This window comes from Pelobates fuscus, chromosome 4, assembly GCF_036172605.1.
Source record: "Pelobates fuscus isolate aPelFus1 chromosome 4, aPelFus1.pri, whole genome shotgun sequence".
NCBI lineage: Eukaryota > Metazoa > Chordata > Amphibia > Anura > Pelobatidae > Pelobates > Pelobates fuscus.
The window spans coordinates 319,799,229-319,943,407 of NC_086320.1; the positions used below are offsets into that span (position 1 = coordinate 319,799,229).

At 41.8% G+C, this 144,179-nt stretch overlaps 2 protein-coding genes across 6 annotated transcripts; one reads left to right on the plus strand and one right to left on the minus strand.

Annotated features, from left to right (window-relative positions):
- Positions 1–43,930: 43,930 nt before the first annotated feature.
- HNRNPA2B1 (heterogeneous nuclear ribonucleoprotein A2/B1) lies at positions 43,931–52,376 on the plus strand. 5 transcript variants are annotated; one of them, XR_010090779.1, is made up of 13 exons: positions 43,931–44,066; positions 45,293–45,403; positions 46,000–46,146; positions 46,241–46,451; positions 47,456–47,557; positions 47,640–47,717; positions 48,759–48,824; positions 49,159–49,275; positions 49,387–49,512; positions 49,614–49,700; positions 49,851–49,888; positions 50,928–51,035; positions 52,127–52,376. XR_010090779.1 is itself a non-coding variant. In XM_063452361.1 (11 exons), exons 1-10 carry the CDS (start codon positions 44,061–44,063, stop codon positions 49,679–49,681), a joined length of 1,032 nt encoding a protein of 343 aa, XP_063308431.1. In that variant the 5' UTR covers positions 43,931–44,060; the 3' UTR covers positions 49,682–49,700; positions 49,851–50,338. The 5 variants fall into 5 exon arrangements, 2 of the variants coding, with proteins under 2 accessions (XP_063308431.1, XP_063308432.1); XR_010090778.1 differs by having other exon boundaries at positions 49,614–49,888; XR_010090780.1 differs by lacking the exon at positions 49,851–49,888.
- Positions 52,377–67,453: 15,077 nt separating this feature from the next.
- On the minus strand, positions 67,454–104,961 carry NFE2L3 (NFE2 like bZIP transcription factor 3). The gene is made up of 5 exons (XM_063452363.1): positions 104,179–104,961; positions 73,931–74,107; positions 72,798–72,878; positions 71,802–71,909; positions 67,454–71,201 (listed from the first exon to the last, which is right to left on the minus strand). The coding sequence occupies exons 1-5, from the start codon at positions 104,695–104,697 to the stop codon at positions 69,948–69,950; spliced, it is 2,139 nt and encodes a 712-aa protein (XP_063308433.1). The 5' UTR covers positions 104,698–104,961; the 3' UTR covers positions 67,454–69,947.
- Between the last annotated feature and the right edge of the window lie 39,218 nt (positions 104,962–144,179).

Sequence of the window (144,179 nt, forward strand, 5' to 3'; positions counted from 1 at the left end):
GCCAATTAAAAATTGTGTGTCCTGGTTGATTTGTTCATGGATCCCAGTAACAGAGTTAGTGTACCTGTTTACTGGCTTCTTGGTCCCTGAAGCTTGGGACCCACAAGTACTTTTGTAAAGGCAGTAGCTAATCACAGTACAGGCAGAGGTGTGGACACCTGCCTGGGAAAGGAGCTGAAGAGCCAAAGGCAGAGCGGACGATTCCCACATGGAAGAAGACCGCTGCAGCCAGTTTGAGTGGAAGAATTCCTGAGAGACCCCAGTAAAGCTTCCATTACTGTTCCACGGTCCCTGAAAGCGGCTAGGAAGTGGACTGGGCAGAGGTACAGTCGGAGTATGGGAGCTCTGTCACACCTAGTTTTTGGGAGTTGAAGGTAGAACACGGTGTCGGACTGGCTTACCTTCAGGGCTGGTGCATATATGCGTATGGTACACCAGCCTGGGTTATGCGTTCGCAGCTCGGCCACACTACAAGAAGGTCAGCAGGCACGGGAGGGGGATGGGGGTAAATAACACACATTGAGGGGCTTGGGGGAATGAGGCACATGGAGGGGTTTGTGGGTATAAATAAGACACATGGGCTCGGAGTGGGAGAAACACAGGGGGCCTGTGGGGACACACACAAAGACTAAAAATGGGGGATAAGATACACCATATCGGTTAAGACAATCAAAAGATGGGGTAAGAAATTCAAAAGGGGGATTTAGAAGAAACACTGGGAATGCATCTTCGCCTGTGTCTCCTGCTTTCCCTGTAACTCAGTTCTTCAGCACAGGAGTCTATGCCCAAGAGTTCATTGACAGATGAATGAAAGACCTCTTATTAACTAGGTTTTTCTTCCAATATACATATGATACTCGAAAAATTAGAATATTGTGCAAAGGTTCATTTATTTCAGTAATGCAACGTAAAAGGGGAAACTAATATATGAGATAGACGCATTACATGCAAAGCAAGATAGTTCAAGCCGTGATTTGTCATAAGTGCGAAGATTATGGCTTACATGCTTCCATCAGTTTCGCTCTAGTAGAGGGGTTTGACTTCCAATATGTATCAGAAGCACAGTGAAGATGTATAACCTATGTAGGTGGTTCAAAACCAGTTTTCTTTTAAGGGGGGGTGTTCAAACCCTGAAATTCCTCCAGACAAACTTCACCTGATTGGAGGTGAAAGTAGCGTGGAAACAATTTAGACTGCATACTTTATCCTATCCAAGTTTTCATGGTGGAAACATAGACATAGCAAACAGGAGGTAGGTGTCCACCCTATGTGCCAGCTAGGGAGAAGGGTGAGGGAAATCTATCTTGGAAAAAAAAAAAGGAGATTGGCACATGAACAATAAAGTCCCCATATTCAACCAATAAATATGGCATAAGTTTACAACTTTACTAATCACTATCATCTACTAATCACGACCATCAACACTCAAATGTATAAGATTCAGGTAATGTTTTGGCATTGGACATGGATTGAGCTTTCTGGGGATAGTCAAAAAGATATCATTTGAAATGTTATTTTTTATTTCTTGTATAGAGCTCTGCTTAAATGGGTGAATCCCTTCCTCTTATACAGTTGCAAGAAAAAGTATGTGAACCCTTTGGAATGATATGGATTTCTGCACAAATTTGTCATAAAATGTGATCTGATCATCATCTAAGTCACAAAAATAGACCATCACAGTCTGCTTAAACTAATAACACACAAAGAATGAAATGTTGCCATGTTTTTATTGAACACACCATGTAAACATTCACAGTGCAGGTGGAAAAAGTATGTGAACCCTTGGATTTAATAACTGGTTGAACCTCCTTTGGCAACAATAACTTCAACCAAACGTTTCCCGTAGTTGCAGATCAGATGTGCACAACGGTCAGGAGTAATTCTTGACCATTCCTCTTTACAGAACTGTTTCAGTTCAGCAATATTCTTGGGATGTCTGGTGTGAATCGCTTTCTTGAGATCATGCCACAGCATCTCAATTGGGTTGAGGTCAGGACCCTGACTGGGCCACTTCAGAAGGCGTATTTTCTTCTGTTTAAGCCATTCTGTTGTTGATTTACTTCTATGCTGTGGGTCATTGTCCTGTTGCAACACCCATCTTCTGTTGAGCTTCAGCTGGTAGACAGATGGCCTTAAACCTGCAAAATGTCTTGATAAACTTGGGAATTAATTGTTCCTTCGATGATAGCAATCCGTCCAGGCCCTGATGCAGCAAAGCAGCCCCAAACCTTGATGCCCCCATGTAATGATATTGATGTTACAAAGTTTTGGAGTCCAGTAGCCAGATCAGCAATGTTTTCTGCCAGAGGTAGCCACTCGTTACCCAGGTGGTTGAGCCCCTGAGCCTTGAGTGGCCTTCTGGTCTTAAGCAGAGATGGGAGACTGGAACAGAGAGATGATAATCGTAGTGAGGCAATCCGAGGTCAGTGGGAAGGAGAAGCAGCAAAGTCAAAACGGTCCAAAATCAGCAACAGGTAGGAGAAACAGGAACAAGCTTGATTAGAGAGTACAGGAAACACAATAATCTGGCAAAGGTACAGAGACAGGAAGTGGCTTTTATAGGCCAAGAACCAGACACATGACCAGACACAGCTGAAGAGACTTGTCACTGATACCAATGCTGTAGAGTCAAGGTTACCAGATCTCAGGTACATTTGCAAAAGGCAGGCTGGTGTACTGGTAAGGAAGAGGTTTAGCAGCATGTAACCCAGGGTTCGAAACCCAGCAGAGTCAGTTCCTCACACCCCACCACCATACTTCACAGTTGGGATGAGGTTTTGATGTTGGTGTGCTGTGCCTTTTTGCCGCCACACATAGTGTTGTGTGTTTCTTCCAAACAACTCAATTTTGGTTTCATCTGTCCACAGAATATTTTGCCAGTACTGCTGTGGAACATCCAGGTGCTCTTGTGCAAACTGTAAACGTGCAGTAATGTTTTGTTTGGACAGCAGTGGCTTCCTCTGTGGTATCCTCCCATGAAATCCATTCTTGTTTAGTGTTTTACGTATTGTAGATTCGCTAACAGGGATGTTAGCATTTGCCAGTGACTTTTGTAAGTCTTTAGCTGACACTCTAGGATTCTTCTTCACCTCATTGAGCAGTCTGCGCTGTGCTCTTGCAGTCATCTTTACAGGATGGCCACTCCTAGGGAGAGTAGCAGCAGTGCTGAACTTTCTCCATTTATAGACAATTTGTCTTACCGTGGACTGATGAACAGCAAGGCTTTTGGAGATACTTTTATAACCCTTTCCAGCTTTATGCAAGTCAACAATTCTTAATCGTAGGTCTTCTGAGAGCTCTTTTGTGCGAGGCATCATTCACATCAGGCAATGCTTCTTGTGAAAAGCAAACCCAGAACTGGTGTGTGTTTTTTTTTTTTTTATAGGGCAGGGCAGCTGTAACCAACACCTCCAATCTCATCTCATTGATTGGACTCCAGTTGGCTGACACCTCACTCCAATTAGCTCTTGGAGATGTCATTAGTCTAGGGGTTCACATACTTTTTCCACCTGTACTGTGAATGTTTACATGGTGTTTTCAATAAAAACATGGCAACATTTCATTCTTTGTGTGTTATTAGTTTAAGCAGACTGTGATTGTCTATTGTTGTCATTTAGATGATGATCAGATCACATTTTATGACCAATTTGTGCAGAAATACATATCATTCCAAAGGGTTCACATACTTTTTCTTGCAACTGTAAATCACATTGGCAGAATAATCCTTAAATATCAAAATTCATCAAGCTTAATATTAAACAGCTTTATGTCTCTGTTTTGTCAGCAAATTATTAATCCCTGTCCTAGGTTAAGATGAAGAGAATTCCACATCAATATCTAAGCTTATCCATTGGGCTCTCACAATTAAAAGCAGTTTATTAGTATTGTAATGGAAATGCAGCACTTCCAGCAACAACTGAAGTAGGGGTAGTGAAGCTTGTGCCTTAATAGACTTTGGCAAACCGACAATTCTACTTCCATTTTTAAAATAATTTACTTTATCCAATATATAAAATGTATTGAGTGCAAAGCCTTTCTTACATTTTGGTTAAGGTACCATTTGTAGTTGCGGTGTCATTAAAGACAATCAAGTCATACAGTATTTGAGTGATCATCTCATGATTTGCAAAGACCCCCGACACTCATTTCTCCACTGAGTGGCTCGGGGTGCAGGGGGAAGATGATAAAGATAAAGTGATCTTGATAAGGCGTAGACGTGAAACAGGTTCAGGATCATTCTAGGATATTAGGGTTTTTTCTTTCCCTACCTTCTATCCCACGCAAAGATATTTTAATTCTAAAATTTCATAAATTTTGTTATCTTTGCATTATACTCTGCACTATTACAGGAACACTATAGTCACCTAAATTACTTAAGCTAAATAAAGCAGTTTTAGTGTATAGATTATTCCCCTGCAATTTCACTGCTCAATTCACTGTCATTTAGGAGTTAAATCACTTTGTTTCTGTTTATGCAGCCCTAGCCACACCCCCCTGGCTATGATTGACAGAGCCTGCATGAAAAAAAAAACTGGTTTCACTTTCAAACAGATGTAATTTACCTTAAATAATTGTATCTCAATCTCTAAATTGAACTTTAATCACATACAGGAGGCTCTTGCAGGGTCTAGCAAGCTATTAACATAGCAGGAGATAAGAAAATCTTAATTAAACAGAACTTTAAAATAAAGAAAGCCTAAATAGGGCTCTCTGTACAGGAAGTGTTTATGGAAGGCTATGCAAGTCACATGCAGGGATGTGTGACTAGGGTTCATAAACAAAGGGATTTAACTCCTAAATGGCAGAGGATTGAGCAGTGAGGCTGCAGGGGCATGTTCTATACACCAAAACTGCTTCATTAAGATAAAGTTGTTAAGGTGACTATAGTGTCCCTTTAATATTAAACTGGCACAGCAATGAATGCTTCCCTTATTTCTTTATGCATCTACCAGAGCCCACTGTATATACTTTATTTCTTCCATTTGATGGATCTGGGAAATTGGAGTGCCAGAGATTTGACCAAGCATGGGAGTCTTCAAAGTAAGTGGATACTTATGTACAAATAGATTATTTAGAAAGTTACAGCTTTTTATCAAGTGTAAGAAAAATACCAATATAGAGTAGTTCCAATGTAGTATTTTGAGATTTTTAGTCTCACACTGTGGGGTGTTTATTACATAGTTTTTTTTTTATCAGAGCAGGAGAGTTTCAAATAAAATTGCTATATTATTTCTATGTTAAAGTTATCCTTAAATGTACAAGGTTTAAATACCAATTGTAAAAGAAACAGGCTGTATAATCTGTTAATGGAACAAAAAATCCAAGTGGCCTTTATACAGTAAACCCACTGGCTTTGCGAATCCCAACAAAAATGGGGAGGTTTTAACTTTTCAACGATTATTCAGGCCTCTTTAGTAGATAAAAGAAAAAGAGGGGTTGCAGTTATCTTTAAGAATGATTTAAAATTAGAAATCATCCATTTAGAACGAGACAGCGATGCCCATTACATTAATTTGGTGTGTAATATAAATAACAAGATATACACCTCGGTTAATGTGTACCTTCCAAATATAGATCCAATGGCCACATTTTCACATATAATGGACAAAGTCTCCAAAATTACTAAGGGTTCGTTAATAATTGTGGGTGATTTCAATTGTGTAGCTAATGTTAAACTTGACAAAACATATATTTCTCCAAATGCCCGAGACCTTTAAAACAAGCCAAAAAGCTACAACTCATCTCTAAATTATATAATCTCTATGATGTCTGGAGACTATTCCATCCATTAGAAAGAGATTATTCTCATTTGTCTAGTGCTCATAATACCTATTCCCGGATAGATTTTTGTTTAACTAATGCTAGTTCTATTCCCCTCTTTAAAAAAGTAACAATTAAGGATAATCCCTGGTCCGATCATAGCTCTATTTTGATGGAATTAGGTCTAATTCAATCACCAGGCAGAACTACGTGGAAACTGAATGATGCACTTATTAAAGATCAGAAAAATAGGGAGGATTTGACAAAATTATTAACATACTTTTGGGAAGAAAATCAATCGGTGGATACTTCCCCAGCGATAAATTGGTGCACGCATAAATCGGTCATGAGAGGATATTTAATTAAATTGGGTCATATCAATAAAAAAAAATGGGGGGAATCTGTCTGATTTGTATATTGAATTTTATAATCTCTCAAGTTTAAATAAAAAACAATCTACCCCAAAATTAAAATCCCGCCTAAATGATATACAAAAGAGAATAAATTTAAATGAGGAAGAAAATATCAGGACGAATATAAATAAATTAAGGCTCACAAATTATTATACTGTAAATAGGGCTAACAAAAATCTTACAAAGAGATTGCAAAATCAATATGCAAAAAATAGGGTGGACCATTTGGCAGATGGACAAAATATCTACTCCATCCCAGAGCAAATTGGAAATATATTCAATAAATTTTATGAAGATTTATATAATTTGAAGTTGAATCCTAAAATTACTGACATTAGAGACTATCTGTCTAACATTCCGATCCCCAAATTGACTGATCAAGATTTGATAATGCAAAAAAAAAAAAAAATCTTGTTAGAAGAAGTCTAATTTCAAATAGATAAATTACTTACAAATAAAACACCGGGCCCTGATGGCTTTACAAACTTATATTATAAGTATATGAAGATTCACTTGATAAAACCATTAATGGAATTGTTCAATGATATGGCCGAAAACAAATTTATCCCTAAAGAACTTCTTCAATCCAATATTATCCCTATACTAAAACAAAACAAGGATAGTTACAAATCCCTCAAATTATAGACCGATAGCATTGATCAATGTAGATATGAAGATATATTCTGCAATTATCGCTGAGAGAATTAAAAAAATTATAGCTAAAATTATTAACCCCAATCAGATTGGGTTTATCCCAGGAAGAATGGCTTCAAATAATGTTCGAAGATTAGTAGATATTTTGGATAAGGCCCATAGACAAAGTATGCCCCTCCTGACCCTGTCTCTAGAAGCGGAGAAAGCGTTTGACAGGGTCGGGTGGGGTTATTTAGCAGAGCTCTTGACTGCTTTTGGCTTTAAGGGCTGGATATACAATGCAATTCTGGCTTTGTACTCCACCCCTTCCGCCAGAACGGTTGGACCCAATATAGCTGCAGGATGGTTCCTTTATCCCCATTACTATATATTCTGTCACTTGAGCCTCTTGCTATCTATATTAGAAATAATCATTTTATTAAGGGTGTACCGATAAAAGATAGTGAATTAAAGATCTCTTTATATGCTGATGATTCATTAATTACTCTTACCTCTCCAGAAGTTTCTTTAGATCACTTAATGCAGGAAATTGATAAATATTCTAAGGTTTCAAATTTCAAGTTAAATATTATGAAATCTACTGCCCTGAATACTGCATATGAATATAGATAATTCAATTACAGAGAGCCTATCTCATATATATAATTTAATTTAGACTAAAAACGAATTAAATTATTTAGGTTTAATTATTCCTGCAGATATTAACAATACAATGGAGAAGAACATTTTAAATCTTAAGAAAAATACAAATCTGACATTAAAAAAATGGAAAAATTTGGAAACCTCATGGTTGGGTAAAATAAATATTATTAATTCATATATACTCCCATAGTGGTCTTATCTTTTCTCTATGATTCCGTTTAAAATTTCAAATTCATGGCTGATAACGATACAAACAAGCTTCTCAAAGTTTATTTGGAAAAATAAAACCCCCAGAATTAGTAGAAAAATCTTATCAAAAAAAGTATCAAAGGGAGGTTTACATTTCCCAAATATTACTTATAATTATTACGCCAATATGATTAGACATATACATCTATTACAAGATCCTTTGATGATCCAAGAACCTTGGTTTGTTATAGAGTCCGAAGCCTCTCATATCTCGAATTTACAATGTATTATGTGGACAGTTGATAGGAACAAAAGAAATAGGTCTCAAATAAATTCTACTATTTTATTACAATCTTTAGAGGTCTGGCAGGAAATTAAGAAAACTTTGGGCTTTCGGCAACTAATGCCAAGATCGAGTAGACTTAAGTTATTAGAGATAAATATATTCATTCATCAGACGAATGAATAGCAAAATCAGACGAACAAACGAACACCGAATATCAGTGTTTGTTTGTTCGTTCAGTTTATTACAAGGAGGGAGCTACCGGCACGCAGCTCCCTCCTTGTTATATGTAAAAATAGAAGCGGCAGGGAGCAGTGCTCCCCGCCACTTCCTAAGCCCCCCAGGCCCCCTCTCACTCTATGGGGGTCAGTATACCGCGAGTAGGTGCATGTCTACTAAACAGTGAGCAGCCTGTGGCTCCCCCCCATCCCCCACCCCTGAGCGGCGGGTGGGGGCCATGAAGATAATGATGGGGGGACCTACTGTCCTCCCCCCAGGCCCCAACCCCTTAGCGGCAGGTGGGGGCCATGAAGATAATGAGGGGGGGGACCTACTGTCCTCCCTCCCAGGCCCCCACCCCTTGGCGGCGGGTGGGGGGCATAATGATAATAGGGGACCTACTGTCCTCCCCACCCCCGGCCCCCAACCCTGGGCGGTGGGTGGGGACCATAAAGATAATAGGGGGGGACCTACTGTCCTCCCCCTCCCACCCCCACCCCTGTGCGGCGGGTGGGGGCCATAATGATAATGAGGGGGGGACCTACTGTCCTCCCCTCTGGCCCCCACCCCTGAGCGGTGGGTGGGGGCCCTAAATAAAGATAGGGGGGACCTACTGTCCTCCCCCCTGCCCCCACCCCTGACTGGTGGGTGGGGGCCCTAGATAAGAATGGTGGGGGGGACCTACCGTCCTCCCCCCCGGCCCCCACCCCTGAGCGGTGTGTGGGTTCCCTAAAAAAACAATAAGGGGGGGAACCTACTGTCCCCCCCGGCCCCCACCCCTGAGCGGTGGGTGGGGGCCCTAAATTAAAATCCCCCCCACCCCCAATCAAGGTGACTAGGGGTTCCAAGCCCCTAGTCACCCCCCCCCAAATCAAACTATCCCCTACCTACCCCCCTCACCCTAAAAATAGTGAGGGGGAATAAAATAACTAACCTGTAAAAAAAAAATTAAACTTACCATTTGACGTCTTCTTTTTTCTAAAATCTTAATTTTTCAGCCCCCAAAAAGGCCAAATAAAAAGCCATCATACCAGTCGAACTTAAAATAAAATAAAAAACCCGAGCGCACAAAAAAATCCTGACGAAAAAGAAAAAACCCGAGCACAAAAAAGTAATCCATCTTCACCCATGGAGGGCTCCACGCAGACTGAGCTACGCAGGGCGGGGGAAGGCTTATAAAGCCTTGCCCCGCCCTGCAAGTAAGCTAAGAACACTCTGATTGGTGGGTTTAAGCCAATCAGAGTGCTCTTTGTCATTTTACACAGCGTAGGGTTTCATTTGTGTGGGGGGGTGACTAGGGGCTTGGGAGGACGGTAGGTCCCCACCATTCTTATCTAGGGCCCCCAACCACCGCTCAGGGGTGGGGGCCGGGGGGAGGACAGTAGGTGTGCCCCCCTATCTTTATTTAGGGCCCCCACCCACTGCTCAGGGGTGGGGGCCAGGGGGAGAGGACAGTATGTCCCCCCCCCTATTGTTTTTTTAGGGCCCCCACCAACTGCTCAGGAGTGGGGACGGGGGGAGGTCAGTAGGTCCCCCCCACCATTCTTATCTAGGGCCCCCACCCACCACTCAGGTGTGGGGGCCGGGGGGAGGAAAGTAGGTGTGTCCCCCCCCTATCTTTATTTAGAGCCCCCACCCACCGCTCAGGGGTGGGGGCCAGGGGGGAGGACAGTAGGTCCCTCCCCCTTATTGTTTTTTAAGGGCCCCCACCAACTGCTCAGGGGGGGGGGATGGGGGGGAGGACAGTAGGTCCCCCCACCATTCTTATCTAGGACCCCCACCCACCACTCAGGGGTGGGGGCCGGGGGGGAGGACAGTAGGTCCCCCATCTTTATTTATGACCGCCACCCACTGCTCAGGGGTGGGGGCCAGGGGGAGAGGACAGTAGGTCCCCCCCTTATTGTTTTTTAGGGCCCCCACCCACCGCTCAGGGGAGGGGGCCGGGGGGGAGGACAGTAGGTCCCCCCCACCATTCTTATCTAGGGCCCCCACCCACCGCTCAGGGGTGGGAGCCGGGGGGGGGAGGACGGTAGGTCCCCCCCACCATTCTTATCTAGGGCCCCCACCCACCGCTCAGGGGTGGGGGCCGGGGGGGAGGACAGTAGGTTCCCCCCTATCTTTATTTAGGGCCCCCACCCACCGTTCAGGGGTGGGGGCCACGGGGGAGGACAGTTGGTCTCCCCCTATCTTTATTTAGGGCCCCCACCCACCGCTCAGGGGTCAAGCGGAGGAATCCTCCATAAGGCAAAGAGTCCCTACTTTGTCTTGTGATTATTTTTTTTTTTTGAATAATCAGTTTTTATTGAGGTTCATAGAGAATAAAGTTTAGGCTTGCAGGCCTGCATTATGTCTTATGATTTTAAAGAAAACTAAAGAAGACAGGAAGAAACGTATCCATTGTTTAAACTTGGTAGAATGCCATTTCAAACTTCTTTTTAAATGGTATTTCACCCCAGTAAGAATAGCTAAAATGTATGAGAGCTATGACCATACATGGTGGCAGTTTCACAAGGTCATATATACATACATGGTGGTCCTGCCCGATAGTTCGCCCCTTATGGTCTTGGGCCTTTTCTATTTTTCAAAAACTGTCTGAAGATTCGATAAAAACCCGGCAACAGCTCTTCTGCATTTAAATTGGAACTTTAAACTTCAAAAAGATGTTTCCATAGCCGCCCATTGTTTTGTGGCTGTTAAAATCTTAATTGCCAGAAATTAGGGATTATTCTAGCTTTAGTGACTGAATAATCTAAATTTTATTAATGACAGGAGGCGAATATTTGCTTTATCTTTCTTTACAGAACCTCCCAGCAGCAAAGGAACAGTTAACAGTAATGTAAAAAGTTCAACCAATCAGATAGTATAACAGTATTATATGATGTCATCAAACTCCTCCCATATCCTCTTTCTTGCTGTGGTCGATGATATGTCTGTGTCAACCGTGTAAACTGTAACGATGAACTGCGGACTAAGTTGGAGTCCTGAAGTAGTCAACATGTGGAATCTTCAGCATGCTTGAAGGAGCCGTATATACAAAGATAGGTATTTTTCACACTAAGGGAATAGAGAAGAGACGTGAGAGTATAGGTTCTCATACTAGGTGAATGCAATTTATGGCATGTATGTTAAGAACAAATTGTAGTTACTCTTTGAATATAATATTGAATATTTCAAACACTAGATTAGAAGTGTTATGGCGTGAACCTATGGCAGATGGTGTATAAAGTGTGTGTAACCAGTAGACTGGAATGCATAGTAACTTACCTGGGCGGGTGTTAGAAAGTGAAAATAAAGAAGGGGGGGAAAATATTCGCCTCCTGTCATTAATAAAATTTAGATTATTCAGTCACTAAAGCTAGAATAATCCCTAATTTTATGGCAAGACAGGAGGCTTCATATTTGCTGTTTTAACGCTCCTATATGATAGAAGATGCAGCATGTGTCATAGGTTTGAAAATAAATGTACGGAATGTGGACTCTCTGGACCAATCTGCAGATGACAAAATGTCTGAGAGAAAGCTTCCCGCGCGAAAGGCTGAGGATGTGGCTGCTCCTCTGACTGAATATGCGCCAAAATTTGAGTCAATGCCTGCTTGCGCTAGTATCCATCTGATCCACCGTGCAACGGTGGCTGCGGATACCGGTTTGTGTGGTTTTACATAAGACACGAGGAGGGGTCCCGTAGGGGGGCGTAGAGTGGTAGTGGCATCTAAATAATGCCTTACGCAGAGTGCCACGCAGAGTGACTGTCTATTAGGAAAGTAAGGTAGAATATGGAGGAAGAATTAGTTTTGTTCGCTAATTTTCATTAGCGGTCCAGGATTCTAAAAGGGAAAAGACTTGAGTGATATCCCAGAAACAGGAGTATTTAGGAAGAGGGGGTCTGGCTAACCTGATCCCTCGTAAAAGTCTACAGACTGAAGGATGTTTCCCTATTGACGCATTGTCAATGGGATTATGGGCCGCAGAGATAGTGGATCTATAGACATTAATTGATCGATAGGATTTACCTTGATCAAATAGGGTAGACAGAAAATTTAGGTTGATCGTCAGAGGTGCTGAAAAACACCAGCTGGCCCAGTCTGGGTTCTCCTTAGTGGAGTGACCACTATCGTCACTATTAGGGCTTTGACCCGGTAGAGGGTGCGTTGGATCATGGAGAAAGGTGGGAACGCATAGGCTCCTGTCTCCGGCCATGGATGTAGAAAGGCGTCGACTGCCCATGACTGGGGTCTGGGAGCCAGCTGATAAAGGCTTCCGTCTGGCGGTTCAGACAGGATGCAAACAGGTCCAGTGTAAGGGGCCCGCGAAGGCAATGAATTTGGTGGAACACGCCGGGGTCTAATTGCCAGTCGCTTACATCCCTCCAATGGCTAGAGAACCAATCCGCGACTAGGTTGTCCGTGCCCGGAAGATATTCCGCTCTGATAGATAAGTTCCGTTCTAGACAGAATTGGTAAAGATCTTTGGTCAGATCATATAGTAGCTTGGATCGGGAGCCTCCTAACCGATTCACATAGCGCACTGCAGAGACGTTGTCCATGCGCAGTACTACAGTTGAAACAGTCTTTCGTGAAACTGCGAATTGCGAAAGATCCTGTAATCAATTCCAAACAATTGATGTGCAGTGCTTGTTCGGATGGGGACCAAAGTCCCCCTGTGGACCCTTAGGCGCATGTGGCGCCCCATCCCAGGAGACTGGCATCGGATTCCAGAATGAAATCTGGTTGTGATCCGAAGATGGCTTTGCCATTCCAGGCTTCCATATTGTGAAGCCACCAGTGAAGTTCTATACGAACTTCGTCTGTCAGTTGGATGTACTGATCGTAGGAGGTGGAACGGTGAAGGTAGTATGTCTTGAGCCGTTGCATGGCTCGGTAGTGTAAAGGTCCTGGGTAAATGGCTTGCATAGAGGCGGACAGTAGGCCTATAGGATGGGCCAGATCGCGTAAGCGAATCTGATGGGGTCGATAACAATTTGCGAATGTCTTGTGCCATTATCAGGATGTCATCCAAATATATGATGGATCGAATCAACTGTGATCGAAGTAGCGCCATCACTGGTTTCATCAGTTTCGTGAAACATCATGGTGCGGAGCATAGTCCGAACGGGAGGCATGTGAATTGCCAGATTTCCTCTTGCCAGAGGAATTGAAGGAAAGCTCGATGGTTGCGAGCAATAGGAACTGTGAGGTATGCGTCTTTGAGATCGAAGCTGGAGAACCAATCTCCCACGCAAAGGAGGTCCCTGAGTAGATGGATGCCCTCCATCTTGAAGTGGCGATACCTGACAAAGTGATTCAGGTTTTTTTAAGTTGATAATTGGGCGTAGGTCTCCAGTTTTTTTGTGGCCAAAAAAAAAAAATGTTGCTTAGAAAAGTATACGGGAAAGGGGATTTCTCTATTGGCTCTTTTTTTTTACTAGCTTGCGCAGTTCGGTTTGTAGTGTCAGGTTGTCTGCTGCAGACATCTGTAGTGGTGTAGGTGGGGTGTCCTGGAAGGGGTGGAAAGGAAATCTATTTGAACCCTTGGACTGTGTGTAGGATCCATAGATCCTGAGAAAGTAATTCCCACTGTTGGAAAAACTGGTTAATCGACCTGCTATAGGTACATTGAAAGAAGGGAGATTTATTACCTGGAACAGCTCTTCCGCGTAGGAAGGCAGATCCACGTCCCCGGATAGACCCTCTATTAGTGAATAGTTGCCTGTGGTAGGGTCGGGGTTGTCCCGATTGCCAATAGTTTTCAGAGGGGCAAGGCCTGTAGCCTGTGAAGGCGATTCTGCTGTTCGTTCAGCCTCTATAACGTCCAGCTCTCCCAGAAAAACGGCCTGACTGAGAACGATTAACCCTGCGCAAGGAGGATTGGGCCTTATTTAGGGTGGTGAACACTGCTACATGTTTGGAAAGGTCTTTCATGAACGAGTCCCCAAACAGTAATCCATTGCCTCTGGTCCCAGTTCTCGGGAGCTCAGATCGGCTAATTTTGCATCCAGCTTGTACAGTGCCGCCTAGCGTCTCTCAGTGGACATGGCCACATTAGCGTTGCCTAGTAAGCATAAGGCTCTCTGGGCCCACTCTCTAACTGTGTTTGGGTCAAATCTGGCGTGAGAGCTACCTTGTTTGGAATGGTCGGTCGAGGGCACTCGGCTCTGAGTTTTGCCCTAATTTCTTTGTCCAGTGGTTTGCATAACCACATTTTACAAAAGTTGGAAATGTGCTCTGGTGGAGCCCATTCTGCCGACCGTGGGTGTCTGATGACCCTGGGGTCAAATAAAGGATCACCCGAAGCATCCAGAAGGATGTCTGAATCGGGTCCTTTTGATTAGGTAGTATAGCATCTAGATCTTTATGTGTGAGAAAGGTTTCCTTGACAAATTCCGATGGGGTATCCCCTAGCGCATTTGCCGAGGGGTCCTCACCAGAATATCCAAGGAAATAATCGTCAACCCCGTCTAACGTGTGGGATGTAGACCCTCTAAGGGGTAAAGTTAGCTTGAACGGGGCGAGTGGCAATCAATTTTTGGGACTTGGCAGGAGCCTTGCCCTTGCCCGCAGACCTACTCTCCCCTTTCCAGGGGCGTTTGCGTGTAACCTCCTGATCCGAGGGTTGAGAGTCCTCGGAATCAGAGAGTTGACGTGCAGTAGGGGTGACTTCGGCCGAAGTCTTCTCATGAAAGGCTGCTAATGCCTTGGGGATGGAATCTGCAATGGTTGAAACCAACCAGGCTCTGAGTACCTGGGATATAGCGGCTCATTATTGTCAGACATGGTATGTCTTAGAGCGGTTGCCAAACAGTTAAGTATATTAATTTGAAAGAATGGAGTTGAATGGGGTTCACCCAAAATTATTTCAGAGTATAGATGGGGGTCACCCAAAATATTTGTGTAGTTTAATATGTAGGCGGCACTCAATATTTAGTGGGGTTGTCCACTAAAATATACACAAGTGGGTTGTACCACTATGATAGTAAACAGTGGGGTTAACCACTTAATTATAACTATAGACAGTGGGGTTCACCACTGAGTAGTAATAAAGTGTTGTGTATCACTTAATTATAGTGTATTTGTATAAGGGGGTCACCCTTAACAGTAATATTGGTGTTAAAACACCTTAAGAATTGATATTAAAGTGTTGTATCACTTTAATTATAGTGCATTTGTATAAGGGGGTCACCCTTAACAGTAATATTGGTGTTAAAACACCTTAAGAATTGATATTAAAGTGTTGTATCACTTTAATTATAGTGCATTTGTATAAGGGGGTCACCCTGAACAGTAATATTGGTGTTAAAACACCTAAAGAATTGATATTAAAGTGTTGTATCACTTTAATTATAGTGCATTTGTATAAGGGGGTCACCCTTTACAGTAATATTGGTGTTAAAACACCTTAAGAATTGATATTAAAGTGTTGTATCACTGTAATTATAGTGTATTTGTATAAGGGGATCACCCTTAACAGTAATATTGGTGTTAAAACACCTTGAGAATTGATATTAAAGTGTTGTATCACTTTCATTATAGTGCATTTGTATAAGGGGATCACCCTTAACAGTAATATTGGTGTTAAAACACCTTGAGAATTGATATTAAAGTGTTGTATCACTGTAATTATAGTGTATTTGTATAAGGGGGTCACCCTTAACAGTAATATTGGTGTTAAAACACCTTAAGAATTGATATTAAAGACACTCAATATAATGAAGTGGCAGATAATAAAATGGTGGAGGTCACCCACAAAGCCTTCCTTTATTTAGTAACAACAATGATAATACAGCAGGTGTTGGAAAAAATCCTGAGAAGGAAATAAAAGGGGGGAAAAAATCACTAAAACAAATTCAGGTATTAGCACTTTAAGGTGCTATAACAGAAGAGGAAAATAGTACTTACCAGATCCGAAGTCAGGCGAGTTGATCGCTGCTCTGGTGACTGGAATGCGAATAAAATGGCCGCCGCCAGCAAAAGGGCGGGAAACAATGCACTTGCTAAGTGCTGATGCGAACGGGCGGGGTAACGCGAGGGCGCGAAACTGAGAATAGTAAAAAGCAGTAATGAGTCGCAGGAGGAAAAACCTCCTGCGATTTAAAGGGGAAACCTAAATAAAGTTTAATAGGAAATTGACAAAGTAGTCCAAGATTGAATAGAATGAAATTAAAATAAATAGAGCATAAATGTTTCCACAGAAAGTGTTGTTAAAGTGATAAGTGAATAAAGTGTTAAAGGTATATGACCATTGTAATACATTTTTAAATTGAAATAGTGTATTAAAGGTTAAATGATACAGCAATATAATTGGAGTAGACTCACCTGGGAGGCAAGCAGCAAAGAAAGAGGATATGGGAGGAGTTTGATGACATCATATAATACTGTTATACTATCTGATTGGTTGAACTTTTTACATTACTGTTAACTGTTCCTTTGCTGCTGGGAGGTTCTGTAAAGAAAGATAAAGCAAATATGAAGCCTCCTGTCTTGCCATAAAATTAGAGATCATCTATTCCTTTCCAAAAATCTCTCTTAACTAAGTAAATTAGATTCCAGCTGACAATGGAAAAAGGCCTAATAAACAATACAGGACTTCATTCTAAAAAGAAAGAAGATATGTATTCTTAACTATTATTAAAACTCTCCTAAATACAAGGCCAATCTGTTTTAGATATAGTTATTTTAACGAATCTTAATAGGTTAGCCATTATAGTAATTTTACTAATTATTAGCCGCATATATACTTATTAGAGATAAATGCGATGGTATAGATTTATAAGTGGTGGCAATGGAATATAAATTCTTGTAAGTCCGATGGACAAAAACCTGATATGACATAAAAGGAATGCTATCCTGCTCTGATACGGTGTGGGTTTGTTTGTTTGTGTTAGTAATGTTTTGTCCTGTCCAACTTCAATACCATTGTTTTCTTTGTTATATCATAACTTCGCTGTATTTGATATTGATACTGATATATTTATAATATTTACACTGATATGATATCCATAATAAATATTTGTATGTGTCTGTCTGAAAAAAATAAATAATACATTATTAAAGATTTATTATAAAAAAAAAGATTTTATTTTTAGGAAATACTCATATGGGGTAGGTAGTGGTGACAGAGTTGCTTTATTATCCTGCAATTTAGCATCTAACTTAGTGTTACTCTAACCAAAAATAACCTTTTAATAAAACACAAGTGGTTATTATCTGTGTGTGCAGTGTTTCACAATCGATATCAACTTGCTTTTAACACCTGTGATAGTGTGCTTAATTTTGCATTGTTCTAAGAACCGACAAAGACATGTTTGAATGATTTTGTACAATCCAATATGACCACTGCACCATGAGACCAATCATCTTACTTTTTTACTTACCTATCTGAACATATTTATTCATAAGGTTACAGAATTTTAACTATTGGATTCAGGGTTCCCCTTTGGGTCGTGTAAAATAACAAAAAAGCAAACAAAAAAAACTCATCTTTTATCCAGCTCTGTCTCAGTCTCTGACAGTATCTACAAGCATATTGACTGACAAATGTAAACATTGAATGGCAGATTGCAAGGACAGGGTCTATACATCAAAACTACTAGATTAACATGTAGTAGTTTTGGTGCTTAGAGTGTCCCTTTTTATTTTAGTGTACAAAGACCATTCTACAGGACTTCTTCAAGAAAATTCCAAAATATTAGATACCAAAGATTTAAGAAAGTTGGCATTCCTTCAGGGATCCTATGATTATATGGTAATAGGCAGAAGTATATTTCTGTCATCAAAATAATATGTCACAGGAGCTAATAATATTAAATCTTAACAAAATCTTATTTTCAAGAGATAACCAGTCTCCAAACTTTGAGGGGCCAGATAGATATTTGGTCCATGGAACATGATACTCCATGTTGGAGAATTCATAGCTTTCCCTGGCTGATTTGCATGAGAGTCTTATACTGGAACAAATGCAATTACTAAATAAATAATTTTTCTCAAGACCCGATAAGTCAGAGGGACTGGTTCAAACACATACCACAGTTTAGACTCCAATGTTTGAGGTAGGGCATTTTGCGCTTCTACTTGATAATCCAGCCATCGTGAAAAGAATCTGGTAACTTGATCAGGGGAATTTGTTACATACCTCATCTTTTCACTATCAGCCCCGAACATCCTTCTATTGAGACTCCACTCTACTGCGTATATGCTGGATTGACTCAGGTAATCTGTTAGGAGATTCATCTTCCTTGGCAGATCAACTAACTTTACCTCTTTAAGTGTAATGGGACTAAGAACACAATAGGGTGCAATCTTGTTAAAGAGAATTCTGCTCCTGATTCTTCTATGATAATTAATGTAATATGCAACATACCTGTTGTCTCTCTTGATCGGGACCCATTGACCATATTGGTGTCAGACCATTCTCAATTAATATGTAAGTATAGAGATTCTGGGATTGACTGAGCCACTAATCCTAATATACTGTTATGATACCTGTCCCTGTGCGATCACAGAAGTGAAATCTCATCCCTAGCTACCTTGTGCCGTATTATGACATCATATATGACATGGAACCCTTCTACTTGTCTCCTATTACAAGGTTAGTTAATGTGGTGCTTTTTTTTTTTTTTAATTCTTTATTTTTGTTGTGCACATATATATCACAGGCAGGTAAGAGGTGCCCCAAAAGCAGTCCTCCAACATATCCCACGCTTAACATGCGGGGCACTAGATGAACAGGCACATTTTATAATATAATATTAAGAAATAGAGACAGTCTCTTGTGTAGGTAGCTAGGTAGTTAATTCAAGTTAAATCATTGCGGTGACTATGCTTTTGATATCTAAACGTTAGTTACATCGCTTTAGTGCTATTAGTGAACAATTCCGTTACACAACGTATTTTGCTTGAGTAGAGTAACGCATTATGAGTAGGCATTAAGCATGCATCGATTAGCAGTAGGATACAGTTAGTTACTATGCTGTAAATCACTAAACAATGCTGGCACATAAGATATGTCATGAAAGAAAAGAAAGAGAAAAAAAAAGAAATTATAACATACAACAAAGCCTTGTTAGTAAGCAATTTGGTCACAGTTTAAGAAAAAATATGCTTAACAATAGTATGCTCCACTGTCTGAAGTACAAGGCTCTATATTAGTAGATGAACAAGTGTAGACTGCACACTGAGCAATACATTTGAGATCCTTATATAGGTTGAAGTGGCTTAAACAATATGCTAGACAATTCCTGACACCCAATCTGCACTAATTAGAGTATAAGAAGTTAAGTGTGCTAGTGAGTTAAGCAGGCTAGTGCAGGGGTGTTAAGTGAGCTAGTCACAGGTTAAGCATGCTGTGTAAAATTTGTAACATGCCTGACCAATGCCAGATGAGATTTACAGTTATGTTATCTATCTGTTGCGAAATCTCTTATCCTCTAACTGCCATAATTAACTGATTGATTCTCAAGTATCTTATTGAATACAGTACTGTAAAAAACCATCGGGGTTTACACAATAAGAAAGAAAAACAAAAACTATCTGTCGTAAACTCAAAACTGATTTCCAAAACGTAGGCAAAAATATCAAGGTGTGACTTGAGCTGGAGAATATTTTCACAACTATATGGTCCTGAATATTACAATTTGGCTTTCAACTCGCTATACACAGTTTAGCAAATAAACCCCCTTTTCTGTACTGCTCTACTTCTTTTCTAAAGGGAGCGATAGTGTAACACCTCATATTTCCTTGTCTTTGGACCGCTAACTACTTATAAAACGGGCAAAGGAAGATGCACCCTATTTGCAACCTCATCTTACATACAAAGGCACTTAAAGTAAAGCGGGCAGACTAAGGAGCGTTAAATTCACAGTTACCGTAGTCACATTAAAAATCAGGGCAATAATCAGAACTGAAAATAAAAATGAAGTGCAGTGCAGTCCCATCCTTGAATTTCAGGTTGATATGAAATCGGCGGGGACCCATGAGGGTGCCATCCGGCTGAACGGGTCGACTCCTTTCCTCAGCCGATGCCCTGTCTCTGGGGCGGTCGTTGGTCCTGTTGGAGCCGACAGGTTTCCAGCTGCGATCTGCTGTGTGTGGGAGTGTAAGGCTGTTCTGCCGCTGGGTGCCGGTCGTTGGATGCTAGGACCGCAAAGTGATAGGGAGGTAGGGTCCTGTTCTGTGGCTTGAGGTCGTGAGTGTCGACGTTTGAGGAGCCCGGCACCGTTTCCCGCCTTTTTGGATGTCGACTCCATTCCAGACTGGATGCTACTCTGGATTTGTGAGGGGGATTCATCTGCAGGTTGCGCCGGATAGCTGGGCGGATCCAGGCTGCCACCTCTCTCATTGCCAGCCTGTAAAGCTGTCTCTGGGCCTTGAGCTTTGCCCATAGGTAGGTGCGCAGTCGGTCGATGTACTCCAGTGCGTGCTTGGGTGGTTTAGTGAGTGTTTGTTTGTTCCTAAGCTGCTTCTGAGCCGCCATCTTGGCTGGGCCCTGTAGGTCTCGCTTGGTTGAGGGTCTTGTCGTCGTCCCTGCTGCCATTTTGGCTGGGCCCAGTAGTTCTCGTGTGGTCGACAGCTTATTCATCCCCATGTGGGGTCTGCTAGTGTGCTTGTCGCTTGGTCGGTCGCTTGTGCCGGGATATCCCTCACCGGCAAGGGGGGGGTGATCGGGGTCTTAAGCGTTACAGTCAATTCCCGCTGGCCCGTCGGCGGGGAGGTCGGCCGCCTCTCCCACGCCAGTGCGCACAGGTAGGCCGCAAATCAGCGTCTGCTTCAGAGTGCCTCTCTGAGTCCGGTGGTCCGGCCAGGTAAGTCCCCGGGTGCCACCGCTGCTCTGCTGTGCCAGATTTGAGGGCTCGGTGTGAGTTAGAGATTAAAAGTCACTTGTTAGCAGGGTTTTCTCCCAGAGCTCCTGTTCAGTGCGACCAGTCTGCTCAGCGGTCAGGCCCCGCCCCCCTAATGTGGTGCTTTTTGATGATGTTTACACACTTGTGACATAATGGTCCTCTAACCAATCACAACCAGTATACTTCCTGGTTGTCCTTGTTTCCTTGCCTTGGCATGGTTCTTGTTACATGAGAGTGTGTTTATACTATGTATTGGATTTCCTGTTTTCTGACCTTGGCTTGTTTGACTATTCTTGACCTCTGTTATCCTGACCTTGGCCTCACTATCAATTCTGTGTATCTCTGTTACACCTCAGCCTGCCTCTCCTTTATTCTCCAAGACAAATTTAATAAAAGGGACACTATAGTCACCAGAACAACTACAGCTTATTGAATTTGTTTTGGTGAGTAGAATCATTACCTTCTGGCTTTTTGCTGTAAACACTGTCTTTTCAGAGAAAATGCAGTGTTTACATTACAGCCTGAGATGCTGATTGGCCAGGGCTGTGTTTAAATTATGCTGGCTCTGCCCCTGATCTGCCTCCTTGTCAGTCTCAGTCAATCCTATGGGGAAGCACTGTGATTGGATCAGGCTACCACTTCTGATGATGTCAGCACACTACTTTTTTTAGTCTAACAGCATACAGAGTTACAGCTTCAAGCTTGAATACAGTAAGATTTTGCTATATTTAGGGAAGCATGAGGGGCCCAGGGGGGCTAGATGGTGGTTTTACATGTTTGTGTTCCTGACCCTATAGTGATCCTTTAAGAAAAGGTAGGCACACTAATCAAATGACATATACACAGAAACAAAATAGCCAGAACAGGGCGCTCACTCAAAATGCCCTATTCCTCAAGGACCTAGACAATCGACAAATACTAGTGAATGAGGAGCACAACCATAAAGATTAAAAAACACTTAATTAATTTGGTCCATAGTGTAACCGCTGGCGGTTCCCTTATTTACCACTATAATGTCTTAAAGCATAGAACTTAGTACGGCTAACCATGCAGATATCTTAGCCATAATTTTATATAGTTAGTAAGAGATCCTCTATTTAACATATGTAAATAATTGAGAATACAATATAAAATAAGGATTGTCTTGGAAGCAATAGTTTTGTCTTTTTGGATATTTATTATATAAAAATATAAATATAAAATCCATTAGAGCAGAGTTTATAAGATGAAATTAAATGCTTGCAAATCTCATTAATAGGTTAACATACCCTTCTGAACATGTCATCATGTCAGCCTCTCTGTCATTTTAAGATGGAGCAGCGTCTGTCTCCAAGTTTCTCCTCTGTGTTAACATTTAAAAGTACACCTATTTATACCTTAGGTGTCGTCATTTTACGGTCACTGTAGTTCATATATGAAAAAGTTACTTTTTTACTTTATTCATTTTAGGACCTCCCTTAACTTGGCAAAAATACAAGTCCATAACTAAAGGGTGTATACGTCATGGGATATTCCCGGATTTGGGGAAGTTCCATTAAATTGAGACAAGATGGCGTCTTAAAGTCTGAACATCCTTATCTACTAAGGTTACCACAGTATATTGTGTACTGAAAGAGTCGTAGTATAGCCTTGAAGCTTGTTTATGCATTATTGTTATTGTAATTCGTCTGGGACAAAATGGCGCAAACATATTATGCACTGAGGTTATTGCTTAAAGAAGCAGTTATGAAAAACAATATGTTCCATTTCTAACACCTTGTCAGTTTGCAATATCTCTTAAAGACAAAGTACACAGTTTAAGAAATACAACATTTCATTCTAAAACTTGTAATATCTGCATTTGCCCATAACAATAGTAACAGGTATCCTAAAATGCAAATCAGAAAATCATAACATAATTATCACAATCATAGTACAAAAATTATACAGGATACCCTGCAGTTACATCCATACATAAATGATAGCTAACAAAATATATACAATATTACTAATAAGGATACCTGAATAAGGATACCTGAACACAACAACCCAGCAAGTACCGTATTTATCGGCGTATAACTGAAAATAGGGGGAAAATGATGGGGGTGTGTTATACGCCGATATCCCATATTTACTTACCTGTCTTGAAGCATGGGCCGGTGTTCTGCGCGCACCGCGGTACTGGAACTTTAATTTCAGGTTCCGGTTTCCGGCGGGACTGAAAGGAAGTGTGCACACTTCCCGCCGGAAACCGGAACCTGAAATTGAAGTTCCTGTACCGCGGTGCGCGCTTTGAAGCCGGCCCACGTTTCAAGACAGGTAAGTAATTAATTATGGGACAAGGGGAGGGGGGACACTATGGGAGGGGGTGGAGAATACTATAGGAGGGGGGGGAGAATACTATGGGAGGGGGGGAGAATACTATGGGAGGGGGGAGAATACTATGGGAGGGAGGGAGAATACTATGGGGGGGAGAGAATACTATGGGAGGGGGGAGAATACTATGGGAGGGGGGGAGAATACTATGGGGGGGAGAGAATACTATGGGAGGGGGGGAGAGAATACTATGGGGGGAGATTACTATGGGAGGGGGGGTGGGAGAATACTATGGGAGGAGGGGGAGAATACTATGGAAAGGGGGGACACTATGGGATGGGGGGAACACTATGGGATGAGGGGGGAACACTATGGGAGGGGGGGAGAATACTATGGAAAGGGGGGGACACTATGGGATGAGGGGGGAAACACTATGGGATGAGGGGGGGAACACTATGGGAGGGGGTGGAGAATACTATGGAAAGGGGGGGAGAATACTATGGAAAGGGGGGGAACACTATGGGATGAGGGGGGGAACACTATGGGATCAGGGGGGGAAATTTCCTGGAATTTCCTTCTTAAAATGAGGTGCGTGTTATACGCCGATAAATACGGTAATAGATACCATTAAACAAAACAAAAAATAGTGAGAATAGGGAGAAAATCAATCAAAAAGCCCCTAACATTTTGGCAAAATTGCCTTTATCAAGGGAGTATGCTTGCAGACGCTTAATTTATCTATCCCAGGCACAAGCCTGGTCACTCTAAGGACCGGTACGTGTTCCTTTACGGTTTCTTTTAGGTTTGACTGTTAGGGTTTCTCCATTCCTGACATATACTATGTTTATGTAATAGGACCCCAGCCCATGTACTGGCATCAGCAGTAATAATATACAATTTTAGTTTATCTAGAGCAGCAGTTTTAACCCCTTAAGGACCAAACTTCTGGAATAAAAAGGAATCATGACATGTCACACATGTCATGTGTCCTTAAGGGGTTAAACTTGTGATAAGCATAACCCATGGACATGCGAAAAAAATTCAGTAATTTTGGTTCTGCAGACGGTGAAGTCGCACTGCACAGCTTGTGAATTTCAAACACTTAGGGCCAGCTGATGGACATGTGCCGTGAGGTGCTCAGTCACGTGCTGTGGCACTTTAACAACACGACCAGGCCCCTTCTTATCTGCATGGAGGGCTGGAAGGAAGTGAGAAGCAGTCACTTCCAGCTGACACAGACCCAACCAAGCAGGAGGTGGCTAGCAAACCAGAAGAGAAGCAAGCCATTAGCTCCCAGCAGCCCCAGCCAGCAGAAGCCACCCTTCTGCACCCAGAAGGTAGGGAACTGGAGGGTGGCAAACATTTTGACCTGCACATGTGCTTTTGGGTGTCTGTATCTGTGTATGTAGTGTTTGTATGTCTGTGCATCTGTGTGTGGCAGTGTTTTGTATTTGTGTTTTTGTTTGTTTGTCAGTGTGTTTATCTGTATATCTGAATACCTTCATATGTGTCAGTGTGTCTGTGCAACTGTATGTGTGGCAGTCTTTGTATCTGTGTGTTTGTACATCTGCATGTGTGTCAGTGTGTGTGTATCTGTGTGTCTGTATGTGTGTCAGTGTGTTATTTTTTTTGTATCTGCACATTTGTATGTGTGTCAGTGTTTGTATATGTGTATCTCCATGTGTGGCAGTGATTGTATATGTGTGTCTGTGCATCTGCATGTGATGTGGGATTATTTAAAAAACCTTATTGTATTTGTATTCAATTATTGCACTAACTCCATTTTAACTTTATACTGTGACAATCCTCCATTTTGTCCCCCTAACCTGACTTCTTCAATCCTCCATTTTGTCCTCATAACCTAACTTGTTCATTTTAAAATCACCTTACATGACAGAATTTCCCAGCACATCTAATACAATAGAACAAAGACTGTATTTTCTATAAAGATATGATTAACACAGGAATTGCTGACTTTTCCTTAGATTTGCAACAAAGTATAATTTGAAGGCCATGCGAACACAGTAGTAATGAAATGTTCTATTCATAAGAGACCTTGCACCTGGCCACGAGGCCTGAGATCACCGACCGTGTAAAATGACGCTCAAGACCCCTTGTCCCCCACCCGTGTCCAGAACAATCCCACCTCTTGGTGGGTGGACACGGGATTAACCACTTAGTCTTTTGAGCCAATTAATAATATTGATAGGTGGACACTAATCCCGACACTTGACAATTAATCCAATTAATGATGTTTATTTACTGATATTCTAATAAGCAATGATGACGTAAAATGTCTCTTAAAAGGACCTGCGTGTCCGCTTTTTAATCACTTGCCAATAAATTTTCTCGAAGTTATTTTAACCTGAACCTTGTGTGTCAGACTTAATTACTTCAGCGTATATACGCAATTTATTTTATTGATTTGGACAGGAACAGATAGACATTTAAACATTTTGGTTTACTGCAAAAAGTACCATAACAACTTGGCGCCCAACGTGGGGCATCGGGCTATGTCCGGCCGGTGAGCCGTCCTAAGGAAGACAAGGGTGGACGGAGGAATCCAGGGGGAAGGAAGGGAGATTGATCACCTCCAGATACACGGTAGAGACTTCTGCAGAGCCACCGGTACGTTCCGGCCCCTTTGATTGACCCGTCCACGTGTCTGTGACTGCTTCCCGGGAGGACATCAAAGACAGGTAATATCTTGCCCGGTGTCTCGTTACTCATTTGTTTACCTGCATTTTAGTCTATCTGTTGCCTGGGTGTGTTTGAATTGTGTTTGAATTGTTTGCCTGTTTCCCCATTTTGAGATAAAGGGGGGGTGGACCTGCAGGGGATTTGCCTGGGGTTCTGTCTTGCTTGTTTTCCCCTTTTTGGGATAAAGGGGGGTGGACCTAAGGGGATTTGCCTGGGTCTTCAGTATATCTGTCTATCTGTTTGTATTTTGCCCCTTTTGGGATAAAGGGGGGTGGACCCGAGGGGATTTGCCTGGGTCTTCTGTTGCCTGTTTTACTCCTTTTAGGAACCACGGTGCCGTGGTTGTAGGGAAAAAGGGGGGTTGACCTGTGGATGCGTTCCTGGGGGTCTTCTTTGCCTGTTTACCTCTTTTAGGAGCCTCGTGGCTGTGGCTGTAAGGAAAAAGGGGATTGTTGGAACTGTGGATTTTGTGTAGACTCATAATTTCCTGTGATCCTTCTCGTGACACTCTGAGAGCTTAGCTAGCCTCATTGTGCACGTGGTAACCCACAGTTTCGAGTACTGGGGCTAGTGGAATTCCAATTTTGGTAACCACTGTCCCGAGTACCGAGGCTGGGGGGATTCCAGTTTTGGTAAACCTCAGCTTCGGCTGGGGGGATTCCAGTTTTCTCTTGGTAACCGCCGCCCTGAGCGCTGGGGGCTGGTGGAATTCCAGTTTTTCTGTTTATTTGTGGTAGTGAGACTTATAAGTGGGTTTTATAGGGGCACTACGGGGTTGAGGGAGGTGACTTTGGAGTAAGCACATGAGTAAAGGAAAGGAATTACTGTTGATTTCATTTGAACTGTGATGCATACACTGTATTTCAACTGTATTGTTGTCTTGTTTGTTTAATGAGGAGTCTCATGTACTCCTGTGTCTGTCTCTAAGGATTTTTTTTCCTTGCCTTTCATCTTTTCTACACTTTCTATATTATTATACTATCCACTCCCATTCCTCTTAAAAGAGAAGTGATTGGTCACACACTTCTCACCTCGCTCCAATCCGTGTCTACCACCCCGGGTAGGCGGATTCAGTGACTAGTCTACGTTTTGGGAAGACGCACCTGAGAAAGTCCCACGATTCTCGGGTGGCAGTCGAGCATTGTAGACGTTCTTGTTCAAATTTCCCTCTCTCTCTCTATATCTAGGACGCTGGTATAGGGGTAAAGGGACTATGGGACAGGATTTAGATAAGCCCAGCAAGGGCTGGTTAGCATGTGATTTGGTAGAGAACAGAGAGGGTGAAGAGATGGTTAAAGGTGTTGAAAAGATTGCAAAAGTATGTAAAATTGCTGTACCGACATGTGGGAGATTGCAACCAGAAAGTTGGCGCAAGTTACTAGCAGAAATGAAAGGCAAGCTTACAGATAATGGTTTATTAAAGACTGCTGAAGCATGGTACAGAGTAGCGAAGGCTATTCAGTTAGAAGGTTGGGTTGAGGAAGAAGTAAATCACAAAGGTGTAAAATTGTTTGTGTATCATAAAAATTGTGTTGCTGGGGTTTACCCTCAGCCAGCGCCCCAAAATGGCGCCCAGGGGATGTCCGTCCCCAAGGTTCAGTCAGCCATAGGTGATAGCCAGCTGACTATGTTCCCCACTCCCGATCCTCCCGAATCCCATCCCATCACCTCCCCTGTCTGCCCGGTCCTGAATTCTGATGGATCTTTCTTTACCCCTTCCCTTTCTCTAACGGTCCCATCATCCTCAGCCATCCCCACGCTTCCTTCCATGCCTAATCCTAACATCTCATCTGCCGCCTCCTCCCTGCAATCCCTCTCTATGGTTAATCCCCTTCCATCAGCACCCGTCCAGCTAACTACCCCTCCCTCCCATGCTACGACTCCTCTTTCTGCATCCATCCCTACTAATCCTGTCCTGTCTCCTCTGATAACCAGCTCCGCCCCAGTCCAATATCCTACCTCCTTAACCGTACCTGCCCACCCTACTCTTTTGCCCTCCCCTGCCTGGCCCTACCCCTTCCCATATCCCATGGCCCTGCCCTACCCCGGTTACCCTCCCTTTCCCCAAGCCACTCCCCAGGTTCCGGTCATGCCCAGTCCGGCCCAATCTACCCCGGAAGTGCCCATATCAAATATGGCCGCCGCTCCTTCCCTTAATCCTGAAGCAACTCCTTTCCCCGCCTCCAATATGGCGGCTCCCAGTTCAGCCCTGATGCCAGTAATTCCCGGCGACTACCTGTCCCCATGTTACGACTCGCTAGCCACCCCTGCATCTGGGGCTCATTCCCAGCCACCGACCCTTTCACCTCACGCGGGACCTGCACCGCGTAGAAGAGTCAATATCATAGAATTCGATGATGACGAGATGGACAGGGTGTCCCATGTCTCATCGGAACTTGCTGCGGGAGCCCCATCTCATCGTTCTATCGATGATCCCTTCGGCCACAAGGGTCGGGGAGAACAGGCCCCTCCTAAATATGTAGCTTTTAACCCCACTCAAGCTAGTGCTCTGATGAAATCACTCCCGGACCCAGAAAAGCAGCCCATGCCCTTCTACCGAGGGATAGTTCAAATTCAAAAGACTTATTCAGCCGCATGGCGTGATCTATTGAGCATTTGTGCTATTAAAGCAGGGGATGCATATTGGCCAAGTATGGCCCGACACCTCAGTACAGATCAGCTCAACAGTGATGTTGATTACCCCTCTGGAGTAACTTTTTGCACCCAATTAAAAGAATGGGCTAAGGACAAACTTGCAGATCAGGCTGCTGGCCTTACTGATGTTATTCAAGATAAAGGAGAATCAGTGGAAAGGTTTCATGCAAGACTGTATCAAATGTTTACAGATTTGGGGTTTGATCTTACTGACAAAATTCATTCACAAATGCTGTCAGGTGCGTTTGTCCAAGGTGTTAAGGACTCTATACGCAAGGGAATCATTGCTGCACGCCCTGAATATAAGGTTGTTCCCCTGGACACCCTACTTTTAGTTGCTAGAGGTTTGGAATCCGCTCAGACCCCAAGAAGATCCACTTCAGCGCCTCTCATGGTATCCCGCTCCACCCCAGTCCCAAAAGGTACTAGACCGGAGGAGGGGGGACATTGTTTTAATTGTGGAGCCAAGGGGCACTTTAGAAGTGACTGCCCAGAACCTAAAAAGGAGCCAAGGGAGCCCAGAAAGCCCTCCAAACCTGCCCCAGCTCCCAAAGCCACCAAACAGGTTCCGATAATTGAGGAACCAGATGATTAGGAAATTGGCAAGCCTGTGTCTGCAACCCCTGTTATGGCAGTGTCTACAGGGGATAAGGGGGGGCCACTTGCCACAGTGACTTTGCCCATTGAAGGCCACCCTACCACATTTCTAGTTGACACAGGTGCAGCCCGTAGTGTTCTGCGAGAACAAGACCTGCCAGACCCATCCTTTCTGTCAAATATTGACGTCTCTTGTGTTGGAGTGGATGGCCAGCCAAGACATAGCCCTTTAACAACTCCATTACGAGTTGGCTATAGCCTGCTTGCTCGCTTTGTGGTATCCTCCACATGCCCAATTAACCTATTAGGTGCTGATGTTCTCTCACGCCTGCAAGCATCCATCACCTTTACCCCGGATGGGCAGGTAGAAATGTCCACACCTCTATCTGAATCAGACACCTCAGCCTTGTGCTCCTTGCCTCTAATGCTGCATTTAGAAAAGCCCCGTGAGAAAGCAGCAGAATTAAGGTCCAATTTCCCAGAGGCATTAAAGATACAGGTGCCCGCTAAGTTATGGTCCTCAGGCCCAGAGGACATAGGTCACCTAAATGTTCCCCCTGTGGTGGTAAAGCTCATTCCAGGAGCTAAATTACCAAGAAAACCACAATATCCATTAAAACCAGCACAGGCCGCTGCCATTTCTACCCACATCAAGGCACTCTTGGAGAAGGGTGCCCTGGTGAAATGTAAATCTGAATGTAACACCCCATTATTCCCTGTGAAAAAGAAAACTCCAAAAGGTGAGCCAGAGAAGTACAGGATGGTTCAGGATCTCCGTGCTGTTAATGAAGCTACCGTCCTGGACACCCCTCTTGTACCAAACCCCCATACTCTACTCTCTGGAGTCCCACCATCTGCAAAATTTTTCACAGTCATTGACCTAGCAAATGCTTTCTTCAGTGTCCCACTGGACCCATCCTGCCAATACCTGTTTGCTTTCACTCATGAGATGCAACAGTATACCTGGACTGTCATGCCCCAAGGGGCACAAAATTCACCAAGTCAATTTGCAAAGGCCATGGCCACCATCCTTGACCCATGGCAAGCCGAGCACCCAGAAGTTGTTCTGCTTCAGTATGTGGATGATTTGCTGCTCTGTGGAGATGATATACCCACTGCTGAAAAGTGCTCAATTAGCCTGCTTTGTTATTTGGCAGAACAAGGATGCAAGGCTTCCCTCATCAAGCTACAGTTCTGCCAACCCTCAGTAATTTTCCTTGGACATTGCCTATCTCAAGGTACCAGACATCTTACCCGGGACCGGGTAAGAGCCGTACTGGATATTCCAACTCCAAGAACTTCAAAATCTCTCCATGCCTTCCTAGGCCTTATTTCCTACTGCAGAGCATGGATCCCAGAGGCCTCCCTGCTCATGCAACCTCTCTATGACGCACTTAAGTCTGACCCTTTCTGTTTAACTAATGAAGCAATAGACAATTTCAATGCTCTAAAACGTGCCATTGCTTCTGCTCCGGCCTTGGGCCTGCCTGATTACTCCAAACCTTTCAAATTATTTGTCTCTGAAAGACAAGGCCATGCAACAGGAGTTCTCACCCAAACTAATGACTTAAGAGGCCGCCAAAGGCCTATTGGATATTTCTCATGTCAACTGGACATTGTGGCCAGAGGGACCCCTTCCTGTCTCAGGGCTGTTTTTGCTGCAAGAGAGCTCATAGAAAGAACCTCAGACCTGGTCCTTGGCCACCCTCTGGTTGTTTTGGCCCCTCATGACATCTCTGCCATCATCAACCAAGTCCAGCTCAAGCACGTGTCTCCTGCCAGACACCTACGCCTACAGTGTCATCTTCTTCTACCTGACAACATTTCCATTCAAAGATGTCAAGTTCTTAATCCATCCACTCTTCTTCCACTCCCTGAGGGGGGTATCTATTATGGATTTGTCACAGATGAAACCTACATTTACCTGCTTTGTGGATGTATCAAGAAAGTCATGCATCCACATTTGACATTTTATGAAGATGAGAAGCCTCTCTGTGAAGGCCCAGATTACGCCTTCTGTACCATGTGGTACAAACCAAACATTACTCCCGAACCTTGCTATGAAGATGAGCTTTACCACTGGACTGATGTGAAGCTCACTGCTCAAGATTTCTATTGTGACTCTGAAGGCAATAGCATGGTCTTGGTCCAACTACCTCAACAACTTATCTACCTCTACCGCCATTGGGATACTGCTATCCCACATATTCCTGTTACCAAAGCAAAGACAAGGTCATGGAATGATCTTGGGCCCATGGCAAAGTTATGGGCCACCATGGATGAAGAACAGCTACAGGAAAATGGTATTGTCAAATACCCAACAACTGACCTTCTGGAAGCATGGCCACGCCACTTCCTAGAAAAGGAATTTCAAGATCTGGTCATAGTGAATGATTATGACCCCGAAACACCTCATGACTGTTTTGAACAGATGAAGATGGAGACAGTGCACCTACCAACTGTGCACGAGAATCCATTACCAGATCCAGATTTCACCCTGTTTGTGGACGGTTCAAGATATGCTGATGAAGAAGGAAGATACCATACAGGATATGCCGTAACCACAACAGATGAAGTTATCAAATCATCATCTTTACCGCCAGCAATGTCTGCGCAAGAAGCTGAATTACAGGCTCTGACCTCAGCATGCAAAATTTCCGAAGGAAAACGTGCCAATATCTATACAGATTCAAGGTATGCTCTAGGCGTGGCACATGACTTCGGCCTCATCTGGAAGACAAGAGGATTTCTTACCACCGCCGGTACGCCAGTCAAGCATAGTACTGCAATCAAGGAACTAATGGATGCCCTCCTACTCCCTAAAGAAGTGGCCGTTTTGAAGGTAAAGGCCCATGGGAAATTGGATACAGATGAAGCAAAGGGCAACCATTTGGCTGATCAGGCTGCTAAGCTAGCAGCCAGGGATTTGCAGGAAGTGGATGAAGACGTGTCCGGACAAGAAGAAGAAGAAGAAGTCCCTATTTTTACTCTGCAAACTCTTCCTACTGATTTGCGAATTTTGCGAGAACAGCAAGCTGTAGTCACTCCTGAAGAAATCCAGAAATGGAAAAAGAAAGGAGCCGTCCAAAAGGATGGAGTATATTACAACAACTTCAAATTCTGTCTCCCCAAAAACTTATATCCAGCAGTGGTCCAATGGGCACATGGGCCTGCACACTTGTCAAAGGAATTAATGGCCGCCCTCATACAGAAGTATTATGAAGCACCCGGAATCACAACATTGATCAGCAGCTTCTGTAAGGCCTGTGTCATTTGTGCAAAATGCAATCCAGGAAGACCAATCAAGGTGCCTGCAAAACACCTGGCAAAGCCCATGTACCCCTTCCAGCGAATCCAAATTGACCACATCCAAATGCCCAAGAGTGGGCCCCATGAATATGCACTAGTCATAGTGGACATGTTCTCAGGATGGCCAGAGGCCTACCCAGTGGCCAATATCACTGCAAAAACAACCGCAAGACGCCTACTTACAGAAATAGTATGTAGGTTTGGACTCCCAGAAGTCATTGAAAGTGATCAAGGCCCAGCCTTTACAGCAACAGTGACTAAAGAAATTTGGACTGCTCTAGGGGTGACCCTAGCCTTCCACACCCCTTACCACCCACAAAGTAGTGGTAAAGTAGAGCGCATGAATGGCACTCTAAAAGCCAGAATGTTAAAAATGTCACAAGAAACAAAGATGCCCTGGCCAGAAAGCCTGTCAATAGCTTTATTCAGTGTTAGGCACACACCTAGAGGGAAGCATTCACTGTCCCCATATGAGATTCTATTTGGGACAGCACCCAGACTAGGTTGTTATTATCCGCAGCAGTTACAGCTCCAATCAGATGTTTTAGTAGATTATGTAACTGAACTTGCAAGTGCCTTAAACAAAATACATGCCCAAGTTTTCTCTTCAATTCCAGATCCCGAATTGGATACAGGTGCCCATAACCTGCTCCCCGGAGATTGGGTTCTGGTCAAGAAGTTTGTGCGGAAAAATACCCTGGAACCAAGATTTGACGGTCCATTCCAAGTTCTCCTGATTACCGCAACTTCCGTCAAACTGGCCGGTAGGCCAAATTGGATCCACGCTTCCCACTGCAAGAAATCTCCTGCCCCAGAGGAAGCAGATACCGCACAAGCATGTACCTCTGGCACATCTTCTCCTTAATCAGCCTCATAAAGGCCCAACAAGTAGCCATCACCAAAGATATTAGTGGGTATACCTTCTGGTACAATTCATCATGCACCCATGTGGCTACTTACACCTTTGACTATTGTGATATTGTAGAATGCCCGTTCCCCACATCACAAATCCAGAGTATTTACAGAGATATCCCTCATTCAAAAGATCCATATGTTTGTGTAGTTGACAAGCAATGGGGGCACAATTGTAATCATTGGGGGGCGGCGGGATGGAATGCCGGGCCTGCCTGGGGTTACAAGCCAAAAAGTGCCTTATCTAAAGTAGATGATCAAGGTAGATCCCTTCTCCAGAGAATGACTTTAAGAAAGCCTGGGGGGGGTACACCAATGAAATTAATCCTTAACATTGAGCATCCAAGCCCAACGGATGCAGACCAGTATGTGATGGGAATGTATTGGAAAAAGGGTTCCTACCGTAAATTAGGGTTTCTTCTTAAAAGATATGTGCAACTCTTCTGAGTGGCAAGGGGCCACCCACATGGTCCCTAACCCATTAAAACCTCACATCCAGACCTTTCAAGACATGATGGCCATTGCTAACCCCACCTTTGAAGATACCATGGCCGCTGAAACAGGTTTTAATGATGTAAATCTATGGTTAGAATGGATGAAATATAATGCCAATAAGCATAATAAGACTGCATGCTATGTGTGTGGTGGTGCCCGGCCTCACCTGGGCACTGTACCTCTAATCCTGCCAGTAGATATAGAGGAATGTGTTTTAAGCCTTTTTGCCTATTACTATGATTTTAACAGGTCCATATGTATTGCATGGACAAAGGAGTATCCTCTCCTAACCAAGGATGTCAAACCCCCAGATGGTATTACCGTGTATAAAGGTAATTACACTTGTTATGCTAATTATGATGGAATTGGTAAATTCTTGGGTAACTTCTCTAAGGGGTATTGTGCTACCTACAGGAGTGTCTCTATGAACTTGTTGCAGTTTCACACCAGGTCATTAGGGGATATCTACTGGTTGTGTGGGGATTTACAGCTAAGATCCAGAATGGACAAGGAGTGGTGGGGGGAGTGTACTTTGGCTAAAGCTATTATGCCTATACATATCATCTCTGACACACACCTCAACACCCATGAGTCCAGACACACTAAGGTTAAGCGTGATGCCCCAGTAAAAGGAAGTTTTGATCCTCATGTCTATATTGATGCCATTGGGGTGCCTAGGGGGGTGCCCAATGAATTTAAAGCAAGAGATGAAGTTGCTGCAGGATTTGAATCACTTTTTGCCATAGTTACCACAAACAAGAATTTAAATTGGATAAATTACATTTATTATAATCAACAGCGTTTTGTTAATTATACCAGAGACGCCCTCCAGGGATTGGCCGAACAATTGCAGGCCACATCCCAAATGGCTTTCCAGAATAGAATGGCCCTAGATATGATCTTAGCCGAAAAAGGAGGAGTTTGTAAAATTTTGCCCGACACCTTGACATGTTGTACCTATATCCCAGAAAACACAGGCCCTAATGGTAAAGTTACATTAGCCATAGAGAAATTAAATGACCTGTCTATAGAATTGAAAAGGAATTCTGGGATACAAGATCCCTGGGAAAGATGGTTTGGCTGGATGACGGGATGGCAAAAGGCTTTAATGCATATTGGTATGGCTATACTAATTTTTCTTTTTCTCTTTGCTCTTCTCTTTTGTTGTATTCTCCCATGTCTGAGAAAATCCCTCCTGAAGACTGTTGACCAAGCGGCACCCACTTTCGCCCATCTTGAAGTTGATGACCAAGATTTCCAAGACATCAACTCACCCTGTCTGCCGCTGCAAACAATCCCTTTTGTTGATAAAGTGCAGGAATTCTAGGAAGGGACTAGCTCAGGGACAGCATCTGTCAGTGAATGGTAAAGGCCCCATGTGGAGAAGTGGTGGGTTAGCTGCCATGGGATACCCTTGGGTGTGAAGTGTTCGAGAGTCATACTGACGGATGAGTTAGCCTATTAGGGTCAGATCTAGGGACAGCCTTGCACTTTGCATTAACACCTAGCTAGCGGCCACGGGGTTTCTGTGCCTTTGGGTTAACACGTCTTCCTGGTACTAACTTAATAAAGTTTTATCTCTTAGAATCTAACATTTCATAGGGGGGACTGATGTGGGATTATTTAAAAAACCTTATTGTATTTGTATTCAATTATTGCACTAACTCCATTTTAACTTTATACTGTGACAATCCTCCATTTTGTCCCCCTAACCTGACTTCTTCAATCCTCCATTTTGTCCTCATAACCTAACTTGTTCATTTTAAAATCACCTTACATGACAGAATTTCCCAGCACATCTAATACAATAGAACAAAGACTGTATTTTCTATAAAGATATGATTAACACAGGAATTGCTGACTTTTCCTTAGATTTGCAACAAAGTATAATTTGAAGGCCATGCGAACACAGTAGTAATGAAATGTTCTATTCATAAGAGACCTTGCACCTGGCCACGAGGCCTGAGATCACCGACCGTGTAAAATGACGCTCAAGACCCCTTGTCCCCCACCCGTGTCCAGAACAATCCCACCTCTTGGTGGGTGGACACGGGATTAACCACTTAGTCTTTTGAGCCAATTAATAATATTGATAGGTGGACACTAATCCCGACACTTGACAATTAATCCAATTAATGATGTTTATTTACTGATATTCTAATAAGCAATGATGACGTAAAATGTCTCTTAAAAGGACCTGCGTGTCCGCTTTTTAATCACTTGCCAATAAATTTTCTCGAAGTTATTTTAACCTGAACCTTGTGTGTCAGACTTAATTACTTCAGCGTATATACGCAATTTATTTTATTGATTTGGACAGGAACAGATAGACATTTAAACATTTTGGTTTACTGCAAAAAGTACCATAACACATGTGTGTCATTGTTTCTTTGTCAGTGTTTGTATCTATGTGTTGTGTGATTTTATGTATGTCTGTATCTGCAAGTATGTCAGTGTTTGTATCTGTGTGCCTGTGCATCCGTATGCGTGTCTGTGCTTTTGTAGGTGTTAAAGTCAAGGATTAAGAGTGGCCGTTAGTTTCACCGTGCAGCTGTGTGAGACCAGGCCGAGTTCTATGAAATTGGCGCTAGGTCCTGCTGAGTGTGTTGCAGCAAAAGATAGAGCATTCGATGTTGAGTGGGCCAGTGGGTGATTAGGTCTTGTTGTAGAGTTTGTAAACAAGAGTCCTGGACCAGTTGATCGCTTGACCTGGCACAGGCTCTGTCACAAAACCCTATCCGATAAGGACTTAGCGCACATGCTACACAATATCTGATTTCCTTATAGATATGTTTGAAGATTGCTGAAACTGTCAGCTCGATTCATGGGTTTATCTTTGGTTGCCAGAAGAGACTCGTTGCTCAGGTCTTGGATGCAGGGCCGCCATCAGGGCATGACAACCGTGACAATTGTCACGGGCCCGGCGGCCCTGAGGGGCCCGGCCGCCTGGGCCCCACGTGTATTAGCTTAACTGCCGCCGGTGCATCTGCACCGGGGCCCACACGCTGATGGGGCCCATCAGGTGACCCAAGCATTTAGGGCCACCCAATGGGCCCTATTATCTTCAGGGGCCCGGTCAGCGCTGTAATAGCGCGACCGAGCCCCTTTAAAAAGAAAATGCAGCCGGAAAGCAAGTGCTGCTGGGAGGGAGTGACGTCCGGTCACTTCCTCCCTGTTTACTCCGCGCGGGGGAACGAGAAGAGAAAGGCCGCGAGGAGAAGCAGCCGACGCACATCATTCCCAGCCACGAAATGGTAAGGAAGAGAGGAGGGTGGCTGAAAATGAGGTGTGTGTATGTATACCAGTGTGCCAGTGTATGTATGTGTGTATGCCAGTGTATGTATGCCAGTGTGCCAGTGTATGTATGCCAGTGTATGTATGTGTGTATGCCAGTGTGCCAGTGTATGTATGTGTGTATGTCAGTGTATGCCAGTGTATGTATGCCAGTGTGCCAGTGTATGTATGTGTGTATGCCAGTGTATGTATGTGTGTATGCCAGTGTATGTATGCCAGTGTATGTATGTATGCCAGTGTATGTATGTGTGTATGCCAGTGTGCCAGTGTATGTGTGTATGCCAGTGTATGTATGTGTGTATGCCTGTGTACCAGTGTATGTATGTGTGTATGCCAGTGTATGTATGCCAGTGTGCCAGTGTATGTATGTGTGTATGCCAGTGTACCAGTGTATGTATGTGTGTATGCCAGTGTATGTATGCCAGTGTGCCAGTGTATGTATGTGTGTATGCCAGTGTATGTATGTGTGTATGTCAGTGTGCCAGTGTATGTATGCCAGTGTGCCAGTGTATGTATGTGTGTATGCCAGTGTATGCCAGTGTATGTATGTGTGTATGCCAGTGTGCCAGTGTATGTATGTGTGTATGCCAGTGTATGTGTGCCAGTGTATGTATGTGTGTATGTCAGTGTATGTATGTATGCTAGTGTATGTATGTATGTATGCCAGTGTATGTATGTGTGTATGCCAGTGTATGTATGCCTGTGTATGTATGCCAGTGTGTGTATGCCAGTGTGTGTATGTATGCCACAGTGTGTGTGTGTATGCCACAGTGTGTGTATGTATGCCACAGTGTGTGTGTGTATGTATGCCAGTGTGTGTGTATGTATGTATATGTATGTATGTCTGCATGTATATGTGTGTGTGTGTGTGTGTCAGTATCTCCCTATGCATGTATGTCTGTTTCAGTATTTGTATATGTTAGTGTGTGTGTATTCCTGTGGGTGGGATTTGGAGGCGGGCTCTGTGGGCGGGCTTGAAGGGGGGCCCAGACCTTGAGCTGTGTTAGGGGCCCCAAAATTTCTGATGGCGGCCCTGCTTGGATGGCAGAGACAACTGTTTTAATGCGGAATTCACTTTGAAAGGAATAAACTGTTTGGTACCAACTTGCAAGAAATTATTAAACAAATGCCCGAAACCAAAAGAACTCTTCCCCAAGACACAAGATATTCATGGGGCCTAGGGAATTAAAGATTTCAGTTTTGCGGACAGAAATCTTTTCAATACCAGGACAAATATCGTAATTACGCAGGCAACCCAGGGCTAACAATAGATATAACTGCCAACAGACAAGATAAGAAAATACTATTTTGACGCCAAAATAGTGAGAGGATGTCTACAAGGCTTCCTGCAAAGATGGATAAATACAACATCAAATGCATGGAATTTACAGACCATTACAGAACAACATTTTCAGTACGCCTCATACCCTTCTAAAATGAAAGATACACTTCTAGCATAGTCACTAATTCTATTAAAAAAAAGAGAGAAAGTAACCCCAGAGCGGGGATAAATTCAGTGTGTCCAGATCATATCTCAATAGGGGATAACCCTTATACTGTGTACAAAGAAGAAAAAGAGAAGTGTAAACCTAGGACAGAACGTCCAGGAAACACTAGTGAGATATAAATCTCAGTTGTCTGTTAAAATTTAATTTAATCGGTATACAAAATCATGAACAAAAAAAGGGGATAATGAACAAAATAATAGTAACAAATAAATAAACCCACTCTGGAAGGGAGAGAGGAGATATAGCGAGCTCAGGGAGCTACGGGAAGAGTTAGACAGAAGTATATAACTGTATAGATGTCCACCCTGCCAAATGAAAATATACAGGAGAGAAACAGATAACTCTCAAAGAAGGGCGGACAAAAGCTATAATAGCAGCTGGTACTTAACTAGGCACTTAAACCCTAATGAGGGCTGTAATAGAGAATACTTGTAACACACACTGGCTAATATATGCAGATACAACCTTAGTGTAAAATTGCCAATTGATAATAAAGAGACATTAAAGCCCCAATAGTGGCTATACTAAGGTATACTGCTTAGCACAGTGTTGCATAGTAATTAGTACTGACTAGTAAGTACAAATAAAGCACTCTCTCAATGAAGAGCGGACAGGATTAATAATTGCAGCTGGTACTAAAGAGACATCCAAACACTGACTAATATATGCATATAAATCCTCAGTACAAAATTGCCAATATATAATAAGGGGACATTCAAGCCCCAATAATGGCTATACTGAAGGATACTGCTTAGATCAGTGTTACATAGTGACTCATACTGACTACTAAGTACAAATTGAAACACTCTCTCAATAAAGGGAGAACAAGAGTTATAATTTCAGCTGGTGCTAGAGAAACACTCAACACTAATGAAAATTATAATAGAGGGTACTTGTAATACACACTGACTAAAGTTTGCAGAGAAATCCTCAGTGCAGAATTGCCATAAGATAATAAAGGGACATTCAAGCCCAAATAGTGGCTACACTAAAGGATACTGTTTAGATCAGTGTTGCATAGTACTTTATATTAATTAGTAAGTCCAAAAGAATCCTCAATGAAAAAAGTCCAGCTAGTAATGAAAACCCCATCCAGCCATAGTAATGGCTATACTCAAGGATATAAAGTTAGACCAGTGTGGCAGCTTGTCTCACACTGACTACTCTTAACAGTCAATCCTCAGTGAAACCTTGTCATAGGAGAGCTCACTCTTTCCCTATAGATTACTCCATACAGGCTCCAACTCCTCTTGCCCTAACAAGACACCCCAAACAGTGTAAACGAAAAATAACGTGAAGTGGTTATAAAATCATTATCTGCCTGCCTAATTCTATTAAAGAAGGGAATCATAGAGAAGGTACCAATGAATCAATTCCATAGAGTCTATTCTCGACTCTTTTTGGTCCCATAACTAGACCTCTCAGTGGGACCTCCTTGGCAACTGGTCAAGAAGGGACGAAGACCTGGATTCAGAGTTCAGTCTATAAAACAGTGTAAGAAGACAGCTGTCATGGTGGAAAGAATCAATATTTCTAACCATGGGTTTATCTTTCCAACAAAGAAATTGGTTCACAATTACCACAGACGCCTTGCAGACAGGATGGGAGCTCACTTTGATATTCATTTTAATCAAGGAATTTAGTCTGCAAGAGAGGCTGCCACTTATCAAACTACAGAGAAATTAAAGCAGTATTAAATGCCCTGTTGGCTTTAAACCGTGAATTGCTATGCAGTCAGTAAGAACACAGTCGGACAACATCACTACAGTACCATATCTAAACAGGCAAAGAGGGACAAAAGTAAAATCTCTCCAAATGCACTCATCTCTCATGTTGTGGGCACAGGTGGAACTAGAATCTCTAACTGCAACTCACATCAAAGGCACAAGAAGCATCATTGCAGACGATTTAAGCAATGGACACAAGCAGAATGGTCCATTCACCCAGTCATTTTTTCAATCTTTGTAAAAAGATTTGGCCTTCCAGACATCGATCTTATGGCCACAAGAAAGAAGAAGGAAAGTTACAGTATTTGCGTACTGTTTAAGACAAGATTGTCCACACTACTTGGACGGTCTGTCGATGCCTTGGAAGTTCAAGATGGCTTTCATTTTCCCACCAGTGGCTCAGGTCACTCAAGAGTATACAGAAAATCAGTCAAACAGAGCAAGAGTCTTGGCGATTATTCCATACTGGCCGTACATGAGCTGGTTTTCAGAAATAAAACTGATGTCACAGACACTTTGGAAAGTTCCAATTTCAGAACCTCTCCTGGAAATCAAGGACCTTCTAAGGGACATCGAACTCCAGCTAAATCGAACTCACCTTGGCCTGCCCCTCGGCCACCAGACAGTGCCAGTTTAAGTAAACTTGAAATATTAGTACAAAATGACAAAACTGAAAACATATCTGGCTTTTCTTTCCAATTTAACTACTTTGGCTAACAATTTAAGATGTGCATTGAATTCACTTTAGTGAACAATTCACACCAGTGAATAGCCCTGAATGTATCCATTTGTTTGCATAATTATTTTGGAGACTACAGTTTCATTGAAATGTTGTGTATATTAAGCATACCCAGGACATACTTGAAAACGAGAGAAATCTCAATGTATCCATCCTGGTAAAATATATTTTCTAAATAAATTTAAAAAAATGCTTTTGTGGAGCAAAATGAAAACAGAATTGGAAATTGTAGGCAGAAATAGGTAAGCTATGGATATAGCTTAGTTTCAGAATTTTCCCAAGGTTTGTTATTGACTAGATTTAGTGTGGGTTTGCTGGAATTTTGTAAATTCCTATTGTACAGAATATGTTGGTACCATATAAATAATTGTAAACAACTAGAGGGCAGCTTTGTGAAGTGGCAGACTCACCTCCTCCCCCCTAGAAAGCCCTGAATGACAAATGTAGAATGTAGGGAGAGGGGGTTGCATGTGTAAGATGTTAGGAGTGGGAGGGAGGAAGGGAGGGAGGGAGAAGGCAAGAAACAGATTCAGGAAGGGAAAAAATAACACTTATTCAGCTTTGGATGTGTTTGGAGAGAATTGTATTCCTTTTAGATTGAGTACCAGTAGTTTTCATCACTCAAACAATATTAAACTACACCTCTCTTTGTGGCCCATGGCAAATCACAGGTTTTATTTAAGCTTGTGGATATTTACACTAAACCAGTTTTATTTGTTGTGCTTTTTTAACAGAAAAGCAAGCATTAAATCTGCTTTGTGGTGGTACATGTAAGGTCGTACATGCGTTATTAAACACTACTCTGACTATGTACTGCTTTAACTAATTTGGTCATGCCATACAGCTGATTTCAATTGAATTTAGCTAATAAAATCCACATTTCATTTTATTCACAATGAACCAAACTAAATCCTCATTGAGAGACATGGATCCTTGCTACTTTTAAATGGATATCATTGCAGCATTGAGAATTGATTAAATAAAAGCTCCATCCAAATTGTAAACAAAATGCAATGCAAGAAAAGATGCCTATATGGAAACAATTTAGTTTGGTGGTGGGGTAGGGAGTTTGGGTATTGTTATAAGGTAAGAAAGGTGGTCAAGGCAGCAATAGAGTGGTTTAGGGTTGCTGGTGTAGTCTGTATCAAGGAAATAGAATCGAATGAATGAAGGGGATTCTGTTACAAATAGGCTGTTTACGTAAATAGCTCAAATATCACACCTTACATACAGTTTCTGCTGATTTTGTCAGGTAATCATATGGCAAACTGCACGGCAGTGCATATATGACTGAATTGGCTTTCATAGTAGCCGAAATGTATTTTAGAAATGCAAACATGCATTCCTAACACTATAGTGCTGGAGTATCTGTTTAAGCCCCCCTCATGCTCAGAATGGAGTAGAAAAAAATTTAAACTTATCTCTTCTTCATCGTCACGCTGGCCTCGCTGCCGCTGGCTCCACCGCCATGGCTGAAATCACATATACTGACAATCTCGGCCAATACTTTCCCATAGAAAATCATTGGGAGGCTATTGCGCATGAGTGGCAAAACACCACACTGCGCCAATCGGCATCTCCTCATACATTGAAGCAATGCATCTCTACAGGGAGTGTTCAGTGCAGCATTGACACCTCTAGTGGCCATCTGAGTTACTGCACCTAGAGATGTTACCAGCCAGCAATGTAAACTCTGCATTTTCTCTAAAATTGAATGTTTACATATCTCAGACTGCATGGACCATGCTATAGACACCAAGACCGCTACATTAAGCTGTAGTGGTTGTGGTGGCTATAGTGTCCCTTTAAAAGAAGCAAGCTTTCGATGTAAATAACTAAATCTGGGCCATCTAGCTTACTTTTTGGGACAGTAGAATGGCGCAGTTTACACTTTTTAATGTCGAGCTCTAAAAAAAAAATGAACAATAAATGTTACGCTCCTTTGGTTTTCTTTAGATATTTTATGTATTTCTGACACAGCTTGTCACCTGATGGCTGATTTAGATTATGTTTGTCCTATATGAACATATTAAACTGTCCAGCATTTGGTTGATGGGAACTTGATGTCATTTCAAAAAAATTAAAAAAAACCTGAAAACTATCCTGTCCTCCTAGGTCTTCTAAACATTAGATTACAAATATATTTTTAGTGTTAATTGTTAAACATTTTGAGGAACCTTTATCCTGTGGGAAAGGAGGACGTTAAAACCAGTTGATATCTGAAGTTAAAATACAGATAATTTTACAATTTTTGTGACTGAGAACTGGTGACCCAAGACACTGCTTTCTTTGTCACACAATGGACAAATATAACCCATAATGCTTTTCGGAATTATATTCTTCCCTTCCCCCCTTCTTTCATTCCACTGTGGCCTAAGAAGGGCGTCTCCAAATTCACGACCCTCTGAGCGAAGAAATCCAACAATATTCCTATTGATAGCCTCACGCTTTACGAACTTTACGTAATCGCTTGACGTCGAGGGGGATGGCTTTCAAAAACTATTCCCCCCCCCCTTTCGATTCCCGACGTGCCACGAGCCGTTGCCATGGTAATTCAGCTCTGCTTACACCAACGGTCTTTTTTTTTTTTCCTTTTTTCCCTGACTGACCAACCTCTCGGCTGTGATTGGCGGACACCCAAGTAGGCGGGGATATCCGTTGGCCGAAGGAAGATTCTAGAAGGATTTACCGTCGCCATTTCCATCTTAGCCTCCGTCCGGGAGAGACGTACACGGCTCCTCCGCACCTTAATTTATTAAATATATATATATATATTTTTTTAATTTGTAATTTTTATTTTAATCGCGTCGTGTGCGGCCCTATCCATTCCTGCAATCATGGAGGTAGGTCCCTGCTTCATTTAAATGATGCCTTGAGTCCACTGTTGTATTTAAATATGTCACCCTTTTCACGTACACTAATGATGAAAGATTATAAAGCCGTCGTTTGGGTACCAGCTACAGTAATCATTTTTAATGGATGTTTAAAGCGTAAAAAAAAATATATCCTCAGATGATGACTGTGTTTTATACCTTGATATTTTATTCTATTTAGAACCAGTGTTTTATATAATATCTATATCATACTGTATAAAGACCGTGACACCTGGTGACTAATGAGCACCGCCATCTTGGCTGTCCGTTATTGATATCCTGCTTCCCCCAGGCTCTGCCAGTCCCATGAATGGCGGTCCCAGGGATGGTATAGCAGAGATGGCTGTGGAGGATCTGGTTTCCTTCCTGTCTTACATGTCGCAGTGCTTTCCTCTCAGCCGCCATCTTGTCTGCCTTTAGCTGCAGTTTGAAGGCTGTGTGATGGCCGCGCCTGGGGCTCCCATCATGTCTGACAGCATTGAAACAAGCAGGGCCCTCATTTATAAAATGAAGTGCTGTATGTGCTGCTGTTGGCAAGTTCCTCACCATCCTAATCGACTGTTATAAGGAAGATAGATCTCTCTAAGGATTCTTTATTGTGACCTGTAATTGTGGTGATTAAACTAATACGGTGTTGGTTTTAAAGGGAGAGCAACCCTGCAAGATGTCCCTTTTACTTTTATAGTTTGTCATCTTTTTCCTTTCAATGTAGGACACCAAACGTTTCAGGCACCTTTTTATCAGTTTCCTTTTTTTTTTTTTTTTTTAAATGGAATGAGTCTACTGTAGTACCTATTTCTCCTATAACAGATTTCACTGTTACTTACCTTAACTGAGTGAAGTGGTCCAGTGAATAATAAACTGAATGTTAGTCTACAGATGCATTGCACATGAATTGCATATAGAGTGCTTATTGATGAGATTTTATAAGCTTGCATGATTGATAAGCCTTCATTAGAGATCAGGTTATATATAACCAGATTGAATTGTTTTCTTAGCCACTCCCTGTTTATGAAGAGGTGCATAGGATTCCTTGTTAAGCCAAGAAAAAAACAATTTTTACTTTTTGTGGTTTTGTCTTTGTCTGCATATGGAAAGAAAATTGGATACATCTTTCTCAGCTTTACAAGTTTCTTAATATGCCACACACACAATTAGGATCACCTGTTCATTTTGATATCGTCTTTTTCTTGCAGAGGGAAAAGGAACAATTCCGTAAGCTATTCATTGGTGGTCTCAGCTTTGAAACAACAGAAGACAGTTTAAGAAAATATTATGAACAATGGGGAAAGCTTACAGACTGTGTGGTAAGAGCTAAACTTAGTATAGTGCAAATTTGTATAAAGCTGCTCTTAGGAGAAATCAGATTGTGTCCTCCTTGTTTTTTGCATACAGCACTGTTTTTTTTGTTGTTTTTTTATGCTGTATCCAGAAAGAACCAGAAAATGGTTTTCTCAGGCAGTATAAATAACTGAAGCTTTTACATATTTTTCTATTCACACTGATCAAATATATATTTTTTGTCAGCTTAAGTGCACTTTCCCAATGTCGTACTTGTTTGGCATTCTCCTGTTCTACATCTAAATGTTTCTGAGTGGTTTGACACATTGGGTGCCTTGTGGCCCAGTATGTCACCAGCATATTGCAGAAGTTACAGTAGTGGTTTAGCAGTATGAATTTTGTTCAAGTTTGGACAGCTTTAATTGTTTTTGTGCGTTTGCAATTTCCGCTGACGTGAAATTGTGGCCTCTACAGTAGCAAAATGGTGTTGGGCAGTAGTGGTTGTCGTGTGTTGCCATCTTGAGTGCAGTCTGCATACTTTATTTGAAGCCGTTAATCAAAGGCATGTAACTTTTTTTTTGTTTTGTTTTTCTCTCTCCTCTCGCTCTCTCTCTTTCTATAGGTAATGAGAGATCCTGCAAGTAAACGATCCAGGGGCTTTGGCTTTGTAACATTTTCTTCTATGAATGAAGTTGACGCTGCAATGTCAGCACGGCCACATTCTATTGATGGCAGAGTAGTCGAGCCCAAAAGAGCTGTTGCAAGAGAGGTGAGGACAGATCTTTGTAAAAAGAAAAGCCATGAAACAGTCCACAATTTATTGATTGTCAAGTAAACCATCCTAACTTGCTTTCTTTCCATAGGAATCCTCTAAACCTGGTGCCCATGTTACAGTTAAAAAATTATTTGTTGGTGGAATTAAGGAAGATACAGATGAACATCACCTTAGAGATTACTTTGAAGAATATGGAAAAATTGAGAGCATTGAAATAATTACAGACAAACAATCTGGCAAAAAGAGGGGCTTTGGCTTCGTAACATTTGATGACCATGATCCAGTAGACAAAATTGTCCGTAAGTAGAATATACTATTACTAAGTCGTGTAGGGGGGAGAGGGGGTGGCTTAATATTGACTTAGTTTCAACTTAGACATTTAAGTGATCATCTTTCAAAAGTTCATTTTTGGCAGTTACAGTATGTGCTGCTTCTGCCTTGATCTTTCTAATGCAGGAAATAACTGATCTCTAATACTGTTGCTCACTAAAGTGAGCATAAAGGTGAATTTCAAATTTAATGCTAGAAAAGCTGAACTGGAAAATGTTGGCTATGTTTCCAACTTGGTTGTTTTGTCCTTAAAGGGTCCGTTTAAGCACCATAACAACTTTATCTAAATGTTAAGTTTAACACCTTAAAGTAAGACTGCACCTGGGGGGCCTTGTGGCACCATAACTACTTAATTTATAAAAAGTTATGGTGCCTGGTGTGCCCCTTTAAATGTGAAATTCACTTTAAATTCATGTAACTTTTTAATTTAGTGAGTAAACTTGACTTTTTAATTTTTTTTTTTTTTCCCTGCTGTGGTAGTGTACAGAAATTGTAGATTATGCTAGCCTAGTGTACGATAATCTTAATTTTAATGACAGGAGGTGAATATTTTGCTTTTCTCTTTAATTTACTCCAATAGCAGCATGGATCATAGCATAAACTATTAACCAATCAAAAACAAACATCTGGAGGTTGTGTAAGCCTTGTATCAACTAGGCACCTCCTTTCTTTGCTGTTCCTTTCCAGTGGCACAGTTTACATTATTGCTTTTCAAGTGATCTTTGGACACATCAATGTAGGCCACCTGCAAAAGTGAATGTAAGTTCTTGGTGATGGTAGTGAAAGTAATCTGGTACCTGGATGTTCTCCTATAAAGCTACTTGCTGCAAAGGTTTTTTGAACTGTATAGTTTAGGTGTAGGCTCTACCTGTAGTGAAATTGAGACAACTAGTAGAAAAATACTATTGCAAATACTTTTTGTTTTGAGAATTATTTTCATGATATGTAAAACACTCCTCTCATCCCACTTTAGTGCAAAAATACCACACAATCAATGGACACAACGCAGAAGTAAGAAAGGCATTAACTAGGCAAGAAATGCAAGAGGTTCAGAGTACCCGACCTAGTAGAGGAGGTATGTATGTTTTTATTTGATGTTTATTAAGAATGTCTGTTAATGCGGATTAGTGAATAATGTGGAAATATAATTTATTTAGGTAACTTTGGTTTTGGAGATGCACGAGGTGGTGGAAACTTTGGACCAGGACCTGGAAGCAACTTCAGAGGAGGCTCTGGTATGCCATGATAAACTCTAAAGTGTCTAATTTTGAAGCATATATTCTAGAAAAAATAGCAAAGTTGGGAATTATGACTAGCTTTTTGTTAAGTATGGTGTACTTGTAAATTGTGCTCTTAATGTGTTTGTGGTTTTTTTGGGGGGGGGGGGGCAAAAGAAATCTTATTGTATGTCATTAGTGTTTTTAAAGAAGAAAAAAATGACTAACCTCAAATACAAAATGTAACTAGAAATTCTGGTAATATCCAACCACTTAAGACACTCAATGTATTCACAAAGATATGGACCACGTGTTACCATAACATCTTATCAGTACACCTATTGGCAATTGATTACATTAGACTTCTAAATAAAGGGATATTTTGTGAATCATAAGCACTACAGCTCATTGTAGCAAAGTCTGTTTTTGGGGTAGTGTGGGCGCGGGGTGGTGGATAAGCAGTTTTAGAGGAACCAGATGGCACCTTATGCCTCATCCCTGTAGTTTGGGATTTCCAGAATATTCGTACGTGGTTAATATAGGCCTGTTGCTCCCAAATATTGACAATCGCTACAGATTTTGGTTGCATAATGAAGGAATCTTCCTGATGTTATGTATCTGATATTACAGGCTGTTGCAACCAATTGGATTGCTACACTTTGCTTCAAAAAGTGGGAGAAGAGTCACTTTTAGTAGATATACCTCTCATGAAAATACACATGCATGTTGTCTTTGGGCGTATGTCTAAAAATAAAAACGAACAGTTCTAACTACAGCCTTTGCAAGCCCTATCGACACTCTTTCCCACTCCCTCTCCAAGCTGGCATAATGACCAGTTGGGTGTAGTGAGAAGCATCTGATTTTTCACTCCCAAGAGCATATGAGGACTGTGTACCACTGTAGTCCTGCTCGCTGTTACCTGTAGGTGAAGGCATGCATTAGGAGCTGAAGTGCTTTATGGGTGTGGAATGGTCCTTATTATTTTGACGTATTTTAAGTCTTCAATTGGTAAGTTTTCAACTGAGGACCCCAATAACAAGTACTGTATGTGGTCTTTAGCAGATGGTTATGGTGGAGGACGTGGGTATGGAGATGGATACAATGGATATGGCGGAGGTCAAGGAGGTAAGGTTTTTTTTGTTTTTTTTTTGTTTTTTTTGTCACTTCCCTGACGAACATTGCTGTGGGCATTGTTCATAAAAAAGCATAACTGTACAGATGTAGACTGTCTTTTTAATGTAATCTTTAAGTTTCTAAACCAAAAAGTTGGGGGTGGCTTTCAAATTCCCTTTGTCTGTATACAGACTGTTATTTAGTATGCTGTCCGACCCTCCACTTTTTCTTTTTATCAGCTTCAAACCTTACCTAAAAGATATTAAGTGGGAAAAACTTGCAAACTGTGGCCTTTGTTTCAGATATGCGAATACCATTGTTTAAAAAAAAAAAAATTTATTTCAAGGTGGTAACTTTGGTGGTGGCCCAGGTTATGGAGGTGGAAGAGGTGGTTATGGTGGCGGCCCTGGTTACGGGAATCAAGGAGGCGGCTATGGTGGAGGATATGACAATTATGGAGGAGGTAAGTTTTCAATGCAACTGTTGCATGAAAAACACTTATCTGAACCTTGTTTTGCTTTTTCACTAGAAAAACAAATGTATATAAAATTATATATTTTTATTTTTTTTAAAGGAAATTATGGAGGTGGTAACTACAACGAATTTGGCAACTACAACCAGCAGTCTTCAAATTATGGCCCAATGAAGAGTGGTGGAAACTTCGGTGGTAGCAGGAGCATGGGGGGACCATATGGTGGAGGTAAATCTTTCTGATATTGAGAATTTTATTTTAATAGACTCTCCTGCTGAATTCATAGCAGGTCTCTAGAAAGCATTGTACTGATGTTAATCTTTCTCTAGGCAACTATGGTCCAGGAAGTGGTAGTGGAGGAAGCGGTGGTGGATATGGAGGCAGAAGTCGATATTAATTTCATATTTTCCTCCTGGGTATGTATGTATTTCTCGATAATATTACTTTGTAATTTGCAGATACTTTAGCTACAGGTCTAAATTTCTCAGGATAGTATTGTCTTTAAATTGGTTAGCTGGATAATAATCATAACCTATTCTTTTTACTCTTTACTTCTGTTGAAACAGGCTTCACTGTATAAATAGGAGAGGATGAGAGCCCAGAGGTAACACAGCTGCAGGTTATCGAAATAACAAAATGTTAAGGAGACTTTATCTCAGTCATGCATAAAACATGCAGTGATATGACAGAAGACACCAGAGCAGATGCAGACAGCCATTTTGTGAATGGATTGGAATATATTTAAATACATTACCTTACAATGGAGGAAAGACTGTAAAATACACCTTTGAGACAGTTTCTTAGGTTTTTTTAATGTTTATTTGTAGTGGTCTTTGTAATGAGTGCAGCAGCATTCCTTTTGATAATGTTCAATTTAAGTTTCAGGTAACATGTGAAACCTTTTTTTTAAGATTTCTGAAAAGTTTAAAAGCAACTAGCCAGGATCATGGTGTAATATGAGACTTTTTTATTTTCCTTTTTAAATTTTCAGTGTGCGTGTGTGTATAGTTAAGCTGTTGTACACTTTCATTTAATAAAATAATTCGAAAGGAAACAGTGTCTCTAGATTTGTGTTGTAAAAAGGCGAGGATTAGAAATAAAGTCTATTTAAGAGTAATGTGAAGAGTGTTTGTCTGTTTGCAGTTATAAGGAGTGAAGTTTATAGATAATGAAGGCTATCTCTGCAAAGAGCAATGCCTGTTTAGATCTTTTAGATGCAGCTGCTTCTTCAATGGCAAGGAAAGGAAATATGTCCAGCGAGGTACTCTTCCCAGAGACACAGGTCTAGTACAAGAGAATTCCCGAAAGCGACTTCTAATTTCAGTCATTAAACACTGAGCTAAATTTCTGGATAAAGCGTTTTTGCTACTCTAGATTAAGGATGTCAACGAAAGCTGAGGGGTAGAGAAAAATAGTGCTAAGCTTCAGTTAAACTTCTGTAGGTAAGAACTTATTTTCTTTCTCTTTAAATAAAGAATAATGCTATGACAGTGTACAGTTATAGTAGTTACTGTTTTAGTTAACTTCTTGTATATAACATAACTTTAAACTCCCTATATAGTTAATATATTTTTATATAGCTGGTATTGTAAAACATTTTATTTTGAAATGCTTAGTATGCCTTTTCTCTTGCTGTGCTATAGCTTTTGGTTTTGACCATGGACAAGCAGTGTGTTTGAAAGGGACTAAACTTCATCTCAACAATGAAACTGCATAGATCCATGTATCTGGTGTTAACCCATTGTTAAAAGGTAATTATGGTTATTTAAATCTAGCTGTACCTTACCCTTCCATTTAATTTGGTTGAATTCTAAAGTATTTCAGTGACTTGAATGGAACATTTCTAACAAGTCACTTTTAATTACCTTTTTAAAGGTAAACTTATTGCACACAGATTGGGTGGGTGAAAATTTTCACCTTCAAGTAGGTAAAGATTTGGTCTATTTAGCTGGCATAATTGCCAGACAATGTATAATTTAAATGATACTATCCGGAAAATCACTTCATGTATTATTTTAATTTTTTTTCCCCCACCTTCTCCGTTCCACTCTGCCCCGGTATATAGCATTTGATGCCCCACACTTCCTAGCATGAGACTGGATTTAGTATTTGTAGTCTTAAGTATACTGGTCAAACTTTTTTTTTTTTTTTTGCTTGCTTGCAATATAACAAGCACACTAGATTTAAAACTTTGTATATCACCATAAACCGATACAGTAAGCACCAGAACCACTGTGGTTAATGTAGGCATTCTGGTGCAGAGAGACTGCCCTTGCAGTCTCAGCAATACAAACCGTGGAGGCAATGTATCTGATAAAACGGTGATTGGTGCAGAGTTGCAACTGCTGCACATGCTTTCTAGCCTCCCAAATCCTTCCCAATGGGAACCATTGCATTGGCTGAGATCGTCTGTAATGATCTTAGCTAGGGGGAGTTTCAAAACTGTTGCATCAAGGCAGCTGAAGGTAAGGACATCTTCCACTATGGGGGAGGGGTGCATAATGTAAAAAAGGAACTCTTTTAATGTAAGATTGTGTATCCCTGATGTAAGTGATAAATATTTTACAATACTGGTCTCTTAAGTGTCTTCTGTTCACTTGCATGCATAAACAAATGCACATGGGAATTGTGGCCAAAGCTAGTTTCATAATTTATGTTTGCATATCAATAATCTGCTCATTCCTGTATGTAGATGTGACTTGCTGCATCATCACTTCATTCAAAACATGTATACTCTTAACTCACTCCTGTTCCTCCTTTGCCAAATAGTTCTATAAACTGTAATGTGGATGCTCCCTCTTGTCTTACCGATAGTCTTTCTAACCTAAACTTTGTCTGACAGGTGAATCTGGAGCAGGTAAAAATGAAATTGAAGAATTGATTGCAGTGTTCAAAGTAATTCTGCTGGTGCAAGAACACTTTGGCAAAAGGAAACCATTTCTTTCGAAAAGCCGCAATGATGAGACCGATGATCCCTGTGTGGGAAATCCATATAGTTTTGTATACTATTTTTTTTTTTTTTTTTATATTAAACAGGCAGGCACTGTTCTTGTGAAATTTTTCACTTTGTAATAAACTTTATTTTTATGAAAGTCTGTTTGTAACATTTGTGTAATACAGGCAAAGCAAGATAGTTTCTCTAGTGATGTAAGCTGTTTGGTTGTGACTTCCTCTCTGTGTGAGTGTCAGTGTTGTGTTATTTGGTGTAAGATTTTTAAACTGCAACTATGTATACAGACATCTCAGTGTTTGAAAAAGTCTTAATAATTATATGTACATTGTAAAGGTAGTAACTAGTTTGTACTCCGGAATATAAAAATAAAATAGAAAGCAGGCACTCTCAAACACAAGTAGGAAACTAGCAATCGTGTGTGTACACGTTACGCACCATTTGGGTTATGTATCAATTTAGCTGTTGTCCAGCAAAGGTTTATGGAGTATGTGTATTTTATCCTTCAGTACAAATTCCGTTGGAATGAGTGGGCCTTGAGTAGAATCTGACAGCCATTTTGCTGTCATGGCTTGATCACGAAAGAACATTACAATCATTGCAACAGTGTTCTTTGTCATCAAACTGCATTACCTATTGGGTATTACACTAACCCATGGCTAGGGTTAACTAACCTTAAAGTGATAATATAGGCACTCAGACCACCTAATCTAATTGAAATACAGTGCCCATTTAAATTTTAAAGTGAAACCATTGCTTTTATAGAGAAACTGCAATGTTTACTTTGTAGGGTTATGAGTGTCTCTAGAGGCGCTTCTTGCAATGTCACAGACTTCAACTGAAACTGGGTCAACTCTTTCCTGTGGGGAGGCCTAATGAACATGATGTGCTTGCTGCACATGCTCAAGTAGGTTTTTATGGGGAAAAGAAGCACAGAGATGGTGACACTCATGTTAGGAATACAGTTTTGTGTTCCCAACATTAGATGTTCCTTTACCACTTGCTTCATTAACCTGACTAGTTTACCTTAAAGCGATACTGTCATGCCGAACTTGCCTTTCTCCTATTATTTCCTTTCTCAGAATCTGTCAATCATTTCTGATCTTGTTTGTTTTTTGTTTTTTTAACAAAACACAAAGTTTGAGACCATTTTGTCTTATGTATTTTTCCTACACTTGACTTTCTTTGACCAAAGGAGGAGCTTAAGTCAGGTCCATTTCCTGTGTCAATGAAAGTACTCGCCCATCTTCTTGACACAGGAAATGGAACTGACTTAAAGGGACACTCCAGGTACCCAGACTACTTCTGCCCATTGGAGTGGCCTGGGTGCCAACTCCCACTACTCTTAACCCTGTAGGTGTAATTATTGCAGTTTATGAAAACTGCAATATTTACCTTGCAGGGTTAACTCCTCCTCTAGTGGCTGTCTACTAGACAGCCACTAGAGGGCACTTCCTGGTTTATAGCACACTTTCGTCGCTGGACGTCCTCACACTATGTGAGGACCTCCAGCGTCACTGAAATCCCCATAGGAAAGCATTTTTCAATACATTCCTATGGGGATGTTTAATACGCGTGCGTGACATTGCCACGCATGTGCAATAGGGCTCCCCCGCTGGATGACGTGGGGGGACCCTGAACCAGCGCCGATGTCCCTCTGTGCTGGATACAGGTAAGTCACTGAAGGGAGAGGGGACCTGCAGTGCCAGGAAAACTGTTTTCCTGGCACTGGAGAGTCCCTTTAAGTGCCTCCATTGGTCAAAGAAAGTGAAGAGTTGGGAAAAATTGAAAGGACAGAGTAGTCTCCGCTTTGTCTTATGTTTTAAAGAAAGCTAGATCAGAAATAATGGAGAGTAACTGACTCGAGACAGAGGTAGAGAAAAGGAAATCAGGGTAAATGAAAGTTAGGCATGACAGTGGCACTTTTAAAGGGACACTTTAGTCACCAGAACTGCAGTTTATTGTGTTCTAGTAAGTATCATTCTCTTCAGGCTTTTTTTTTTTTTTTTAATCTGGAGAAAATGCAGTGTTTACTTTACAGCCTAGTAATAACTCCAGTGGCCACTCCTCAGCTGGCTGCCAGAGGTGCTTCCTGGGGCAGTGCTGCAGTGTCTCCACTGTCTGCATGGAGACACTGAACTTTACTCATAGAGATGCATTGATTCAAGGAGATGCTGATTGGCTAGGTCTGTTTGGCTTGTGCTGGCTCAACAATGCCTTATGCGTGGCTCTTCTGATGTCAGCCAAGGAGCCATATCAGGGACATAGCCAGCAGCAAACTGGAATAAAAGTAAAATTCTATTATATTTAAGGGTGCTAGATTTGTATGTTTTTATTTGATCAGTGGAGTGTCACATTAAGGTAGTTGAGATTTGACATCTATGCCTTTTTATTATTCTCTTCTTTAGTGTTTTCCACTAAGCATTTTCCAGTGGTATAAAAGTAAACTGGGGGTTTTGGGCCCCACAGGAGTTATGGCTAAGGTGGAGATCACACATGGCCTAGCCATACCACTTCATCCCAGCAAAGGGCACTGTGATAGGCTGAAAGCAGTCATATGACAATCACCACTGGCCATTGTTGCTCGGGCTATTTCTTCCTCTTTAGCCCAAGCAGCAGAGAGAGGATTGGCTGATGAGGACTCTTGAGCATTAAAATAATAATGATTTTATGCTGAATGGAAGAACAGCTTCAGAGGATTCCAGACTTCATAACCACTTAGACGAAGCAGTTAACTGCCTACAGTGTCCCTTTAACGTAAGACAACAGTGCAGTTTATTTTGTTGACTGATGCAATCTTTTCTGAAAGTGTTTCTTTTGTAGCATGCAAAACCATTTGATCAAATTATGCTCACTTTAGAACTTCTCTCAGAAATGATATGTCCACCAATGTAACCAAGGCATACACATGCAGGAAATCATGCACCTGCATACATCACAGTACTATAATTAACCATATTGGCAAACCACCTGTAGTTTATTATAACAAGCCCAAGTTGACTTAGAGTAAGGTTTCAATATGTGTTGGACTGTAGCATACAGGCAGATTTTATGTACTTCATATAGCCATTGTGAACACTTGTAGAAAGCCAGCACAGGCCAGTAAGATATGTTACATGAAAGTCCCGTAATAAGGCCTTGATGTAACATTTTTGGATATGCCTTTCAAATGATTTAACTTTTAAAATGTTTTTGGTTCCTTCCCAAATATAGAAATATAAAAAAAATATATAATACACTAAACATATTTACACCAATATGAAATATCAATCTTTAATCAAAAAAAATTGTCATTTGAAAAAGCTTATTCAAAAATATTAATTAGAGGTCTAAGTAATAGAAGATCCTAAAATAACCATATACTACCATACTTACACTAACTAGTAATCTATGCTGATAATTCACTTACACCCCCCTAAAAAAAAAAAAAAAAAGCAGTCTAGATAAAGACAAACTGCTGCTGCAAGTGTGTGTTCCAGAGACAAATTGGGAATTTTGAGAAACTTAAAGGATCACTATACGGGTGATACTAGAAAAATTAAAATATCGTGCTAAAGTTCATTTATTTCAGTAATGCAACGTAAAAAGGGGAAACTAATATAGGAGATAGACATGCAAAGCAAGATAGTTCAAGCCGTGATTTGTCTTAAGTGCGATGATTATGGTTTAAAGTTCATGAAAACCCCAAATTCACAATCTTGGAAAATCAGAATATTACATGCAATCAATAAAACAAGGAGTGTACATAGAACAATATCCGACCTCTGAAAGGTGTAAGCATGCATATGGACTCAGTACTTGGTTTGGGCCCCTTTTGCAGCAATTACTGCCTCAATGCGGCGTGGCACTGCTGAGGTGTTAAGGAACACCAGGATGCTTCAATAGCGGCCTTCAGCTCTTCTGCATTGTTCGGTCTCATGTCTCTCATGTTTCTCTTGGCAATGCTCCATATATTCTCTATGGGGTTCAGGTCAGGCAAGTTTGCTGGCCAATCAAGCACAGTAATCCCACGGTCACTGAACCAGGCTTTGGTGCTTTTGGCAGTGGGCAGGTGTCAAGTCCTAATGGAAAATGCTGCTGAGAATTGGGCACCTAACACAGCCACTATCCATATCTCCTAAGACGGGGATTATACCGTCCAGGCGTTGTACGGCAGAGCTCTCAGTAGCTCTGTAAAGTGTGAGTTGTTCTTTTAACTGGCTTTTTACACGTATATGTGTTTTAACATTTATGTGACAGTGCACTATTACCTTTCTATTTTTTATCTCCTTTGAGGGCTAAATGCATCGCCATAATATTGGATAACCTGTATGTATGTATATACTATAATTACATTATATTCACTTTGAGCATCTTTGTGGCGCGGTTTACCACTTTGTTTTTCTTTCATTTATAGGGATAGGACACTGATGGGTTAGATCAGTGTCCTCCATGGTCAGTGTCCTCCATGGAGAGGGTATGGAAAGCATAATAAAGAAGCAGGCAGATAAATCACAAATAAAATAATTTTTACCTGCTTTTGTCAGCCTACAGAATGAGTCAACTGTCTCATTAAAAGCTAAAGCTTTTGGAGAGGGGCGGAGCCAGCGCCTGAAAGAGCAAGTCGCAGCCTGCAACAGCTCTGAGTTCTGGACCCGACAAAACGGATCTACCGAAGCCAGAAAATACCTTCTGGGCTTTGAGAGGGGTTTCCCGAGTACCCTGCACCATGGGGAAAAAGACAAAGAAGCACAGAGCAGATCCCGGATCAAGAAATATTTGCGCTTTCATGCACCCGACCCTGCGGCAAGAGCCTTTCAAGATGGCGCCGGCTGAGGCCTACTCTTCACAGTCATCGGACGACGACAGCTTACCTGCTTCCATACCTGCACCCTCCAAGGTACAATCTGTGCCCCAGCAGCTAGAAGAGCTAGGAGATGCAGCCACTTCCATGAAAGCCGACATAAAGGTGCTGATGTAAAATATTAAGGCGATGTTTGATGCCGACATAGCACTTGTCAGAGGAGAAATTGCTGCGCTTAATGGTTATGTCTGTGGAGGAGACCCTTAAGAGCACCAGAGTGGCGCAAATGGCCACAGACGCAAACCCTAGGATCTTTACAAAAACAGTGTGCCACACTGACGGCCCAGCTAGCCGGTATAGAAGACAAAGTCAAGGCAAGAAACATGCGGATCTGGGGGTACCTGAAACAGTCTCCAACATGGAACTGCCGCATTGCTGCAGGAGGCTTATAGCCACTTTATTAATACCAAAGCAAGCTAAGCAGATAGGCACCCCAAGGCACCCCAGGATGCACCACAGGATGTGCTTATTAAAGGGAAACTCCAGTGCAGGAAAACGATTACTTTTGAAGGAGTAAGCCTGATATTATACAGGGACTTTTCAAGACACACCCTTACATGGCGCAGAGCTTTTCGCCAAGTCACCCAGCAGCTTCGGGAGAACTCTATCCCTTATAAATGGGGGCCCCACCGTTTGATGGCAGAACACTCCAGCAAGACACTCCTCCTGTCACATATCTCCGAGGTGCCAACTTTCCTCCAATTATTGGGTCTCCCATCGACAGCAACAACAATGGATGCCCATCCACCCTGCAGAAATAAATCCCTTTGTGCCCAGGGGAACAGTGCCAAGGGCGGCAGACTCTTTGACCTGAGATTGGCAGCTGCATCTCACTGTATCACTTTATATTGTCTCACGCTGTTCTAACCACAGTACCCAGTTTTGGGTTTCATATAACGTATTTCATAGTTTTATGTTTATAAGATAGATTCTATAATCTGGCTCCATAAGAGGACAGCCAACTACACCGTCTAAGCAATATTCCCCCCCTCCCTACCCTGAACGTGCTAACTTCCAACCCCCTAGTATTAAGTTCCTTGCCGCACGTTCAGCTACTTACCTGGAGCTCCTGACCCTCTACAAGATTACTGCACAAGGCCCTGGGTAACTAAAGGCCATTATGTCCACGTTCTCCCAACCACCCGTGCATTAACCTATGTACAGCATACAACCCCACCATCTCTCAGTAGGGCACACAACGCATATTACTCGCACCCTCCAAGGCAATTACTTGCACAATCTTTGATTAGACACGAGGGGGATTAGCCTGAACTTACTAAAATAAAATGGGTGGAAATAGTACCTGTGCTGTTATATAAGCTAAACACTGGCTATTTTATCTGTATCTCATACTTGTTCCTTTATGCACATGATGTACAGTGTTTTTTTTCGTATACCCACAAAAATAAATAAATACATTTGAAAAAACAGCTAAAGCTTTTGAATGAGGCAGTAGTCTCAACCTGATGCATGTCCCTTTAAACAAGGACAAAACAAAAAGGATTGAGGTACAATGACATTATTCTTCGTATGTATAATTGCTTCCCACAAATGGAAAGATCAGTGTAATTAGCTAGGACAGCAGAAGTGCTGTATAAAGGTGATATGAGCTACATCTTATTAGATCAGGGAAGCATTCATTGATGTAAAGAAGTAAAATGCCTGTTTGTTAGATAATTGCTGAATACAAACCGTGTCACACATATTTTATCTGTTCTACTGGGACATAGAGCTCACATTTAAGATTATTGTTTTGTGGGAGAGACCTTCTGTTAACTCTAATTTTATGGATGTAGACCCTGACAAGGAGGTAGATCAGAGGCAGAGCCAGCACCAGCAAACTGGAATAAATGTAAGATTTTAATATGTTTGGGGAGAACCCAATACTATAGGGTCAGGAATACATGTTCCTTTAAGAGGAGTTATTTTTTAATGGAATGTCATGTGTTGGTAGTGCCAAACAATTACAACATTTCTTATTTATGTCAAATATTTATACTTTCATTTCATCTGTCCACAATCCATACTTCCAACTGGAGTAAGGTGGTCTCTGGCAAACTTGGGATTGGTACCAACATAGAGTGTTTCTTCATATATTATTTCCTTTCTCGAAATTCTCATTTAGTATTTTCCTTGTGGCATTATGAGTCAATGCGAGATGCCCCTAGCCATTCCCCTGGTGTTTATCGTGTCCTGGAGAATGATACGACTTGTTTTTTGAGTTATTTTATTAGGTAAAGACTTCTGGGAAGAGTACCAATGTTTTATTATTATTTTTTTAAAATTCTTTATATTTTGCACTCACATGCAATGAGCCAATATGTACATGATAGAATAGAGACAAGATGGGTAATGGAGGCATCATTCCCTACAAAACAACGTCAGGGATAAGTGGTTGGGTCAAGGGTTTTTGTTTTTATATGATTATTTGTGTAAGCTGTTGTGGGGTAGGAGAGTCTGAATGGCCATAGCCTTGTTAAACGCAAGCATTGAATCGTATGCCTCCAACAGGGCACCTGTATGTGCCGGGCTGTTTGTTAGTTATGCCGTATTAAGTTTTAGTCGGCCATGGTGTGAATATTAGTAATGCTATTAGTAGTGTATGATAGTAAGGTCCTTGGAAAGACTAAGAATATATGATACACTGCCATGTTGACAGATAAAATGAGAAATTATGTCTGGTGCTCATTAACTCCTGAGCGCCAGGAGAGAGGGTGGGGTGCGGTCAATCCGGTAACATCCTGAAGATGCTGTGTTGCTTTGTGGCTATTATAGTGTTTTAGCATATATATAAGTAATTTAGTTAAATTAAATAAAGAAAACAGTATAATAATAATAAAATACAAAGATAGTGTGTGTAAACCCAGTGGCAACTGGGATAGACACACAGTGGTCAGAGAGGTGGTGCCAGATCCACCCAAGTAGGGCTTGGACCCAAAGACTATAAATATAAAGGAATAAAGTGAACAAAAAATGTCTCCCCACAGAAAATGGGGGCGGGGGGGGGGGGGGGGGAGCACTATACTGGCTTTAAAAAAATTGGGGATAAAGCAAGTAAAAGTCGCAACCTGTTAGACAATGCTTAGAATTCAGGGGGGTAGGAAAAAGGGTATCCCGCTACTTAGTCAAAAAAGTCTCCAATATTATCCATTGCCATTGTTTGTATCAGGTAATTTGCTGAGATAGCCGGTATAGTTCTGGAGCACCGAATGCGACTGCTTCCAGCGAGATCCAAGCCACCGTACCAATGTTTTTTAATGTCCTCCATTTGTATACTATCTGCCATACAGTGGATTTTTGGAGGTCACTCTTTTCAGAAATCTGTAGAAATGTTTTGATTCCTTTACCCATCTTTGTTATGAAAAGCAATCTCCAATGGTGGCAGCCAAGGTTTGTACACATCACATTTGAATGATTCCCCCCAAACGCTCCTGTGATTTTCACGTTATTGATTTGGACATCTGACTCACATCCCCTCATTTAATGTATTTTTAGTCCCTCTGATTTCACGTCACTTGTTTTGTACATGCACTCTTTGTATTTCTTTTGTCAACTCAGCTTTTTGTTTCCCTATTTTTCCAAACCCTTAACACAATCAACCCCACAGGTTAGGCCACAGCTTTGTCCATCTTACTTCAGCTTCCTCTTGAGTCTGAAGTTCACCCCTTCTTTAAGATACATTCTATTTTCCCCTGGGTTTTACTTTGATTGAAGTGACAGTGTGCTGCATCCACATTTATTTTTTTCTCTTAGAAGGAGCACATCATGACTGCTCGCTCCTGGGGGCCAGCAATGTTAATAATGTGATTGTCACCATGGTGTTATTGGCACTATGTAATGTGAATGTGTTAGTGATTGTTTGACAGGTAACTGAAGGAATCCCCAGCTGACAAAAGGATTGTAGGACTACCGCCACTAACACGACACATGGTTCCATACTGTTAATAAGCATTAATGTTCTGTAAAGGATGACTTATTCTGAAGAATGGATTTATTAAGATGTACAAGTCTATGTACAAAATCAGAAGCTCAAAAGTTCAAATAAAACAGTTTATTCATAGTCTGTTGGAAAAGTTCATTTTAAGGATACTAAGCAGATTTTGTTATCAGTCACCCTACATTTAAAAAAAAAAAAAAAAAAAGTTAGCATGGCTGCTATTGACCAACCCTGTAAATAAAGATGTTTCCTAAATTAAACAAATCAACATAAGACTAAACATTTTCAAATGCCAATTTTACAGTCTCACTTTTAGGAGAGAAAACAGGATATAATAAAACATACAGTGATGCCTACAAAACAGTTTGTTCTCATATTAAAGGGCACATTTCTAGATGCCCTCATTTAAAAAGTTGAAGACATGGAATGTGCATAATTTAAATAGACTATATTTTGCAGCAGGCAGCTTCTATAATGTAGTATCGTCTGTGCAATGTTCAGTCACTGACTTTGATTAGCATTCTACTTTTCATTGGGTCAACACAGTCACAAGTATATCAAGATAAATCATTAATTTCTATACAGTTTGATTTTTTTTTCTTGGTTCTTATCAATCTTCTATAATACTTCTTGCACTAAAAGCAAAAACCAAAAAAAAAACTCATGACTTATGACACAAACATCTTCCTTTATTTTAAAGAGGACCTATCATGTCCCAAACAACTTATGCTCGTTACATAACATTCTATCTACACGTTGTGCTAGCAGTTTTGCTAGCAAACATATATATTGAGAGAAAAACGTATTTAAAAATAGGTTTTTGTCCTAGCTGTCAGCTGAGGCACTTACAGACAAGAGAGAGCAGAAAAGGCCTCCCGCAAGAGGTTACTCTGCTCTCCACCCATGCAAACCACAGAGGATGTGCTGTGGTTGTTATGGATATCACATAGGAACAATATAGGAACACCGGCACACTGGCAACAAAGCCAGGATGCTGACAACAATGAAGAGATTTGCCCTGCTTGGGGATGCGTTCCAAACAAGGCAAATCAAAGAAGACTGCAGGAGAGGCGCAGGCACAGCGGAGGATGGCCAAGAGGTGGATGTTACACGAAGAGTAACACCCACAAAGTGGTGCTGGGACGGAGGGAAAGTGAGTAAATCTTTATATTTTACATTGAATGCACAAATTATATTTGTATTATATGGCGTAGTCAATGTATATGGGCACGATTTCAGGTAAGTTAGTCTTTCCATAACAGGTCAATGACTATTTAACGCTGGAAAATGTCATTGCTTGAATATCATCTCCATTCTCTTCTTCGCAAACAGTGTGGAAGTGCACTTGTGAAGGCTTGCAATTAATACATTGGGTTAGCGAAAATGATTGGAACATGCATAGTTTAAATGTTATTCTAATTACGGTATTATTTTTTTTTATCTGTAGGTCTTTACCGTTATTCCACTAGTTGTGCAGAGATAACCTGTCAATTTCTGAATGCCATTTTAGAGGTGGTGTGGGTGACCGTTAGATACAGAGGAGGTATGTCAAGAAAGGGAAATTGATTACCAGGCAACTGGCACGCAAAAGCTGTGGGCGGCAGCCTCACACCATTCTTCTGCAGACTAAAACAGTGAGAGACATATTCAGTGTTCTCCTGGCCTGGCAGTATGTGATATTATCTTGGTGGACAGCAGCATCTGGGGTTGACCAAGCTGACGGACATTGATGAGTATATATACGGTTATTTAATAAAGAGAGAATTCAAAGTGAACACATAATTCATTTAAAATTTCAAGCTAAAGTAGCTGAATTAGAAAGATTCTCTAAGACAGTTATACGACAAGTTTGGCTACTTTGGCCTGTATAATTCTCAAGGAATTCTTACTTTGGAAGTGAGTGAAAAACTATAATGTTCCAGTAGGTGTTTGCAACTCACCATATGGTGAAATGAGACAGTGTTCAAGATATTCAAAACACACGCACTAGTTGTCAATAGTGCCAATGGAGTTGTGGAAAACAAAATCTGCATCTCTTAGTCATGCACCGATCTCTATGAATGCTTCATTATGCTGCACAGTTTAAACTTATAGAGGTTACAGCTTTTATCTCTCAAACTCATATCTTAGATGTTCTGCATGAGTGGGACCAGCCAGTCTGTACTAGCCCCCTAGTCTAAAAGTTGCCAGTCCCCTGTTCAGGTAAATGTACCTTTTAAGCTGTATATTTGCTGCCAACAGTCCCAACACGACATATAGCTCAGTGAATCCAAAACCAGTCCTCAAGGCACCATTACCAGTACAGGATTTAGGGATTACCCAGTTGTGTCTAAGGTGTTTTCTTTTTCTTTTTCTAAAAACACCTTTGACTCTTCGTGTAACACCCACCTCCTGGTCATCCTCCGCTATTTTATAAAGTGACTTTTGTATGAAATATTATTTAACAGGGTTTTGCACCTAAATGCCGTAGACAGAAAAGATCACTTGTTATAGGGTGGGAAAAATCATATATGTGTCTGATAACCCATATAAAAAAGGCACTAACTGTCACCTGTATATCTTAACTATTAGTTAAAATACACACAATTGGTATCTGCACTGAAATCAAGAACTGATGATAATATAACGAGTAACACATATCCTGAAGATAAATTGAAGGTGAAGGTAAATTGAAGGCAGGAGCCTCCATCTTCCCAAACTAAGGGCCAGATTAACACAGGTGCCCTTGGAGCTGAAGCTCCAGGCCCATGCATATGGAATAGGCCCATTGTATAAAACCAATATGTGTGTGAATAAAAGATTATTTTGTGGAGAGGGAATTAAGTCTTAGGAGAGATGTAGGGAAACAAAACTTAAATGGACTAGCTGACTATAAAATTAGTTACGGTAAAGCTGACTTTGCACACTGTGCAAATACTCTTGCTGCGTTGGTCTTTCTAACACTGTGGCATGTCCCCTTTCTTCTACACTCACTACATTCACCTTTTTATTTGTCCCAGACCGCATACTGGGAGCTTCTGCCTGCTAGCAAGAAGGGAAGGAAAAGTATGGACCAGAGAGTGCTAGGGGACACTCCCTAGAAAGAGTAGAGCGAGAGCATCATTAGACGCACTTTTGCACAAAGTTTAGGGCGCTGTCTGCATAATACGCCCTTAGCTGGCCTGCATGATTGTAAGGCAGTCTGGCATACATTTATACCAGATTGACCTTCCAGTTCTTGAGGCAGACCTGCCCCAACGGGCAGTGACAGTTACGTGATTCAATGGCTTCACAGAATGGTGCTTTTAGAGGGTATGGATTTGCTTGAGAGATGGAAGGGAGAGGTTAGCATAGCGTTTGAGGTTTCTTATAGATGCATCCTGTGAGTTTCCCTCCAGCATCACCTCAAGATACATTAAGCTGTAGTTGTTCTGGTGACTAAAGTGTCCCTATAAATTAATGTTGTTGCATATGTCTCATTTAGAGTTTAAATAGGCCTGTGGTCAAAGAATGTCGACATTAGGCACTAGTACTTGAATTACAAACCTAAATGGAAAAAAAATAAGAGAAAATATTTTCTTAGAACTGGGTAATTCCAATATCAAACAAGGGGTAAGTTTTGATATGAGAAAGATGCAGGAATGGGCTTCACAGCATACACACAGTAAAATGACTTCATCAGAAATGGAATACAGCATGAGACACAATGTTTTGGACTTAATGAGCCGTAATCGAGATTAAGGTCCATTTAGGCCAAAATCTCATCTTTTACACTGTTTCTTGCCTGAATAAAGTAATTCTACTAATTCTACATTTATGGTATGAAACCTTTTCCTGCATTTTTTGTGGATTCATGCATACATATACATATACACAAATTTAGAAATATGCATACAGTGATAAATATCTGCACACATGTATGGATGCAGGTTCTGCTTTGCCACGATTCCGACCTGTCAAATCAATTAAATGCCCCTTTTATGTGTAGCAAGTGCCAACACTTTAACATCCAAATCATTTCAAGGCATTTGGGAGAGATTTGTTCTCCTGGCTTCTCAGGGGAGCATTGCACTAGTGCTCCACCCCTCTATCTGCCAAAGCGGGGACAGTTTGAAAAGAACTATCAGTTCTTTTAGACTGAGCTCCACTGTTGAAATACATAACTTTACCACTGAGATACATAGCTCCACCACTGAGATAGATAGCTCCACTATTGAGATACATAGCTCCACCACTGAGATACATAGCTCCACTATTGAGATACATAGCTCCACCACTGAGATACACAGCTCCATTATTGAGACACATAGCTCCACTATTGCGATACATAGCTCCACCACTGAGATACATAGCTCCACCACTGAGATACATAGCTCCATTATTGAGACACATAGCTCCACTATTGAGATACATAGCTCCACTATTGAGATACATAGCTCCACCACTGATACACATAGCTCCATTATTGAGACACATAGCTCCACTATTGAGATACATAGCTCCACCACTGAGATATCAATATTACACGTTTCCCATGTTCAGCACTTCTTTGATTGTTTTTAGGTTTCAATCTGGAGACTCCCATGTGAAAATGAGATCATGGTAATATTCTGCTATAAGATGAGCTGAGGATTTAAAAATGTCATGTGGTGGTTTAAACTAGTGTTTGTGTGTTAGTTGCTATTCACAGTCTAACTGACTAGCAGTTGGACAGCACTGGTCTAATCAATTATAATAGAATTAAGTAGGACAGTCTTTGATGATTACTGTTTTGTCTGTATTTATTCGACTAAATGCACAGATCACAAAATCAGCCCAATTGGTCAAGGTGACTGGAAAAGATCAAACCAGTCTCTGGGAAGATTTAGAGCTATTGCTTGGAAGAAGAGTACTGCAAAACACAGAGATATTATGTATTTAGGGCTCTATAATGAAGTCTTAATTTCTGATTAAAATGCATGACAAGATTTTGATTCATGGAAATCTCAAAGAAAGAAAAAGAGAGCAGTGTTCAGTGCACTGACCGCAGCCCCAGCATGTGATAAAAAGATGCAAAAATACAACTTTTCCCTTGTGTTAAGAACTGCTAAAATGCAATCTATCATGCTCTCACTGTGCAACATGCCAAGAAACAATTAAACTAAACTCTTTCATTGCACTGAAACCAACAAAAACAAACAAACAATATTTAATATGGTTCTTGGCCTTGGGACCCCTATATTACAAGACAGTGGGTTGTGATTGGTGGGGTTCCCCTGAAGAACTCTATTAACTAGGGATGCACTGAAATTTCAGCTGCCAAACTTTTCAGGCTGAAAATGAGCCTATCCTATTTCGGCCCAAAATGAGTCAAATCTGCAGAAAATTACACGTGCTGTCCTGCAGTCTGTCATGGTGCACGTGGAGGCTGTTACGAGTGAACCAGTCCACGGCTGCTTTTAGCTGAATCAAAACAACGAGACACGCCTTCTACCCTGGCTGAGACGCCGCTAGCATGGCTCCCCGGGCCGTGGCTGTATGGGCCACATAGCACGGTGACTGACCCGTGGGCCACTCATTGTTCGCTCGCTCTCTCCCAGCATTGCAGCCGGGGCACCATGGAGGCTGCTGGACTGAGCACCTGATCGCACCCAGCAAGGAACCCGCCCGCCATGCCGAACGTGAAGAACAGGAGGGTGAACAGCAGTGAGGACAAGCAGGAGAATGGGGGGACAGCGGCCTCGCCGATCTGCGTAGGAGCCGCAGTCACAAGCTCTACAACCAGACAATGTGCTCGGCCACACCGTCTGCAGACACCAATAACAGTAAGATCCGCCTCCGGAGCCCGGCTGGGCTAGACAGGGTTAACCTGGCATGCATTGACTGAGAGCCACTGACAGCCCCGGGCACAGCTCTCTGGCTGGATGGGGAGCACAGTCCTATGGGGGGCACATGTCTACGGGTGGATGGGGTGGCACATGTCTATGGGGGGCACAGGTCTATGGGTGGATGGGGGGCACAGGTGGATTGGGAGGCACAGTCCTATGGGTGGATGGGTGGCATAGTCCTACGGGGGGCTCGGCTCTCGGGCTGGGTGGATTTATTGGCTAACATCAGCCCCAGCAGGACTGAGCTGTCAATCAAGCTTGTTTGAAGTCACAGCTTGATGTCATATAAATACATACTATTTTAAAATAATTTGGATAAAACAGTCACTTTCGGTTTCGGTTTTCGGCCAAGGGCATGAATTTTCGGTTTCAGCCCAGAATTTTAATTTCGGTGCATCCCTACTATTAACTAGTGATACATGGAATGGTAATATGTAGCAATGTATTTAATAGTCCCCAAGACCCTTTTCCAGTAACACTTCCCTAATATTGAGGGTTATTTAACCCCTTAAGGACACAACTTCTGGAATAAAAGGGTATCATGACGGTATATGTCCGTCATGTGTCCTTAAGGGGTTAAACACGGTGTAAATATATATAAATAAAAGTTCTCTCAGCCCCTGCCTGGTAACGAATTGTCCTAGGGCGTCACAATTTTTAAGAGTGTTGGAACACCAGATAAAACTAACACAATTAAACTGCACATTAGCAAGTAAATAAGAAAACACAATCCGAGCATTTACCATACTTGCATTGCTTGCTAACAATTAGTGTGTGAGCACTCGCATATATACTACACTAACACTTGCTGTCTGACTCGGTTTCCCTGTTGCAAACATTGAAGATATTGACTACCTAATCAACCTAATACATTTTTATTTTACAGGGCAAACTTCTAAGTACTGGTCTAAAATTGGTCTTGGAATTTTGGCATTTAGATTTTCCACAATTGCAACGGTTGTCAACTGGCTGCATAACCATTATCTTCCTCCTACGTGAAATGCAAGATTATTTTTTTCTCTCAGTAATATTCTCAGTCAAAGCCAGGGATCTTTTAAATCTGACTTTAATTAAAATGGACCTGTCATGGGACAAAAGCCATGGCTGTACTTCAAAGGAAAGCATTATGTCTATAATTTGCACTTTTCAAACAACAAAAACTGTGTACATGATATAATATAATTAGCTGCAGTTTCAATTAATCATGGCGATGAATCTCCTGCATGCGTGCCATCAATGTTCTGTTGGTAGTCACTGGTCCCTCTAAGCGTTGTTGTGAGTGGTACAGCACTGAAATAGTCAAAACCACGGTCTACCGTTTCCATAGAAGCAACGCTACACATTGTAAATAGCATTTTTTTTTTTAAAGAGTTCTGATCTTAAGTGTTAAAGTACTAGACGTCTCACACATATCTTCTTAGGGGGCATGCTACAATTCCAGAACAGAAGTGGTATTACACTATAGATACGAAGAGAAGGCTGGACAACCTCTGGAAGGAAAATGTGTCAAATTGATTAACTATGTTGCGAGTGCCATGCACTGATGGTTACATTTGATGACTCAATTCTACTTTATTAAATCCATTTTAGCATTTAATTAAATATGTTATAGTGTTAGTAACTTGTCAATGTGCTAAATATCATCAAAGTAAATCAGTATGTCTATGCCCCAGGTTTGGAGTGCAACCCTTACTGGTCTACACTACTATAGTGATCATGCATTTTTATATATCAAAAGTCATTTGCGCCAGGTTTATATAAACTTTGTGTGCTACATCTGCCTAACGGAAGCTATATCACATTTCATAAATCTAGGCCTTAGTAGTAACATTATTTTTTTTTCCGGTTTAGCAGTAACTCGCTATATTGCAGCCTTAATTGAAACAGGCTTGTAATGATCATCAATTCAGCATACACAATTCTGTTTTTGCATATGTTCTACAAATACTGGATGGATATGCTTATTTGAATAAAAACACCCAACAGATCGCAAACGAAACAGAACATCCGAAACTGCAAAGCAAAACGAAATATTTATAAAACACTGAAACGAACATGAAAAGAAAATCATTTTTCCCTGTAATTTGAACACAAATTATTATTATTATTTTTTTTAAATCAAAAGCTCTTTGTCAAATGTTTATAAGGAAATTAAAAAACGTAAAATCCCCACAATAAATTCTGCCATTAACATGTACGTTGGAGGAATGAGATATAAATTCAGCAACTCCTGCTTGCTTAAAAATGATAAGTCCTAAATATAGGGAAACGAACCTTGAAAAGCCACCAGGACCTCTTCAGAAAAACAGGATAGAATAAACCTAATTTAAAAAAAGTATAAAAAAGCATAATTTATATCCTCAGAAAAAAAAAACGCATATATAAATTAACATATACAGCAACACATTTTTGCTAAGAGAAATTAAATGTAAATTTAGGAATGTGCTCCAGTGCGACAGACTAAATCTAAGGTCACTTTGTATTTCGGTACACTTGGTTTTTTTTCACGGTGGCAATGCTCTTTCCCTAGGCATGCCAGATGTCCATTCTGTTCATACATAAGCATTGATAATCCAATTTTACCAGAAAATTGGCCTGCAAATAGTTTTAGGCAGGCTCCACCACCATTATCTGTTATCGAAATAAGAATAGTAATTTATAATCTAGGTTTTGTTATCCTTATGTACCATGTTAATACCTATAAGCATCATGTAGTAGGAACCTGGTGTGCTACAATGCTATAATATGATTGCACAGATATTCAGTTGTGGCATACCAACAGGTCAGAACAACTTATAAAGTTTAGTGCCATATCTTGAAGGAAAAAGCAGCTATGCCATATATTTATTCTATGTTGAGGAATAATTAAAATTAGCATACAGCTGCCACCTCAACAAATGTCAGAATAAGAAAAGCTATTCTTGAATTTCATGCTCATAATTTATAAACATCCAGTGTTTAACTTTTAACAAATAATAACTTTTAAAAGCACCCTCTGCCACCCACTCTGCCCAACGGATCCTCAGTTTCAAGATTTACTTAATGTTTAATGACTACTTTTTTAACATGGTCCATATCCATAATAATTTATTTCTGTTTCTTCTCCTTCTGAGTCTCCTTTTTTTGTTCTGATTTGAACAGTCTTCTTGGAACCACCATTATGCTTCCATCGCTGTTGCAGTGTAGGGCATACTGGCTTGGATTCACTGCCCTACCCTGCTCGTCCCTCAGTCTGCTAAAAACATCTCGATAAAGCTCATTCAGTTTTTGCTTCATGTTACTCATGGACTTGTTGCACTGAGCCCGTTCTTTGAGTAGTCTTTCCTTATGGGCTTTCAGCTGAGACACGTCATCCTCTAGATTTAAAATGACATCGAGTTTACGTTTGCGGCAATTCTGAGCAGCGACTTTGTTTTTGCCCCTCCGTCTGATGTCTCGTATAGCAGATACCTGACTATCGGTCAAAAAGTGCTTAGATAACATGTTGTTGAACATTTCTACAGGCATGCTCACAATTTCGTCCACAGAGAATGGAATTCGTAGGGATTTAGCACGGCGTTGATCGCGGCTAATGTTTTTATCCACTCCTCTGGGGCATGGGCTTCTCAATCTGCCACCAGGTTTTCCGGGCCAATCATAATGGTGTTCAGGGCTGGGCTCTGACTGGTTTGACATTTGATTGTACGTATGATTATGTTGTACATTTTGTAAAGTCACATCATCGTAAGAGCTAGAGTCTTCTTGATAATCCATACGACACAATTTATTCACTTCTGGCCAATTGCCCCCAACTGCTCCTTCAAGCCCATCATATGACACAGACTCGGAATCACTGCTGTAAGCAGTTGCTCCTTCATCCTCTCCATAAGAAACTGAGGATGAATCAGAAATACTCACAGATGTTGGGCTATGGCTTGAATTTAAAGAAAGTCCTGAGTCTGAGTCTGGTTCTTCAAATAACTGAGAAACTTCCAGTGGGTCAAACCCTTCTTCTAGTGCTAATGACATTAAATTAATCTCGTCAAATACATTCTCATCAAGACCAGAAAGAAGATCTTGATGAGTTAAGTTTCTAGTGCTATTGTCCATAGGGGGAAACAAGGCAGTAAGATTAGGTGCACCCAAAGACTCTTCAGGGTCAGAACTTGAGTTTAATTGCAGAAGACTTGCTTGGATCTGTGTAAAATCTTCATGTGTTCTAGAAGTCTGGTTTGACAGGAACATGGCTTCCTGTAGACTTACATCTTGGCTAATTGCTTGTGTAAAGTCAACATTGAACTGTGTCGAGGGATTCAAGCCATTGTTGATGTTGGTATCAGGTTGAATACCTTCCAGTGTTATCTAAATAAAATTAAACAATAGATATAAATATTCAGTCGCTCAAAAAAAACATATAGAATAGCTAATAATAATGATAAAGGGATCTAAGTTTAAGTGGTGGGGCATTTACAAAGGAGCCATACAGTGTTGCAAAGATTAGTACAAAAAATGCATAAATAGAACTAAAATGCATGCAAAAACCTACCCTGGGGTCGCTACTTATTTAAAAGTATATATATTTGTGACCCTAAATTCAGCTGGAAAGATATTAAACAATCCCAAATGAGACATGGTTCTTGTAAAGAATAAAAATATATTGAAGATGTCAGAAAATGAAGTCCTTTTGAATTTGCATCATTGGTTATGTATAAATATGGACACAAAAGCCCTGTCTGCCCTCTCTGTAAGTATTTTATGATGGTTCACAAAAGGGAAAATTTCAGACAAGACAAAGAAAAATGTAAAATACAATTATACAGAAGTGTAAAAAAAAACTTTCCTAGTATGAGGATTTTAAAATATATATTTCTCCAGCAAAAATGTGATGATTTAACAGGAGAATTGTTAGGATTTGTAAAGATTATGCAAACCTAAAAAACAAATATGAGAATGGTAACTTACATTCAAATCAGGCAGAGACAGAAAGTCTTGCCATAATTCTCCCACAGAGTTTCCAGTCGGCATTCTGAAATTTGGCTGCGTAGAGTGAAGAGTATTTTCACTTGTACCCTAAAGAAATAAAATTGAAAATGATTAATGATCTACATAGATATATAGATAGATAGATTGATACATACATACATACATACATATAGATAGATAGATAGATACTGCCTGTATTATCTCTCTAAATATACATCTTGTGTCTGGTTTTCAGCTTATGTGACTAGTGTGGGGTAATCTGTCACAGGCCCTTTTTTTATATAAGGCTCCTAAATGCCCAGACAGAGTATTAGCTTCCAGTGTTAAATGGACACTCTGACCAGTAGTACCACATTTACATTGCTTGTTCTGGACAGTTTTCCCGATTTCTGATTGTCTGTGCAATACGTTAAGGGCTGTTGATTGCAAACCCATCATAATTACTCAGTCGTTTCAAATTGTTGTCCACCGGACATTGCATATTCCTGTTCTAGTATTGGTCAGAATCTCCTGACAACGTATCTGACTTTTCAACATAAGCAGTCAGCATTGCAAAGGTAATCATTTCTGTTGCTCAACGTAGGCAGTATAAGCCAAAATCATCCAATAATGCAGTGAAGCCGATATTTGACATATCATAGTGTGATCTTATTTTTTCCACTGTTCGGACCTTAGAGGGTAGCGACAGACAACCTCTTGCATACCAGCTGCTGTAAGTTACAATTCACATTGTCAGCAAACCATGACAGAAGTTGCCACAACTCCAGATAAATCTGCAAAACTTGCCCATCATCGCCTAATAAAGATGATTCATCCCTTCCATATGTATTTGTAAATTGGGTTGCATTTTTTTTGAAGTAACACCATCCTATGAAACAAGATAACCGTTCTTCCAGAAAGTGACTGGAAATTGTGTTTGAGTAAGAGAATGTGCATCCGAGAAATCATACTTCTGTTAAGTCTATAATTACTAACCTCAAGTGCATTTTCCGTTTGTGCTAGCAGCTGAATAAATTCTTCAAAGAAAAGCGAAGGCTCGGAGGAGTTTCTGCTGATCTGTGAAATGAAAATCAATGAGTTTTAGATTGGCAAATTACAACTTCGGGAAGGTATACACACTAGATAGATGGTGGTCTGGCTCAAAAAGTACAAACACCCCCCATAAAACTGTCAGTTCAGAGGCATATGAAAATCCTTAACAGTGGGTTAAAATATATTAGAAGGTACCGGTACTTGACAATTTGTCACAGTCAGTTAAACCGTAGATTGTTTGATCACTGTCTAATTAACAGCAGGAATTAAAAGAGTGTAAGGGTTATGGAACAGTATGGAGTAATAACGAAATTGAGTGTGAGTGGCTGCAGCTAAGTAAAGGATCAGCTGGAGCTAAGGATATGAGATCAGGAGGACAAAGCTCCAGCCTACGTTCCATCTTCTAAGACAATTAATGTCCTGCTGTAAGGGGGCTCAATCTTTAGTCTGTTTAGCTTTACCACCACAAACATTTGACCACATATGTATATATGTATGTATATAAGATGCCAAAATTGTAGTATGCAATAGCTTTTTTATTGGACTAAGCTAAAAGATACAATCTTTATAGTATAATCACATTGACTGTGTTAAAAAAAAAAAAATCCAATGCAGTCAAAATATATACTAAGAGAAAGGGACTACTTGAAAAATAAATTGACTATGGAGGCTCCTGCAGGAACCTTCATAGACCTCAATTGTCTGTGGAGGTTGAAGAGGTGAAGAGGTCCGACAGATGGACCAGGGTGACAGCCACGAGGGACAGGTTCAGGTAAGTATAACTCACATTCCCTTGCACCACGCAGCCACCCAGGGGAGCAGCCAATATATGCAAAGAACCGAATGATCATGACAGAGTCTCTTTAAATATGCAGTGTTTAGAGGGCAGGTCTGGGTGAGGGGGAAACACAAAAGGGAGAACTATTTTCTGTAGACAAAGTGCTAAATCTACACCATTTGAGATGATTGTCCTGTATTAATAATAACTACTATAAGACAAAGATGCTTACATTTTAATTTGAACTTCAGCCAGGAAAAAACTTCTACAAAAGTTTTATTACGTGTCAAGCACTTACCTCTGTTCTTACATCACTGTTGGCGTTTGGTAGACCCCCATCACTATTAACCCCTAATGTACTCTCTTCCTCTCTGCTTTGGGGAGATACGTCTTCTTCTATTCCTGTTTTCGCTTGTTCATTTTGTAGGTAACTGTAACCTGAACCTGGATTGGACCCCAGCTTCTCCTCTTGTGTCTAAAGTTCAAACATAAAATTTTGGTTAGGTATATGTATACTACTCACCACATAAAGTAACTTAGAACTGCATAAGATGAATTACTGTTTAAAAAAATAAGGAAATAATTATTATACGTGTGTTTCCTGGCTAATCATGGCAGCATTTAAAGGACCACTCTAGTGCCAGGAAAACATACTCGTTTTCCTGGCACTAGAGTACCCTGAGGGTGCCCCCACCCTCAGGGACCCCCTCCCGCCGGGCTCTGGAGAGAGGAAGGGGTTAAACTTACCTCTTTTTCCAGCGCCGGGCGGGGAGCTTTCCTCCTCCTCTCCATCTTGATCGCGACGTCATCGGCTGAATGCGCATGCGCGGCAGGAGCCGCGCTCGCATTCAGCCGGTCGCATAGGAAAGCATTTACAATGCTTTCCTATGGACGCTTGCGTGCTCTCACTGTGATTTTCACAGTGAGAAGCACGCAAGCGCCTCTAGCGGCTGTCAATGAGACAGCCACTAGAGGATTTGGAGGCTGGAATAACCCTCATTATAAACATAGCAGTTTCTCTGAAACTGCTATGTTTATTAAAAAAAAGGGTTAATCCTAGAGGTACCTGGCACCCAGACCACTTCATTAAGCTGAAGTGGTCTGGGTGCCTAGAGTGGTCCTTTAACATTTGGGTTTAGCTACTCCCCCTAACCCTCAGGACAGGAAACACAAACAATTAAGCATGCCTTCCCCTGGTATAATAGGAACCGCAGTAGCTTCCACTCCTCCGTCTTTTTCCTTACCTCATAGCCCTAGGACAGTTATTTTTTTTCCCAGTTATCTGATTAATATTTTTTTTTTTTATGCTCACCTGATAATGCTATATGGTGTTCTCCCTGTGGAGGTCAGCCTCCCTCCACAGGAAGCCCAGGCACATGTAGCCGAATCTCTGCAGAGTTGGGAACCCCTGGGAGTCGTGGTGGTTAGTTCCCACGGCATCTGGAGCCTGAGTTAGCCAAGACCCCGATCAGACGATCAACACTTCAGTAAGACGCCGGCGCATGCGCACTAGACATGGACGAATTTATGCACTTTTGCCCTTTTCCATGATGGCAGAGTTGCGAACTTGCGGCCAATCGGTGCATGCACACTTCCTTAAAGGCACAGAGCGGGAAATTTGAAACGGCGGTAAAACTATTAAATACTACCATTGTTTCTTTTCCTTTAATAGTGCTCTCTGGTGCTACTTACAAACTCTGCAGGTATGGATTATACTTTTGAAAGTCTCATTTATCTGACTACTCAGATATTGTTAAAATCACATTTAACAATTATGGACCCAGCATCTCCATCTGCAAAGTCTGCAAAATCTACAATAGGTCATAGGTGAGCATTAAGATTTTTCTTATTAGTTTTCCCTTCTACAAAAAAGAGTGCATGGAGGGTACAGTCATATGACCTCTGTGTTTTGCAGCCCTCAAGACCAGTCCGGCCCTAGATCTCCATCTAGGAGAAGGGATAAACCGGCGGCCTGCCCAGGATGTGGCGCAAGGCCTTTCGATAACTGCAGGCTATTCCATAAATGCTTATCCATGATTGCAGGAGAGTCGAAACATTCGTCTCCTCAAGCTTCTACCTCTTCAGCCCAAGACATAGCTTAAAAAACGTATCCCTACCTTTCGTATATAACAGGATCCTTCAGCCATTTACATTCACCTTGGGTCAGACCGTGTTTGGATTTGACATTTAGTTGGTCTGAAGAGGGAGTGAAGCAGGGAAAACCATAGAGACTGTTTTTAAACACTGTCTGTGCATGTATATGGCTGATGGATCCTGTTATATACTAAAGGTAGGTACGAGTTTCTCAAATGTTTTTTTTTTTTTACATAAACCTCTATATACTTCTATATATTAAATAATAGTGTTGAGGTGACAGTTGTCCTTTAACATTAAATATGATAGAGTCCCTTTATTTTAAAAGAAAGTTAGGATTTCTTTACTTGATACCTTTTATGTCAAAATTCCACTTTGAGTTGTGGTGGCTATGGAAACTCCCCAGCCGGTGCTTCTAGCGTCTGCTAGGGAGTATAGGAACGGAGAGATATGACATCACTCTGTTCAGATGCTGGCACATTGGCAATCACTGAGGACGTATGCGCTGCTTGGGGAAGCTTTTTCCAACGCAGGACAAATCACCAAAGACCGGAAGCGCTGGAACGTAGGTGAGGTCCGCAAATCTCTATATTTTACATTGAATACATAATTATTTTAGTTTTTTATGATGTATTCAATGTATCTGAATACAAAAATGAGTATTTGATAAAGTCTTTCTGAAATACTCACATTGACTGTGTACGGAATTTCACTGAAATTCAAACCTAGTTAAAGGATATATGGAGACAAAATAGGGACTACTTTGTCTCAGTATTTTTCAACAGTTGACAAAGCTTGACAAAAGGGGGCCAGTGACTGCTGGGGTCCCTAGTGTTCCTAGTGCTGGCTCACCTTAAGGGGTTAAACAATTCTTGAACGGTTTAACCCCAAAGTCTGTGTTGCAATGCCGAATCGCCTTGCCTCTCCGCCCTTTTGTCAGCTGATGCTCTCAGCCAATCAATGAATCCCCATGCATAAAACGGTATGCTTCTTTTTGAGCCAGTTTTATGAATGGGAAATCACTGATTATGTATTATTATATAATTTTAGTGCTTCGCAATCATGTATGCATTGTGAATCCACTAATGTTACTGCAGATCATAGAAATATTTACAAAATGCAGATTAAATAAAAATAAATAACTAAATAAATAAGAAAAAAATTTAGAAAAATTATATATAAATATATATTTTCTTTTATATTTATTTTTATTTTATGTGCATTTTGTAAATATTTCTGTGATCTTCAGTAACATTAGTGGAATCACAAAAAAAAAGTCTATGTAGTATTGGTTCTCAAACTATCATTGTGATGTTAAAAAAAAGTGTGAGATATTTTCAAGCATTTTAAACTTGTAGAAGACATTTCCCCTGATGCTCAGACAGGCATTAAACTCAGGTTAATTGGGCATCAGGGTAAATTAAGTTCACTACTGTCTGCAATGTCAATGATGATTATCAGTCTGATAGAGTTGTGAAAAGCACTGATTATAACCCAGACGACAAAGGTGATTGGTTGAAATATAATAATAACAAAGTGTTTAACCAGGAAAGGTACATTCGGATAATCTCTGGTTTTCAAGTACGTCCTGGGGATGCTGCTTTTGCCCAACATCACATATACATTCTCCTGCATTAATTGTAATTTCTTTGTCAAATAGCTTTCTTTTCTCAGAATCACATTGCAGATACGGACATTTTATTGCAATTTATCACTACGGTAGCACAATGTTAGCAACACTTTAAAAAGTCTAAGCGTTAGCACTGCAGGTAATTTAAGCTCCCAGAGGAGGGCACACATTTCCCTAAACACTAGCTCTGCATGATTAGCTCAGCACAGCAGATGTTAACTTGCATTTTAAGCCTATTGTTACGATAAGCATTTTTGTGGCAGATGTCATCCTGTCAGGGAGACAGCTGCTTCTTTATCATCAACCAAAATAACCTGCTTCTTTATTAGGGAGGGGGCTTCTGTTAAGTGATAGCAGGAGAAGTTTCCTTCTAAAAAAGATGACCAATGTAAAAAGAAAGGGTGTCTCGTTACCTTTTCATTTACTTTGCCATAGTAAAGAGTTCACTGAACTTCTCATTGTTTCCAACTTTTCATGCGTATACGGTAAATCAACACAAATCCTTAAATCACAGGGTTTTATAATCAAAGTACATGATTGTACAACTACACTATATTCATGTTGAAATAAAAATGTGTTATTTCTTTTCCCCCCCAAGAAACAAATAATGCGGTAAGATTTTTCTCTTTTGTTTAGTAGTGCAAGTGTAGTTACTGTGTTGTAATCAATTTAATATTGTCGGATCTACTTTCAAAATTTTAATATTATTGGATAAACTTTCAAAAAGATTTTCTGAAAATATTCAACTATCAAAAATATGTATCATATTTAAAAAGAATCAATCAAAGCTCAAAATTTCAACTCACCACTACCTTTTTGCAAGTGGAAGTTCAACCCTGATGAGTATCCTATGGCTTGTAGAGAGGCATGTAAAATGTATGGCCTGGTTAGTAGCATAAGACATTACATTTTAAGGCCGGAATATATATCGAAAACTAACAAAATATTGCACAATTATAATATTGTACATAATACAACAGTGTTTTAAAAGTTTATCAAAAACATTAAATCAATTTGAAAGTTTATCCTACAATGTTAAATCAAGTCCTAAGTTCCATGATGACTTTTCCTCCAGACTTTCCATTTGGTAACGTTACCGGCCTATGAGCATTGTCTTCCCATGATGCTTTGAAATCAAAGGCTATTTGGTTTGGAGGTTAAGTAGTCTATGAATGTATAAAATAATCGATGTCAGCACCCCGAATGTATTTTGCTCAATACTTTTTCTGAGGTGTGCTATTTTCACTGCGCTACGTGGAAATTCCCTTTAGACAGAACCCTACTTCCTGTATCTAACATAAACAGCAGTATTGGCTAAATTCTCAATTATAACAAAATAAAACCAGAAATGTAAAATTCAGGCTAAGATAGATACGCAGTAACTATAGCTGAATTGGACAATTTCTCAAAATTAGGCAATTTCACCTACATTTTGTTTATACTACAATTTAGTGACAAACCCTGACAACGATGAAAAAGAGATTTCACCATGCAAAAAATAAAACCAAGTTATGCAAACACGAAAATGAAAGTAGAAGGCGGCCACAACAACCTCTATAAATATATACAAAGAAGTTTGAAAAAAACAAAACGTAATTCCAACACGAACATTTAGCTCAGTTAGTCCCACTGCTATTATTTCTTCATATCACAGTAATCACAAATATCACTCATAAGGTTGCAATTAATTGCACTAATGGTTTCCTTGGCACTATGAATTAAGGCAATCAATAGTAAGGAATGTTTCATTAATGAAGATAAATATAACCTCGTTTTCTCTTATCTCATCTAGTACTCTTCAACAAAATATATAACCAATATATAAAAACAGACACAATTCAATTTATCCGGTACTGCGGTGAGGAAGGGGTTAGGTTGATTATATGAAAAAAGTATTTGCACTTGTCAGACAGCACAGACAAAGTAGAGATGGGAGGGGGGGAGATATCAAATGTTAGCAATATCTCTGATTTAGGTGAGGCATTATTATCACTGGGACAGTGCTGCCTGTTAGGTGTTGGAGGAGACACAGAAACAATAAGGTAGTTTGTCAACTTGTTCATTTCTAAGAATTGGAGCAAAAATATAAATGAGGAGGAATCACCAATGAAATATGCCTGCTTGGATTTCATGGTGATTGTCCCACATTTAGTACTTGAGACCACTTTTTTTGAACAGAAAATTTTGATAAACTTCGCCATTGTTTCTGTTTTCTCGTCATCCTATTTATAATAAACAGCTTTTCCCAGTGATAAATATGCCCGATCTGAATCAAGGATATTGTTGATATTTTAAGGCCTTTTCTCATTGAGCATTAGAATACAAAAATAATCTACAATATAGCAAGGTGTGAACTGCAGGGTTATTAGTCAATTATTAGGAACAATAAAACTAACTTTAATATGACTATTTTTTATAAATAATGGTAATTAGCAGTCATTTTGTCAAGTATCTGCATTGCATATTATTAACCCTCTCAATGCTTGTCAGTATGGTTATTATGAAAAGAAACATGCCTAAGCGCTTGTCGTTTAGGTATCTGTTATTACAATTCACTTCTCAATATTACTCCACATTCTTTATAGCGCAGAGAAGGAATTATAAATCATTGTCACATACAAATGGCTGGAGTTGCATTCCAGTTGTTTGTGACACCATTTAGCAGAGAAACAATGAAAATCCAGCTATTTTGCTAGTTTTATTAAAAACACCTAATCTAAGCAAACAACGGGGATTTAGTTACATTATATGATCATACATTGCATAAGCCTGCCACAACGTCAATAAGGGAGTGCGCTGGATTTCAGGGCCGGCGCCACCTGTAAGGCGACCTAGGCAGCCGCCTAGGGCGCAACTTACCAGGGGGCGCCGGATCCCTGTCCCCGCTGCGCCTCCTCATGCTGCGCCGCCTGAGCGCTTTAGCAAGCCCCAGGCGGCGCAGCACTGCTGCATGGAGGGCGGCCGGGTTTATGACCGGCAGGAGGGAAGCGCAGAGCGCTCCCTCCTGCCGGTCTCTCCATGTAGCGTGGCCGGGGGCGCGGAACGCGGGACAGGAACCTTTGTTTCCTGTACCCGGCCGCCGGCGGAATGACAGGAAATGCTCACTCAGTGAGCATTTCCTGTCGTGAGCATTTCCTGTCATTCCGCCGGCGTCCGGGTACAGGAAACAAAGGTTCCTGTCCCGCGTTCCGCGCCGCCCGGCCACGCTACATGGGCAGGAGGGGAGGGTAAGGACCACTAAGGGGAGGGGGGGGGGGTTAAGGACCACGGAGGGAGGGGGGGATTAAGGACCACTAAGGGGGGGAGGGGGGGTTTAAGGACCACTAAGGGGGGGGGGAGGGGGGATTAAGGACCACTGAGGGAGGGAGGGGGGGATTAAGGACCACTAAGGGGGGGGGGAGGGGGGATTAAGGACCACTGAGGGAGGGAGGGGGGGATTAAGGACCACTAAGGGAGAGAGGGGGTATAAGGACCACTAAGGGAGGGGGGGTATAAGGACCACTAAGGGAGGGGGGGGTATAAGGACCACTAAGGGAGGGGGGGTATAAGGACCACTAAGGGAGGGGGGGTATAAGGACCACTAAGGGAGGGGGGGGTATAAGGACCACTAAGGGAGGGGGGGTATAAGGACCACTAAGGGAGGGGGGGGTATAAGGACCACTAAGGGAGGGGGGGTATAAGTACCACTAGGGGAGGGGGGATAAGGACCACTAAGGGGGGGAAGGACCACCAAAGGGGGGGTAAGGAGGGAGGACTACTAAGGAGAGGGGAGGAGGGTGATTACCACTAAGGGGGTGGGGGGAGTAGGGGAAGGTCTACTAAGGGGTTTGGGAGAGGGAGGACCACTAAGGGGTTTGGGAGAGGGAGGACCACTAAGGGGGGAGGGGGGAGTGAGAAGACCACCAAGGGGGACTGCAGAGGGACAGGGGGCCAAGGGAGAGCACTAAGTGACAGAAGGGGAGAACACGGAGGGACAAAAGGGAAGGGGAAATCAATAATTGAGGGGAGAGCACTATGAATTTTTTTAAAAAAAAGAAAGCTGTTCCCATCTCAGTCCCTATCCTACCCCACAAACCCTCTCTTTTACACTACACACATACACAATGCACCCCCCCCCCCACACACACACACAGAAACATACAATGCATTCCTACTCGCACACAGACACACCCGAAACACACAATTCATCCCTTACGTTCTCTTACATAATTAATGCACCCCTTACAGACACACACTGCATTCAATTACATACACAGAAACAAACCTTGCACCCCTTACACACACACACACACAGAAACATACAATGCATTCCTTACACGCAAACACACACTACATCCCCTATAAACACACTACATCCCTTACACAAATTGCACACATAAAACATCCCCAACTCATGGATGGGCCATGTAGGTGGATTTATGGGTGGGCATTGTAGGCGTATGCCCCCTGGGGGCCCAGACCTTGAGCTGTGTAAGGGGCCCTAAAAAATGGAGCTGCTTCCTGTTCGTTAATTGTTGTGAGCACTGTTAAAAACAGTCTCCAGAGAGCCTCTTCTACACCAGACCTGTGGAGCCAGACTGAGCCCATCATCAGCCTCTTGTCCTCATCTGGTGGTAAGTAGGCAATCCAATATATTAGTGGCACTAAACTCTAATTTACCTCACATTAAATGGATACTATAGTCACCAGAAGCACTACAGCATAATGTAGTGGTTCTGGTGTCTATAGCCTGTGCCTGTAGGCTTTTTAATGTAAACACACTGTCTTTTCAGATAAGACACTTTGTGAAGACTGGCGTTGGCCCATATGGCAGAGCATATGGGCGGGGCATTGTGATGTCACACGGTGGGCTGGACATATGGGGGGGCGGCAAAAAATGTTTTGCCCAGGGCGGCAAAAATCCTTGCACCGGCCCTGCTGGATTTTCATTTATACTGTACTTATTGGCCCCCAGCAGCACCCCATTTGAGCATATTTAAGTGAGTGCAGTCAGCCCCTTGTTTTACCATTTAGCAGAGAGAATTAGAATCTCCAGATCAAAACTGGAAAGTTTGATTGATTGCCATTGTAAAGTGTATTTGTCATCTTAATCTTTATTATGCACAATAAATGGCCACTCAATTAAGTTGTTATGGTGCCCTGAGTGTTCATATAAATTATTACTTAGGGATTATTTCACCTCAGACAAAAAATAAATAAAAAATAAAACCAGTGCATCATGGCTTTTTTGAAATTGCTTTATAATTACTAGCTGACTTGATACCAGTTACTTTCCCTACTCCACACTCCTACTTACAAAGAACATCTCAGTGCCACCCCAAATTGACTACTAAAATAGCTACCCTAGTTTAAAGCATTTGGGATGGTGACAGTTTCTCTTTGAATCGTACATCAAAAGTGACAGCAAGTGTGCACAGTGAGCTGCAGTCTGTTCCAAGAGACACTCCTGCATACTGTCTCTATTTTCGCAATTGCTAAACATAAACATTGTGTAGGTGTAAACATCTCCTAGCTTTTAAATCAATTATGTTGAAACAAAAAAAAAAAAAATTGAAGGTAGGTGACGGACTATTGAAAGAGCATTTATTGCACAGAAAATATAGACATAGGTGCTGTTTATGATATTTGCATAATCAGTAAACGTTTTAAAGATTATCTTGATCTTGCTCCCAAGAGAACATATAAAAACACAAACAGTGCACATGCAGTAACGTCTGCACTACAACAGAAAGTGTTAATATCATAATTTAAATGCTCCAAGGTTTACACAGATTGTTTGCCGTATTGTGCCACATTGTTACCTCATACGACTCCAGTAACTATAACTTCAGTAGCAAATAATATGCCTGACCCAAGACATTATTTTTGCATGGTCCAAAGACAAAATGGAGTCACTCTTGCTAAGCTCACAAACACCTACACCTGAAGTCACAACCACAAACCTAAGTAGCAACAAGTACACATACATAACTAGCTGGTCATAAATATCTAATTAGCCACCCACTTATAAAACACAATTTGAAGCACACATAACTAGCCACTTATATATATATATAAGTAGCCACAAACCTACTAGCTAGCAATACACCTATATAGCAAGCTACACTGACCAACCTTATTATTGGGAGAGGCACATGAGGAGAGGCAGCAGGCCTGTGGCAACCGAGGACACATCTTCAATGTTAAACTGTTTGAAAATGTAAGGTAAGATGGCACAAGGGAACTCCAGTCACTATAACCACTTTATTAAAATGTGGTTATGACGATGATGCTCGAAGCATTATTTGAACCTTTTGAGGGCCTCACTGACTATGTAAATGTTGGTGCTGCTACAGTAAGTAGATGCACAGGAAATACATACCTCTCAACTTCGATGTCCCGAGAAGCGGGACGCCGGTGGAGGACCAGTGATGCGAGGCTGACCACCAGCAATTTGGGATCTGCCCAAATTACTGGCGGGTCAGCTTAGCATGAATACACACTGGGCTGCCTGCCAATCATCTAAGGCCATGCAGGGAGCACTGTTTTTAATGCTCTCTACAGGGTTCTAGTGCCCTGAACATAGTGTGAGTACATTTAATGATGTGCATGCGCTATGCTTGTTGAGGGAAAGTTCCCTAGTTTCCCTAAAAGTAGGACACCAGGGAACCAAGTCAGGAAGGTGGGACAGGACCCAAAAATCAGGACTGACAAACTAAAACTGACATGGTTGGAAGGCCGGGAAATAAAAATACTGGTCACGCACTAAACAAATGGCTAGTGAAATAACTGCAAAAATTACCATTACAGTTTGTACGTATCTATTAAACAATCATTAATTTGCATAATGATTAATAAATTTCACAAATGTCAGAGAGCAAAATAAAATGCTGATTATCTTACATATGCAATGCATTGGGCTGACTGCACATTACACAAAAACAACAAATATGAAAATAAGTTTTGTTACTAAATTACTGAAACCATTTTCTGGGGCCTGTTTACTAAAAATAGAATAGTACAGAATTTTAAAGCCATGTGTCCCATGTCTAGCAGCTGCCAACTTGGGTTAAGACAGCTGTTCAATAAAGGAACATAACTTGATAACATGCCTACCACAACTCACTTACGTGGCTTTGCTTGGTTGGCTATCAATGTAAAATAGTCAATTATTTGCAGGAAATGCAGGAATTTTCAAGATGAGTATTTGTTTTCAATTTAACACATTTCTAGTGCATTATCTACATACTAAATTCAAAATGGAAGTCAACTGTAACAGGTAAAGTCACTTTAACTGTTCACGTTAGGCTCTCCTCATCTTACATAGTTACATAGTTAGATAGCTGAAAAGAGACTTGCGTCCATCAAGTTCAGCCTTCCTCACACCTGTTTTTTGCTGTTGATCCAAAAGAGAAAAAAAAACAAAAAAAAAACCCCAGTTTGAAGCACAATTTTGCAACAAGCTAGGACAAAAAATTCCTTATTGACCCCAGAATGGCAGTCAGATTTATCCTTGAATCAAGCAGTTATTACCCTACATTGAAAGATTATATCCTTGAATATTCTGTCTTTGCAAGTATGCATCTAGTAGCTGTTTGAACATCTGTATGGACTCTGATAAAACCACTTCTTCAGGCAGAGAATTCCACATCCTGATTGTTCTTACAGTAAAAAAACCTTTCCTTTGCCTTAGACGAAATCTTCTTTCTTCCAGTCTAAACGCATGGCCTCGTGTCCTATGTAAAGTCCGGTTTGTGAATAGATTTCCACACAATGGTTTGCATTGGCCCCGAATATATTTGTATAATGTTATCATATCCCCTCTCAGGCGACGTTTTTCTAAACTAAATAGGTTTAAATTTGTTAACCTTTCTTCATAGCTGATATGTTCCATTCCTTTTATTAATTTTGTAGCCCGCCTCTGCACTTTTTCTAGTGCCATGATATCCTTCTTTAGAACAGGTGCCCAAAATTGCACAGCATATTCAATATGTGGTCTTACCAGTGATTTATAGAGAGGCAAAATGATATTCTCGTCCCGAGAATGAATGCCCTTTTTCATGCATGACAATACCTTACTGGCCTTGGCCACTGCTGATTGACATTGCACATTGTTGCATAGTTTGTTGTCTATAACAATTCCCAAGTCCTTTTCGTGTGTTGTTATCCCTAATTCGCTTCCATTAAAGGTATACGTTGCTTGTGTATTCTTTACGCCGAAGTGCATAACTTTGCATTTTTTAACATTAAATTTCATCTGCCATTTGAGTGCCCAGTCCTCCAGTCTATCTAAATCCTTCTGCAGCAAAGTAATATCTTGCTCACATTGTATTATTTTACAAAGTTTTGTGTCATCTGCAAACACTGAAACATGACTTTCAATGCTGTCTTCAAGATCATTTATAAAAATGTTATTCTTATTACTTTTGCAAATATTAATATCAAACAATTATAAAATATAAGTCCTCAAGCCAACAGAATTGTTTCCCTCATGTGCCAGTGCAATGAATCAAAAATGAATAGAGATATGTGATTTTGCAATACACTCCTCCTGAATTTGGTATAGGTTTGAGCCGGCCGAGAGCTCCCGGATGACTAAAATCCAGACTTCAAATTAGTGCATGGAATAAAAAAAAATTCTGAACTATTTACTGCTAGCTGCTAGCGTTACCTTTCTCAAGCTGTTTTTATGAATGGGGAGTTATTGGCTTAGAGCGTCAGCTGACTGCTCTAAGCCAATCAGTGACGCCCAACTGGCTATGCTTCCAGCTTCCGTTATAAAGATTTTGAGAAAGTGGATGTGGAGGGGGAAGAGAGAAATGACGCTGGAGTGTTTGTGAACTTTTAACCCCTAAAGGTAATTCAGCGCCAGGACCCCCTGGCACCATAACAACTTAATTTTGATTAAGTTGTTATGGTGCCCAAACCTTCCTTTTAAGCCAGACTGCAGGGACAGTATCTATGCAGCAGAACCACTTTATGAAAATAAAGAGGTTTTTCTGTGCTTTGAGAGTCCCTTTAAAATTAGAGCTATACTACATTAGGAATGGAATTGGGCAATTTTGTAAAAAAAAAAAAAAGGAAACATAAATTGGTTCAGACTTTGAATGCTGCGAGCAGGGCCGGCCTTAGGGGTGTGTGAGCTGTGCGGCTGCCGTTCAGTTCACACATGTAGGGACCAAGAAATATGGAGACAGGGCGGAACTTAATCGTCAGCAGGGGCGGGCCACATCGGCAGCGGAGGTGGAGCTAATTGCAGCCTCTACACTGCCCGGTTATGCTGCACACTGGAAGCAGGAAGGAGTTCCTGCTTCCCCAACTGCTAGACAGGGACTGCAGGCGTCCACTCCTCCCCCTCCAGAGCGTAATGGAAAAAGTGTGTGTGTGTGTGTGTCTGTCTGCCTGTAACTGTTTGTGTGTGACTGTCTGTAACTGTGTGTATGTCTGCCTGTAACTGTGTGTGTGTGTGAGACTGTCTGCCTGTAACTGGGTGTGTGTGTCTGTGTGACTGCCTCTGACTGTCTGTGACTGTATGTGGCTGCCTGTAACTGTGTAACTGTATGCGTGCGACTTAAAGACTGTAACTGTGTGTTTGACTGTGTACGAGTGGCTATGCGCCTGGGACTATGTGCATGTGGCAATATTTAACAGTATATGTGTATAACTGTATGCATGTGACTGTATGTCTAACTGTGGGACTGTGTGCATGTGACAATGCAAAACTACACACTAGCATTCACACATGGGCCTACATGCCTTTTAAAATGTTTTAATTAAATAGATTACCAGGAAGGAGGGTGGGGGCACAGGGTGCCTAAAGGTCTAAAGCCGGCCCTGGTTGCTAGGGATGGGGGAATTATAGTGCTAGGAATACACCTTTGCATTCCTAGCACTATAGTTTCCCTTTAACTAACCCTGTCAGGCGGGGGGAGGGAAAGGGGGGGGGGCTAAATATACTAATATTATGGACTGGTATAGTGACGCAACCACCTCATCAAGTGGTTTGCTCAGCCTGATAAGAATTCTAATCCATAATAGCTTTATAAAGCAAATCACCATTTTAGCGGACACATAAAAATTAATATTTAAAACAGTACCGACAAAGCTCTAAAGTATTTTAATGTGCATCTCTGAATTTCAATAAAACCACTCATCTTTATGAGTGGATTAGGACTGGAGATTTGTCCTCAGTATTTGATTGGATAGTACCCAGCACTAACAAGGGAGTACGTTCTGTGCAAAAGGAGATGGATCTGCATTAACTGCTGAGGTCAGTTCTGCATCTAATGAAAGGTAGGTTTTTATGGCTTACGACATCTTTGTAAAAATTGTAGGTTTTTATTTTTGTTTATATGAAGTCCACGAACACTCCAAGTTCTATTACCACCACAGCTCAAAGTATTAGTTATGGTGCCCGCAATGTGTGTACTCAAACTATTTGCAAATTACCTGGGCAGCCCCCAGTCATTGGTCACTTCCTCCATTGAGGGAGCTTGCTAGAAGTTCCAGTTAGCTCTCCTGAGCTAAGCCTTGTAGTGCAGGGACAGCTCATTAACAGAGTGTCAGTTTAGCTCCATGTAGAGAGCTCCTGGCTCTTGTGGTGGAGGTAAACAGTGCCTACCGAACCCTAGATAAGTTGTCAAACACTTAGCAAATAGTTTCCTACATATTTCGGCTTGCAGGGTGCCAGGGCACTTCTGCTACCATAACTACTTCAGCGCACGGTAATAATTCTGGAAACTAGAATGTTCTTTTTTGTACAGTGCAATGATTATAATTCACTCACCAGTTATTTGAGTGATTTTTTTTTATATAATGATATAATATATTCTAAATCTATAAATATTCACACACAGTGAATTCGAAACTGTGACAATAGTGCAGTTAAACAATTTTCCAAATCGATTAATGTTACATAAATTTGCAATCTCTTTTTTCAATTCACAATTTGGCGTTTAGTGAAAAAAAAAAAAAACACATATCCTGTTTATTTTATTAATACACACAGACAGCTCTATGGCAGGTGTCTTACACATTAAACATATTTACATTATAATTATCTAATTCTTTAAACACCTTTTGGTTTTTTACAACATTTTTTTTTTTTTTTAATATGCAGCAGCTTTGTCAGGAATACAAGTAGCATTCTCATAAAGATCAGCAGGGGTATATTAAAATGAAAAGTACAGATAACCCATCAACAGACATATTAAAGTAGACTAGTTTTAATGCAATAATGGTATATTGAAGAACTTTCTTTTTATGAAAATTTAAATTGCTGTTTAATGAAGCTCTGTGGTGCATATTTGATGAAGAGAAAATGGAAAAATCTTACAGTAATGTGTTCTGAAAGATCACAGGGATATCTGGAGATTTAGTCAATATACCAGGAAGGGGAATTTAATATGATACCTGCAACACAGACTAATTACCTGCTATCTAGCTGCTCTCATTTGTGTGCAGACAACATATTGTCTCTATATAATAAAGTCCCTAATGGTACGAGTACATCAGGGATGTGATAATTGTACATGAAAACTAAAGAATTATTACCTCTGGGAATCTACTGAAATGTACAAGCGATAAATACTCTCGAGCAAGATTGGTACCTGAGACAGTACAAAGTCCAATGGAAAGTTGAAGAATTTCCTGTCCTGCCACTTTATCTCCTGAGCAGAGGACCCACAGGAGAAAATTGTGGCCTTAAAGCGGCACTTCCCACCACCCCCTGTCCTCCCCCCCCCCAAATTAAAAAAATAAAAATAATGATAGAATCTTTATGAAATACTCATATTGACTGTGTTGTAATCTGTCTGAAACACAGCCACTGGAGGTGGATTTAACCCTTCTCTGAAACTGCAATACTTTACATTGCAGGGTTAAAGGGACACTATAGTCACCAACACAACTTCAGCTTAATGAAACACTTTTGGTATACAGATCATGCCTCTGAAGTTTCACTGCTCAATTCTCTGCCATTTAGGAGTTAAATCACTGCATGAAAACAAAATGGTTTCATTTTTAATCAGATGTAACTTAATTTAATTATTTTGTATCTCCAGCTCTGTGCTTCAATGGTTATTTACTAAAGTGAGAATTGTGGGGAATTAAAAGTGAACTCAAACAGTGTTTCAAATTGAAGGCCAGAGCAGCTGAACTGGAAGCACAGCTGACGAGGAGAATTCGTTCAACTCGGCTACTTTGGCCTTAAATTTGAAATTCTATTTACATTTCTTCCAAATTCTCACTTTACTAAATAGCCCTGTTATCGTCACACTATTTCTGTAAAGGATAAAAGAATAAATGAAAATTGTAGAACTTTCCTTTTTTTTTTATTTGAATTTTTTTTTCTGAACTGCAATTGATACAAGGGATCACTGTGTTATGATTAGGTGCTAGCTAGGAGTCCAATTCTTTAAATAAGTGTCATTATATATACGGCCAGGAAGCAAAAAAGAAAAACTAAACACTAGACTAACTATCATAATTTCACCCTTTCCTTATAAAAAACTTTAGTAGGTAAAAACCTGTAATGCTGGTTATGGGGCTTGATGTTATAAGATATGTAGACTTTTGTCACAATTTAGATGTTGAATTATATTCTCTTTCATCTGTGCCAAGTCTAGATATGAAATTATTGCTAAAGACGTAAATATAAAGTGTTACCATATATCTATAAATCTATAGACATACAGGAAGGCAGACAGATACACACTCTCTGTTTACCCCCCCGATCCCTTTACATTTGAGATCCTCCAAAAATGATTACATAAGTTCAATGAGTATGTCATAGGCATCATTGGTGCATTGTGAAAGAAGATACCTGCTCCTTTATGTCGGCAGATCTAGAAGCAGAAAATCCACCTTTTGTAATATTTTGTCATAAATTAGCTCTTACATGACACAAAGTAGTCCAGACTTAGTCTCATATATATCTATGGTTGTTTTGGAATTTCAATGATATCCCAATGCATTCTTCATTATTTTTTAATATAATTTCTACCTTTCTGAAAAACTGAACAGTAACAATGCCACTTGATAATTAAAGTTCACAATAGTGGTTAGGTTGCCTACAGCGTGCTCGTGACATCACCCAGTTAAAAGGGACACTGTAGGCACCCAGACCAATTCAGCTCATTGAAGTGGTCTGGGCGCAATGTCCATGTCCTTTAGCCCTAAAGTGGTAATTATTGCGGTTTCTGAAACGCTCTGCATGAGGACCTCCAGCTTCAGATTTTTCCCCATAGGAAAGCATTGAATAATGCTTTCCTATGGGGAAATCCTAATGCGAACACAGTCATTGTCACGCATGCACACTACGTCTCCCTGCCCGCTGACATCGGCAGGGGAGGAGCGTGGGCGCAGCCTGACCCACCGCTGAGGGACATAACCTTGTGCACCTTTTGGATTTTCACAATTGTATTTCAAAGTTGAAGAAATCAATCACTTTCATTGTTTAGGAGTTGCAATCTTTTTAAACTCAAGTTTCAAGAACTGGCGAATTCACAATCTATTTACTTTATTTATAGATGTAAGAAAAGATATCGCCCATAAATAGCTCAGGATAAATAAAATATTTTTAAGAATATGTTTTCCTGTTTTACCTACATATTGGTTTTACCAAATAGTCAGCAAAAAAAAAAACACTGACATGAAAATTTTATAAACTCCACTAATAATGATATTCTCTCCAATATTTATTTATTTACTCCTTTATTTTGAAGAAGCAAATATAACTGGCCATTTCCTTCCAGGAAATCAGGCATTGTGACCTAATGTCTACTTTGCTGCAATATAATTGTATGAATAAAAATGTGAATTATTCCCGAATGCTTCAGTTTCCTCTTGTTCAATCCTTGCAAAACACCTTAAAGGAATACTACCCATTATTTATTTATTTTTTTTAAATGGGGGAAAAAAATAAGATTTTTAATAATTTTTCAGTGTTTACTGGATTCTATACAGTATATCTGATAATGGTGAGTTTTTTAGAGTCAGGTTTAATTTCTGTTTTCTAAAACATTCATAAAACTGTTACTGTTTTTTATTTTGTTTTGTTTTCTTTTAACAAAGAAATGGATAAGAAACAGGAACTGTGCATGTTATATTCTAAGCTTCCCTAATTAAAGGGACATTGGAAGTACCATAACTACCTATGCTCATTGCACAGGTTATGATTTATGGAGTTCCCAGTTACTACATCCTTGCACACAACTTTTTATTGCTACAAAGATTTGAGTTATAAGGCTACCGCTCAATGAAGACACAAGGAGGACGTAGATACTTCCTCCTGCCTGTCCAATTATTTATAGAGGTTTCTTTAGAAGTGCCAGAACTGTAACATTGACTAAATTAAATTTACAACACCATATTGGACCAATCAGCCACACTGCAGCTTCTATCAGCCGGAACTGCTGCTAAGTGCTGATTTATGAATCCCTTATCCCTTCACGCCGGGACTCATACATACATGATTCCCAGGGATTGCACCCATGCCTTTGAATCACATATACACAAGTTTCAGCATTGCAAAAAAAAATATATATTTTTTGAGAGACTTAGCAATGGAGAAAAGCAGCAATTGAAGCTGCAGCCAGGAGTCAGGTAAGTAGCCAGTTGGGGTGGGGGTAAGCCAAATGGGGGTGGGGGTAAGCCAAATGGGGGTGCATGAATTCATGTAAAAGGGTGGGGAGAAAAGAAGAGTCAATTGATGAAAAATATATGGGATGGTCAAAAACTCAGACTGTCACACTCCACAATCACCTCCTGAACTCTCATCCCAAAACACAGTGATCCCCATATACACACAGTCACCTCTCCCCAAATACAATCACCCTTCTGTATGCATACAATGAGCCACCAAAACAGCTCCCTCCATACACACAGTCACTATCCCATATATGCACAGTCACCCTTCCACCGCCACACACACAGTCACGCACAACTCTCTGACCAAACAATCTGACCAAAAAACACTACATTGATGGCAAGACCACAAGCAGCCTCCTATGCACAGAACATACACTCCCACTCTCCCAGACACCGAGAAACACATGCTCATAGCCAAAGAGATACACATTCACGGGTACATATAAATATACAGACACATATACACATACAAGAATATTCTGTAACTTCATTATTTAGTATGTTTTTTTAAAAAGCCTTTTCTGTCCTACCAAAATTTTTGTTTTTAATTCCATAAAATAATGTGCTATCTCTGCGTACTGAAACGAAAAATAAGTTTAAACATTACTCTCCAGGACACCCAAAATGCTTTGGGGCTATGTTAGTTTTGCAAAGCCCAGCATTGGCTGGTAACCTCAGTGATAAATGCTGATGTTAGTTGCAACAAACTCGGATATTTTGTCAGTGATTATCTTGTTTATTTCTTTAGCACATTTTAAGTTGTACACTAGCCTGGAGTTTTTTTAATTAATTTTTTTAACAAAGTTATTGTTTTTTTCTGGCATTCTTACAAACTTAAGCACCTCATATGATATGTTTGTGAACTGTGTTTCCCATGCTTCCCAGCAGCTGTGGTGCAATGGTTGTGCAATAGTCATTTATAACGATTAAAAGCTCCCCAACAAAAGATGGTGATGTACGGATTTTAGAAGGTTTTACAATGCAAATATATAGACAAAATAATAATGCATGCCATAGATGTTTAAGGCAGCTATGCAAACTATGGAGGTTCTTACAGTGCCAGATGTATGTAAATTGTAAAATTACAGATATAGAGCATATGACTCCGATTTTTACCCCACGAGCCTCAAAGTGGAGAACAGTGCTTTGCTCTTAAATGACACTGACACAGATAAACAATAATGTCACCTAAATAAAATTAACGTTTATATGCTTAGTTATAATTTGCTAGCCATCAGTATTTGTAAAAATATTTGCTGCAGAAGCAACGTCTCACTTATAGGAATATACTAGGGATCGAGCGATTATCGGTCTGGGCGTTATTATTGGCCGATATTCTGTGTTTTCGGCAATATCGGTATCGGCCTATAGAGATACCAATATTGCCGATAATGCAGACCAGGACCGCCGGGCCCGTGACAAGCCTCGCGGTCCTGGAGGGCCCGCAGCAAGCTCTTACTTACCTTCCCAGCAGCTCCCTTCAGCTCCCCTGTCTAAATCTCGCGAGTCCCGCGGCCGTCAGAGCGTTGCCACGGGTTACCACGGCAACGCCCACACTGCATGCTGGCAGTGAGATTTAGACAGGGGAGCTGAAGGGAAGGTAAGTAAGTGCTTTCTACGGGCCCCCACTCCATAGTCCATGCCACAGGACCACCAGGGAATGCCATATCCCCCCTCCCTCGCCAAGTAAAAAGCAGGGAAGGGGGACTAAAAAAAAACAAAAAATTTAACATTTTTTAAAAATTTAAAATAAAAATGCCCCCCCCCCCCATTTTACACACATTACATACCTACACAAACACACACACACTCTGCATTATATAAACATACTACACAAACAAATTGCATTCACTATACACACACTAAACCAACACACACACACTCTGCATTCCTTATATACACACTACACAAACACACTGCATTTTCTATACACACACTACACAAACACACTGCATTCACTATACACACACTACACAAACACACACACACACTCGGCATTCATTATATACACACACTGCATTCACTATACACACATTACACGAACACACTGCATTCACTATACACACACAACACACACACACACTGCATCCACTACACAAACATCCACTGCATCCACTATACAAACACACACACACTGCATTTACTAATCAAATACCCTCACTGCATCCACTACACACACATATATTCTTGAAAACATAAAAGATTCTGACTGGCATGTATATTTTGTGCATTTACCTAAATAAAATAAAAAAAGATTTGCAAAAATTTTTTATAATAAACATGTTCAGTTAACAGAAAATTTGTGTAGAAATTGTTTATTTTTTCAAAATGGTAAATGTACAGAATATTATCGAAGTTATTATCGAAGGCTTGAAAGTTCACAGATTATCGGTATTGGTATCGGCTCTAAAAAAATCAATATCGGTCGATCCCTAGAACATACCATGCATTAGAATGTGCTGTAGTGATTATGGTGCCAGGATTGCTCAAGCACCGCCCCATTGTGAGCAGTCAATATGTTTTAGAACAGTTTGACTTCTTACAAGCAGTCTGCCAGCTACCGCTCCCCACCTCCTCTCAGTTACCAGGAGAGCTGGGAGTTGGTTTGGAGCATCTCTTATTGTTTGAGCTAAGTCCTGCAGCTGATTCCTCTCAACCAATGAATTAAGCCCAGCACCTCTAGACGTAGCCCAGACAGTGCCTAATGAACTCCAGGTAAAATGTCACAGTCTTAAAACTTTTCGATTGCTTACATTGGGGGAGGCACCAGAGAACCATAACCACATTAGCACAAAGTAGTAATTGAGGTTCTTGAAGCGTTCCTTTAAAGGTTATTTTAGAAAGAAAATGCTTCTTTTTTTTTTAAGTAAGGGTAAAATAACATTTAAAAGTTTATTTATTTATTTGTTAAAACATTTTTTTTGTTCGTTGCTTCACCATGTTACTTTTGAACATTATCATGCTCATGAACATCAGAACCTTATTCAACCAAGAATATATGACATAAATTATTCGTACTCCCACCTCTGATCTCGCCTTAAAGACTTTAAGCTCGCCTTAAAGACTTCTCTAGGGCTTCACCGTTCCTATGGAACGCCCTTCACCTCTCTGTTAGACTTTCACCCAGTCTCCACTCCTTCAAAAAATCTTTGAAAACTCACTTCTTTAGGAAAGCATATCAATTAAACTGTGAACAGCTTTCCCTCTCTGCACCCTGATTCCTCTCCTGAAACTGTCATCAAAACAAAACACTAAGCCCTCAATAAATACTATCCTAGTAACCTACTTTTCTACCCTACCCTTACCTTTTGTGTCACCACACCCAACTTCCTCTAGCATGTAAGCTCATTGAGTAGGGCCCTCAATCCCTCTGTTCCTGTGTGTCCAACTTGACTAATTACGTGTCTGTTAGTCCACCCACTGTACAGGCTAAGGAGATTTTTTGGCACTTTATAAATAATAATAATAATTTCTTTACCTTTCTTGTTGTTTATTTATTACATGTTCACATCTAATTGTGATATATCTATATTACTGTAACACTTATTGTTATCTACCTAAACCAAATAAATACAGAATTAAAAAAAATAATTTATTTGCTCTTAGCGCACACAAAATTCATAAGATAAAAATCTTCAAACTCTTCAACAAGCTGATATTTCATTCAAATAGGAGATTCTCTTGGTTTGATTTTATATCGGTGCTGCCGATAACAAGATTTTCAGAGTTAGACCAACAGTTCAGTCACATTTGCTCATGGGTAGTAGCATGGGCGTAGGAACCGGGGGGGATGGGGGGGACGCATCCCCCCCAGCAAATCATGCGGGGGGGACAGGTATGGGGAAATCCCCCCCAGCTCCGCCGCCCCCCCCCTGATGCTGCAGCCGCCCGAGCGCTCTGCAGAGAGCCTCAGGCGGCTGCAGCTTTGCCCGGGCTGGTGCGTCCATGAGAGCGCACCGCCCGGGCGCAGCATAAAGAGAGGAGCTGACAGGAGGGAAGCGCTCAGCGCTCCCTCCTGTCACTCCTTCACTGTAGCGTAGCCGAGCGCTGTATAGTCCGCCGGTACAGGGAGCATCTGTCTCCTGTACCCGGCCGGACTAACAGGAAGTGCACACTGAGTGTGCACTTCCTGTTAGTCCGCCGGGTACAGGAAACAAAAGCTCCCTGTACCGGCGGACTATACAGCGCTCGGCCACGCTACATCATAGGTAGGGGAGGGAGGGAGAGAAAGAAACAGGAAGGGGGGAAGAGGGAGGGGGGGGGAATAAAGAAACAGGGAGGGAGGGGAAATAAAGAAACAGGGAGGGAGGGAGGGAGGAAGGGGAAATAAAGAAACAGGGAGGGGAGGGGGGGGGAATAAAGAAACGGGGAGGGGAGGGGGGGGGGAATAAAGAAACAGGGAGGGGGGGAATAAAGAAACAGGGAGGGAGGGGGGGAATAAAGAAACAGGGAGGGAGGGGAAATAAAGAAACAGGGAGGGAGGGAGGAAGGGGAAATAAAGAAACAGGGGGGGGAAGGGGGGGGAATAAAGAAACAGGGAGGGAGGGGAAATAAAGAAACAGGGAGGGAGGGTGGGGAAATAAAGAAACAGGGAGGGGGGGGAAGAAAGAAGCAGGGAGGGGGGGAAAGAAGCAGGGAGGGGGGGAAAGAAGCAGGGAGGGGGGGGGGAGAAAGAAGCAGGGGGGGAGAAAGAAGCAGGGAGGGGGGGGGAGAAAGAAGCAGGGAGGGGGGGAGAAAGAAGCAGGGAGGGGGGGGGAGAAAGAAGCAGGGAGGGGGGGAGAAAGAAGCAGGGAGGGGGGGGAGAAAGAAGCAGGGAGGGGGGGAGAAAGAAGCAGGGAGGGAGGGGGGAGAAAGAAGCAGGGAGGGGGAGAGAAAGAAGCAGGGAGGGGGGGGAGAAAGAAGCAGGGAGGGAGGGGGGGAGAAAGAAGCAGGGAGGGAGGGGGGGGAGAAAGAAGCAGGGAGGGAGGGGGGGGAGAAAGAAGCAGGGAGGGAGGGGGGGAGAAGGAAGCAGGGAGGGAGGGGGGGAGAAGGAAGCAGGGAGGGAGGGGGGGAGAAGGAAGCAGGGAGGGAGGGGGGGGAGAAGGAGGGAGGGAGGGAGGGGAGAAGGAAGCAGGGAGGGAGGGGGGGGAGAAGGAAGCAGGGAGGGAGGGGGGGGAGAAAGAAGCAGGGAGGGAGGGGGGGGGAGAAAGAAGCAGGGAGGGAGGGGGGGAGAAAGAAGCAGGGAGGGAGGGGGGGGAGAAAGAAGCAGGGAGGGAGGGGGGGAGAAAGAAGCAGGGAGGGGGGGGGGAGAAAGAGTGACAAGGGAGGGAGAGAGATTGACATCCACCACACACACACACACACACACAATCACACAATCATACCACCCTTACACACACAGAAACACACAATTCATCCTTACACACACTCAATGCACCCCGTGCACACACACACACACACACACTCACACAATCATGCAACCTTACACACTCAATGCACCCCGTACATACACTCAATGCACCCCTTACAGACGCACACACTGCATCCCGTACATACACAGAATCACACCTTGCAGCCCTTACACATACAAACACAGATTCACACAATGCATTCCTTACACACATATCAGGACATCCCCTACACACTCCACCCCCTGTGAACAAACTCATTGGTGGAACATGAAGGTGGACCCTGGGATCCAGACCTTGAGCTGTGTAAAGGACCCCCAAAAAATGGAGCTGCTTCCCGTTCTCACAGAACATTGATTTTTGTGACCACAGTTACAAACAGCCTCCAGAGAGCCTGTTCTACACCAGACCAGTGGAGCCAGACTGCAGCTAGAGCCCATCATCATCCTCATCTGGTTGTAAGTAGGCAATCTAGCATATTATTCGTTGCACTAATCTCTAATTTACCTCACATTAAAGAAACACTATAGTCCCCAGAAGCACTGCAGCTTAGTGTAGTGGTTCTGGTGTCTATAGCCTGTCCCTGCAGGCCTTTTAATGTAGGCACTCCAGCACTGGCGTTAGTTAACATGGCAGAAAAATAATTGGAAAGGGTTAGGGGGGCTACTAATAAGGATAGGGGAGAGGGGTAGGTAGAAAAATAATTGGAAGGGTTTAGGGGGGCTACTAATATGGATGGGAGGAGGGGGTAGGTAGAAAAATTATTGGAAGGGGTTAGGGGAGTACTAATATGAATGGAAGAGGTAGAGTGGGTTCTAATATGCATGGAAGGGGTTAGGGGGGTACTAATATGCATGGAAGGGGTAGGGAGTTAATGTGCGTGGAAGGGGTAGGTGGAGTTCTTTTGTGCATGGAAGGGGTAGGGGTGGTTCTAATATTCATGGGAAGGGTAGGGGTGGTTCTAATCAGGAGGATCCCGGCGCTGTATCCGGGTAAGTAAAACCCCTTCCCTGTGGTGACCCTTTAATGTTGTTATTATTTAATCATTTATATAGCGACTGCAAATTCCGTAGCGCTGTACAATGGGATAAACAACTCCTAGTTTACGGAATAAGAATATACCCGGCGAGTAAAAATGCTATCCCCCCAGATTTTTTTGGGTTCCTACGCCCATGGGTAGTAGAATTCTGGAAAGGAAAGCTACGTAGCTATGTTTCTTAAAAACTGCTGTTCCCACAGATGAATGTTTTATTTTAAGCATCATTATAAAATAAAATACATTTTGTTTTCTTTTAGGCCCATTTCACCCACTTGCTCCCATTCCCTTTATGCCCAAAGGAAGCTTAAAGGGAAACCACTGCCCAAATAAAAATAGTGTTTACTAGGTATACCTTCAATGAAAACATGCCTGCATTTAATTATGCCTTTTTTATAGAGGGTATATATATAAAACCAGATTTTAAAAGCTGCAGATATCCTGTCTGAAGCCTTTGTAAGTTTTACTTTCTTCCCCAGCCCAGACTTTCTGTAGCTGTCCAATCACAGACTTCCCAATGCAGCTCAATGAGAAGTCTTTGCAAGGCGTGTGCTCTGGGCAACTGCCTGCCTCAGGTTTAGCTTCACTGAGCTAACCAAACCAGGAAGTGACCGGCCATGTTGTATTCCTGAAAGCTAGGTGGATTGACAAGGTTACTTTATAAAAGTGTCAATTTCTATTTGAATCTGTACTTTTTGTACAATGAAGAAAAGAGGACGCACTCTTCACACACGAAGCATTTCATCAAGTCCTTTAGGGCTTCAGAGTATCCCTTTAATAATTTAAATTCAAAATATATTACGAGATGTGCAGGATTATTTACTAAAGTGAGAATTCAAAGTGACTTTCAAGTTAAAGGTACACTACAGGCACCCCATTGGAGTGGGAGCCAACTCCCACTACCCTTCACCCTGCAAGGTAATTATTGCAGTTTTTATAAACTGCAATAATTACCTTGCAGGGTTAAGTCCTCCTCTAGTGGCTGTCTATCAAGACAGCCACTAGAGGGACTTCCGTGTTCTTAGAACACGAAAAGTGTTTTAAGCGACGCTGGACGTCCTCACGCTATGTGAGGACCCCCAGCGTCGCCGAAATCCCCATAGGAAAGCATCAGATAATGCTTTCCTATGGGGAGGTCTAATGCGCGTGCGCGGCCATTGCCGTGCATGCGCATTAGGTGTCCCCAGCAGGCTGACTTTGGGAAAATCGGCGCTGGACTCTGGTAAGTCAGTGAAGGGGTTTTAACCCCTACATCAGCATCATGGGATGGGGGGTGGGAGGGAGAAGGGGCAATGTAGGGTCCTGCAGTGCCAGGAAAACAAATATGTTTTCCTGGCACTGGAGAGTCCCTTTAACCCCTTAAGGACACATGACATGTGTGACATGTCATGATTCCCTTTTATACCAGAAGTTTGGTCCTTAAGGGGTTGAAGGCCGCAGAAGCAAATCTTATAAAATAATTATCTAAAACTCTTAGCAAATTTTTCCAGTTAAGCTTACATGGCATAAAATCACTTTAAATTCTAGCATTAGTGAGTAGCAATGTAAAAGTCCTGATTTTACCTCTTCCCTCCCAAAATAACTGACAAGCCTGAAACCTGTAATGCAGGTGGTGTGCCCTGTGGGGATGAGACATAATCTATGTTGTTTTTCTTAACTCATATGACTGCTAAGTATTGAACTATTGCTCAAGTGTACCGATTCATATTTGAAAACTAAGAAAACGCTAAATGTACCTGTAAATCTTGCTCTGTTTAATTGTTCAGAGAATGTCGTTGGTTAACTGCCTGAATATGTATATTTGCCTAAAATGTCTAATTGCTGAATACCTGTTTCTGTTTCCCTGCACTGGTATGTTTTATGTATTGTTTAGTACATACCACCATAAGTTTAATGTAGAGTTGTTAAAGGTCAGTCTTAGCGTTGAATAAACTATTGTGGGTGTTCTTACACCTTCACCAAAGAGTAATCTGATCTCTGATATTTGGGTGGGTGGTGTAATAGAGTCTGTGCACCTGTTGGCAGAGCACAATCACTTATTATAAGCCAAAACGTGTCTTGTAAAGGCAGTGTCTGGAAGTAGCATTAGGCGGTGGGGTTGATACCTGCCTAGAAGAAGGATTGGGCAGAGGGAATAACAACTACATACAGTTCAGTGGTTAGAACCTTAAAGAACTGCTGCATAGGTCTCAGGTGGTCACTGGTTGCAGACGAGAAGGGACAAACAATGTAGTAGACCAGTTCTGGATCCCAACCTGGGGACTAGTCACCCCTGTTCCCGTTACAATACCTATCCTGGTTGAATACCGATATTATATTTCATACAGCCATACTGTGTTAGTAGTTAATTCATAGCATAGTATAGTAATGGCCTAAGATCTTTTAAGCTGAAACCTCTTTTTAGGTGAATACCAGTTTTGCAGTGTTTTAATTGCGTACATTGACATCCATATTATCATAATTTCTACTACCTGATGGAATATAACGATTCAAAGAATGTAAAGTGTAAACATTTTTTTATTTTTTTGCAGACAACAGCCATCATATTCAGCCAGGAGTTATAGGTTACAGCATATGCAGCAAAAGCCTCTAACCGCGTACAAATATTAGGCCTGTCTCATGACCTCTACCAGTGCGTATAGAGGATACTGTCTGTTACATTTCACATTCTCAATAATGGTTGCATTTCTTACACCCAATCAGTGCCACAGAGGATTATGACAGCTATTAGCCACTGGAGATCACATTAGGCAGGGGGTATATAAATGGCAAAGGTCCATATTGATTGAAGTGCACAGTAAAGTACAGCTTAGAGAGAATTTGTATGCCTTCTCTCGCTTTAATTCACACCCACTTTTTTTTCCTCCCACTGTGAGCACAGTCTGAGGCAGATTACTTATTCAAAGTATGACTGAATGCAAGGAAATCTGCCTGTGGAAGTCCCCTATGATAAGTAAAAACATAAAATAAACAGGTGAGCTTTGTCAGTTTCTAACCGACAAAGAATGTATGTATATAAATATATATATATATATAGAGAGAGAGAGAGAGAGAGAGAGAGAGAGAGAGAGATGTTGCAGCATTTGATAATTTGGTTTGATTAAAAAAAACATACGTGGCATTTAGGGCAAAGCCAACCTGACAATATCTCAATATTTACTGGGGACACTTACAAATAAATTATTAGAATGAAAACATTTCTATATACTACATGAATAATACAAGCAACTCTATAGGATTTCGTAAGTATTAAAATGGCCATCTGTGTCCTAACTAAAATTCATAGTATTTAAGGCGGTACAAAGGGAAATGTAGTCTATATACTGCAACTTAACTAACACATTAATGTATACTTTAGTGAGTATCCTAGAATGAATTAACATTGTAGAAACTCCAATTATATTGCAGGATCAGATTAAACTCAAAAAGTTATAAAACAATGTGGTCTACCCAAATATGGCCAAATGAGATCTGTATTACTATGTACATACAATTGAACTGTGTCTAAAGATATCATAATTCCGAACATCATTGATAATAAGTCATGTATTTAGAGCACATATCATACATTATAGTTTTGGAAGTTAAGCTTATACCAGCGACAGGTGACTTCTCACCGTAGAGGTTTGTGAATTACGGTAAATATGCAATGATACTTCTGTATCTTATTGCGCAATCCACAATAGATCCCTACACAAGGTCATCATTTGAAGAACCCCTAGGTATCTTTGGATTTTTAATATACCCCTATTTTGTGTGTTCCTGTATGCCTGAGAGTTCAGCAGTGATTTATAGCTGTAGTTGAAGTATGAAAAAATAAGGTTAATGATAGCAACCTTTACTAAAACACCATATTTTTGCCTTTAGATTTGGACAAAGGGTTCTTTGTACGTTGAATTAACTTTTAAGTCTACATCCAGCATGAACCCCCCCCCCCCATAAACAAAACATTTCCATCTTCTAACCCTTATCTGCAACTGATTTTTTTTTTTTTTACGTAATCAAAACTGAATTTTAGGTTTTATAATTAGAGATAACTAAACAGAAAATAATTGCATATGTAATACCACAACAGCTGAGGTGGAACATGAGCTAAGTCTGATATTGCCTCCAGTTTGTTTATTTTGGTCTAACATTTCCAAAATCCTTGTCAATACTTCTAGTTAAGTGAACACCCCCAGATGCCTTGTGAACCTCCACTCAGAGGTCAGGCCAACCCTACTAACCCCATTTTCTAAGAGCTGTGGTAATTCCAAATACAATTATAATCTGCTGGGCTCTGGGGACAGTCTGGTGACAATGTGCTCGCCACTTCCTGTTACCTCTGGTGGTAACATCCTACAGCAAATATTCAGTTGCTGTCCTTTTTTTTGTTACTTTTTTAAATCTGGGTGAGCTGTAGTATAGATTTAGAATTCTAGGCTGGTGATAGAAAACATGAAATCTTCATCTATATTGGGTCCCACATTTTTCAATGTTACTGCACTATAAAGATCACATAACTTTGCTGATGTACTAAGTAAAAAATTGAAACCATATGAATTATTGATAGGTTCTAAGCCAATTTTAAATATTTATTTTAGTTAATATTTAACACCCACTAACCGAATAGTGGCCTATAAGGAGGCTACAGGCTGAAAGATGTCAGGCACAAGTTTTTGGACCAATCTTTCACCTAAGACCCACAGGGATATTCTTTAAACTGGGAATTAATTAAAGAAATGCAAATTGTAGGCTAAAACAGGCGAATTGTGCTATTCTGGTGATTTCTCAAAAAATCGTTATAAACCATTAAATAGTTGTTAACTCAAAAATCTCTTCTCAAACTAAAATTAACAAAGAAGCTATAGTATTTCCACTCTTTCAACAATAAAAAAAAATGAGCATGTTACCTTTTTCAAAGGTTTGATTTTTACAATTAAAATTTGCAAACAAGTATGTTGCAATATGCGAGAAAATCGATACCCAAGTGATACACCAAACATATGAATATTTCCAGCATGTAGCATGATGTTGGACATGCCAACAGTACCATTTTTAACCAGTACACGTCTGTGTGACCTAGAAATGACATATTCAATTTAATGTGCAATCAATAACCTCGCTTACATATCATGGCAAAGCCATATTATTTTAAAGATAATAACATGTCTTGATACGCATTGTATTTTACTTTGAATAGGGTGGTTCTTCGCCAGACCAGTTATTTCACTAGGGCAGTGCCTCATATCTATTTGGAAATATATAATCAAACATCTAATGCAAAATATTGGCAGGGCGTGGTACCCAAAGAAGACACACACAGTAAGTAGGCTTTGATAAATGGAAAAAAATAATCATAAATAAAAGTAAATTCAAGACAAACAGCATCCACAAAGTAGCTGTGTGGATAATAGTAAAAAAAACAATTACGATATAGCAGGCCTGTTATTACAATATTTGGCAAATTAATCATTCAAAACATCCTTGAAAGCGTACAAACCATTCTGGTGTCACAGCAAAATCTGAACAGGGACCTCTTGTGCCTGTTGACCTTTACTAGTGTGTCATTTGTTGTTTTTATATCCCATAGTACAGTGCAGGCAAAGCAACATGGGAGTTGTGGTCCTACAGCAATTGGAGGGTTATTAAGAACCTATTTTTTTTTCTCAACCCTGAAATTACTAATGATTATATACAAATGCCGTGCTTGGTATTATTTTCTACATGATAGACACAGAATGCTTGCACAGTTAAAACAATAATTTTGGGAAGGTGATATCAATATTTACCTCTTTGGTATAATCTGCAGGGGGGTTTGGGGTGGCCCTTGTCCCAATATGTGATTGGGATGGGGCTGCATGGCTTTGCTGTAGGTTGCTGTTCCTTGCAGGTTGCTGGCTGGGGCCTTCATTGCTGCTGTTATCAGTGTCCTCATTGGAGTCGGTGCTGAGCACAGTCTGTGCAGCACCAAGTGTCACAGGCTCAGCATCCTCAGACACTGCATGCACCAGCCAGGCACTCACCTCGGTCCTGGGGATGAGGGGGTCCCCTAGGGCCCTCACCTCGTCCAGCAGTCTCCTAGCAGTGAAGAAGGAGTCCAGGTCTGGGCTCTTGGGGTGCAAGCTGGCCCCTTCCCAAGTGTCCCTCAGGCTGTGGAAGGGGATCTGAGAGTAGGCAGAGCTGGTCCCCAGAATGATCTCACGGATGGGGGGCAGATAGGAGTCCAGGTCCACCCTCACCCCTGCCAAGCTCAAGAGGATGGTGAACTGCAGCAGACCTTCTGTCAGATACTTCTTCAGATCCTTCATTTTATCCCTGCCGGGCCGGAGGGGAGGGGGTGGGGGAAACTTCTCAGCTGCCCTGGAAGTGCCCTCTCTGGGGTGGCTCAGTCTATGGAGAAGCTGGGCAGGCAGTGGGCATCAACCGGGGAGGGGGGAGCAGCCGGCGCTGGCTGGTGCCCTGGACTGGGGAAGGAAACAATAGAGCACGCCGGCTGCTCCACTCCTCCTTACCGAGACACAAAGACATCAATGCACTAACACACACACACACACACAATGCCGGCCACAGACAGGCCGGGAGGCAGGGCGGCACACAGGGAGGAGGAGCTCACACTACACAGGAAGGTGTGTGCTGGGCTCTTTCACATCCCTGTACTGTAACATGATGGCAACTAGTCACACACATTGTATACAGGCCAGGGGCTCCCTGACATACATAGAACATACCCCCAAGTGTCCTTGTTTAGCAAGGACAGTCCCTATTACGGACCCAAATCTCTGTGTTCCTTTTTTCTGTCTGCACTGTACAATGCAGATATAAAAAAACTACAAATGACACACAAGTAAGAGTCAACAGACACAAGATGGGTTCAAGACTGTTCAGATGGGCCTACTCAGAACCTATCTTGCAGTGACACCAGAATGGTTTGTAGCACTTTTCAAGGATGTTTTGAATTCTTAAATTTACCAAATATTAAAATAACAGGCCTTCTATGTAATAATTGTTTGTTTTTTCTACTATCAACACAGCTACTTTGCGGATGATTTTTGTATTGAATTTACTATTATTTTATTTATTTGTCATTTATCAAAGACTACTTACTGTGTCTCTTCTTTGGGTACCACATCCTCCAAATATGTTTGCGTCAGATATTTGATTTATGTGCTAATGTTACTCTTTTTTAGCAGCTCCATATTGTTGTTGTGTCTGAGTGCATAACAGAACAGGGTCCTCTTCAACCTATCGTTCCTGTAAGTTGTCTTTTAATTGTCCTATTTATAGTTAAATCCGCCTTCTCTTAATATTGTTAAGCGCTACGGAATCTGTTGGCGCTATATAAATGGAAATAATAATAATAACACCACAGCAGCAATGCATACAGTAATGTGTGTTTAAAGGGCAATAAATGTGTTTAGAAATCAGTCTGTGTAAGTAAGATACAATGTTCTTGTTCTAAGTTACATTTTAGTTCCATAAATTGTTAAAGGGACACTATAGTCAGGGCCGGCCTTAGGTGATCAGGCGCTCTGTGCAAGCCCATAATGGCATACCATCTGCAATAGTAGACAACCCAAGGTATTGCAAATGGGGTATGTCCAGTCTTTTTTAGTAGCCATTTGGTCACAAACACTGGCCAAAGTTAGCGTTAGTATTTGTTTGTGTGTGAAAAATGCAAAAACCGCCAATTTTGCCCAGTGTTTGTGACTAAGTGGCTACTAAAAAAGACTGGACATACCCCATTTGCAATACCTTGGGTTGTCTACTATTGCAAATGGTATGCCATCATAGGGGTAATTTTCATTCTTGGGCTACCATAGGGTCTCAAAGGCAACGTAACCAATCTGGCGAATTTGAATGTGAAAAAAATGAAACACAAGCCTTATATTTGGCGCTGTAACTTTCGAAAACAGCATAAAACCTGTACATGAGGGGTACTGTTGTACTCGGGAGACTTCGCTGAACACAAATATTTGTGTTTAAAAACAGTAAAAAGTATCACAGCAATAATATCGTCCGTGTAAGTGCTATTTGTGCATGAAAAATGCAAAAAACGTCACTTTTACTGGCGATATCATCGTTATAATACATTTCTGTTCAGCAAAGTCTCCCGAGTAAAACAGTACCCCCCATGTACAGGTTTTATGGTGTCTTGGAAAGTTATAGGGTTAAATATAGTGCTAGCAAATTAAATTCCCCATACTTTCGGCATGGGTTGTCAGCCAGGTCCCGCTAATTGTAATTAATTAAGATACCTAATTATGTAAAAATATTACATATATATATATATATATATATATAATTAATATATGTATATATATACGTATGTGTATATATATGTATTTATATACACATAATTTTTTTAAAATATTTTTATTTATATATAGGTTTATATATAGTGATATATACGTATATATTTATGTATTGTCATACCTCCCTGCGGCCCGCGCCGTTCCGTTCCCACCGTCCTTCCTGCTCCGCCGGGCTGTGCTGTTCTCCGGCCGGCTTCACGCACTCAGGTGCGCACGCGCGTCCGGGGGCGTGCGCGCGCGCCGTTTCTTAAAGGGGTACGCGCGCGTGCCGTTTCTTAGGTAGTCAACTATTTATAATCTACCCTACTCTATCTCTAACCTATCTGAGATCACTCAGCCCTATTTATACCTCCTTCTTACATCACTTCCTTGCCCTGTCGTGGTTTCTTATAGCCCGAGAGTGCGTTCTGTTAACTTGTGTTTCCTTGGTATCTGACTTCGGCTTGTCTTCTGGTTATTCTTATCTCTGGTTTCCTTGACCTTTGGCTTTGTTTTCCGTTTACGCTTCCTGCTCTAACCCTGACCTTGGCTCGTCTGACGTTCCTAATTCTTATTTCTTATCACGTTAAGCCCGGCCATTTTAAGGACCGGTAATACGTTTATCTGGGGTTGCCTCTCTTGTCCCTTAGTTTGCGTGTTGGGGAGCTCAACCTTGACATTACAACAGGGCCCTGGACCCTGCAAACTTGGGGCAACAAATGGCAGCTTGCGAAAATAGAATGGAGGGTTTAGATCGTAGGATGGATCAGTTTGCCCAAGCTTTGCAAACCATCCTGACTAGAACTGCTTGCCTCCAGCAAGAGGCGGACGAGAACAGCGCTCAAGGTGCTGTATCCGTACCATCCACGTCCCATCCTACACCATCCGTTTGTCTCACCCCTCCTCCCCTTACTCCGGGGATCCGTCTTTATGCAGGGGCTTTGTGAACCAGGTGGGGGTACATTTGGAAATGGCTCCCAATTAATTTCCCACTGACAGGTCTAAGATAGCGTTTATCATGAACTTATTAGATGGTAAAGCTTTAGCCTGGATACATCCTTTGTGGGAGAATAATGATTTGATTGTGTTTGACCTCGAACTATTTCTCAGGACTTTCAGGAATGTGTTCAGTCCCCCAGGCAGAAAGAGACTAGCTGCCAGGGCTTTATTAAAAATAAAACAGGGATCTAGATCTGTGGCCGACTATGCCATTGAGTTCCGTACATTAGCCTCTGAGGTAACCTGGAACAATAGTGCCCCGACAGCTGTCTTTTTTGAGGGACTCACTGAATCCTTACAAGATGAGGTGGCAGCTAGGGATCTTCCAGAACTCCTTGAAGAGTTGATACAGTATATGTCAGACATAGATATAAGGGTAAGGCAGAAACATCTACATCTAGATAGGCAAAGAAGGGCTTTGGGACGAACCGCTCCTCGTCCTATGGTAACCGGATTTCCAGCATTACCGGCACCTGAGCCTGACCCCGAACCCATGCAATTAGGTACTACCAGACTCTCTGAGGCTGAAAAGTCTTACAGAAGGAGGGAAGGGTTGTGCCTATATTGTGGCAAAAAAGGGCATTTACGCAACAACTGCCCATCTCGCCCGGAAAACTCCTCCGCCTAAGCTCGTTCAGGGGACCGGCCTTGGGTGTAATGTCTCTGTCCCCTAAAACAGCTTCACACAGGTGTCTTATACCTGTAACCCTTTCTTGGGGAAAGTTTTGTCACCAAACTATGGCCCTCATTGACTCTGGTTCAGCTGATAACATTATTGACCAGGCTTTTTCATCGTTCATTTCTCTTCCTTTGGAAGAAAAAGAAACACCCTTGGCCGTTGAGGCCATAGATGGTAGACCTTTAACAGTACCGTATGTGACACACCAAACAGAAGCTGTTATTCTAGTGGTGGGCGCAACCCATCAAGAAAAAAATTATTTTCAAGTCATATCCTCGACCTCTTGTCCTCTAGTTCTTGGTTTTCCCTGGTTACCAAAACATAACCCTGTTCTTGATTGGAGAAAAGGACAGGTTTTGTCTTGGATTCCCTCATGTGAACATACTTGCAAAAATCATGTTAGACCCCTCTGCTCTCTTAATGTTCCTACGTCCCCTCCTCTATCCACTATTGTGCCACCTCAATACCAGGATCTTAAGAGAGTGTTTGATAAAGTGGAAGCGGATCGTCTTCCTCCTCACAGATCCTACGATTGTGCCATCAAACTTCTTCCTGGCACCATGCCACCCAAGGGGAGAGTATACCCTCTATCTCAAATAGAGAATAAAGTTATGGAGGAGTACATACAAGAATCCCTAAAGAAGGGATTTATTAGACGTTCTTCTTCTCCAGCAGGGGCAGGTTTCTTTTTTGTTTCTAAAAAAGAGGGGGATCTTCGCCCATGTATAGATTATAGAGGCCTAAATTAGATTACTCTTAAGAATGCTTACCCCATACCCTTGATAACAGAACTCTTTGACAAGCTTCGTGGTTCTAAAATATTTACCAAACTAGATCTTGGAGGAGCATACAATCTTGTTCGCATCAAAGAGGGAGATGAGTGGATGACGGCATTCAACACCCGAAGTGGCCATTATGAATACACCGTTATGCCCTTCGGTCTGTGTAACGCCCCTGCCGTCTTCCAAGATCTCATCAAGGATGTTTTAAGGAACTATTTACACACGTGTGCTATTGTATATCTCGACGATATACTCATTCACTCTCCTGATATACAAACTCATCACAGACAGGTCAGAAACATATTACAGACACTTCTTGCCAATGGCTTGTAATGTAAACTCGAGAAATGTTTATTTGATTAAACTTCCATTCACTTTTTGGGTTACATAATATCTGCCAAAGGGTTTCAAATGGACCCTAAAAAACTATCCTCCATTCTGGAATGGTCTTTACCCATTGGACTAAAGTCCATACAGAGATTCATAGGGTTCGCTAATTATTATAGACGGTTTATCAAAAACTTCTCTCAGATAATAGCTCCAATTACCGCTATGACAAAGAAGGGAGCGGATCACGTCTAGACGCTAAGGCATCCTTCGCTCGCTTAAAGAAAGCTTTTACATCTGCTCCTGTCCTGGTACACCCAAATCCTTCTAGACCCTTCATCCTTGAGGTAGATGCCTCTGAATCTGGTGTGGGAGCTATCCTTTCCCAGAGGGAGTCTCCAACCGCTCTGTTGCATCCTTGTGGGTTCTTTTCTCATAAATTAACACCTGCAGAAAAGAATTACGATATAGGTAATAGAGAATTATTAGCGATAATCTTAGCTCTTAAAGAATGGCGTCACTTACTTGAAGGTTCTTCTGTACCTCTCATGATTCTTACTGATCATAAGAATTTATCATATTTGAGTGACGCCAAAAGACTTTCTTCCAGACAGGCACGCTGGGCTCTTTTTCTTTCCCGTTTTAACTATCTAATCTCATATCGACCAGGGAATCGTAATATCAAGGCCGATTCACTGTCCAGACAATTTGCCACTCTCGATAAGGAGGAGGAAATAACTGAACCCATTATGCCCCCTGAGAGAATCATAGCAGTAACTAGAACCAGAGTTTCCTCTCACCTTCTGCACAAAATTCAAAAGGCTCAAGATAGGGCACCGGTTGACAAACCTGCTGAGAAATATTTTGTTCCTCTTAATTTAAGAGGAGAAGTATTTTGCCACTACCATGACAGTAAAATGGCTGGACACATGGGGGTGTCCAAGACTATCGATTTAATCACCCGGCAATATTGGTGGCCGTCCCTCAGGAAAGACGTAACAGCCTATGTATCGTCCTGTGATGTTTGTTCTCAGTCCAAACCTTCTCATCAAGTACCATGTGGTCTTCTGCATCCTCTTCCTCTGCCGTCTGTTCCATGGTCACAATTATCTATGGATTTTATTGTAGAACTGCCACCATCGAAAAGGTTTTACTGTTATTTTGGTTATTGTTGATCGTTTCTCTAAGATGGCGCACTTTATTCCCATAAAGAAGTTGCCGTCTTCGGCTGAATTAGCCAACATATTTTCTAAAGAAATAATACGTTTACACGGTATACCTGACATAATTGTGTCTGATAGGGGCTCACAATCTATCTCCAAGTTTTGGAGGGGCTTTTGCAAAGACATGGGTATTGAGCTAGCTTTCTCCTCTGCTTATCATCCACAGACCAATGGTGCTGCTGAACGGACTAATCAAAGCCTCGAGCAATACCTCCGCTGCTTTACGTCTCAACTTCAAGACAACTGGGCTGACCTTCTTCCCTGGGCTGAATTTGCCAGAAATAACGCCAAACATTCTGCCTCTGGCCACAGTCCCTTCTTCGTCACGTATGGTCGTCATCCAAATTTGCTCCCGGATTCGTTCTCATACAATGGGATGCCGGTTCTGGATGAGCACTTGTCTACCATACAGGAAACTTGGAGAATGGTTCATGCCATCTTGGAGAAGACTTCTCTTACTCAGAAATCCTTTGCTGATAGGCACCGTAGAGCAGCACCTTCTTATGTTACGGGTGATAGGGTCTGGTTATCTACACGTAATATCCGTTTGCGTGTCCCTTCCATGAAATTAGCCCCTAAATATATTGGCCCCTTCAAGGTTCTACGTAGGATCAATCCTGTGTCCTATGCTTGGATTTACCCAGGAACCTTCGTATACCTAACGTCTTCCACACCTCTCTATTGAAACCGTTGGTTTGCAACAGTCATTCTAGACCCCGTTCTCGTCCTCCTCCCGTCTTGGTTCATGGTCAGGAGGAGTACGAGATCCAACACATTATCGATTCCCGTGTCTCACGTGGATCGCTTCAGTACTTGGTCCATTGGAGGGGTTATGGACCCGAAGAACGCTCGTGGGTTCCTGCTTCTGAAGTTCATGCGCCTCGACTTGTTCGTGCTTTCCATGCTAGGTTTCCTTCTCGCCCTTCTGGTGTTCCTCCAGTGGGCATTCCTTCAGGGGGGGTTCTGTCATACCTCCCTGCGGCCCGCACCGTTCTGTTCCCGCCGTCCTTCCTGCTCCGCTGGGCTGTGCTGTTCTCCGGCTGGCTTCACGCACTCAGGTGCGCGCGCGCGTCCGGGGGCGTGCACGCGCGCCGTTTCTTAAAGGGGTACGCGCGCGCGCCGTTTCTTAAAGGGGACAGCACTCAGGTAGTCAACTCTATTTATAATCTACTCTACTCTATCCCAAACCTATCTGAGATCACTCAGCCCTATTTATACCTCCTTCTTACATCACTTCCTTGCCCTGTCGTGGTTTCTTATAGCCCGAGAGTGCGTTCTGTTAACTTGTGTTTCCTTGGTAACTGACTTCGGCTTGTCTTCTGGTTATTCTTATCTCTGGTTTCCTTGACCTTTGGCTTTGTTTTCCGTTTACGCTTCCTGCTCTAACCCTGACCTTGGCTCGTCTGACGTTCCTAATTCTTATTTCTTATCACGTTAAGCCCGGCCATTTTAAGGACCGGTAATACGTTTATCTGGGGTTGCCTCTCTTGTCCCTTAGTTTGCGTGTTGGGGAGCTCAACCTTGACATGTATATAGATATATATATTATTTCGTTCTAAGTGTATTTTGATATAAATATATATATATTAATATCACAATACAGTTAGAATGAAATAACACACATCTATATATTTTTTAATTTTTTTTATTATTTTTTTAATTTTATTTTTTAACCTATTTACATATTTTTTTATATATTATATATAAATATATATATAACAATAATTATATATATATATATATTTAATCAGTATCAGTCTACGTGTAATTTGATATTAATACATATATATAATTATATATATATTAATAGTAAAATACACCTAGACAGTGTATGTGTGTGTGTATGAATATGTGTATATATATATATACTTAGATCATATATATATAATATATATATGATCTAAGTATATTTTTATTTAATTTATTACACTTATTTTAACTTTTTTTTATTTGAATTCAGCCAGCAGGGGGACTAACTGTCATTACAGGCAGTCCCCCTGCTGGCAATGCACCAGGCAGCTAACCCGGCCATGTGATTGTGAGGTCCTCGCAAGGACCTCACTCTCACATGGCCGAGGGGGCTTCAGGACGTCGGATGTGCCGCGGGGGGCTCCCCAACCGCGATCGCCGGCGTGGGATCGCCGGCGACCGGGTAAGTTAAAAAAAACAGAGGGCGTACTATTACGCCCTGCGGCGTTTAGAGCCGCTTAGAATAGGGCGTAATAGTACGCCTTCCGGTTTTAAGGGATTAAAGCTTGCTGCTCCCTGGACCCTCCTGACAGTGTCTCAGTCTGCCGACTTTGATTTCAAAGCACTGACCTCCTCCCTCACACTCACTGTGCGGATTCTTCCACGAATGACTGTGAAGGCGGAGCATGCTCTTCCTCCGTGCTCCTGACCTCCTCTTTCTCCCGGCCGCTGCTCTCCTCATAATTTGCAAGTCAAGTGCACAGCACTATGCACTTCACTTGCTACGCACTGCAGACATATGACTCGGGCTGGCCTGTGAGTGACTGAGTGAGAGCTGTGTCGGCCACCCGGCACCCCTGTTGTCATGGCTCGCACACCCCTAAGGCTGGCCCTGACTATAGTCACTAGAACAACTACAGTTTATTGAATTTGTTCTGGTGAGTATAATCATTCCCTTCAGGCTTTTTGTAGTAAACACGGTATTTTGTGTTCCTGACCCTATAGTGTTCCTTTAACACCGTAAGGACCAAACTTCTGGAATAAAATGGAATCATGACATGTCACACATGTCATGTGTCCTTAAGGGGTTAAATAAACCAGCTCCTGGTCACTAGTGATGTCACGAACATAAAATTTTCGGTTCGTGAACGGCGAACGCGAACTTCCGCAAATGTTCGCGAACGGGCGAACCGGGTGAACCGGGCGAACCGCCATAGACTTCAATGGGCAGGCGATTTTTAAAACCCACAGGGACTCTTTCTGGCTATAGTGATGGAAAAGATGTTTCAAGGGGACTAACACCTGGACTGTGGCATGTTTTAGTGCAAACTAGTCTAACTACTAATATAGTTGAAACAGGCTACTTTTATTCATGCCAGACAACCATGCAGGCCAGACTAACAAACATGCCTGGGCCAATCATAGTTAACCACCTCGGATAGTAACATGGCTCCCTCTATATACAGAGTAAACATGGCTCCCTCTATATACAGAGTTACATGGCTCCCTCTATATACAGTGTAACATGGCTCCCCTCTATATACAGTGTAAACATGGCTCCTCTCTATATACAGAGTAACATGGCTCCCTCTATATACAGTGTAAACATGGCTCCTCTCTATATACAGAGTAACATGGCTTCCCTCTATATACCGTGTAAACATGGCTCCCTCTATATACAGAATAACATGGCTCCCTCTATAAACAGAGTAACATGGCTCCCTCTATATACAGAGTAACATGGCTTCCCTCTATATACCGTGTAAACATGACTCCCTCTATATACAGTGTAAACATGGCTCCTCTCTATATACAGAGTAACATTGCTTCCCTCTATATACAGTGTAAACATGGCTCCCGCTATATACAGAATAACATGGCTCCCTCTATATACAGAGTAACATGGCTCCCCTCTATATACAGTGTAAACATGGCTCCTCTCTATATACAGAGTAACATGGCTTCCCTCTATATACCGTGTAAACATGGCTCCCTCTATATACAGAGTAACATGGCTCCCTCTATATACAGAGTAACATGGCTCCCTCTATATACAGTGTAAACATGGCTCCTCTCTATATACAGAGTAACATGGCTTCCCTCTATATACCGTGTAAACATGACTCCCTCTATATACGGTGTAAACATGGCTCCTCTCTATATACAGAGTAACATGGCTTCCCTCTTTATACAGTGTAAACATGGCTCCCGCTATATACAGAATAACATGGCTCCCTCTATATACAGAGTAACATGGCTCCCCTCTATATACATTGTAAACATGGCTCCTCTCTATATACAGAGTAACATGGCTTCCCTCTATATACCGTGTAAACATGGCTCCCTCTATATACAGAGTAACACGGCTCCCTCTATATACAGAGTAACATGGCTCCCTCTATATACAGTGTAAACATGGCTCCTCTCTATATACAGAGTAACATGGCTTCCCTCTATATACCGTGTAAACATGGCTCCCTCTATATACAGAATAACATGGCTCCCTCTATATACAGAGTAACATGGCTCCCCTCTTTATACAGTAAAATTCAACTTACTATTCAACGTCTTCATTTTTCTAAACTCTTCATTTTTCAGCCCCAAAAAAGGCCAAATAAAAAGCCATCATACCCGTCGAACTTAAAAATAAAATAAAAAACCCGAGCGCAAAAAAAAAATTAATCCATCTTCACCCATGGAGGGCTCCGCGCAGACTAGGGTATTAACATATACCCTATTGTTACAATTGTTACTTGAAAAGCATGAGGAATGCCGTTGGGGTACCACATGCTCATTTGTTATACCTCCATGCACTACAAAAATAAAGAATTAAAATAAATAAATAAATAAATAAAAAAGTTAAAAAAAAAAATAAAAAAAAAATGTATGCAGCTTCCAAATGAATCTAAAATGGATGCTGTCCAGGAGGTAGGAGGGTCTGCTAGGGAGGGTGTGCTGCTGATTGGCTGGAATGTGTCTGCTGACTGTGAGGTACAGGGTCAAAGTTTACTCAATGATGACGAATAGGGGGCGGATCGAACAACGCATGTGTTCGCCCGCCATGGCGAATGCGAACACGCTATGTTCGCCGGGAACTATTTGCCGGCTAACCGTTTGGTACATCACTACTGGTCACACCCTACTAACACCCCTAAAATTAAAAGGTTCATTTATATTCAATTATATTTAAATTTTGGAAGGTATGTAGTAAATGCATAGTGGTCCCTGAGCAGGGTTTTCAACCTCAGTTTACCTGAGGGTCACTAGCCAAGGTGTCTTCTCACATGTGGGCCACTAATCCCTGCACTAATCTCTGTGTGACGGAGCCCAGTGCTCAGGCTGAATACTTCTATCTAAAGTTTTCTTCAAGCAGGAGAAAGTCATTTTTCAGTGATGATAGCCCTCTCCCGAAAACTAGATGACACATAATGTGGGATACATGAATTCCCTTTAATGTCTCCAAACAGCTGTATATATAGGGACAATAGCAAAAGGGGGTGATAAACTACTGATACCGGAGAAACTGACGGAAGCCAAGCACAGAGAGATGGACACAGGTTTCTTCAGGAAGGAAGAGATTCTTTATTCGGATCACCGATCGGGACTCAGAGGGACTAATGTCACCAAAATACAACAAGTTCTGAGCCCCAGACAATAGTGCAGGCTCCTTATATAGGCACATAACTCCTCCCATATTAAGCTCCACCCGCACATTCTCTTAACCAATCAAAACAAATAGGAATTAACTTCCTGCTTGACCGCATGGCTTGTCCAGCACAATGGAGGAGGGGAATACTACATCCTGTATTCTCGCACATGCTCCGTACACTACTGATCGTATCTTGCCACGTGCAACCAACTGATCGATACGTCAGCATATGCACGTACACATGCCACGTGGTAATCTCGGCCTACTAAATTTATTTTTACCGAGATTCCACCACATTCCCCCCTTTGATGCCTCTTGATATTTCACAATTACTTGAGGCATCACTTAACCTTGGTTTGCATACACCTCAGGTTACCATGAACCAGACCAGACTTTTCCTATGATGTGAATCCCTTAACACTCCTCTTCCTGCATTGGTTCTCCCTGATCTAGAGCCTTGTATTTATATATGGACATTATCTGTGCAGCAGCCTTCCTTTCTGCTATATTTTATATCAGGCTTTGCACAGACCTAACTACTAAGGGGATAAGACATGGCAGGAGTAGACACAACATTAAAATCAGTAGGACTCCGCCTACCAATGCCTTAAGCCCTCCAAACTGCTCATACCAGCTACCAAACCAACTGCTTGGATTGTACCCTTTCCATACCTGAGTAGGCACATGCGCTAGTTTAACCATATGGCTAGTAAGCTCAGCTATTGCTTGCCCTTCGTCATCTATCTGAAGACAGCAATTGCTCAGGTTAAACTTCCCACATACACCTCCCTCTACTGCCAATAGGTAATCCAAGGCTAATCTATTTTGGTACACTGCTGTCCTCATCTTGGTATTATGTTTTGCTAGAAGATTGAGCGCTTGTGAGGTCTCATTAGTAATAATCTCAACCACCGCCTGTAACCTTATAATGCGGTTGAGCATATAAATTGGGGTTCTATATCCAAAAGTACCATCCTCTGCCCACGTGGCTGGCCCATAATAATCTATAATACGCTGGGGAGGCCATTCATTATCTTCCCAGGCGCCTATCTCTATGGGTCCCCTTTTCTTCCTATGATTCACATCATACACTTTAACACCCAAAGTCTCACCTGTTTCAATAGGTAACAAGAAGAAGGATGGTTTGAGCATACCCAACACACATGCCCCTTCCCAGTCCTGTGGCAACTCCGAATAGGCTTTCTTACCACAGATCCAGTACAAATTTGCTGGGGCTCTCCAACTAGATGTGATGGATAAATCAAACCATACGTCCTTTAAATTGGCATATCTTGCAAACGGGTTAGATGGTTCTGAGACATTTGAAGCCGACCACCAAGTTGTATTCTTTGTATCATCATCATAAGCTTTTTGCCCTAGACAAGTTAACTCTCCTACAGAAGTATTATACATCATTCCTTTCCTTGCTATGCAAACATAACCTATGATGGAGGTCTTTAATCTCCACTCAGATTTACCTCTAACACTCATCTGATAATCGGCTTGTGAAGATATAAATTGTTCAACTGCCTCAGAACCAGACATTACCTCCTTTGCTTCCCAAGGCCATTGGTCTCCCATGTTAGTACCTCCACACACATAGCAGTTGGTAACATTAAGACTACCGGCAATACTTTCGGCTAAATCAATGAACAGGTTTTTAGCGTTATGGGGGATCTTATTATCTATACTCATCTCTTCATAAAAGGAATGGTATACCTGATGAGTTTGGGAGGTTACCGTATCGGTCTCTATCCCTATAAACAATACTGTCCCAGGGTCTAAACCCGTCCCGTATATTTGAAACCCAAATAAATTACCATATCTATCTAAGAATTGGTCAGGATTATTTATAAGAATATGGACTGGATTGCATTCCATAGACTTACAGTATGGATTGGTAGGCAACTTAGTCACAATCATATCCTTGTCTGCTGTCTGTCCCCAAGTTGCCCACCCCACACAAGACCAATATGGGCAAAAATTATAATCCCTATTTGGGCATCTAGGACTCACATACTTATTTTTACTGCTGGGACAAATATATTTATCATTAGACCCATACGTTCTCTCCCATCTAAGATCCCCACATACTTTCCATGACTTTCTACCACTTGATATCGCGTTACATGCATCAAATAGCAGAACACCCGAAGAATGTACGGATTCTAATACCGTTTTATTTATTAGGGTCCCCTGAGGATCTCCATTCCTGAGAGTCAACCAAATTGTACGGGGTTGATACTCTGGATTGAAGCACTTAGGTTCTCCTACCCCTAGATGGCATACACTATACTCTACATTTAGATATCTACACCTAGATACATCTCCTTTACATTCATATTGCGAATGCCAAATTAGGGTCTGGGAAACATGATTACCTGTTCTTGTAGTCTTAATGCATACCTCACAGCTAGGAGTGTCGGTACCTCTACCTTCCTGAATATAAAAATACATATAAATAAACATTATCATAAGCACATCTTTCGTCGGCATCCTCAGTCTTCGTCCGTGCGATGGCACCTCAGCTTCCAGGATGTAAGGGCTGCAGGGAATGGAGTTCTGCTCGTCTTCACAGGGGTCCCTTCGAGACTTTTCCTGACTTTTAAATCACTCGTTGGTGAGAGGACAGGCTTTATTAGGGCCGTCTCACTCACTTACCAATCTCTGAAACAATAAAATTTGTAATCCACAAGGTTCCTCGTCACTCCGACTGAGTCGTGCGCTTTAACCGGATCTTGCAGGGATTCTCTGGATCTGCTGTAGCTTGCCAAGAATCGACCGCTGCTGGTTTAACCCTGGAGTGATGTATCCACGGAGTTACTTCGGCCACTTTTATCGCTGTAGGGGTAGATAAAAGAACAACATAAGGACCTCTCCACTTGGGCCCTAACGGTACATTATTCCACTCTTTAATCCACACTTGGTCTCCTGGGTGGTAACTATGAACTGGGGGATAAATATTCACAGGTAATCTATCTTGTACCCATTTCTGTACCTCCTCCATAGTCTTACCCAACTCTACAACCTGCTGCCGAGTAATTCCTTCTCCCAACTGACTCAAATCCCCCCTTAAGTTACCAAGTACGGGAGGTGGTCGCCCATACATGATTTCAAAAGGAGAGAGACCCATCCTTCTGGTAGGTGTACTGCGGATTCGTAACAGAGCTATGGGCAAAAGAACGTTCCACTTAAGTTGGGTTTCCTGACACATTTTTGCCAACTGGTTCTTAATAGTTCTATTCATTCTCTCTACCTTACCAGAACTCTGAGGTCTATATGCCGTATGAAGTCTCCACTTTATACCAAGCATATGAGTCAGTTGTTGTAGGCATTGATGAACAAAAGCTGGACCATTGTCCGATCCTATAGAGCAGGGTAGTCCATATCGGGGTATTATTTCTCGTAGCAGGAATCTCACAACTTCTCCTGCTTTCTCTGTACGAGTAGGACATGCTTCTACCCAGCCTGAATAGGTGCACACAACTACTAGTAGGTAGCGATGTCCACCAGATTTAGGCATTACTGTATAGTCAATTTGTAGATCGGACATAGGGAGTCCCCCCATAAACCATAGCACACGTTACACATCTTCGTACAATGGCTTGAGTTAAGTTGGACAATCTTGGTATGTAGAAATGTTTTCTGAGAGATTCTTCTGTACTGTCTCTCCCAGAATGTGTCCCATTGTGATAGTTTTGGACAATTTCTACCGCTAGTGATGCTGGGATAACTATTCTCCCATCTTCTAACTGATACCATTTGTTCTCCAAATACTTTCCAGGTTCAGTCTTTAACCACTCCTCTTCTTGAGCTGTATAAACTGGAGTCCATTGAGACAGTGGGGTTGGTATAAGAGCAGCTATATGTTCCACATATTCCTGTCTTCCTGATTCAGCGGCACGCTTAGCTGCATTATCTGCCATCCGGTTTCCTTTAGTTACATTGCCATCTCCTCTCAGATGCGCTCGACAATGTATAATACCGACTTCTTTCGGTTCCCATACTGCTTCTAATAGTTGTAGTATTTCAGCTGCGTACTTGATTTCTTTGCCCTCTGAATTCAATAGTCCTCTTTCTTTATACAAAGCTCCGTGGGCATGAGTGGTTAAAAACGCATACTTGGAGTCCGTGTAGATGTTCACTCTTAAACCTTCACCCAATTGTAACGCTCGTGTCAGTGCTATCAATTCTGCTTTCTGTGCTGATGTTCCTTTTGCCAGTGGCCGAGCTTCTATCACCTTGTCTATCGTTGTTACTGCATATCCTGCATAGCGGATCCCTTCTTTCACATAACTACTGCCGTCTGTGTAATATTGAACATCGGGGTTCTGGATGGGAAAATCACGAAGATCTGGTCTACTTGAGAATACTTCATCCATCACTTCCAAACAATCATGTTGACTTTCAGTAGGTTGTGGCAAAAGGGTAGCTGGATTTAAGGTATTTACAGTCTCTAAATGCACTCTTGGGTTTTCACACAACATTGCTTGATACTTGGTCATACGGCTGTTACTAAACCAATGATTTCCTTTGTAATCCAACAACGTCTGTACTGCATGTGGGACTCGTACATAAAATTCTTGACCCAGAGTGAGTTTATCGGCTTCAGCTACCAGTAGGGCGGCTGCAGCTATGGCTCTTAGACAAGGTGGAAGTCCGCTGGCCACTGCATCCAGTTGCTTAGACATGTAGGCAACAGGTCTTTGCCATGATCCCAAGTACTGTGTCAATACTCCCACCGCCATTCTTCTTTGCTCGTGTACATACAGGTAGAATGGTCGTGTGTGATCAGGCAGACCTAATGCTGGGGCACTCATCAAAGCCTTCTTCACATCTTCAAATGCCATTTGCTGTTCTTGAGTCCATAAGAAGGGGTCGTGTTCTGTACCCTTGATAGCTGCATACAGAGGTTTTGCCAATATCGCGTAACTGGGAATCCATATCCTACAGAAGTCTGCTGCCCCCAAGAACTCTCGCACTTGTCTTCTATTCTTGGGTGTTGGTATTTGGCACACAGCTTCTTTTCTCTCTGGCACCATTATCCTTTGACCTTCAGAGATATGGAATCCCAGATATTTGACAGTTGGCAGACACAACTGAGCCTTCTTCCTAGACACCTTGTATCCTGCCTTCCAGAGAATATGTAGTAGATCGTGCGTTGCTTGCTGACATATTTCTCTTGTGACTGCGGCTATCAACAAGTCATCTACATATTGTAACAATACACACTCTCCTGGGATGGACTCGAAATCCAGTAGATCTTGACTTAGAGCTGAACCAAATAGGGTCGGTGAATTTTTAAACCCTTGAGGCAGTCTTGTCCAAGTCATTTGGCGTTTCGAGCCCGTTACAGCGTTTTCCCATTGGAAAGCGAAGATACATTGGCTTTCTGCTGCAATTCGGAGGCAAAAGAAGGCATCTTTGAGGTCTAAGACTGTAAAATAGGTAGCCCCGCCCGGAATTAAAGCAAGCAGGTTATACGGATTGGGCACAACTGGATGTATACTAACAACCGCATCATTGACTGCTCTCAAGTCCTGCACAGGGCGATACTCATCTGTACCGGGCTTTTGAACAGGCAGCAATGGGGTGTTCCAGGGGGAAGTACAGAATTTTAGGATACCATACCGTATGAACTTATCCAGATAAGATTGAATGTTCTTCTTAGCCTTCTGCGGAATGTGATATTGTCGTAGGCTCACTGGATAAACCCCAAGTTTCAGTTCGATTTTAATAGGTGGAATATTGCGGGCCAGTCCTGGTGGGTTGTTCTCTGCCCAAACTCCTGGTATGTTGAATAAGGATTCATCACTCCTAGGGTTTTGGCTAGTCAATGCTGTATAAAGTCGCCACTCTTCTTCCTTTGGTACGGATAATGTCATAATACCTGAAGGTCCATTAAACTTTAAGGATGTTGTTCCGTTTGGTAGGAACGTAATCTGCGCTTGTAATTTGGATAGCAAATCACGTCCCAACAATTGGACTGGACATTCAGGCATGTAAAGGAATTGATGTTTTACTACGTGGCCTCCCAATGTACAGAGTCGACTTTTAAGAACCGGTTTTGCAGCACTTCTCCCAGTTGCTCCTATTACAGTTATAGTTCTTCCAGATGGAGGAGCAACTAGGTTAGTCACCACCGAATGTTCAGCACCAGTGTCGATCATGAATGCACTCCTTTTTCCCCCTATTGATACATCGACCATAGGCTCCGCTCGACCAAGGGGGATGGAGCCCGGTCGGTATCAATAGTCCTCCATGACCGTGTCAGCCAATCCTACAAAGTCCCTACCTTCTCTATCGCGGGATAGTACCTGTCTTCTCTTACACTTCCTCTGTTACCACTATTACTCCCTCCGGGTCCTCCTCTACCTCTCGCTCTGCCTCTAAAGTTTCCATAACCTGCCCTGGGTGGGTCTCTCTCGTACTGCTCTCTTTTCGGACACTCGCTTCTCCAATGCCCTTCTTCTCTGCAATACGCGCACTGATTCCTACTCAGGGGCTCCCTATTCCACCTACTATCGCCTCTATCTGGGCCCCGTCTATCTACGCCTGCGATCGCTACCGCTAGCATATCCGCCTTTATACGCATCTTGCGCTCTTCCTCTTTCTTACTTTCTGATTCCCTATTCATGTACACCTTATTTGCTACCTCCATTAGTTGGGTGATGGACATTCCTGCAAACCCTTCTAACTTCTGTAGCTTGCGCTTAATATCCCCGTAGGCTTGGCTGACAAAGGCAGAGTTTACCATTTGGGAATTCTCGGTGTCTTCCGGATTAAAGGGGGTATACAGGCGGTATGCCTCCAATAATCGGTCATAAAAGACACTGGGCGCTTCATCACTTTTCTGAATCACCTCAACTGTCTTCGACATATTTATGGCTTTCTTCCCTCCGGCTCTCATGCCAGCAATTATAGCGTCTCTATAGGCTTTTAGTTGAACCATATCTGCGCCATTAACATTCCAGTCGGGATCGGTATTAGGATAATGGGTTGCGGCCCATGCTGCTGGATTGGCTTGGTTTAAAGTACGGGCTTCTTCCTCTAGTGCTTTAATGGCCGCTTGATTAATCCTAGTCCTCTCCTCATTATTAAACAATGTCATTAATAATTGCTGGCAATCAGCCCAGGTTGGATTATGCGTCTGGACTATCGAGGTGAACAGGTCGGTCATGGCTTGTGGTTTCTCAGTATACGAGGAATTGTGGGTCTTCCAATTCAAGAGATCGGTAGTCGTGAAGGGGACATATACGAAGACTGGGTCAGCATACACCATTTCACCTAAAGCATCAAGATAGGCTGACCCAGGATTCAAACGAAGAGGCATTTGGTAATGTTTGGGTTTTTGGGTACCGGTCAGTTGTCGGGTTAGTATAGGGCTTCGTGGAGGGGCGTCGGTTAGAGGTTTCCGGTCGGGGGGTAGTAAGACGTGCGGATAGGGAAGCTTTATCATGGGGAAGGCCAGTGAATAAAATATTCCGAGCCGGGCTAGAGGAAGCCTGACCGGAATCTTGAAATGGCGCCAAATCGGAATAAATGGACTTAACGGGGACTGGTGTCGGAAGGGGAGGTTTAGTATGGCGGGGGGTGGATTCTGAACTGGAGGAGGAAGCAGATGGGGACAACAGGCGAGTGGGTGTAGAACTTCCTGTACTTGTATCACCTCCCCCTACAGGGAAATAAGGGAGCGGCATAGGGATCTCGGACTCAGGGGGCGTGTCCAAAATGGGCTTAACCGTGGTCCTAGTGGACAAACAAGTCCTGGCCACCATGAGGCGACATTGCTCCTCGTGGCATATCCGGATCCATCTTGGCGAGTCGTTTACGGCCTGCCTCCAACAACCAATGTATGGAAACTGTCCGTAAAGTTCAGGCCTACCTGATACAGCCACGTGTACACGCTGTACCAGATTTGGATCCAAACTGCCACGTGGCAGCCATGCCGCAACCAAAGTAGGCCACTCCCTAGTGCACAAAGTGACCAAACGTACAGAAGACATTTTAACCCCAAAATCACATTTTGTAAATCCCTTTTTAAAATTCTTCACCATACAACCTAAGGGATCCAAAATCGTCGACTCCGACGCGCCCATACTTATCAGTGGAGCGTCGTTGACAACGAATGCTATACACACACTCTATTCAACAGTCACACCCGTTTCTTCCGGCAACAGCACCACGTGGTACAGTCAGTGGTGTATCCTGGTTTTGTGCTGCCCTAGGCAGGACAAAACTCAGGCACCCCCCCCCCGCGCCACCCCCACCCAACCTTTACCTTGTCCCGCATTCTAAATACACACACACACATTCACTGACAGATACGCATACACTCGCTAACAGAAACACACACACTAACAGACACACTCACACTCAGTAACAGACACACTCACACTCAGTAACAGACACGCACTAACAGACACACACTCAGTCACTAGCAGACACACACACTCACTAACATACACACACACACAGTCAGACACACACACACACACACTCACAGGCAAACACACTAACAGACACACACACACTCAGTAACAGACACACTCACACTCAGTAACAGACACGCACTAACAGACACACACTCAGTCACTAGCAGACACAAACTAGCAGACACACACACACACACACTCACTAACATACACACACACACAGTCAGACACACACACACACTCACAGGCAAACACACTAACAGACATACACACTAACAGACACACTAACAGACACACACACACACACTGACACACACACACACACTCACTAACAGACACACATTCACTAACAGACACTCACACTCACTAACAGACACTCACACTCACTAACAGGCACACACACACACACTCACACTCACTAACAGACACACACTCACACTCACTAACATACACACACACAGTCAGACACACACACACACACTCACTAACAGACACACACACTCACTAACAGACACACATTCACTAACAGACACACACACACACTCACACTCACTAACAGACACACACTCACTAACAGACACACATTCACTAACAGACACACATTCACTAACAGACACTCACACTCACTAACAGACACACTCACACTCACTAACAGACACACACTCACACTCACTAACAGACACTCACACTCACTGACTCACATTAACACTTTTTTATTTTTTTTTACTTCAACCCCCCCCCCAGCCTCCTTACCTTTGGGAATGCTGGGGGGGGCATCTTTTTTCCCTGGTGGTCCAGTGGCTGCTGGGCTGCTGCTGGGCGGTCGGGCGGCGCTCTTGGGCGGCTGGCGAGGGAGCACTTCATCTGAGCTGTCTGCTCAGCTCCCTCGCGCGCCGCACAGTGAGGCTGGGAGGCGGAGCCGGAATATGACGTCATATTCCGGCTCCCAGCCTCACTCTGCGGCGCGCGAGGGAGCTGAGCAGACAGCTCAGATGAAGTGCTCCCTCGCCAGCCGCCCAAGAGCACCGCCCGACCGCCCAGCAGCAGCCCAGCATGTCTGTTAGCCGCAAGGCTAACAAGACATTTGCCTTGGGCATTTGGGGGCGGCTTTTTTTGCCGCCCCCTAGAAAATGCCGCCCAAGGCAAATGCCTTGTTTGCCTCGCGGCTAATACGCCCCTGGGTACAGTTACCAAGTGAAACGTACACAATAACACAATGAACACTCAGGGAATTCCCGTGCACACAGCTGTTACACCAGTCACTAAGTAATCGATATTATGCCCTTTGGCGAAACTATATAGTCACCCACGCTATAATTCTCTGTATATGAATTACCCGTCTATAACACACCCCAGTAACATCGTCCTTTACAAACAGCAGTTACAGTACGGTTAGCATAGGTCAAAGTACAATTTAAGGTCACAATACAATTATTAGTGGTTATGGTGTTAGACATGCAATAGACGACAATGATTAGTACTTATATACAGTGTCAGTAAATATACAGGGTTATGGTACCGTGCACTATAATACAGCAACAAACTATTAACACTCTCGCTAGACGGCAGAGCTCACGCTATCTAACAAGATATACACGTTACTAACAATCTTTAACACATATACAATCCCAACTAAACTATTGGCCAGTACCTTGATGGACTACCTAAAACTATCTACATCCGTTTTGGTTAGCCACACTGCCCAAGCACCACATATAGCGAACTAGAGGGCGGAATTTACAACAGAACCCTTTTAGTCTTTCTACTCTATCAATAGTCTAGTGGGTTCCAAATTTACACGCCTTCCCACTTAGCCAAGATAGGTTGAGAGCTAGTGGACCGAATTCACACAGACGCCGCTTAGTCTCCCGGTCCCTCCGACCTAGCGAACAAATTGTACACCCTAGAACGCTAGTCTAGACAAGACACCGGTGTCCGGCTAGGGCTATTTAGACAGAACCCCGCCTGACTCCAAACCAAATCAAACGGTCTTACTAATGAGCGTTCGATTGAGCGGTGCGCCTTCGCTCCTTCCCTCCGACAGAGGGGGCAGATTCCATACACAGATTTAACCCCTTATGGGCCTACCGCACAATCGATATACCCCTAGTGGGTCCGCCGTCTAAAACAGCGGTCGTCTTACCTCCTCGTTCCTGAACCTGAGTTCACACTCATCAACGGGGACACCCCAGCACTTACTACGTAGAGGCCGAAGATCTCCTGGACAACAGACCAGTGGCGCCGAGACAAAGGGAGGTCCACGCAGAAGTTCAGGGGTGCAGCCGTAGAGAACGTGGGCAAAGATAGACCGTCTCACGCCTCTGCTTCTCAGCTACCGTTGAACGATGAGCTTCCCGGCCAATGCACCAAATGATACCGGAGAAACTGACGGAAGCCAAGCACAGAGAGATGGACACAGGTTTCTTCAGGAAGGAAGAGATTCTTTATTCGGATCACCGATCGGGACTCAGAGGGACTAATGTCACCAAAATACAACAAGTTCTGAGCCCCAGACAATAGTGCAGGCTCCTTATATAGGCACATAACTCCTCCCATATTAAGCTCCACCCGCACATTCTCTTAACCAATCAAAACAAATAAGAATTAACTTCCTGCTTGACCGCATGGCTTGTCCAGCACAATGGAGGAGGGGAATACTACATCCTGTATTCTCGCACATGCTCCGTACACTACTGATCGTATCTTGCCACGTGCAACCAACTGATCGATACGTCAGCATATGCACGTACACATGCCACGTGGTAATCTCGGCCTACTAAATCTATTTTTACCGAGATTCCACCACACTACAATAATGCATTACTGCTCTGGCGCCTCTGTTTCTGGAAGATATTTTAATAAAGTACCGCTAACTTTTTTCAATCCCCAGAGCGCAATAATAATAAACATATGAAATGTAGCTGGGTCGGCTACATCCTGATCTGGCGTGGAGTTCCATGTGCCGGTCCTCGACATTGTCAGTTTTCGGCATGGAAAAAGGGGGCTCCCCTGGACCAGGCCAACTTAGAGTTCCATGAAATCGGCGCCTGGTCCAACTGGAAGTGTTGTGACTGTCCTTGCTTACTGGGACAGTTTTGCAGCCTGGAGACAGAGGGCTTGGCACTGGAGGTGCTTGAAGAGGGTAGGGGTAGCCAGAGGTTGATCAGCTATTTTGGAGAAATTTCCACCACAATCTGCATCAACACACAATATATTCACACAGATACACAAAAATGTACACACACACAAATTCACTGATACACACAGGCACATCTGGAAAATACTCCTGATCAAGGCCTGTGCAAAGATTTTTGGCTTCACAGACAAAGAAGCAGTTTGTTGTCCCCGAACATTAGTCTTTGTCTGTGTAAGCCTGTGGGTCTTTTAACCCACTTTTGCCCTGTTTACCCATCCTTTAGCCCCATTTATATTACTCCCTTTTTGTATCCATATTTTAGTCATTCCTATTCCCGCTTTTGTTTCTTTATCACCTTTTGTGCATTTACCCCCTAATTTGTCTCTTGTCCCCCCTTTTACATGTCTTACACCACCTTAAGAGTATCTTATCAGCCCTTATCACCGTCTTGTGTCTCTTACTGCCTGTTTGTGTCCTATACCCCCTAGTTTCTCTTACCCCCTTCCATCAACTTCAGCCAGCAACAGACCTCAAACAAGCCACCCTCCAGACCCCACACTTCCATCAACTTCAGCCAGCAACAGACCTCAAACAAGCCACCCTCCTGCACACAGAAGGTATGTTAACAGAAGGGTGACTGCAAATAAAAAATATGATGCATGTGTGTATGTATGTGTGTCAGTGTGTGTATCTATGTTTGCGTGTATCTGTATGTCAGGGTGTGTAGATATCAGTGTGTGCATCTGTGTGTCAGGGTATGTGCATGTGTCTCTATGTGTGTATCTGTGTGTCAGGGTGTGTATATGTCAGTGTGTGTGTCTATACATCGTGTGTATCTATGTGTCAGGGTGTGTGTCTTTGTGTTTATCTCTGTGTCAGAGTGTTTATGTGTCAGTGTGCACATATGTGTGTGCATAGTGTGTATGTGTGTGTATCTGTGTGTTAATGTTTATTTATATCTGTTTAAGTATGTATGTATGTGGTAGTGTATGTTTGTATGTGCGTACATCAAAGCTTTTAAACACCAACACAACATGCAAACACACTCCTGCAATCTAACACAAATATTACATACAAACAAACCCCTGCATTCAAACACCAAAATGATATAGAAACGCACCCCTTCATTCAAACACCACTACTACACACTAATGTACATCCACATTTCAAAGCCAGCATTACATGCAAACACACGTCTGCAATCAAACACTAAAATTATACACAAACACCCCTTCATTCAGACACCAACACTTCACTCAAAAGCACACCTTCATTGAAAAGCCAACAATACATACAATCACACCCCTGCATTCAAACGCAAACATTACACTCAAGTACACTACTGCATTCCAATGGCAACAGTACATACAAATACATACCTACATGCGCACATATACTCTATCCAAAAACATGCTTAAATTCAAACACACAAACACTGCTCACAAATACAACACTGCAAGGATGGGCAAATGGTAGATCCCTAGTTGCAATAGCATCAGTGGAATTGTACAACCAATGAGAATCTACATTTTGGCCACACTTGCACATGAGGGGGGCCCAAAAAACTTTCTTGCACCAAGGATATTAATTTTGTCACTGCTGGGGCAAAAACGATTTAGTGGCCCATAGTGCAATTTTACCAACCCACCCGTTAACATCAGTATACAAACAAGTTACAACATACAAGATAATTGAATAGAAAGAATTAAAGTGCTATGCACTTGGGCATTTACATGTGAAAAGTGGTCAGATAGCAGCCCGGGGAGCAATCGCCCTTCCCGCTTGAGACTTGTACATTGCTAATCAATAAGGGAGATCTTCCCAACCAGACAAGCATTTAGTAAAATGAGTTCTAAAGGATTTTTCAGTAAGGGAATGCTTTTAATGCATGAAATGCATAAACCTTGTATATCAAGTCAATGAGCAGTAAATGCATAAACATGGTATATCATGCCAATGAGCAGTGCAGGTGTGGGGGATGTAGGGTTTGTGTAGTAGAAGCAGTGTGTGTAGGGGATGTAATGTGTATGTTATAGAGGACGCAGTGTGTGTACTGGGGATGCCGTGTGTGTCTGTGTTTGCTGGGGATGCAGTGTGTCTGTGTGTGTGTGCTGCTAGGGATGAAGTGTGTATGTGTGTGCTGGGGATGAAGTGTGTGTCTGAGCATGTACTGTGGATGCAGTGTGTCTGTGTGTGTGCTGGGGATGTAGTGTTTCTGTGTTTGTACTGGCTAGTAAGTGTGTGTCTTTTTTTGTTTGCTGGGGATGATGTGTGTGCTGAGGAAAATGTGTGTGCTGGGGATGCAGTGTGTGTCTGTGTGTGTGCTGGAGATTAAATGCGTGTCTCTGTGTGTGCACTGCAGCCAATCAAGACACGTATACTTGTATTCGCAGTGTGGTGGTGTCACTTCTGACTTGAGTGGAGTCTGAACTGAGTCCTAGCGGCTCCTCTCCTCACATCCCCACCGCTGCTGGCATAGTCCTGACTTCTGCTCCTGGCTGCTGATTCCTACATTAGGGAGCTCTGGATCCTGATGCCTATGCTGCTTTGTGGGTGGCCAGCTGCAGCATGCTGGTAGACAGACAAAGAGGGGGATCTGCCTCTCCAACCTGGGAGACAGCTGAGCCAGCCCACAGCACCAGCTCTGTAGTAAAGTATCATAAGTAAACTGATCACTGAAGTTGTGGCCCACACAACCAGTAATTTCAGCGTGCTGAAACTTCAATGAGAAAAATGTGCAGAACCCTGAGTCCAATCCCAGGACTTTGGATTTTAGCCCAGGTCAGACCCTCTACCCCTTTAATATCGCTATTAAATGTGATTTGTGTAGTGCTACATTAATTGGCTTCCTGGCAGACGTGGTATGGCCAACTTCAGTATGGGAGGGGCTAATTTGATTTATAGGAACATGAGCCAGAGCTCTTCTGCCAGGTGCAAAATGTTGCACCTAATCTACCATGTTCTTGTATCCCCTCATAGATAGTGGGTTCTTTTGATATGCTAAGTGACCATTAGTAGTAAGGAGACCCTTGTCTTCCAGTGTCATATCTACAGAAACATTATTATTAACCCATAGATCACTAATCATTCCTCCTTTTGTACATATTCAGAATAGGGACAACGCATCCTAGAAGAGGAGTATAAATTTTGCTAGCGCAGCTTAAGCCTTTTAGAAGTAATTGTGAAGGCCATAGTATTGAGTCATAAGTATGAAGTATGACATATCTATGGAATTGATAAACTGCAAAAAAGTAATAGATGCAGAATAAAATCAAAATGTTCTATTTGGATTGGTGTTGTTCCTGTAAGTAGATCTTCCCTCTGCCTATACCACCTCTGATACACATGCACACTGATACACACACAGATACACAGACACAGAGGTGCAAACAATGACATACATGCAGATACACAGATAATACACATACAGATAAACAGACAAACAAACAAACACACACTTTCATACATACAGATACACACAATATCATGCATACAGATACATACACGGATACACATGCAGATACACAGACGCACAGATACACACACTAACATACATACAAATAAACAGACACACAAACTAACACACATACAGACAAACAAACAGATAAATACACAGATACATATACAGACACACAGATAAATACACATGCAACCAGATACATATACAGACACACAGATAAATACACATGCAAACAGATACACATACATACACACAGATACACAGACAAACATACAGACACACATGCAAAATGTAAACATTTTAGCCACCCTCCTGTTCCTACCTTTTTGGGTGCAGGAAGGTGACTTTCCTGAGGCCCAGTGGCTGGGTGAGGCTGTTGGGAGTCAGAGGTCTGACTGTCATGAACTTGTTTTCTGCAAATAAGACGGTTATCAGAGACTTTTGGCAATCTAGTGTCTTATTCCAGCCCGAGTTTGACTGGTTGTAAACTGATACAGTGAATAAACTCACTTGTACCAAACAATATTTAATCTCATGGTATTTTACATTTTTGTCTCTTATTTTCTTACACAAAAATTTTAACAAATATTTATACATTGAAAAAAAAAATCTGATTAGCGAGACAATGTTATTTTGGTGAAGCAGAGCCTCTGGGGGTTAGAAAAGGTAATTACAGTTAACACATTGTTTGGGTAAGGGACGATTCAAGTTCCAATGTTCCACTGTATAGTGAATGCCTCCATTGGAATTTGGAGCTGTGAGTGTAACAACTACACGATTTCCCTGTAAAAAGTAAAAAAAGAGCAGGAAAGAAATGTTTAGCATGTGTTAAAAGGAGACTCACATGATTATTTACTAAACTGAGAATTCAAAGTGAATTCAACGTGGATTTCAATTTTAAGGCCAGGGTAGCTGAGGTGAAAGCATAGCTGACTGAGAGAATTTTTCTAGTTTGGCTATTTTCACCTTAAATGAGAAATTCACAATATTTTATCTCATGACATTTTACATTTCTGTCTCCTATTTGCTTACACAAGAATTTGAATACAATTGTATATATAATGAAAAAAATCCAATTAGTGAGACAATGGTGTTTTGTGAAGAGCAGCCTCTGGGGGTTAGAATAGGTAATTGCATTTTAAATAGAAAAAAGAAACCAAGGGCAGATCCCTGTAATGTAAGTGGAAATTAATGTATGGAACACGTTCTATGGGGTTTGGAGCATTTTTTTCAATAGGCAGGACATAAATGTTTAGATTGTGTTAAAAGGAGGCTCACAGGGTTATTTTCTAAATAGAGAATTTAAAGTGAATTTTAGTTTTATGGCCAGAGTAGCTGAATTGAAACAATAGCTAAATGAGAGAATGTTTCCAGTTCAGCTATTTTCACCTTTAAGGGGTCAATGAAGTGGTTTAGGTGCCATGTCCACTCATCATTTTAACCATTCATCAGAACACATATAACTTGTTTTATTAGTTCATTGGTGCATAGAATTATCCCTGATTTCCAATTTCATGCTAAAAGTAATTTAGCTGCCGTAATTATGTGTAATATTAACATTGATATTCTTTTGCTCATATTTGGCCATTGCATGTTTAATAAGACCACTTCAGGCTTACGAGGTGATTTTATTTCCGTTATTTAATATATTATCTTAATTACTTTTTTTTCCCCAAAATTTGTTTATGGGTGTGCACTGCCACCAGATGTGGATCAAATTACCTTCATCAATATTGCATTTCCAGCATCTGTCTGATAATTCTGGGAAGATTTTCTTTAAGCGTTTCGGTGTTGGGTACCACCTATTTAATAGTTTAAAGTGGGTTTCTGTAAGGTTTAAGCAGTGTATATTTGTATTTAGTTTATTTAAAGAGTTTATCCATTCTTCTTCTATATGAACTTGTAGTTCTTTTTCCCATTTATTAATCAGTGCTATCAAATACTTGAGAATGGGAGCGCATCTATTATTTTAGTACTTTGTTGTTTGTAAATTTATCCCAACATCTCATTAACTCTTTGAGTATCTGGGATTTAGTTCGTACCTCTCTAATAATTTTTTTGTTTAGCTCTACAACCCCAAATAATGAGGATAGATTTCCAACATCAGTTTTAGCTGTTTCCATTTTATACCATATTTTTTTAGTTGCCGCATTGCTTTGTGTGAGCATTATATAAAAAAGTCTACTAGCCTGATAGCATTGCAAAACTTCTGGGCACCCCAAGCCTCCGTCCTGCCTTGATCTAGCCAAAACTTTAATTTTGACTCTTGGTTTCCTACCCCCCCCCCCCCCAAATGAATTTTAAAAAGGAGGAGTGTAGTAAAGACATACAGTTTTCTGGGAAGTTAATTTGGCATAATATATGCTTTTAGGATGTTACTCATATCTGACCATGAAAAGCCCATGCCTTTCCAGTCCCTTAAGTTTTTATTAGTTTGTTTTAGTAGAGGTAGGAAATTAGCTTCTATTAAATCTTTTAGGTCTGACGTTATAGTGATACCCACATATTTTAGCCTGTCGCTGTTTTCGGGGAGCCCAGTATCTTGTACAAGAAATTTCATTATCCTTTTGTTCATATTTTTAGCTATAAATGTTGATTTCTCCAAGTTTATTTTGTATCCTGAGACTTTAGAATATTTGTTTATGTCCTTCAGTAGTTCTGGACCGAGATGTTTTGTTCTTCTAATGTTAGTAAGATATCATCTGCGCAAATATTTAATTTGGTGTGTCCTAGCAAATTTGTGAATCCTTTGATTTTTTTGTTTTGTCTTATTAAATGGAGTTCTAACACCATTAATACAGTAAAGGGGAAAGAGGACACCCTTGTCTAGTCCCATTTTTGATATTGAAGTTTTTTTACGTGAATCCTGAGCCTATTACCTTAGTTGATGCAGAGCTGTAGAGAGCGGACATGGCATGTGAAATTGATCCAGTGATTCCAAACTGGTTTAAAGTGGCGAACCTGAAACCCCATCCAACTCTGTCAAACGCTTTCTCTGCGTCTATTGACAGAAACATTAGAGGGGTTCCACTGTTCTCCGCTTCTTTGAATATGTTTATTATTTTTCTGAGATTGTTAATACAGGGCCTCCCTTGTATGAATCCCACTTGATCATTATTGATTAATTGTGGTATTACTATTTTTAATCTGTCAGCAAGAATGGAAGATAGTATTTTAATATCTGTATTGATTAATGACATCGTTCTATAATTGCCTATATGTTCTAGGTCTTTATCTGCTTTTGGGATGGACACAATGTTTGCTCTCAACAGCTCTCCAGGACAGTTTCATGTTTCCATTATATAGTTAAAAATATTGGTGAGGTCCCCTTTTAGTTGATCTTTCATTAGTTTGTAGAATTTATTAGTAAAGTCATCTGGGCCTGGAGCAGTCTTTGTTTTAAGTTTATCTATAGGTTTACTAACCTCTATTTTGTTTTACAAAACATTTCTCAATCTCTTTTTCCTTACTGAATGTTTCTTCTAGTAAACTGTATAGATTCTGATAAAATCTTTCAAACGCTCCATCTATTTTTTCTGGGGCCATTAGATAGGTATCTTTATCTTTTATTTTATGCATTACTCTTTTATATTTATCTTTTTTTCAATTTGTTGATCATAATTGTTTCTGGTTTATTGCCTTTTAAATACCATTTAGCTTGTAATGCTTCTAATTGTTTAGATGCTTTGTTCATTAATTGGTTATTAATCTGTTTTTCTGTTTCTGCAATCTTACTTGCTGTTTGTGTGGAGGGTGTGGAGACCTTTTGTATTCACTTAGTGTTATATATAATTTAAAGAGGTGGTAATCCTTTTTTATTTTCAATGGCTGCATTTTTTTTTTTTTAATTCTTTATTTTATTTGTGCATAGAGTGAACAATCAAATTTGCACTGCCACGACAGCTGGTGCAAACAATATGCATATATACAAGAAGATTGTATGGCGGCGAAAAACATTGCACATTTTTTATATAAAGAAACAGGTCAAGGGTATCAACATGAGTTATAGTGTGCTTCCAGGGAAAACTGCTACATGTCTAGAAGAAGTAAACATATTTTAATGAGCTAGGCTAAATTGTAGCTTTGGAACAGAAAGAGATTACTTAAACTCTGCTTATCACAGTACCATTGTGGGCAAGGTTACATGCTAAGTGTTAAACCAGCTTGTTCTAGTAGTCATGCTTATATACTGAGTAAACAGGTGAATCGTCTGCGGTTTGCCCCACTATAGTCGTAGTGCAGATTAGATTTACTGATAAATTAAACATGCAATACAAAAATCACATATGAGTAAGCTGTATGTATAGTAGCATGCAAAAATAGATTGCAATTTTGCAATTAGTCAAGCTTAGGCTGAGATATAGTAAGTGTGGTTATAGCATGTTTAGGCCCACTTGATGGTGCTTAAAGCCACCTGATCGGCAAGCGTGCGGTGTAGTGTAATGTGTCTCCTATCCCGGATGGCTGAATGATGAGGCAGCCTGGGGCTTAGCACACGTTGTAGGCATTAATGCTGCCGGCATCCTGTGTTGTCAGTGAAGTGATTGTGGTGTCATGCTTGTAGTGGGTCCCTGTTGGTGTGAGTGTGAATCCATGCCCTCGAAGAGCAGCCCCATTCCTGCAATGTTGACTAAGTGATGTGATAGGAATATGGTATCATAGTGAGGTGGAGTGGTAAGTGGTGTGTGTCTCATGTGTGTGATATATACATGCTGTGGTAGCAGTGAGTCATAGTCCGCCTGTGTAGAGTAAGTCCTTCTGCTGTAAGGTCCTCCATGGGTGGGAGGCTGGACTCCATCTTCCGACCATGCTGTCAGCCGACCCCCGTTGCTTGGTGGGCTGAAAACCGATGCTTGAAGTGCTCGGGGAGTGATGGTAATCCGCGGGCAGAATGAGGCCTCTCTCCAGCCCCAGGCCTGGTATGGGGTCAGCAGTGATGTCCCGCAGACCCGGGAATGCCTCAGGTCCGGGTCTCTCCCTGTGCGGGCGCCATGAAAGGCCCTGATCTTCCTCCGCCGCCTGTGGCGGGCGGCCTTCCGGCGGTGCGGGTGTTGCCTCGGAGGGGGACTCCGGATGACCCTCAGCCCGGGTGGGCGTTGGACGCGTGGAGCGTGGGTTGAGCAGGGTGCTGAGCCCAGGACAGGCCCACTCCGCTTTACGGCCTCAGGTCCCTCTGCTTTCCCTCCCTGTGTAGGAGGTATTTGGGCAGTAGAGTGCTGTTCCAGTCTCTCCCAGAATCGGGTGAGTATTGTATTGTAACACAAACGTATTTTCCTGACCCTATAGTGTTAACACCACCATCTAGCCCCCCTGGACCCCTCATGCCTCCATAAATATAGTAAAAATCTTACTGTATTCAAGCCTGAAGCTGTAGATCTGCATGCTGTTAGACTCAGAAAAACAAGTAGTCTGCTGACATGTGGTAGCCTGATCCAATCACAATGCTATCCCATAGGATTGGCTGAGACTGACAAAGAGGCAGATCAGGGGCTGAGCCAGCGTGCTTTAAACACAGCCCTGGCCAATCAGCATCTCCTCATAGAGATGAATTGAATCAATGAATCTCCATTAGGAAAGTTCAGTGTCTGCGCAGAGGGAGGAGATACTGAATCACAGGATGCTGTGCACAGTGCTGCCCTGTGCTCTGCTGACAGCAGATCTGAGTGGATGGAGGCATATTATGCCTCCATCAACTCCGAAGTCCCTCTGGTTCACTCTGAGTGACTGCAGCTGGAGGTATTTCGTAGCTCTCAATGTAAACACTGTATTTTCTCAGAAAATACAGTGTTTACATGACAAATGCTGTAGGGAGCTATAGTTCTCACCTGAACAACCTCATTAAGCTGAAGTTGTTCAGGTGACTATAGTGTCCCTTTAAGATAATATATCGACCTTCTGGGTCTAAATATTGATGTTTACTAATTAAGGAAACATTTTTTGCAAAGATAAATGCAACACCTCTTTTTTCATTTTCTAAAGCTGCACTTATAATAATTGGGTATCTTGATGAATTTATTGTCTTCTCCTTGAATTTTGTCCAATGGGTTTCTTGCAGGGCAAGATTTGTATCTGATGTTTTTATCAGAAAATCTACAAGTATAGACCTTTTATATAGTGTATTAATCCCCCGGACATTTATTGAGATCAACTTAATTTATGGTTTCTTTTCAGTTTTTGTGACTCTCTCTCTCCATATTATTACCATATATATGTGAAAAACAAAAAACCCTTCTTTATTAGTATTTACACAAAAATAAGACGGGTTGATCCAAAACAATGGCATCAACGTAAAACAAAAGTAATATATGGCGGAAACCCCCCGCCATACAGTATCTCGAGTAATAAAACACATTACTCAGATATAGGTCCCATGTGTTGTTTGGGAAAAGCGTACTGAGGGTAATCGATCTGAGATGAGCCTGACTAGAGGCACTTGCTGGTAGGAGGGGAGAGGAGGAAAAAAAAATGTATTTCATTTTTTTCCCCCTAGTTTAAAAAAATGACACAGGAGATCTTTTAAATCTGATCCCTTCACACTTTCATCATATCATTACATAAATTATTGTGTACGTGTTATTATCTCACTGTTTCCTATTTTTTCCTTGTGCAAAGCTAGTGTTATTCTTAAACTTATCACTCTTTCCCTTGCCCTTAACTTTATTTTCCTTCCTATCTAGGTATGTGCCTTTTGTGTTTTATAACTTCTGTGTCTCTTAATTTGTTTCCTTCTTATTATTGTGATCCTAGTAAGGATAATTTTCCTTCAGTTTGTGCATTAATTATTTTGTTAAGTGCCTTTTTGATCAAATCTTTAATATGATCTATAATTCTTTATTTGTATTTCTTTGTTTCCCCTAAATTCCTAATTTACTATTATTAATATTACCCCATAGCTCCCCTTATCCCTAGTGCTAATAAACAAAACAAAACAACAATTTTTTTCCAGAATTAATGTGCCTTCAGAAAAGGTCTTCCTCTTTTGTCTTGTTGGCCATGACAAATCCTGGAATATTTCTAATGTTTTATATTCTTTTGCGCATTCATTACTTCTTATGGCTCTCAGAATTTGCATCTTTATTTTAGAGGAGGCACAGCATATCATTACATCCATTGGGAGATGTTCTGGGACACCTTTAGATTTATTTACTCTGTGGCATCTTTCCATCATAGGGATTCTGGGGTCCTATTCAATAGACATGTGCAATTCGTTTCGGTCCGAATGTATATTTGGACAAATATCGACAATTCGGACATTCAGATGCTTACGAATGTCTGAAGTTCCGAAGTGCTGAAGTTCCGAAGTGCTGAAGTTCCAAAGGGTCGAAGTTCCGAAGTGGCCGAAGTTCCGAAGTTCCGAAGTGCTGATATCCCGAAGTTCCGAAGTTGTCGAAGTTGTCGAAGTTGTCGAAGTGCCGAAGTGCCGAAGTGTCAAACGAAAACAAGAGAGAGGGAGGGAAAATTATGTGAATGATGACAGGAATCTTAACCAATAAGCTAATTCCTTTTGTGCAATGTAATTCTTGCTTGCCCAATCCGGTTTCACTATTTCCTGTCCAATGAAATTAGCAATTTTTTGTTTGATGTTAGAGGACAGACAATTAATGGTGATTTTGTCACTGACACTTGGCCAATGAAAGCACACAGAGTCATTAAGGTGGAATAGCAATAAATCAGGCTGTCAGGTGTTGGCTTGCATTCATGTGACCAGACGGCAGGCTAGTTGGGATAGCACAAAGAGACTGAGAAAGGTGAACAACATTACATTCCATTTACTTTACTTCTTGCAGACTTACGGAGCCACATTGCTTTTACGTGTGTTCCAGGGAGAGAGATAGAGAGATAAGGGGGAGAGAGAGTGCGATTTGCTTTTTTTTTCTGCAATCTGTCTGTATTCTGTTTTTCTTTTTCTTTTTTTTTTTAAGAGGGGGTGAGAGAGTGTGTGTCTTTGCAAGCCAGCCTGATTGCCAGAGTCAGTGTCTCTCTGCTGCACTGTGATTTTACTGAAGTAATTAATTTTGTGTTATTTTAGCTGTTGGCAGGTAGCCTGATGGATTGCCAGGGTGTCTCTTTGTTGCATTGTGACTTTGCTACAGTGATACATTTTGTATTTTTTTTTCTGTGATTTAATTTAAATAAAAAATTCATAACAGAAAATAAATCATAATGGACCGTCCACTTCCTCCAAGTCCTCACATTCTCCCCTCAAGCAAAGTGACTGAGGAAACTGGTAGCCGCCATATCGCTGCTGGTAGTACCACTACTAGCTCCTCCACCAGTACAGGTAGTGGTACACTTGCTTCCTCTTCAACTCACCTGAAGCGGAGGCAAATGAAACAGCAGGAGCTGCTAGTGCTTCCGATTCCTGCAACCAAAGCCAGCAGTAGCACTAGAAAGAGTTCAAGCCGAGTTAGCCCACCTATGAAGCTGAAGAGGGCAGAGAGGGAAACTGCAGGTCCCAATGTTCAGCCATTTGGCACCAAAAAGCAGCAGCAGATGCCTTCCAGTGGCAGGGTTGAGAGGTCCCCTAGGTCCACAAAGCAGCCACCATCCAAATCTCGTAGACAGCTGTTTACTCCTCTCACAACCACCAGCATTGCTAGTAGTGACAGTAGTACCTCTACCTCCAGTACTGCCAGCTCCACTGCTATGTTTTACAGCAGCTGGGCAGTTTCAACACAGCCTGTTACCGCTGCTCATCCATTTAGGCAGCCTAAGAGGGAGATATTGGAGTTAGAGGAGGAAAAAAATGCTAGTGCTACTCATGCCACCACCACTACTACCCCTGCTACTGCCACCTCTCTCATAGCAGCAGCAGCAGCACAATAATTGATTACATAATACAAGAAGATATTGTAGTTCCCAGTAGCCAGAGAGAAGAGGGAATTGATCAGTTTGCCCCAATTTCAGCTGCTGGTGACATATCTTTGTTTCTCAGCAGCAGAGATATGGACCAAGGCTCTGGTCTAGGAAATGAGCAACTAGACTATGATGATGAGCCTGAGGATCTCTCTTTTGAAGATAGTCCACCACTTCCCACTCAATCTTCCCTACTGATATCTGCCCCCCCCAACTCCAGCAGTGCCAACTGCCTCTCCAGTTGATTGTGAAATTGCACAGTCTTCCCCACCCATAATTAGTAGTGGCACTCGTCGTTCCACAGTGTGGGAACATTTTTCAACAATTGGAGACGGCCGTCTGGCAAAATGTAAACTGTGTGGCTGGGAAGTCGGCCGTGGGAAGGTGTTGGGTCATCTTACTAACTCTGGGATGAACCAACATCTTCGTACACACCACAAGGCCATCTTGCTAAGGCAAGAAAGCAGTGTGGCTCCTCCATCTACCAGTACTAGGAGAAGCAGTAGTGCCACCACCACTAGCCATGTCAAGAGGAAGGGGGATCATCGAACTTCTGCTGCAGGGCATAGTGCCACCAGTCATCCAATTCATGCTGCACAGTGTACCCTAGAAAGTTTTCGTGGGTTTCACTCTAGGGGGATGTCCAGGCAGCAGTCCGGAAAAATTACTCTGCTCATTGCTGAGCTGATAGTCGTTGGAGGTGCCCCTTTTAACATGGTAGAAGGGGAGTCCTTCAAGCATCTTATGGGGGCTGTTTCACTGCAATATAGTTACATAGTTAGATAGCTGAAAAGAGACTTGCGTCCATCAAGTTCAGCCTTCCTCACACCTGTTTTTTGCTGTTGATCCAAAAGAGAAAAAAAAAAAAAAAAAAAAAAACCCCAGTTTGAAGCACAATTTTGCAACAAGCTAGGACAAAAAATTCCTTATTGACCCCAGAATGGCAGTCAGATTTATCCTTGAATCAAGCAGTTATTACCCTACATTGAAAGATTATATCCTTGAATATTCTGTCTTTGCAAGTATGCATCTAGTAGCTGTTTGAACATCTGTATGGACTCTGATAAAACCACTTCTTCAGGCAGAGAATTCCACATCCTGATTGTTCTTACAGTAAAAAAACCTTTCCTTTGCCTTAGACGAAATCTTCTTTCTTCCAGTCTAAACGCATGGCCTCGTGTCCTATGTAAAGTCCGGTTTGTGAATAGATTTCCACACAATGGTTTGTATTGGCCCCGAATATATTTGTATAATGTTATCATATCCCCTCTCAGGCGACGTTTTTCTAAACTAAATAGGTTTAAATTTGTTAACCTTTCTTCATAGCTGATATAATTCCATCGTGCACAACTTTTAGCAGGAACATAGTGCCCTCACTCTACCGTTCCTGTGTTCCGGTGTTGAAGGAGCATCTGGCAAAGGCTGTTGGCCAGTCAGTGCACTTCACAACTGATTTGTGGAGTGCTCCTAGTGGACAGCATGCTTTCCTGTCCTTGACAGGACATTGGTGGCAGCCCAAGGTGTCAGGAGATGTCACCACGTCATGCACAGAGAGCAAGCACTGCTCCTTCCTCCTCCATGCTGAGATGATGGACGAACAACATACCTCAGTGTTGCGGTCACCGGCCCGCCGAGCCTCACGGCTGTGCCCGACTGGCACGGCCACGCCGACAACACGAGCTTACCTGCTCGTCGGCGAGCCGGGAACCGCTCCTTCCGTTCTTCCGGGCATCACGCCCGAATCAAACATGGCGCCGACCACGTGGTCGCGCCTAAGAGTAGCTCCGCCCCCGAAAATTATACCAACGTGTGCGTGACGTCACGACGTCAACGCACACGCACGTTTTGGGGTCAGAGGTCGCCCTCTGACCAATCATAGCCTAGAGAGGGGTATTTAAACCCCTAGCTTTTCCCATTACTTTGCCATGTCGTGGTTTCAGTTTCCTGATTTCCTGAGAGTGCTATTTCTGTGATTCTGATTTCCTGGTATCCTGATCCTTGGCGTTTCCCTGGTTATTCTGATCTCTGGTTTCCCTGACTTGGCTTGTTTTATCGGTATTGAGTATTTTCTGGCTTCCTTGACCTCGGCTTTCCCTTTGACCATTCTCTGTCTCTAGCGTATTAGTCCGGCCATTCTAAGGTCCGGTTTACGCTCTATCCTGTTATTTTCCTTTTCTTACCTATGTATATGTTTACATAGTTTCTGCGTGCTGGACCACATTACTAGTGACATTACGACATGGCCATGGATCCTGCAGAACTATGCAAGCATATGATCGCCTGTGAGAGTAGGGTGGAGGATATGGACCACAGGTTAGACCAATTTGCCCAGGCATTTCAGACCTTGCTCCAGAGGACTGCCTATTTAGAGGTCCCTCCGGTACCACCTGTGGTTCCGCCACCTGTAGTGGTTCCCGTACCACATAAACCACCGTCCATAACCTTGTCACCGCCCCCTCGCTATGGAGGTGATTCTAAGGAATTCAGAGGTTTTTTAAACCAAATTGAATACCACTTTGAGGCCTCCCCAGGTTCATTCCCAACAGATAGATCAAAAATAGGCTATCTGATGAACCAATTAACTGGAAAAGCCTTGACCTGGGCTAACCCCTTATGGGAAAGTGGTGATGCAGTAGCCCATGATTACAGTACTTTTCTTACGGCCTTTAAGGCTACGTTTGAACCTAAAGGCAGGGAGAAGAATGCTGCCAAAGCCCTTATGAGAATCAAGCAAGGCAGTCGTTCTGTAGCCGATTATGCAATAGAGTTCAGGACATTAGCGTCTGAGGTTGATTGGACCAATAGTGGTCTGGTGGCTGCTTTCTCTGAAGGTCTAGCTGAGAGTATACAAGATGAGACTGCAGCTAGAGACCTTCCGGTTAATCTTAATGAGTTTATTGTCTACATGATAGACATTGATAACCGGCTCAGAGAGAGAGAGAAAAACAAACAACATAACAGACGTTCTAATTTGTCCATAGCTCCTCGTTTCTCTAACCCAGTGGTGAGTAGCCAAACGCCTCTTCCAGAACCTGAACCCATGCAATTGGGTAGCGCTAAACTCACTGAGGCAGAGAGACAACACAGACGTAACGAGGGGTTATGTATGTATTGTGGCAAGAAGGGACATCTAAGATCGTCATGCCCGGTTCGGCCGGAAAACTTACACACCTAAGGCACGTACGGGGACCGACCTTAGGTGTGATGTATATGTCCCCTAAATTGACTAAGAACCGTTTCCTTGTCAAAGTAACCTTATCTTTCAAGAACACTACTGTTCAGTGTGAGGCTATGATTGACTCTGGGGCAGCGGAGAATTTCCTAGACAAAGAATTCTCTGCAAAACATCTCCTGCCCTTAAGACATAAAGAGAAACCGATAGCAGTCGAGGCCATTGATGGAAGGCCTCTTACCCAGCCTTTCATCACACACGAAACTCTGCCAATCACTGTTTCAGTGGGTATTCTCCACTCTGAAGAAATTACCTTTCAAATCATATCTTCACCTACAGTTCCGATAATACTCGGTTTCCCTTGGCTCCTGAAACACAATCCACGTTTGGATTGGATTGAAGGAGAGATGATGCAAAGGTGTTTGCTTTAAGCAAATCCCACAACCTATTGGTACCATTAATGTTCCTGTTGCACCTCCCTTGACCACACAAATTCCACCGCAGTATATGGATTTGAAAGAGGTATTTAACAAGGTCCAGTCAGAAGGGTTACCTCCTCATAGACCTTATGACTGTACCATAAACTTATTACCAGGGACTATGCCTCCCAAGGGAGGAGTCTATGCCTTGTCCCCCCAGGAAAATCTTTGTTTGGAGGAATATATTAAAGATGCTCTCAGAAAGGGTCATATCCGTAGGTCCTCCTCACCAGCCAGGGCTGGATTCTTCTTTGTCTCTAAAAAAGAAGGAGACTTACGCCCTTGTATTGATTATAGGGGTTTGAATAGGATTACCATAAAAAATGCCTACCCTATTCCCCTTATATCAGAGCTGTTTGACAGATTGAGGGGAGCTCGAGTCTTTACCAAGCTCGATCTCCGAAGCGCATACAATCTAGTCAGGATTAAGGACGGTCACGAATGGATGACCGCATTTAACACCAGAATGGGACATTACGAATACCTGGTTATGCCGTTTGGATTATGTAACGCTCCAGCGGTATTCCAGGATTTTATTAACGATGTCCTAAGAGAGTACCTTCACATGTTCGTTCTAGTCTACTTGGACGACATTCTCATCTATTCCCCAGAC

Bases quoted from the DNA above. Each gene is read 5' to 3' on its own strand.
- HNRNPA2B1 (XM_063452361.1), top strand. The intron at 47,558-47,639 runs GTATGTATGTTT...TAATTTATTTAG, and splicing joins TACCCGACCTAGTAGAGGAG to GTAACTTTGGTTTTGGAGAT. The intron at 49,276-49,386 runs GTAAGTTTTCAA...TTTTTTTTAAAG, and splicing joins ATATGACAATTATGGAGGAG to GAAATTATGGAGGTGGTAAC.
- NFE2L3 (XM_063452363.1), bottom strand. From the start codon at position 104,697: ATGAAGGATCTGAAGAAGTATCTGACAGAAGGTCTGCTGCAGTTCACC. The intron at 74,108-104,178 runs GTAAATATTGAT...TTTGAACTTTAG, and splicing joins CTGCAGATTATACCAAAGAG to ACACAAGAGGAGAAGCTGGG. The intron at 72,879-73,930 runs GTAAGTGCTTGA...TTCATTTCACAG, and splicing joins ACAGTGATGTAAGAACAGAG to ATCAGCAGAAACTCCTCCGA.